Source organism: Malurus melanocephalus, unplaced genomic scaffold, assembly GCF_030028575.1.
Source record: "Malurus melanocephalus ecotype Western Australia unplaced genomic scaffold, MMel_1.1 scaffold_70, whole genome shotgun sequence".
NCBI lineage: Eukaryota > Metazoa > Chordata > Aves > Passeriformes > Maluridae > Malurus > Malurus melanocephalus.
Window position 1 is genome coordinate 1042650 of NW_026623302.1, and position 144179 is coordinate 1186828.

Consider the following 144179-nt stretch of genomic DNA (forward strand, 5'->3'; position numbering starts at 1 on the left):
AAAATCAGGTCCCGTCCCGGTACAAGCTGGGACCGACGGTAGCCCAGGGACCCAAGCACATTACCCGGATCGCAGGGCATGAAACCCGTCGTGCCAGGCAGTGCAGCTCTGCGGCCGCGCGGGAAGAGTCGAGGCACCGGTTGCCCGTGCAGGGACGGCCGCTGCACCCACAGAAGATCGTCCCCATGAGCCCGAACGGAGCGGGAATCCCGGCACAAAGGGCCCTTCCTGGCACGAACGGAGCGGCGGCGGGAGAGCGGCGCTCTGAGTGTCCCGCACTCGGGGAGKTTCATGTCAATCGGGCCCCGTGCCACCGCGTGTGGCACCCCCGGGGCTGCAGGACCTGTCGGCTGCTTCCGACGGGTCTCCCCGTGAGCCACCGAGACGAATCACCGCTCGAAAAACTGGCCAAGCGCTGTCGGGAGTCTGCGGCACCGGAGCGGGACTGCCGGAGCCCGGYGGTGGTGGTGAAGGGAGCCCCAGCAGRACCAGCCCCGGCCCCWGCCCCGGAGGGTCAGCGGGAGGMTGGACAGTCCTTCCTGGCTGGCGGCGGCAGCACCTGGAGAGAGGAGCCGAGTGCCGCCGTCAACCAGGTGTTTGTGTTCGCCCACAGCCGTGCGCAGATTGCGGCTGGGATGGGAATGAAAGGTGCTCAGCCCCTCCTCTTACCGGCCCGACCTTTAGTTTCGCGGGAGGACCGAGAGCCCCCGGGACAGGAGGCAGGGGTCCCCCGCACCCCGTACCTTCAGCTCGACACGGAGAAAGGAAGATTCCCCGTCATCTGCGCTCGCCGGRGCGGGCAGGTCCCGGTGCCGAGCTGAGGCGGAGAAGGTTGGAGAGCGACGGGGCTCCCAGAGCTCGCCCGCGGACACCGAGGGGCTGCTTTCCAAACGAAGGGAAGGAAATAAAACACCAACGAGCTTTTATTGTTATCATAATCATTCTTATCATTGCCATCAGCGTTTCTCTGCACATAAATAAATAAATAAATATCTCCCGCGGGGAGGGAGTGGGGTGATGGAACGGTACAACCACAGCTGTGTGCCCGGCAGCGACGAAGACAAAAGAAAACCAGGAACAATTTTGAAAAGGGGAAAAAATAAAAAAATAAAAAAATAAGGAAAGGATAATAACCCAACAGCCTTTAACCCTCCCCATCCGAACACCCGCTTTTGGACATCGCCGAATTACCGGAGCGAGCCCGGGACAGCATCCCTCTAGGCGGGCGCACTGCCCGTCGCCGCGCAGCATCCGCGCCTGTCTCGGTGCGCGGGGAGGTCTGCGAGGAGCTTCCCGGGTTCGCGGCTGAATCTGCGGGGACACAAGTGAGAGGGCACTATGGGGAGACGCCTGGGATCCTAGGGAGTTTATTTACAACAGGGTGCCGGGACACCCGTCCYCATGGGCCGGGGGTCTAGAAAGGCAAGAAAGTCCTTCGTAAATTACACAGATTATACAAAATGGTATAAAATCCTTCGGCTGCATGTCAGCACCGGGGCAGGCAGGACTCCCTCCCCTGCTTTCGCCACAGTTCCTGCGGAGCCGGGGTGGGCGTGCGGGTGGCTAGGGGGTCACCGCGAGACCTCTGTCGTCCTTCCCCGAGGAGGACGGAGACATGCGCAAGTCCTCGTCGTCCTCCGAGCACTTGGTGGTGGAAAGGGACGAGCATTTGCAGCTGTGGCCGCCCCCCGCGCCCCGGTGGGAGCTGCTTTTGCCTTCTTTCTTGTGCTTGACCCGTCGGTTCTGGAACCAGATCTTCACCTGCTTCTCGGAGAGGTTCAGGTAGGTGGCGATCTCGATTCGCCGCAGCCGGGAGAGGTACATGTTGGAGGCGAACTCCCTCTCCAGTTCCAGGAGCTGCGTGCTGGTGAAGGCGGTGCGCATCCGCTTGCTACTGGGCAGCTGGCTGGACGTGCTGTCTGGGAATGGAGAGGAGAGCACCGTCAGGACCTGCCGGACCCTCCGCCGCCCGCCCCGCTATGCCGGGAGACCTCCAGTCCCCGCTGAGCCCTYCTTGCCGCCCACCTTGCGGGGCCGCAGCCCTTCCTACTCCCCGGGGGGCCTGAGACCCAGCAAGCGGCTTCCAGGCTGGACTCCGAGCCCACAAGGGTACCCGTGCGCACAGCCTGAATCGGAGGCTCGGCGGGCAGCAGAGGGGATTCCTCTGCGCATCGTCCGGAGCACCGACAGGGAAAGGTGCCGGGGCTCTCGGTCCACCCTCCGTGTGCTGGGCGGGCACCCCTCCACAACTTACTTTTGCAGGTTCCCCGGGATCCCCATCGCCTTCCCGCAGCACCCACCTCTGTCACGCAGGCATGCACCCCCCGCTTCCCACCCCTGCCCGCCTTACCCACGGAGATGCAGTGGAACTGCCGAGGGTCGGGCAGTGGGTATGCGCCCTGGTAGAGCGACGGTGCGTGCCCGACGCTGACGGCGGAGACCGARTGCTGCTGGCGGGCCAGGGGCGAGTGGCAGTACTGGGAGCCGAAGGGAGGGAAGGAGGCCTTGATGAGGGGGATAGCGGGAGGCGGCGGGTGCAGTTGGGAGGCGGTGACACAGAGCGGGCAGACGCAGAGCAGCCCGGCCTTGCGAGCGTGGCAGGCGCCGGCCGGCAGCCCGGGCAGAGGGTGCGAGGGGTGCACGGCGTAGGGGAAGAGCGGTGGCGGCGGGCTGCCCTCCCCCTTCTTCTCTCCCGCCTCCCGCAGCACCAGCGAGTCCACCAGGAAGGAGCGCGGCATTGCCCCGCGCAGCCCCCTCGCGGCGCCGCTGGCCAGCCCGAGTGGTGCTGATCGGAGCCCAGCGCCCGCTTTAAATAGCGCCCGCGCCATGTGATGGCGGCGCCGGGCGCTCAATGGGCTTTCTGTGGCTCTTCTCTTGGCATTCACGCCGCACGCTCCCTCATTATTTCCCTTGTTAACTAAATGAACTGCATAATGTACTCTATTCTTGTCGACCCCACCCACGCCGTAGCAGGCGGCCTCTCCCCTCCTCTCCCTTTGGCGGGGTTATTTTCTCATTCTCTCGCGATTTAATATTCTTTTCTTTCTCTTTATCGCTCTCCTTCGCTTTCAGCCCAGCTTTTAGCCCGCTCCCACTTGTTTATTTTGCCGGCAGCCGCGGTCTCCGCCGGCGCCAGCTTCCCCTGCCAGYCCCCCGGTGCCTTTCCCACCTGTGGCACCAGGTCGGCCGCCCGATGCCGGCGGCCTCTCTCCCCTCGCCTCCGGGATGCCTCTTCCCCACTGCTTTGCCCGCCGCCTTCCCTGAGCCCCGCGTCTTTGTTCCCAGCCTGGGTCCGGGACCTGCCACTTGTCGCTCGCCGTCGGGTGAAACCCCCGGCCACAGCGCGGTGCCAGCCGGTGCTCCAGCGGCWAGGATACCCTCCCGGCCCCGGCGTGCGCGTGGGCGCCCGGGCACGGCTAACGGGCACGGAGTGCCGCAAGCATCGCGGCTGCCCTGCGGCGGGCCCCGAAAACCCGACACGCAGGTACCGCTCCGTGCCGGCGACACCCGCGGAGGGAGAAGAGGSTCTCGGCACATTCTGCATGTCTTTACACCTGTGCCCGGTCCGGGCGGTATCACCTGCCATCGCACCATCTCACCATGGCATCCCACGTGCGGCTGYTCCGGCTCCGGCCGCGCTAGCCCGACCCCGCATCGCCGCTCACAAGTGCAGCGGGAAATCCCCGGGGCTGTGGACACGACAGGGAAACGGCATCTTTTTTCCCCCAACGATGAGATTTAACTTAAACGCTGCGACGGTGTCTGGATGTCAGCACGGGGATCTGCTGAGTTCAGGGCTGTCCCCAAAGGAGTGCGCGTTTGTCGGAGCCAACGCGCGCCGGCGCTGCCCCGTGCAGCGGCTCCCCGCATCTCGCTCCCTGGAGCTTGTTGATTCAGTAGGTGAATAAGGAATGCTAACAAATAAGAAAAAGAATAAATTAATCTGAATACATATTCTGCCCCGATATTCCAGTTTAATACATGGGAAATGAAAAGACAAACGCACCCGCCGACCCCTGTCAAAACGAGGGAAGATTGCTCCCTATAGTTACGTCCCTGTCTCAAAACCAAACGGACTTTATTTAAAGGAGGGGCGGTGAAGGGGGAAATGAAAMAAGAGCCTTGAAGTCGGTGTACTCAGTGTCTGCGGGCTGTGCAGAGGTTGTTTTGCCTGTGATCACATTTCTCACTGTAATMTACGGGAGTTTTGCCGAGATTTTGTTGATGCCTGAGCCTAAAAGTATACTGATGTACAAATGAATGGCGAAAATTACAGGGCGAACAAAAACGAATATTAATAAAAACTCAGTCCCGCAATGATATAGAAAGGATTCCCAAGTGTCCTTTCCCTGAAAACGTTTGGGAGGGTTTGTAATTTTTTAAAAAATTGTTTTTGTTTTTAAGGAAAAGTCATTTTAAAACATTTTCCGCAGTAGCTGGTTCCCGGGAAGGGGCATCTCTCCCCGCTGTGAAGTGGCTCGCCACCGTGGGGTGGTGGATTCAGCCTTATTCCGAAGGATTCCCGCTGCCCAAGGGCTGAACTCCGGGGCTCTCCGAGCTGCAGGGAGGCAAAGGGTTAACAGTTTCTGAATGCACACCAAGCCCAAAGCTACTGGGAAAGAATATCCAAAAAAATAACCAGTTTTTTTTCCAGCCGCTGGACCTTATTGAATGTCATTGAAGAAAGTTTTGAATGCCAGATAAAGAGAGGCGAATTAAAGTGTGTGACAGCAGAGGATAAGCAAACACAAAGAGAACTCTGTCACACTTTGGGCAAAATCCGTGGGCTTTTTACCAAGCCTCTTCGCTATGATTGAATTAAGTAATAGGAAAACATTTTCTTTCAGTTTAGAGCCATTAGACAAAAACTTCAAAGCGAATAACACTTTTTAATGTGCAGCTCAACAATGGAATCTGTTGTGTGCTGAAATGTTTAAATGGTTTGTTGTGCAACTGTGGGCTGAAATAACCTAGACTACAGCAAAATAGCATCCTTCAGGCCATTTTATGAGCGCTTGAAACTAGCACAGACCTTTAATCCCAGCACTTTAAACTAGCTCTCCTCCCCGTCTTTTTGCGTCCCTCTTTTTTTTTTTTTTGGTTGTTTTTTTGCTGAGGTTTTGTTTTTAATAGAGGAAATTCTCCACGTATATTTGCTCGAAACCATCGCCGCTAAACGAAAACGGTTCCGAGAGCGGGGWAGAGAGATCCGCGGGCGGGGTACGCGCCGCAGGCGGCTCGGGGGGYACGGGGGGAGCTCCTCCCTTCGCTGCGGGGCTGCCCCCGCCCGGATCCGCCGCTGCTGTGTGGGGCGGGAAGGCCGGCGGCCCCGGCCCCGCGGGGATCCTTTCGGGACAGGTCCCCCCRTGTCACCGGCAAGTGCCGGCGCTTGGGCTCCGGACGGAGAGAATCGCAGAGCCGTGACTGCCCGCGCCCTGCCCTCGCTGTCACATCCCCGGGAGTAGAGAATGGGGACAGGGAAGCATTAGGGTGAGCATCATTTGGGGGACACGTAGTGAGGGGAGTGTCAGGGTTCATTGCTGGGGATGATGGAGAGAGAGGGCAGCAACTCGAGCGAGCACTGACTGAACCCTGCCTTCCCTCCAGGGCAGAGTGACCTACGACACCGCTGCCTGCGGGGGGAGAAGGTGTCACACTGCCGCTGCCTGAGGGCGACTGTGCCGACATCGACTCAAAAGAGCTCCCTCATCATTTTGAGAAATCAGCCATCATCGCTTTTTGTAATGAAGCCCCCATTCTCCGGGGTGGCTGCCGCTCCTATCTGAGGGTGGGAGGTGACACACACCATCAATCCCTAAGGAAGGCATGGAGACGTGCATTACTTTGGGAGCTAGGGGGAGGTCAGCATGAAATCCTGACGRGATAGCAAGGAATCACTATTTCCAAGAAGACCATGTCCTTGGTAGATGAGCAGGGCTGACGATTTGTGAGGGACTGTAATATTCCCCAGCCTGRCCTGAGTAACTATTTTCTAATAGCAAATACTAAAATGTGAGTCAGAGCTAATTCTGAGCCACTAGTCACACGCCATGTGAYGCATTGTCCAAAGAATGTTCTTACATTGTACAGACACCTGTGAATCCCTTCTATTAACTTCACAGAACTATTCTGAGTAACCAGAAAGTTTTTTTTAAAAATCACTACCTTATCAGCAAGATTGATTCTTGTGGCTGCTGTATTTTCCTCATTGATCACTTGCTCACTTGCTTCATTGTATGGCACTAACTGAATGAACAGATATCCAAACGATGTTATTTCTGGCTCCTTACTCAAACTGTGTTCTGTACAGAATGAATATTTCCTCATGGATTTATTTTGTACACCAACACCACAGAGCCTGTGTGACCATCTGTTTTGGCAGTGTTTATTTCTACAGCATCTCAGAAGAGAGGTAGAGCAAGCTCTAYTCTGCTGATGGATCACCGAGGTGAAGTGATGAGGGCTGGTAACTATTTCATATCAGCAGATGATGCTTGTGGAGTGTTTGTGTCACTCTATGCTCACATGAAGATCAGTGTTTGAAAACCGCAGTCTATATTTGTATGTTTTGTGCACTGACTTTGGTCAAATGGTGGAAGCGTTTGTCACTCCCAAAGCCAGATTTCAGGGAAGGGTAAGCGGTTATTGAGAAGAACACAAGAACTGAGTACCTGCAAAAAAACCAAACACAAACTTACTATCAGTAACTTACTTTGCACTGTCTGTGAATATCATCAGAAACACAAATAAAAGCCAGTCTGAAAASAAGACACATCACATCAGACCAGAAGCCCATCTATGACCATAACATCTATGCAGGAGTGACTGTAATGGAAATCTTAGGAAGTCTATGGGAAAAGTGTAAAGTGAGCCTTCCATGGTTTACTTCTGGCCTTCAGTAATCCACAATACAAGAGTTTCCAGAAACATAAGAAACGTTTGTATTTAATTTCAGGTTTTTCCAAAATAAAGGCTAAACCTAATATATTTTCCAATATAAAGGCTAATAAAGGTTTTGTTGTGTGAGTTTTCCTTTATCTCTTTTCTCTTCAATCAACTCCTCCCAAATAACAGTGTTTTGTAGCCTATCAGCAATGGTTTTAAAGGGGGCTTAGGAAAAGGAGAGACCATTTACAAGGTCAAATGGTGATAGCACAAAGGGGAATGGGTTTAAACTGAAAGTGGAGAGATTTAGATTATTAAGAAGAAATTAGTTACGAAGAAATTATTAGTTAGGAAGAAATTCAGAGGGTAGTGAGACACTGGTACAGGTTATCCAGAGAAATTGGGGATGCCCCATCCTTGAAATGCTCAAGGCCAGGCTGGATGGGGTCCTGAGAACCTGGTCTTGTGAGTGGCACACCTGCCCATGGTGAGGGGGGTTGGAATCAGATGATCTTTAAGGTCCCTTTGACCCTAAGTTATTCTGTTTTTCTATGACCCAGCCCTGCCACATTTGCATATGGTTAATCCAGTTTCTTGTAACTTCCATCACAAGATATCGAGGCAATAGCTTATCTTGCCAGTAAAATCTGTGCCACAGGAGGACCAAAGCAAAGCTGCTTGGTTCTGCGACTTTTTTTCCCCTTTTAATAATTTTGCATARCAGATACCTAGGGTAGAGATTGGCCATTTAGAAGTTTTTCAATCCCATTGGTTCCTAACAGGGTTGGTCTATAAGAAATTCTGTACTCACCTTCTAAGAAGAAAATAATGCTCCTCCTTGATTTGACCTTTCACTGAGGAGGAGGTTTCAAAAAAGTAGGTGGACATAAATGGTGAAAAAGTAACACGCAAAGCAAGAATATGTAAAAACAAACAGTTTAAAATAACCTTTTGTTTTTATAGTGAGACTATGCTTCAAATTGTTGATGACTTTGTAGGACAAATATACACAGAGGATGGAGAAGTGCTTGAGGGTAATGAGGACAAGGAATTGCAAAAGAGGAGTTAGGTATCAGTTCTGCAGATGTTATTAAACTACAAAATAGTTAGAAATACCATCCTTCAACCTCAGAATCCACCCTATTTCCCAGCCTCTTTTTATTGCCATCTTCTCCTTTCTCCAAACTTCTCACCTTTAAGTATTTCAAGTCCTCTACAAGGTGAAAATTTTGGAGGTTGTCAGACTGCTCTCTGAGAACATCCAAAGGCTAATTCTGTCATCTTGTATGGTAAGGAACTATATAATATTTATTATTAATATGAAGCATTTGAAGAGTTTCCTGTAGCTGATGTACTTCTTTTCAGGTTTTAACCACATTAATGTGACAAGTATCCAAAAACCATATTGCTCTGCAGCATGGGTACTTGAGGTTGTGGGTGCGCTGGTTTCAGTGCCGCCTTCTTGTCCCCTTCCAGGCAGATTTGGAGGGTCTTGCAGTGGTTGTAGCTATTGCTGAATGAGACGACAAAATTAGTGCATTTTGTGATGAAAGAGAGAGAAATAAAGGTCTATTATTAGATTCACTGATAAAGATCTTTCTTTGACTTCCAAGGAAAGTTTTACAGGAAGCTGAAGATGTTGGAGCCAATAAATCCCCTGAAGATGAGCTCCCAGGTCGAGGTCCCCAGCAAACAGAAGGCATTTCCGAGGTGCTTTTGCAATGCTGCTACACAGTCCCAGCAGAAACACATCACAAGTGCTGTCAAAGGAGGGGTGTGGCAAACGGGGCAGGATGTTCTGCTCTGGATCAAGGGCTGCTAGGTTGMACATGGTGAGTGGCAAGGGTTGGGGGTGAAGAGGGAAGTTTCCCTACCAGACTGAAGAGTTCTGGCCATGACTTTCCATCTCACATGTCCTGTGGACACTCTTTGTCTTTTATTTCATCAAATCYCTTCCTTTCCAGCAGTGTAACTAACCTCATATCAGGGAAACACCCTCTYCCTTCAGAAGGGAGGTTTTTTCCTGTCACGGGTGGTCTCAAAACTGCATCTTCCTTTTTTAAGCTGAGGAAGTGAAAGAAGGCTCCTGCTTCTGTGCTGCTGCATGTATCAGCAAGGCTTCCCTGCCTCTTCACAGAGCAATATGATTTAGACCAATGTAAAAATCTCCCTTTTTTTAGGAGGAAAGAAGCCTTCTAAGGGAATTACTGTAGTGGCTGCACGTGATAGGAAAAAAGAGCATGAGAGTACAGAGTGTTGTGCCCATTTATTTAGGACTTGTTTGTAGATGAGATGCTCCTTCGAGACATGTATTAGCAATCTAAATCAGATGCCAAAAATACTTTGCAGACATGACCAAAAATCCCATGTAAAACCTCTCCAGAAGTGAACTGAACACCCAATGAAAAGTTCTAATACAGAGTCAAAGTCATGACAAGTGTTTTCCACTCTCTGAAAACTRAAGTCAAAGAAATAACAAAGATGCCAGTAAAACAATAAAAAAATATATTCAAATCACAAATACACACACAAAGATACAAGTCTGAATCTGAAAATCACCATTGTGGCCTCCATGAAGCCTACYAGCATGCAGAATTTAATTCAGCTCCTTGTTAGCTCAGGTTATTTGTTAGGAATCAAAACACCACTATAATGCTCTTCTGAGACCCCTGGTCATTCTGCAGACCCCTGGTCACTCCACAAGCTACTGTCAGTGGGCTCTTTGCCTGGAAAGTATCACAGGTCCTGTCCCATCTCTGTCACAGCTTGGACACTTGGTTTGGGGGTTAAAGAACACTTCCTTTTTATGTTTGGATCATATTTCACCTGATTATATGGGCTGGTTCAACCCAGGCAATGTGGGCAAAGCAGTACAAGTTCAACACCCCTCACACATGTCCCTTTGGTGGCCCCTTCAGTTATGCTTCCAGGTGAGAAATGGGGGAAGTCAACTCTGCTGCAGATCCTGTGAGATGGGAGGAAGGCAGCCAAGATGTGGGTGTGCACAARGGAAGAGCTCCACCGCCTCCAGTTTCAACAGATATGATTTTTTACTGCTTAAAATTTTGTGGCAAAAATGAGGAAATAATCAAGAGAAATTCTCCCTGGGGAAGTCAGTGGAAGAATTGCCAATGTTTCCAAAGGCTTTTGAATGCCTATTACCTTGTAATACTTTCCAGGGGTTTGTTGTTGTCCTCTCTTCAAGGAAATTGTTTTGGGCCATTTTTCACTCCAGGGGGTKTAAATACATTCAACAGTCTCTGATTCTCCTTCCACTTTATGGTTCATCTTCACAAACCTCTATTTCCCATTCTTRCATCAGGGAACTCAGTCCAGCCATCCTCTTCACATCCCGAAAGTGCCAACAGCAGCAGCCGCAGAAACTGTTGAGCTGTGCTCGAACTTTAGGGGGCCGTCAAGAGTAGGTAATGTGTGATTAAATCCAAGGCAGGAGCACATTTTCTCCATAGCCAGGCTTTCCAAATTCACCATGCTGTCTGTGTCTTTGTGTCTAAGTTATTGTGGGGATAAATTGAAGGGGATCTATTGAAGGAGGTGCTACAGTGGAAAAACAATACATCTAAAACCTAAATACTGTTCATTCTACTKCTGAAAAGTGCCCATGTTTTGACCAATTTGCTGAAAAGATAACAAGGATCGGGATCTCTAAACCCATCTTTCTCTGCTAGGGCATCACTGACAGCCATGAATGTGACTTGCACTGTGCTCATATGAGTCCTGGAGTGGAGGAAGCCACAATCAATGTATAGCCTGTCCCCATCTACCTGCACAGWTGTGGTTATCTCTTGGAAGGTCACTTTTATGAAGATTGAGTTCCAAAAAAAATGTGTAAAGCAGAGTATATGTAGCTCACTGCTACATGCCTTGGCTTCTCCTGGAGGACAATMGCCTTGCAAGCTGTGCTCAATGCAGCATTTCTGCCAGCACAGGAGTCTACATCCCAAAGAGAGAATAATAAAATGTCTGAGTCATATTTTTTAACTCCTCATGCATTAGAGAACTGCACACCCAGAAATAGGAAAGCACTGAAGAACAAGGATGTCAGAGCCCAGAAACAACCAAAATCTCATTTCCATCTTAATGCAGTACAACACATCACCTCACTAYACAGACTTGATGAAAACAATGATGTTTTTAACCTTTGATGACACTAGGAGTAGGATAAGGCTCTGAGTGTACAGGGTTTACACTGGCTGATATTTTACAGGCTTTTTTGTTAGTATCATTAGAATAGAATAAATTTGTGAGAGATAAAGGGGTAAGTTCAATGCAAATGATTAATATAATTAATAAAAGGATCATTGCCTTTCTATGRTGGAAGATGAAAACCAGACACAAACATATCCTTGAACTTCTCTTCCACATGTGTCTCAAAGGTTCCTTTGTCCATTTTCTAGATTGCTCATAGAAATGCCTTTCTCAAGCTGTGGTTTTCATGGTTTCACAATGGACATGAATGTCACTCTTCGTATCAAAAAATTAGAACCTCCAAATTTTTCTTTTGCCGTTAACTTCTAATATGGAACAAAAAAAGTCTTTATKTTCTATAATAATAGATGAGGGTCAAAGGCTACACATTAAAATCCCCTCCATTAGGCATAGTCAATTGAATTTTGAAGTTGGGTTTTTTATTCTGGAGTCTTGGTTGGGAACTAAATATAAGAAGTCACATTTCCTGGTTAAAAAAAAAAAACAAAAAAAAAACAAGCCTGTGGACAAAGGGACCTGCTGGTAAGTGTTCACATGACTCCAGGCTGTGGCAGCACTGCAGACCAGGTTCTGACTCTTAGTTCTAAGGAGGCAGTGATGGATGATGTCCCAGCATGCAGGCTGAGCAGTGATAAATGAGGCAGCCACTGAGCTGAGCATGCTCTGAGTAGCGTGGTAGTTTTACAACACATCATAAAACAACACTGGGTGCTGCTTTGATGGACAAAACTCATAGAGACTGGAGAGGAAATATCAGCTGTCTGTGAAAAGGCATTTGGAATGTCTGGCTGGCGACTGAATGRAAAAAAAAGAGCACCTTTGCTGGTGCTTCTGCTGGGAGAGTGAGAGCAGCCATTCTGTACKAAAAGACAGTTCGTGCCTTTTCTCTCTAGATTGCCATCCAGGGGCTGTGAGTCAAGAATGCTGAGCAACATGGGAGACAGAATCTCTGAGGTGTTTTGAACCTTGGTCTCAGATACACAGGTATGGTAGGACATTTGGGATCTTGCTCCTGGACTTTGGAAAGAGATAGATGCCAAAACTTGGTGGCTAAATTTCAGAGAGATTCACTGAGTGTGTTCATGTTTTCATCAGTCCTTTGATTGGATTCTCCTCATTGAAGATAGACTCCCTCAATCCTGGGAGAGAGAAGAGTGGCCAGCTGACACATCCACAGTCATAGGGGAGCTGTCTGTGACTTGCAGCTCTGCAAGAGCTCCTGGCAGCCTCATTTCCCTAAAAGCCCATCCCAAAACTCAGCCACATATGCCACCTGTTGAAGTCACACTCTGCCCCTGAGCAGTGATTGTAACCACACTGCAGGTACATCACCCAAGGCTGRAAACTCTCCTGCACCTGCCTGACTTTCCACACAGGAGCACCTGGTGTTAAGAATGTATGACAGTCATTGCTTTATTGAAGACTCAATTATTGAGCCTGATTTATTAGTACAGATCCTACAGAAAATCTACGAAAAWAAACAGGTTCATGCAATACTGAAGTCGTATGTTTAGAACTATGATGACTTTGACCTGATTAATTTTCATGTTGACAATTTTTTTGTTGATTTTAATACATGTGACAGTTTTCATACATTGAAAAATGCTATAGGTAGGCCATATAACAGCTTCACTTCTGTGGAAATGAGTGAAACCAGCAAAGGGAGCCAAGTTCGGATGAAGAGACAAAAATCTTCATTTGTTTATAATTTTTGTTTATTTGTTTGTTTGTTTTATTTGATACAGAATTGCCAATCCAGCAGCAATTCTAAGAGGCAATAGGATAGAGCGCCTTTAAGACAACTTTCAGCTCCTTTTGCCCTCCACAAAGTCAGGACATCTTAAAAAAGGGCTCATCCTTTATTCAATTGAATGATTCAATTTATCTTATTTGATTAAATTTGTCCAGTGTAATGGGCTAGATAGATTCCTCATGTATCCCTAGAATACTGGCCTTTTGAAAAATCCCTAACTTCCTTATTTCTGTGAATGTCTATGTCATTGGGGTCTARGTCCAGCCTGAAAACAACATACAACTCAACTAAGAAAAAGAAAAAAATCTTCACCCGAAGAAAAGTGGAGATTAGGAACAACGCAGCAGTGGACAGCAATCCCAGAGAAAAAAATGGAAGTGTTTATGTTAGGAAAGAGAGGGTTGTCCTGCAGGCTCCAGGGTAAGGAGCACATCTCTCACACTGAGCCCAGAGCTATTTGACACAGAAGTATTTGACCCTCCTGCCCAGTCTTCCCCAAGACTGGATCAGAGTGGCACTGTGAAGAAGSCTGTGACAGAAACATTGTCACTGGCCTTGTGAGAATGACTGACAAGATGCTTGAAAAGAGACAAAATGGGGGGAAATGGCTGAAATAGGAATTGGGGTGCTAAGGAAATAAAGGGATGAAGATGGTCAAAAGGGGTCAGATAAGGGCAGGAAAATATTAACACCATTCCATAAACTGGAATTTCTGCTCCTTCATTGTGCCTAAGGCACACATGGATAGGTAAAGATGCCACGAACCTTGAGCTCAGCTTGATACCCTGGGCTCTCATGCACATCCTGCAGAGCATTCTCTGTGCAAAGCAAGGGAGAAAGAAGCACTTCAGAYCCATGARCTGCTAAATKGCAATTCAGTGCAAATGTTGCCCTRCGGCTGCCAAAGCTGAATGCAGAGGAATGAGAAACCTGGAATCAGTCCCAGGCAGAGCATGTTTGGTCTGATGCAAACAAACATGTTTGTATTGATGCGGACCTCAAAACACAGCAGGAAACRAAACCAGTCCCCAAGCACAAGGACATCAGCTCACATGATTCAGGCCAAGATGTAAGAAATGTCAGCGGTGCGTTTATAGTGGCAGCTTTGGAAGGCAATGGGACCTCAGAGCTGCAGCTGTTGGACATTGCCTGCACTCTGCTCTGCACCCATCCTGCTGACAGCATCTTCACCTGCTCCTCAGTTTAACTCTCCAGTGTCCCACATCAAGGTGGACATTTTTCCCCAGAATCCTCAAAGACTGGCTTTGAGATTTTCCTTCCTTTAGCTTGTATTTGGAGAGGTGTTAGGGTCTTTTGTTTATGATTCCTTTTGATCCGTGCTACTGCGGTGAAGTTTACACCTTTCTTTGTGTTCTGGGGAGTCAGYTCAGTTTTCCTAACAAGACAATGTCTTTGCAGGTTCAGGATCCTCTTCAGGTTCAGAATAAGGGTAGACATCACTTCTGCATCTCATCTCAAAGATAAGCAATATAGAGARCTCCATATCTCAGAGAATAATATCTTTGTAATAATAAATCTCAACTTGATTTCTTCTTTTCTGGTGTTTTCTACCCAATAGCAGCCACCTTTTCAAACTCTCCTCTGCAATTTGGACAGCATGCAATAAAGTTTTATGGCTGTTTCTTAGCCCAAGCTGAGAACTTCATATAATTCAGAACTGTACCACTGAGACTGGGAAAAATTAGAAATCAAGAGACATTCATCAAGTATGCAAAAGCCGGTAAATGAAAAAGCTCTGTGGCTTTTTGCTGCTGTCCCATTTGCTGTGCTGCTCTGGCAGAAAGTAACYGAGGTGAGGATCTTCTGTTTCATTGCATACACCCCACACAGGGCTCTTTTCCTGACTTTGTGTTCCCAAGTCTTTTCCCTGTCTTTCCCTGGAGTCCCTCCCTTTTGTCACTTTGGACAGAATGTGTGAGTTCTTAGTCGCTCTGTTTCTCATCTGCAGGACAAGTCCAGCTCCAATATCATTCATCCTTTGAATTAATTTTCCTCCACTTCTCTCTCTTTACTCTTTACTTTCTCTTCCCTGCTGTGGTCTAAAAAAAAAGTTATATTTGGCTTTTGTTTCATAAACAAAAAAATTACACATAAAAAAGCACAACTATCACTACTTTCACCTTCTAAAGTGAAGCAGCCCCCAACTCCTATATTCTATTGAATGGTAATTGAACCTGGATGAAAACTCCTGATGATAATTTTCTATCATATAGACATCTTTGTCAAAACCAAAATGTGTCCAAGGAAGATAAGAAGCACGAAAAATTTTCATTTAGAAGAACCTGCAGTGGTTTACTCTGCCTTTATTATTCCTTAGTATGGAATAATGGATGTTGTAAAATATTCAATTTTGATGAGTTCAAAATATAATTGTTTGATATTTTTATTCCAGTTCTTGTGCTAGTRTAGAATTTATGCTTTACTGTTATCTAACTTTTTATTATAATGCTTTCCCTTTCCTAAAGTTAAATGAATCAAAAAATAAAAAGGTACTGAATTACCAAAGCAAAATCCTTCAAGGATCTTAAGCCATACTTATTTTTTTTTTAAATCCAAATGTGTGTTCAGCAGGAATTTTGAAGTGTTGGCTATGCATTTAGATATAGTTCAAGATGAAATGCCAACCAGTATACACAGCATTCCTCTCCCTTCCTCCAGCCTCCTTGGAATGGAGCAGTTGTCCCCTTGCTGTTCCATGTGTGCTTCCATCCATCATGGGACTCCTTTTACAGGTAGCAGTCACCATAAAYTGCTGTTATTTAATAACACCTTTCATGAGCTGCCAGCAACATCTTAGGTTCAGTTTCAAGTTGATGTGGCTGAAAACAAACAGCATCAGGCACAAAACATGTCACAGCTACTGATGGGAAAGTCACCAGCTTGTGCTCAGGAGATATGGAACCAACAAAAAACCATGTTAGTTCCAATGAAAACACAGAATCAAATACAGTACACATCAGTGCAGAGTAGATAAAAAGTTCTCTGCCTCATTTCCAATTATTTTTACTCGTGAAAAGCAGAATTTAATGAAACTTTCCTAATAAAACATCAGAATGTTTGAACTCATCCACTTTCAACCAAGGCAGTGTGCACTGATGACATACTCACTACAGCTTAAGTATGTGGTTTCAATTTAATAATTTTAATTCCTCATTAAATTTAGTTTAAATGGGATGTTCATTTAAGGCAAACAAGARTGTTCATAAGGCCTTTTCACTGGTTTGACTAAATGTGTTTAAACTCCTGATGTCAGGCAAGCCTTAGCTGTGTTGTGCCACTGATGTGGCTGAAGTGATACGTAGAAAGGAGATGTTTCCAGAATCCAGCAAAGCTGAAATCTGAGTAGGTGAAACACATCATTCTCCCACTGCTCTGCCACATGTTCCTCTTCTTGCCTTTCAAGTAGAAGCCTRTATAGTAAAATCTTTGTTCACGTGCCCCTAAACAGAGAACCTGCTTGTACAACATCTGAGTGAGAATACATTTGAGTGTTTTTCACGTGTCCTGGAAACACKCACCTGGACCAACAGGACAGACAGGCATTGAGATGTTTGTTTAGTTGCTGTCGACCACCTCKCATGGAGTGGTGGAGTAGTGGCAACAATTAACTAAGCCAAACTACCAATGAATAGAATCAAAACCCTATAGAAAATAACATTTCTGACTTAAGTAAGATTGTGAGAAAAGATCCAAAATGTTGTTTTGATGTTCACAATAGTTTATGGCTCGGTACAAAGACATCAATATACTCRGAACTTAAAATTAATTTTTCTGCCCAAGTATTGTATATTMCTTCTCAGATCAAGAGAACATCTGYAYAAATCTGACTGTATGAAGCAAAGTGAACTCATTAGCTGATGAGATGGAAAGTCTAGGGAAGATCCATAGGCAGATTACTATTGAATTTCTTCTTCATGGGATAATCACCTTTCAATATTCTCTGCTCCATGTGGCTATTGAATGCAGCAGAGATGATGTAAGATTTTTCCTTTTTTATTTTTTTTCCTCACAGCCTGTGATGCCAGTCTGCCTTTTGCGCTGACTTCACCTTTTAGCCCTGCACAGGTACAAATCATTTTGCAGGCAAGCTCACGTACCTGTAACCTCTTCTGATTTCTTCCAAAGTGTTGATCACTGACTGACCCTCTTACATTTGCTCACCTTTATCTGCCTCTGCACAGAGGAAGAAGAAAAAGCTGGTTTTCATACCTAAGAAAGCATAACCTCTCCTTCCCACAGCAATCATAAAATACCGCATGAGAGACTTGGTGGTTGCCCAGTGAAAATTCTGCTGTTCACTTTTTCCAGTTCAGCTACCACAGGCAGAAATTATTAAAAGGGAGGCTTTGAACTCTAGAAGTGCTTTGGTGTCAGGGCTGGGCCCTCCCCAACCCCTGTCCATACTCTGGGAGCCTGGCAAGAGAGCTTTCAGTCTTTACTGCGCATCCCCTGTAGACCCAAACTGTAGGGAGAGCATGAACATTTGGCTGTTCCTTTCCAAGAAACTGTAGCAGCTTCTATTCCTTTCCACACCTCCTAGAAACAGTCCACCTATCTTAGTTACAACCTGGCCCTCAAACGTTACAGCACAGGGGGTGCTGTGCACAAATCACCCACCAGACTTGTGCACCCCGGCATTTTCATAGCAGTGGCTGGGCTCTGTGACTGCTGTCCTTCAGCAGGAATGCTGGTTGCAGCCCTGAAGGGAAAGGTGAAAGCATCATAGTCATTACTATGCTCATCTCCACCAGACTTTGGTTCCACTTTTTTAGTGTAGAGTTGTGACAAGATATGAGATACTGGGCAGATGGAAGGTGTRTTTCTCTCCGTTGTCCAGCTGTGATCCTCAGAACACTATAAATTGCTGAAGACGKTGCCTTCATGAATCTTACATCCTTCTCCTTGCTGATGGATGTGAGGTTATGTATAATACCCCATTGTTTGCAGTCCTACATGACACTGGCACTTGCTCGCTACTGTACTTTGGCTGGTTTGTCTCCGTGTGAGTTTATTATACACACTGTCACCACCAGAATGAGGCTTGTCTATACTCTCTACATTTTAAACTACAGAATAGTTAAAATGTTTGGGGCTCATTTTTTGGATATTTTATTGGAACTTAAACTTGTGAACCTCACATTTTTGGAGACAGCTCAGATTGTTAAGGAATCAGCAGGACACATCACCAAGCTACAATAGGTTCACTTTCATGTGGATGCTGTAGCAGGCAAGCCTTCATGGAAAAACTCTGAATGTGAATTTAGCTAGTTTTGGATAAAGACGCCTTTCAGCGTCAATAAACACCATGAATGCAGCCACGGTAGAGTTACAACTTAATGAGATGAGGGGAAGTGCACAGGGTCAGGCCTCATCTCCCGGCCTCTGTCATGCTAATCAGCTGGGCAGCCTGCAGCTGAAAAACTGCTGGAATTTTTATTTGCATTTCATTTAGTTGGAAGGAAATTGACCCAGATGGTCCACAAAGGCAATAGAAGGCTGGCAAGCAGTCTAGTGCTGCACACTTTTCCGAGGGGCTGCACTTGTCCACCCGTCCCTCTTGGAGCCCAAAACATAAAAGAATAAAACAGCGTAAGGGAATTGATTTCATGATTTTTAGATAATTTCCCTAAGATTTCAAAAAAGACCTAAAAAACCTAATTTAATCAGCCAGGAGCTCAATAGTAATTAAAGGGAAGAAAAGCTGAGATAATGAAAGAGGTGGTAAGGATTTTTGCTGTTGCTGGTGGGAACCTTTCTTAATTAGAAAAAGTCTAAAATCTAAATGATGTTAATGATGACAAGCATGAACATTTATTGCAAAGACATTATATTCTTGGTAGGTTTGGATGATTGATTGCCAAATTTGATAAACTTCCTTAGAAAAAGCTAAAATAATTTGCTATGCATTTGCCCAAGCCTAGTATTTCCATGTGTTTGCCCAAATTAACCAYATTGGTGTCACCGCTATTCCTTTGGCCAAAGCTCAGATATTTGCACAAGTGCTGTTTGATTCCACACCATCTGCTCATGGTTTCACTTATTTTAGTTAAAGCTTTGACAAAAATAAGGACACTTTGGTTTTCAYCTACTTTTTCACTGCGTTGTTAGAGATTGTGACATTTCAGAGCAAGTGCAGMAATCTCATGGAGGGCCAGTTGATGGCACATCCATTTACCTGGAATATATAAAGCATAACTGTAATCATATTATATAAAGCATTTCCTAGGGGCAAACTTTCTGACAGAAATAGTCGTGACACCCCAGGGGTGCATGAAGCTGGAAAAAATGTCTGTGGATCCTTTGTCTTCTAGTGAAGAYACCACTGTTCCAGTGAAGGTTCTGCCCTTCACCCTTTGCTGGAAGGGGGAAACTGACCTGTTCTCTCCTTTTCTCTCTTTTTCTCTCCTTTTCTCTCGTTTTCTCTTCTTTCCTACCAGCATTACTCCATTCCAGGCGACACATTTGTCTTTTCACGTAGTCATATGTCCGCAGTCCACAGCGTGCGAACGCCTCTGGTCTGGATCGTTATTGACCACGTGCAAACAAGTCTTTCCAGTGCAAGTCCTGGGGTACACCTCCAAGGTGATCCAAACATACCACCTGGTCCATGGTACAATCGAGGCAGAGAGCTGGTCTTGTCTTCCAAGAAATTAGTGACAGCCATGAGTTATCTCTAGGATTGTTCCTTCCTATCATTATGATGATCACACTTTGGCTTTGATTTTAYAAAGCTTACACAAAGAACTTGTCCTCAGTCATCTATGCAAAGCAGATGGGGATAATTTTCATTTCCAGCACAATCAGAAGTCCCAAAGTGCTCCTAATGTCCCTGTTAAAATTTCAGTAGCTAAGAAACAATGGAAAAATGATAGGAGGTCATAARCTCCTTTCCTTGATCGGCTAGTGATCTCTTTAGCAACCTAGGGCAATTTATAGGACAAATATTTACAAGGAAAACAAGACTTACATGGTTCTGAAGATCAAATACTCGGGTTGCAACACCTTAAAAATCACACCTAAGAACCATAAGACAGCATGCAGAGCCACTCTCCACACTGAAAGTGGCTGGAAGAGTTTCTGGCACTGTAAGTCCTTGAATCATCATCTCTGRAGAGACCACTACTTTCCATGTGGCTTCCAACATCCCTGCTTGCCCTTGACTGTAGAAGGGAATGTCTATCTCTCAGGGATTGAGCACATTGCATAGAAGTTGTCTTGACTTGCTTGGAAGAGCAAGATGGTTAATGCTTTTATTTACACACATCCTCCTATCCAGTTAGGAGCTGAGAGTTAATAGGACTTGATAAAAAACGTAGAGGCCTGAATCATTCAGATGATGCACATTAAACCTTGAAGMACATGAGAAGCTCCTTAAAAATGTTTAAAACAACTTTTTCCAGTGAGGGTAGCAGTGGCTTCACTGCAGAATGCTCCCCTGGAAGTAGCAGTGGGCTTAGCAATGTCGCAGAGTGAAAGATGGAGAAAGATCAGTCACACATGCAACATCACTTGGACGAAATTACTCACAGATATTGTTGATTCTGTCTCCTTGGGAGCCTCCTCAGTGCAGATACAAGCCAAATTTGCAACCRAATAGGGAGTCAGTGCTAGAACTGAATGGGGCAGACCCTGGTGCACAAACTGTGTTTTGACTAGTGCCTGAAATTTAGATGTAATATCAAAATTGCCTTCTCTTCTTACTGACAAGGTAGAAGAAAAAAGTCTGAGGTAAAGGCAGAGCTATGCCACTGCTGATCCCCCAGAGCTGTCTGATCTGCAGTGTGTGTCATGCTCACCACCAAGGCACCCATTTCACATTTCAGCATTGCATGAAATCAACACTCCCTGTGCAGGGTAGCTGTGGTGTGTAGATGGACTGAATTGTCTGCACCACACATGAGAGTAGCAGCAGGGTGGGACTCGTGAGTCACACTCATAAGCCCTGAAGGACGTCCTTCATGCTCGTGAAGCTCATCCTGAGGAAGTTTGGGTGAGCACAGTAAAAATGGAAGCTAAAATACAAAAAAAAAAGCTAAAAAAAACCCCAAACAACCAAACTAGAAACCATCTGTGAAAAACAACAATTTCTTTASAAAACATTCAATATGGTTAAAGAGCCTTGTTCTCACCTTGGCATGTTTCAGCAGCTGTCACTAAAAAGGGTTACCAGAAGAGAAGCCAATAGCTGCTGAAGAAAATTGAAAGATTCATTTCARTTAAGCTAAAATAAAACTAAAAGCTATCAGATAAACTAAACACAATTTTGGGRTTGATGGGTCCAGTTGGCTCTCACTGCAAGACCCCAAACCCTGCTGGTTTCTAAGTATGTTTCAAAATATTTCAGTATTCTACCATATTTTGCTTAAAGGCTGCAAAAGCTGAATTTGTTGTTTATGTTGGAATACTGAGAAGGTATCTGGCAAAATAGGGAATATTTATTCAAATATTTAGCGAGAGCTACAGACTGAGCTGGAACCTGACTAATTCTCTGTCCCTGCTCAACACTGATCCATGCTGCACCAAGGCTCAGCGTGATATCTCCACACCTGGGAAGGTGCAGGCAAAATAGAGAGATCCAGAATAAGACAATAAAAATGACATTAAGTCCAGAAATGTGAGATACAATCAAAGAATTTGAGTTGTTCTAGTGTATGCCAAGGGATTTTCTGATAGTATTTTTCAAATATGTCAAGAGCTGCTGCAAAGAAGGAGCAAAATGCTCTTTGTGTCCATATAGAACAACAAGCAACACACTTAGGTGCAGTGCAGAGGTTCCCATAAGGCATTTGGAATATTTGCTAACAGCATGAACAGTGAAGGAGTGGAGCTGTGCTGGTGAGGTGTGTGCTGTCCAAATAGCTTGCAGAATACTCCACCTGACAGGTATGGGTGGTAGTGTCCTTTGGCGATGGTTTGTAGKAAAAGACTGCTTGAAAACCCCTCCAGACTTATTTTTGTAACCTTTCAGAGTGAATCTACTTTGCTGACTTCAGCTCTCTGGATACCTTTTGTTTTWTTCTGTAGAATCACATTACTCTCTACGTAAGGATGCCTGCAAGGATTCATCCCTCTAGAAACAAAATACTGTCAAGTATAGGGTCTAGTATTTGGATACAATTCAGCTAAAAGTATTAGRTTTGCAAATTATTGCCCTAAGTCTGAATTTGATCTTTGTGAACCTGATAGAAAAGGTGTTATAGAATCAACAAAGGGAAATAATTTCACTAAATCTAAATGATTTTAACAGAAGAAAAAATCAGGCTACACAGCTCTGCAGGTTARCTTAAAAGTTAACAGAAAGTTAATTCATTAGTAAAGTCACTCAAGCTTGACTAATAACAGCCTAAGCCAGATAATCTAGCGATTTAAAGTAAACCCTTAGTTGTGTGCATAACTTGATGCATATGATGCCAGCTGCAGAAATTGCCATTTCAAACCTCGCTCTGGGTTGGCACAATGGGAACAAATAGCTCTCAGCTGCAGGTGAAGCCTACCAGACCTTTCTCCTCAATCTTTGTATAGTGTCATTTCTTCTTAAAAACAGCCATTAAATTATCGCCATTGTCTTGGAGGAATGGTGATTGATGCCTYTCCTTTTATGCTAATTCAGCTTGTCTCTGTGCCCTAAAAAGCCTTGTCYTCGGCATGGGTGTTGGTGGTGCATCATTAGGTTTTGGTGTGCTCGCCCACAGCTCGCTGTCAGATGATGTGGCTGTGCAGTGGGTTGGCACAACTCTTGTGAGCTCCTTCACGCAGAAAGCCACTGGCTCCCACCTGCTGCGGCTGGAGCTGGGCGCTTTGCAGGGAATGCCCTTCCCCCCGAATGTGGAGGTGACAAGGTAAAATAACAGGGCTTTGTGCTCCTGTTGTATCAATTTGGTGTCACCCCAGCTGCCACAGGTGACCTGGGAGGATGCACATGGGAACTACAGGAGTGCCCATGATGGCAGGAGAGCCAAACCYAACCATTTCAGCTGTTTGTGTCTGCATTCAAGGGCTGTTGCTTTGCAATTGCACCGAAAATGTGAGCTCCTCCCACGTGTGTTGGTCCTCTGCAGAGGATGGCCTGCATCTGTGCACAGCTGATTGCTGCCTGTGAAAGCACAGCCAGATATCTGTAATGAGGGACTGAAAACAGAAATGAAGGCAAGGCAAAAAGAAAAGCTCTGCAGGTCTGTAAGGACCTAAAAGCCTGATCTGCTGACACCAGTGCAAGCACCCAGCAGACCCAGAGACACTGGTGGCYATCCCTGTGACCATGGGCACTAAGGTCCTGAGTGCCTTGTGCCAAGATGGGTTCCCTGGGAAGCACAGAGTGGTTTCAGTGGTGACCCTCACATTCCTTCAGGCAGAGCAGAGGGTCAGCTACTCTTGTCAAGGGCAATTTCCCCGCTGCACCACCATGCTGACCTGCACTAGGATGGGGACTGAGGCGGGAATCAGATCTGACAGCACTGCACTTTTGGATAAAGGGAGYTTTCAATCTGAGCTGGGATTTCAGCTCAAGTAAGTTGTTTCACTGTGTCTTCCTACAAAGCAGGAATAACTGTGGTATACTCACCAGGTGACTCCTGAGCAAAGGTTTCTGAGGGGCTGTGAGATGTCTTGCCAAGGAGATATGGGGAGGCAGGGAGGACAAAGATAGGAGTGTTTGAAGATACTTTTYTTGTGTAAAAAATCTTTCTTCTAAGACCATAAATCTTGCTACAAAAGAGCCAGGTTTTACATCTCTCTGGTCCCATGTGCAGCATCACCCTGCACCTCACTGGTCCTGCTCCCCCTCTTCTTCCCTTGCCTGTTTTGATTGCAAGTTCTTCAAGCAGGGAAAGTTTCTTGCAACATGCCTGAATCAGCACAACATGCCCCTGGTACTGTGGCTTATCAGAATAAAAYGAGCCTTAAATGCTTTGTATTGCCTTTCTGCCCCTCAATAGCCACAGTGTGAATTAGCTGTGATCTTCACASTTTGTAGGCTTCAGACTTCCAAATAAAGACAGCAAGTGCTAAAATAAATAGGACACATMAAAGTTGTTACTTAAATAGATAAAAAACTTGGCCTATCAGTTACACATCCTACCTGGGGAGTGTGTGAAGCCTACCCATGCTTCTGTACATCAGAGATGCATGGTTTGAGCTCAGGGGCTGTTACCCAGGCTCATATTTTTAAGCAGCCTCTGACTCASGAGGCAGCCTACATGTGCTGTAGCCACCAGAGCACCTAGCAGATGTCCCAATCTCTCACACTGAGAACCTTGTTGGAACCAAGGCTACCCACAGGACAGTACTAATGAGATTACTATGGTGTTCAAGGTATAAAATAACCCATAGAATATAATGTTGTTTCCATTTATCTCCTTTGGTTTTCTTTTTCATTTCCTTTTTAGGAAGGAGAGAGATTGAAAACTTCATTTCTCTCATGCATTGACTGTTGGGTGCAGCTCAGGTCTCTGCATCTCAAGAAGGATGTARTAAAGTCAGAAGACACAGAAAAAGGCAATGAAAATTACTCTGGGGTGAGCCAGCCAATTYATGTGGAGACACTAAAGAGGCTCCTTGGTTTAGAGGAGAGAAGGCTGAGGGGTTATGGACAAAGTTCACCAAACCACTGTAGTGATGWGTAGGGGGTCTCTGTAGTGACCCATGCGGTGTGTCTCAAGTTCACCTTCTGCAGTTTTCTTCCCTSACAGCTTCTGGCTCTCCCCAGAGGCCAAAGAAAGCTCTGACTGCAAAGGGACCACCTTGGATGGGTAGGAAAGGGGAGCATGYCATGGACTGAAAGGTTCTCACATCTCTCAGTGTGATCCTGGAGTTACTTTTATTCTGCGCTGGTGGTCAGAAACAATGCTCCTTTAATAGAAACACTGTTTTAGAGTGCCTTTGTTTACAGCCTGCTCCAAACAGAGTTTTGCAAATGTTTTCCCAAATATAAAATAATCAGTCTTCTTTGGTGGCATTCAGCTCCCTCTTCACCTCATTCCTTTCCAGAGATGTGAGAGGAATATGGTTTGTTAGGATGGTCATGGACAGAGCCTGAAAAACATGTTCCTCCATGAAGAGTCACAGTAGGAGGCATCATCTGGTAAATCTTCAAAGCTCCAGAAATTGCCCAACTGGACACTAGAAAAAAAGTGTCTCTAAGTTAGCAGTTATGACCCAGTCACAAAACAAAACAAACAAACAAACAACCTTAGAAATATGCAAAGCAACAGACAAGGAATCTGAAGACAATCCAGAGACTGCCCAGTGCTGAGCAGATCACTATGGGAGAATAATGAAGGCAAAAAAAAACCCTTCTACAGACAATTTTGCAAACAAGAAAATGTCAAATAAACTAGCTCTGGTCAGGMGTCCTATTCTAGATTTTGGAATCAGACTGAAAGAAAACAGTGGCTCAAAGGGCTGTTTTATCTCTTGTTTGGTTGGKTTTTTTTCATAARTTTGTAGTTGTTTCTTTGGAATAAACACTATGCCCTGGGAAGATTTCTGGGAAATGCAGAATTCAATCACAAGCTMAAGAAGCCTTCCTTTATACCTCAATTTTTCCAGCCAGCCTCTTTGTAAGATGACATCCTGYGACTACCTAGTATCAAAAACTTTCCATGTGTTGTTTCTGCTGCTACCTTTCATCTTTGAGGTGGTGAGGTATATAAAAAWCATAATTCTGTGAACCTAGAAATAGAAGCAGAACCTACTCTTTYATAGACATACTGCTAGATGAAGGGGATTTAACCTGCTCCTGGATTTTCTTTTGAACACTTAAACTCATCAGTGATTCCCATATGAGCTGCTGTGTTTACTGAGGTCGTTAATTTTATTGATTAGGGGTTCACCCTGGTTCTCCATCAGCTCAGAGCTGGATGCATTCTGCTGGCAGCTCCTGAGGAAGTATCACTTCAAAGCTCCTGAGAGCATCACTGCTCCAAGGGGATCATGAAGAGAAAGCTGTGTTCAGAGGGGAAGAGGAGAAAGGCTGGGATGGCCAGACTTTGGCTGAGTAGGAATCCAAGCACTGGCTCACACCTCTCCTCTCTGCTCATTCCTTTTGCTGTCTTCCTCCTCTTCTCACACTCAGTCCCCCATTCCACAGGCACTAATCCCCTCAGTCTTTAAGGTGAGCAGAGACCCTCKCAGTTATGAGCTGTTATCCCCTGGGCCTAGTGCTGTGGAAAAGTCAGGTTACTTTGGTTTACTCTGACTGGATTATGGGAGTTCCTGCCCTGTCATCACTGTTCCTCTGCTCTTCTTTGTGTTCACAGGGATGAGACTTCAGTCACACAACCTAATTCAGACAGCTGAATCTCACTCCTAATGCCAGTCATGAAAAGAATTGTTTCTGGAAGGTTGTGCCAAACACTTGGATCTTGCATGATAACTTTTATTGACTTTATAAAACTGCAGATCTTCTCAAAGCAAGTTGTTTTTGAAGATCTGTGTGGCCTTGTCATTTGACAAAAGTTGACTCTCATGTTTGTAATTAGTTTTTATTTCACTCCACTCTTCCCATTGTAAATAAGCCATGAACCTCTGCCAGGCAAGCAAGGTGACCAGTCCAATCCAGCCTTGCACAACGGCATCCCAGAGGCAAGACAAGGCCCTGGGTGCTTGGTCTCAGCCCCATTCCCTCCCAGGGCAGGATCTGTCCCTCTGGCTACTCTGGACTGCCCCTGCCAGTTTACAGTCTCCTCCTTATCAGACCCACAACATCAGCTGGGTCAGCCACAAGCAGAAACATCTCTGTGTCCATCTTCACTGGGGCTGAATGAAACCCCCAGTTTTCAAGCCCTTTGATGTTCGAGTCCGACCTGAAAACTAAGTTAAGACTTAAACTTACGCTTATTCTTTAAAGGCCTTAGGTTTTATGCTGTGTTTCCAGGTAGAGTAAACACTTGTTTTAAAATTTCGTCTCCAAAGACAGAGGTTTATTTCTTGATACAGTAAAAGCTGATCTCTTCTTTTCTCCTAATAGTGCAGTTGACCCAGAGCATGTCAAGAGTCTAATGTAAAGCAACAAACCTCATCTCTGCCTGTCTRTGAGCTAAAGAGATATAAATATTATTTATCTACCCCTGAACTTTACTATGCCCTGTTGAATGGATGACTTGGGGCAAGAAAAAATGGCCAGTGGAACTGGCTGCATGCTTCTGGTGTGTTTGTCCTCATTTAAGAGAGGGAAAGCTCTGACGAATTCCTTCAAAATTCTTGAAAAAACTGCCACTCCAGCTATAGCCCACACTTCAAATGGCCATGAGATGGCCTTTTCTGTACGTTACATAGTTCAAGGAGGCAGTGAAGTGCTCAGTGGAAGATTTTGTATGGGAACGTTAACTTCCCATTCCATTTGACTTTTGATCTTTAAAATACAGGTCAAATCAATGAATTTAATGAAGGCCGTGGAGCACAAAGGCTTTGCCTTGCATTTTGACCTAGATAAAGGAGAGTCAGTCCAGGTCAAAAGGCTTTAGCAGCACTTTAAGTGGTTAGTACACAAATGTGACAGAGTGTTTAGACTCTCAGAGACTTGCAAGACCCAGTGACAAGCCGTTAAAAGTATTTGAAATAGCTGCTTGAATGAACTTTGATAAGGTACCGCTATTGTCTTCCATTGTCCCTTTCTTTTCATACCAAAACACCCCCAAAAGAACAAGAGTCAATGAATGTATAATGCAGTCCCACTTTTACTGGATTTGGGGCTTCTTTTGGCCCTTTGGACTTTTTTTTTGTGAACGGTTTATGCCATTTTCATTCATTTCCTCACATTAAGCCTTCCTCAGAAGCCAGTGATTAATGTGAGTTGTCAGTGAGAGCTTTTAAAGTGCAATGACACTTTCAGAAGCTATAACATGTCAATCGATCCTAAGATTAAGAACAAATTAAGAATGAATTTACTCTCAGTGAACCTTCTTGAGAGACGGAGCTACCATACATGAAGGTGGTGGTGGCACTTTCCAGCTCCTACCTCACAGATCCAGACATCTGAGCCAAAGCTAGCTCAGAGCAGCAGACCTGTCCATTAAATTCTGGATTCATACCTTTCCCCTCACTGGGATTAAACAGCATGGTGAGACCATCAGGCACTTAACACACGATCACATACCCTACACAGGCATCTAAATTAGGTGTTCAAAATCAGCTTGTTGGTAAAGGTAAGTTTCTATCATCAAAAATAAGTATATTTTAATGGTTGAAAGTGTACTGTCAGAAAGCATAGGATCTGCCAGATCTGCCAGAAAGCAAATCTCCATTTAAATACGTAATTATTCTTCATTACCAGAAAGCATTTGTCCAAGGAAAACTGGTAAAATGTGTAACCGTTCATTATGCAGRACCAAATTTGTCTAGAAAGACCAAAATCCTAGTTTATTTGTGCAAGGCAGAAAGATTCAGTTTTGTTTTGCTTTTCAATTTTGTTGTAAAAAGTCTGCTTCTTGAAAGCTTTCCAGGCCAGAGATCATGTTCCCCCTTTATAATGGGAGCTATTAATGCCTGAAATGGGCCACTCTAAAGAACCACATGTCCGTTTCACATGGTTTGATAGCTCCAAGATTTTGCTCACTGTGCTTTTGGGACTTTTCTCAGTATTCTCTATAGTGAGATTTTTATTGTATTTTACTCTTTTGTCTGGTTTTTGTGTTAGAAATTTTTCCCTTATTCATTGACCAGCAACTTTCTGTCACCCATCTTTGACTTTTCTTCTTACATCTGCATTAAAGCTGTCATTTACTTCTGCTTTTTCCCCTCTCTCCATATTTGACAGCAAAAGCCTTCATCAGCTTTTATCCCTTTTTGTTCACATTATGACATAACCTGCGCAAAGTGGCACAGCTCCCCAATTCTTGTATATAAAATTTGCAACATTTTTTGAGACGGGTCAATGCCCATTTTTGGGATCCTTTTCTTTATCTGAGTACCGTGTTAAAACTTTTTGCAGATGTGAGCTATTCAGGAGCAGTCTGCGGCTGCATGCAGAGATGGGGAAAAGAAGAAAAGGCCTTCCTATTTTGTGATTGCCATAGTAACTCAAACATTGCCAGGGTGTTTGTCGGTTTGGTAGGGCACAGCCAGGGAATTTTATTTCCTGTGCAATCAAGCCCTCTACTGGAGATCGTGGCTTGTATGACACAGGGTTACAGAGAGGACAGTGGGCTTGTTAGGCCTGGGATTAAGCATTTCACTTTAAAATAATACCCATTTGTATCCATTTTGTTCAACATAACAACAGCTGCTGGCCTTGGGATGACAGGCTTGCCTTTTTAACCAAAGTCTCATATGACATTTATGAATGAGACAGACTCCATTCATTTTCACTTTGAATTCACACTGGGTTTTTTTTGGTTGTTTGATTCTTTCTTTCTTTAACCATGTGGTCAACATTGTTTCTGCAATTACATTTGTGGTTTATGAGAAGGCAAAGTCTAGCCTTATTTGGTGTGTCAGGTTATCACTGTCATTTGGGGGGAAACAGGTCAAAAAAAGAAAATKAAAGAAGTGAAGAAAAGTGTTTTATGTCAGTATAGTGGAAGCTTTTTATTAAACCAATAGATAACAGCTGGAGAAAGAAACCCTCAGCTGTAGGAGCTTTTCTTCAGACCTCTACTGGAGCCACAGACTTCAGGAAGAGAAGGCTTCTGTCTCATTTCTGGGTCAACAGAAGGACTTGCTGCTCCAAGAACTTCCCATGTTTCCAGACTGTGACAGACACCACTGCTCCCCACATATTGCACTCTGCATGCACCCACCCAAGCTGTTCGTTATCCACAGCTGCTGCCACTCCAAAGCATCCCAGCTTTCACCTGACTGTGGCTCAGCTGAGAAGCAACAGCTCCACCCACCTCATGTCCCAGCCACCTTCTGCAAGGGGTCCCAACAGAGGACTGGAGACAGATGAACTGGGGCAGACATRGAGAGGAAAATCGCTGGTTTTGGAGTGGCTTCTTCAATGGATTGCTCTCAAAGGGAGTTTGATTTTCTGCTACTTCATGGTCGAGAATGCAGGGGAACTCTGCAGCTGCAGGTCTTATGATCTTTGGCCCTCGTGAGCCTTCAGGCTGGTGTCAGGTGAGCACAGGACATTCCCATTTCAGTCATGCAGCAATGGCACTCCTGCTGAGGTAATGCAAAGGACCAAGGCCAGGGTGAATCAGGGCTGCCATGAARTCTTCAAGGAACTTGGGACACTGGCACAAGTTTCATGTTTCCACCAGCTCCTCTCCTGACYTTCCTGCTCCTGCAGCAGGGCTCTGAGAGACTCACACAATTATCTTAACACATCTCACCAACACAGGACTCTGCATTCACAGAGGAATTCCAGCTCTACTWAAGTATCAGCCAAAGTACTTAAATCTGGCACAGTGGGAAAGCTCTARGGGAAGCTTTCCTGCTATAAAGCCTTAAAGAGGTGAAATTTGGCTTTTCTTTTCCTTGCRGTAATTCCTAGAGGAGTCAGTCACCTTTTCCCCTCACTGAAGCTGATATTTATGAGCTTCCCTGATTCAGGACAGCAGCATGAAGAAGTTTGGTGCAGGTGATCTTTGGCAGTGCCTTGCAGCTGCCTGCAGGAAAAGATGGATGGGGATGGGGATGGGGATGGGGATGGGGATGGGGATGGGGATGGGAGGAGGGAGAGTGTTCTTGGTGACACCAGCACAGCAAGCTCAGCATCAGACCCTGCCTCAAGGAGAGAAGTTGCCTTCCACAATATCATTAAAAAACTCACACCCTCCTCCCTTCACTCCCTCTTACCCTTCTCCCTTCCCTCCCTCTCCTTTTCCCTCTCTCTCCCTCTCCMTCCCTCCCCCATAGTGAGGTCCAAACTTCATTCTTGAATCATAAGAGAGGTTCCAAAATAGACAGGATCTGAAAGTGCTGGTGACTGAGGAAACAAAGAGGAAAACYGCTCTGATGACACCAGAGGGGCTACAGTCTGGCTTAGATGAAGTACTGGAAAACATTTCATTCACCGTACACTCCACCCTGTGAACCTGGCATTTTTACACACCAGGCCTTCTTTAACCCTGTGTCCTACTATCTTCAGGATCCAACCCCTGGCTTGCTTGTGAGARAAAGAGAGGAAAAGCCAATGAAGAACTGCAGTTATCTTTCTACTTACTTTAGAAATTAAATAAAATTGCTTGCTTTCACACAGACACTAGAGCAATGATCTAATACTCAAAAGCAACATTCACCAAAGGTGGTGGCTCAAAGRGGGATTTTTTTCCTGCACATGCCATGATGTTAATTGATTTGGAATTTGGCTTGTTTTGCTTTTCCATTCCAGAGTGCATTCACAGCTGTGAGACTGGTGGGCCTGTCCCATACTGACACATGGATCCACCTGGAGTGCAACCATGAGCTATTTGAGCTGTTTGACCATGGAACTGCCTGGTGTTGCCCACCAGCTGGCAGTCTCTGCCATTGCTTACCCAGCCAAGCCCCAGAAAAAGCAGTGTCCTGTGCCACCTCACAGGCAGCTTCAAGTCACATCACTAAAAACCAGAATGGGGATTAGGATCACTCGCCACAGGGAAAAATCTCTTTGGCCACTTTTATTGCAGGATCAACCTTTCAYCTCCTCTGAGAAATAAATTAATTGAGCTGATGTAGAAGAATGAAGAAAAAAGAAAATTATGTACATTAGGATGATGGAGTGGCTGATCTTCTTAAGCTTCTATTTTTCATGGATGACCTGCTTTCAGATTGAAAAGGTTAAGATTAATATTCAAGTTTCCCCCTGAAGCAAACAGGATTGTACCCCATTGCAACTTCTTTAAATATGCTTGAGGACTTGGATCCAGATCTCTCAGTCCACAGTATCTCAGAAGCCTGAACATGCTCATGACCCACCAACACATGGAAGAGCTTTCTCAAGGCCAGCCTTCCTCTGTACCACCCCCCACACCCCACTTCCTGCACAGAGGTGGAAAAGCTAATGTGGGGGCTCCTGAAGAGGCTGTCCAACATGCCACATTCTTGTGGCCTCTCTATTTTGCCAATAAATCAAATTTGCCATTTCATCTCTCCCTTCTCTTGACTCCAAGAAACAATCCCATTGGGAGAGCCACCATTAGTAGAACAAACTTTACTTTGCTGGCATAGTTGATGATCATACTATTAATTCTTTCAGTATTTTCCCACTTCTCTCCCATTAGAGCAGGTAAAAAATATTAGGGATATTAGGGAGTTGGCATGCCTTTATGGTGTCCATGATCTACATACAGTGAAATCAGTCACACTGTTACAAACAGCAGTTGAACCTATAACAAATCATCACAATGTGGTGCTTGGACATACTCATAACTCCTTGGAGTATCTGCCATGTCAGAAGCCTTCTGGACCAACGAGCCTTAGGCGGCCCTGTTTGATCAGGTGGTTTGGACCAGGTGACCTCCACAGATGCCTTCCAACTTCAGCTCCTCCGTGATGCTAGGTTCAATGCTACAGTATTGCTAAAAACTCTTCATGGTACTGATAAACTACTGTAAACTGCCTGCAGAAAGGAAAGGTAGCAAAAATCAACAAAGGATGTTGAACTTCAAGGATAAAGGAGACATGAAACAGCTTCATTTCTAATTTGCACCAGCATAAATTCACAGTAACTCTTCTTTTTATGGATTTGCACAGAGGTAAAAAAGGAATCAAGTCCAAGCCCCATAGTTCTCAAATAAGATGTCTTAAAACTCAGTTAAATACAGCAATGCATATAAAACCAGTGTTCTAGAAAACTTCACTTGGAAGCCTACTGAAATTATTTGCAGAAGAATTTAACTGGGTTGGTTTTTTTTTTTTTTTTCACAACACACATCCTTTATAAGTTTTACAAGGCCAAGCAATTAAAAATATTCAATCTGTATGCAGCTGTTCCCATCATACCTATTAACACAGCTCTGGTTGTGGGGGGGATCATGGTYCTTTTTGCAAATGAGTTGTGATTCACTTGGCAGCAACTTTGCCTTTCTTATTGCATAGCAGAGGCATAMATTTGCCTTTAGGTTAGAAATACTAAAATCCACTAAAGTGGTGACTTTTGAAACAGACAATATGTCTTGTATATAAATTCCCAAATTTACTCTCTCAAATTTACTTATAAAAATACCTACTCAATTCCAGAACCAAATAATAGGAAAAACTTACTGAAAAAAACCACAACACATGGTGTAATCTGGTTCCAGGGAGAGTACGGATGTGTCTCAGAGCTTGTTTTCAAGGTGTGCACCTCTTCTTCACTATTGTTGTCACATTAAGGTTATCATGTGACAGTTAAAATATGCCTCTGAACAGGGAAAATCAGTATACTGCTATTGTATCTCAGAGATTTTGAACTTAGCAGAGCTTAGAAGCTATTCCCATGTTTTTATCCTTTGCAGACAGAAGGTTGTCGTGGGACTTAACTAAACCTCAGTACAATTCTTCACAGTGTTACTGCCTCACCAGTTATTTTAATATAAGTACAAAGAAAGCCAAATCAAACATCAGCCAACTCCTCCTCGTAAGGTACATAGTGTACAGCTCCATTGCCACTGCTGATGAGGAAAGATGCTCAGACCAGATGCCTAATGGCACAGGAGACGAGAAAAGAGCCTGTGGCTAGCCATGGCATGGCTGTAGTTGGCTCCAGCCCTAGAAGGGTTAAATGCTTTGTGGTGAGGTAGGACAAACTTCACTTAAACTCAATTCTGTGGCCAGCCCAATTGTTTTGACACCTGCACTATGTGAGGGATGGCATGGTCTCCTTTGTGGTGCATAATGACACATCTTCATTATTGTTCTAATACTCTGAAAAAAAAAAAAATCCCTAATCTTTCTGTGGTGCCAGTGACTGTAACAATGCCGGGACGTTTTATTTTCCTCCTTGCTCTCTCTTTCCCTTAACCCGCTATTGTTGCCATAGCCACGATGGTGCAGTACTGCTGGTTCAGGGAAGATTCTGTACTGTACCGCCTGAGCTTATTGTTTAAATCTGTATTATTCAACTGTTCTGAAGATTTACATTTTTAATGGCTCATTTATGTAATCCCATAAATAAAGTAGCAGAAAAGCATCCCACACAAATGAGTGAATTGGGGTTTGAAAAAAGCTGCTGAAGCAGGTCACTCAGGGTCTCAGCTGCGGGGCCTTGATTGGTATCAGCGATATAACCACTGTGGCAATGGACTTAAGACCACCCAGTCAGCCCCAAAATGGTGCATTACCAGGGAATAGTGGAATGGTGCTATAGTTCAATCTCCCCTATTTAACAGGGAGCAGAGTTCTGCTGCAAAAACCATTTCAGCCTCAGACTCATTTACCTTATTGCTTTGACAGCTGCACCTCTCCCGCCYTAAAGTTTAGATGATTAGCTTTTCCTTCCTTGCAGCTGAGGATGATAGGGTTTTTTTCTTAATCAGTCTATTCCTGAAGGCTGATAAATTCCCTCTGAAGAGCCTGTGAATTCAAGCACCTGTCTGAAGAATTTATTTTACAAACTGAACACTGAGATGGAGACACATTCTAACAATTCTAAGCTTCTGCCCAGTGCTCCCCTTGCTAGCTCCCTCCCCACACACAAATCCTTCATGAACTGTAAATCCTTTGAGCAGGGCGAATCTATTCTATTAGTCGTGCTAATGAAAGATGGGAAAGTTATTTTGCTTCCAGTCAGTTCTCAGCCTTCAAAGTTGATTTTTGGTTGTTAACTCATAGAGCAGACTCACAGCTGCTGTGYATTTGGGGTACTCAGCCTCGGGACATCCAGTGCAGCTCCCGAAGCATCCTGCTTTTCAGGATAGGTACCAGCWGTGTGACTGACACCTCGCTGCTTTACACTACTCGGCTGAGTCAGGAGGAGAAACCCACCTCACCCCAGTCTTGTGACCCTGGCACAGCTTTGGCTCCACCAGTGAGCCCCTTTTCCTGGGGCTGAAGGATGACACTGATGGATCTGTGGGGAGCTGGTCCTCAGCATGTGCCCTCATTACCAGGTCTGGGCTTCAGGGGAGCTCAGCTCACAGCAAGACAGGGTAGCTGGGSCAGGAGGACAAACTGCTGCTGCCTGACAAATGGACATAGGGCTGGCACTCCTCGTCACCCGAAGAGCTCTTCTGGGGATCCCAGCTGGTGAAGCACATTTGGAGAACAGTTTGCTCTCCTATCCCCTCCAGGTAGACACTCCTGCAACTGCAGCCAGGAAGCYTGGCAGAGGCACAAGCTGAGACCCTGCCACGGCGAGCACCGACCCTGAGRGCCTTGCCATTGCCCACCTCCCAAAGGGTACTGACAAGYAACCTTGGGCACATCCTTCCCTGGMACGGGACAGCSAGGCCAGGTCTTCACYGTGCTGCTCCCACACATTCCCTCCTCCAGGAGAGCTATGGGAGTGCACGGCTGCGAAGACAATGCCATCCATCCTYCCTGGCTCTTCCCAAGGCTGTCAGGCAGGACAAGTGCCAGCCAAGGCACCGGCTGGAGGACAGAGAAGCACGGCACAGTCGGAGCTGGCATGACCCAACCTCGTGTTCAGCACCCGATTCACAACAGCTGGTGTGCTGTTACTGAGACACACCAATGCTTCCTTCCCCACACATGAGTATCTCAGATGCAAAGAACAAGGTGTTTTCCCTAACTCCAAAGCAAAGCAGCTCTTCACAGAGGTATATGCCYGCAGGAAGCTCTGGCAGCAGACAAACCACAGCGATCCACAAGTGAGGGGCAGCCAACAATAGCCCTTCCTCAGTTTACCTGCTGGATCTTGTTCTGCCTGGCTGCATAGAGCAGAGTCAAAGGAAGCTGCTCGGAGGCAGGGAGCAAGCAGCGAAACAAAGGCAGGGAGAATACCAGCCAGCCCAAAGGAACAGTGGGGAAGCTGGTAATTGGGCCGTGTGTTTGGCTTTCGCCAGGCTAGCAGGTTTGTTTTTCCCAGGCTGGAGCCTAGACTGAAAGAGACATGAAATTATTAAAGAAAACCTAGAAAGGAGAAAAAAAAAGGAAAAAAAATGTTAGCAACAACAGCTGGAGGTGAATGTCAAGTAATGGGAGTGCGGTGGGGGCTCTCTGCTCCTTCCCAAGGGCAGGAATGCCTKGAAAATTATTTTCGATGAGCAAAGGAAAATGAAGTTCAGATAAAATTCATTCCAGTGGACATTTATTGCTAGTTTAACTCATTTCTTAGACAGCAGGGAGCTTWCTGGGCAGGATGCAATAGGTCCTACTACAGAAAGGTACAGCTGTGCCTTCCTGGTCCATTCCTTGTTGCAAGAAGTCTCCTGTAGGGATCCAAGTCAAAATGAGACCCGTTGATGGGGCAGACCCAGAGCCACCCTCAGGGACTCCTCCATAGCTGATCCTCAGTCCTTTTGTCAGGCAAATGTTGCAAGGAGCTGCACATCTGCCCACAGGTCTGTAGCACTTCTGGACGGCAAGATGTATGCAAGAGCTCAGGGCAGCAGAACTTCCCTGATTCACACYAGATGAGGGATTACTCATTGACACAGTATCAACCAATTCCCCAGGAGCCTATGCTTTCTCACAGGGATTTATTTAACCAGACCGACTCAGGTGCTTGACATGAAGGAGGTCTTTCCAGTAGCCAGCTGAACACGGCATCTTGCTGGAGTCCACAGGGAGGGARGTGGAGGGCCAGAGAATGGGAAATTTCACCTGCCTCTCCTTGGGGCATCCCCCAACTTAGTAAACAGACASTAGGAGAGAAAGAAGGGGGTAATACAAACTTTTCTAGACGAAATATACTCTGTTCTCCAGGGACTTAGAAAGTGCCTTCTCTGCATGGAGGGGTTCAGAGAGTTACTGACTACCCAGCACTGTCTGGAGGAGCCATGTCTGCTAAAACTGTATTTGAATRTAATATACAGAACTGAGACACAGTAACAGTTCATGTAGGGCCTTGGTTTTCCTTCATGTGTTGTACTCTTCTTAATATTCTCATTATTGAAGTTAAGCAACAGTTCACCACCAGCAACTCTCAGTTGACTAGAATTAGGCAAACTTTCATCCCTTGTGTGGTGCTTTAAAAGACACAGGCAACTCCTTTCCAGGAAAAGCTAGAGAATTCAGAAGACAGAGTCTCAAGCAGAGCAGAAAGCCCACTCACGTTTGCCAAAACAAGACTTCAGTTGAATTTATACAATTGATATTGGGATGGGAGTCATATYGCTGCAGTAGCACTTTCTGCAGGCAAAATTTTTAAGGCTTTCTTTTAATCGGAGCTATGTGCTCTTCAGCATTTACTCTTGATTATTTCTTATTGACAGTCACTAAAACAAAGTGTATATTAATGCAGAAAGGAGTTTTATTCATGGATGATGAGCTACAACAGGATTACTTGCAAGTGCAAAGCTCACATGAATAAAGATTTGGTGGATCAGTGACTGCATCAATAAAATGACCAAAATCCTTCTCCAAACACAATCCAGATATGTTTTCTTGCTACTTATCCAAGCAAGTCTGMTTTTGTGTTGTTCCAGCTTAATTAACTGAAAACGCTTAATTACCAGTGAGAGCTTCAACGGGACAGGAGAGGAAACACACTACTTGGCGATCAACTTGCAGCCACAACAAAAAAAATTCCAAACCAGTTCTGTGGAGGAAAAGCAACCCCCTCCTGCTACATTATTCCATTGATCTACAAACATTTACATCTCCTTTGTTAACTAGTTTTCTGTAGAAATTTCACGATCACTAAGGAACACTTTCAACTGCACCTCAAGAAACTTCTGGTTTAGACTGATCCAGTCTAAAAAAGAGGATCTGTTTTTGCCTTTAAGTCACGTTATACATGAAATCTGTTGGGCTTTTCTTGGATGTTCATGATTCATTGTAAATAATTCAAACTGGATTTACAAAAAAGGAGAGGCTGTACAATGAATCTAAGAACTGCATGTTACTATCTCTCTGACAGTCAAAGTTAATAAAAGCGTTTTGTGAAGGCTACATAAAATATTGTCTCCTTTTTCACACTGTTTTGTGGTCTACATTCAGTACAAGACTGATGAAAATGAACATCTGGAGGATTTCTATCCACCGTAACAATAAAAATGTCTAATGAGCAAATTGTTCTGGCTATGGCAAAAGAATGGTCTTACCTGAATAAACCTTATTCACTTAATTTGCACTGAAACGAAACACAGACAACACCGGTAGCTCACAGACTAAAAAGGACACCTGTGAAGTACCACTGCAGCAACACTAAGGTAAGGTGCATTCCCTATCCATGGAGTAACTAGGGAAGAGGAGATCAAGAACATACTATTTATTTATTTATGTATTTATTTAAGGACTAGGTGTTTTTACAAGTAACAAGTGCACAGCAGCTAGTAACACATTTGGAGAAGTCATGTCCAAATCTTAATTTTCAGGGTTAAATCCTATCTTTAAGATGCCTTATAAACATGAAACTGGTGCTGCACAATATGAGCAATTGCAGACAAAATACAAGCCTGTCTTTGTGTACTAACCTTATTAAAAAAGAAATCACTGGGCTCCAAGTTTACCCATTCTGTGATTCTATAAAGAATTGCCTTAAGAACAGTTAATGAGCAGCAGAGGATTTTGTTTCTATTAAGTACACTTACAAGAGACAGCATTAAAACATGGAATTAACCAATCCAAGATTAATAATTTGTGTATGTTCTGCAAATCAGAAAAATGTGGAAATAAATCTGAAACCACCACCACCACGGATGAAAACAAGCTTTSTCCAGCTATCTGTACAGGTCATGTCAGACACTTTAGTTGAGCATTTCCAGCATGCAAGCATTATCAGAAATCCAGACTAATTTTGAGAGCATGCTCCAGTTTCCCTACCTGAAAGCTTGGCATAAATTAATAGAGCATCAACAACGGCCCTTATCCTAAAGTGCTGTTTGATGGCCTGAGAGTTGAAAGCTCTCAGGACAGCATATTACCACCACAAGCCAGACCAGCAAGAATTCACAAAATTTTTTTCTGTGGAACATCTCCAGTTCAAATCCTGACCAGTGGTGAGATGAATTCTCTCCTTCAAAGTCACATCCATCCAGCACTGTCACTGCAGCAGAACCAGCCAGTATTATGGCTGCTGTCCTTCCCAAGAAGATTATTAAGGAGTACACAAGCAGCAATCAGCAGAAYAAGGGCTGCAAACACCATCTGTTTATTTAAACTGAAGACAGTGCTTACCTTCTCCAAAGATACCACTTTTGCATTGATCCCACTTAAATAATTGTAAATTTTCTGAAAGGCCGAGAGTTCTATTTTAGTRCTCTGGGTCTTGCAGAGAAATAAAGGAACTGTGTGTAACTCCTCTGGGAAAATGTTGCAGTATCCCACTTCATTGGATATGCTGATCCTGGCAGTCTCCAGTGGGCTCAACGCCAGTATAACTACCTTCCCACTTCTCGGAAGAGCAAATCCCAGTTCATGTACCAAAATCCAGCCGGAGCAGACCTCCACTTTGGTCTTCCCATCTCGCAGCTGACACGAGCTCTCTGAGATGCAGCAAAGTGCAGAGAGGCGAGGGGCTCCCGTGCCTATAGGTGGCACTCTTGCTCTGACTCAACATGGAAAGGCCACGAAGCCCCAGTCTTCCTGTCCCTTGGACGAGAGACATCTCAGTTAAGAAACCCATAAATTCCACAGGGCACTTCTCAATGAACATTTTCGATTTTATTGTCAACACATTCAAAAACAAACCTATGTKGAAAACAATTATTTCTGAGAACGGTAAAAGACAAAATATTTCACACAGAAGTTTGTTATTGTAACACAAACAGAAGTGAGACACAGAATATGCCAAAGTGTATTATCTGCGCTCAAAGTCACAAATCTAGAACTGTACCACTGCAGAATTGTCACACAGGCTTGGAAAGTGAGCATTTGACTGTTTAAGCATCACCTCTGCATTTCTAGTATTACGTATTTACTTGGAAACTTTCTAGCAGTAGACAGAGAATGTGCAAATTTTTTCTTCAGGGTTTGTTTTGAAAKCACTGTGAAAACAGACTGTTCAAACTACTTCCTTAGAGAGGGAAGTCTAAACGGAGACAATTATTACAGTTGCAGTTTTTTAGGGGTAATGCTTATTGTTATCTATGACAGGTTTGTGAATACGCATTAAGAAGCAAAATCCGTATTTCCCAGGGGTTCCTCCTGGAAAGCAAAACCAGCATTGCCCATTTAAAATTTGTTATTTTTATATTAAAGAAAGCAATCTCTTACAATCTATACAAAATGCATATGCTTGGCCAGGCACTGACCAGCTTTCTCTTCTTCAGATTCTAACTCAAATAAGCAAAACTTCTTCATTGGTTAGCAGCAAAGAAGTTCTGCAAACCTCACACAATAAATAGAATTCTGCTTTATTTAAATTTATTTCTAAAAGAGCGACATGACTAAATGATTTGTATTAGACAGTGACACACATATCACACTCCATCAACAAGACTCTAAGATTAGTCAGAAGTGGAGAAAGGAATGGAGCAAAGGGAATGTCTGTTCTAAAACAACTGAAAGTTTTATGCTGTACTTTGCTTTTCTCTTAAAGGTCCCAAAGAAAAGTTTCTAAAGCTACCTCAAGTTAGTTCTCACACAGGCAACTTGGTTCAAAAATCAAGTTTGAACATCAACTCTTSTTGAAAAATGGAGACACCCCTGCTTTCCTATATTTAATGACATTCCTCACTTGTAACAACACATACTTGTCACTCTCCTCATCGTCTGCTGGATCGCTTTTCATGTTTATCCTTTGTGTGCTGGTTCCTRGTTTGGTGCCTTGGAGGAGAGTAGCTGACTCTCCGTCTGGACTGAAAGCTGGGTGTATATGGGTGAATTCTGTGTTTCTTTGGTTTTTCTTCTTTCCTGCTTTTGTTTGCCTCAGACTCCTTATTGTCTTCYTTTTGCTCACGTTCTTGGTCTTGTTCTTTTTGAGATGGCAATGTGTTTTTGATGGTATTAATAAGAAACCTTTTATTTGTACCAGCAAGAGGACATTTCAACCTGTAAAGACATTAAAAAGTGATCAAAAGAGAAGGCAAAARCATCCCAAAAACAAGTCTGAGATTTTAACTTCAGAGATTTTAAGACAGGTTTGTGATTTTGGCTTTCCTTGCATGCCACCTAGTGTAAACTCTCAGTACAGAAAAATAAGTTCCAGATTATCTCCATTCTCCTTTTGTCTTACTCTTTATGGGAAGAAAATTATTTTACTTCAACRCATTGAAAATCCACATGATTTTCACAAAAAAGTGTGTGCAGGGGGAAGCAAAGGATGACAATATATTTTAAGGTTGATGGTGCCTAACTTAGGTATTTAGAAATTAAACATTTAGTAACGTATTCTAAGTCAAATCAGAATGGTTTACAGAGATCACAATCTTCTAAAGTCAGCATTATCTAGTGAACTGTGATATTCAGAAAGTAAGATACAYGTGCATGAAGAACCCAAATAACTGTAGCATAAACATATACACGAGACATGCCAATTTAAACTTATACTTAGCAACCACCAAAGCAAAATATTTCTTTTTCTTAAATAGATACCAGCTGCACTCTACTTACTCCCAATTAATCATCTCTTAAAGAATAGAATAAGAAAAATCAAATTTGAATATATTCCTACAGAAAGCAGAAATCACTCTGAAGACTTTGTTTATAGTTGGAGTCACTGTTGTGTTTGTCTTCACAACAAATTTTGAGACAAGTTATGAGATTACTTTTAAAAAAGGAGAGCTGTTAGAGATCACAGCCACTTACTGAATCAGCCACAGAGTCACGAAATCCTAACACCACAATGTTAAGATCCTCTATTCTACTTGAATATTTTGTGTAAGTCTAGAAATTATATCCTAACTACTAAAAAACCTTTGATGCCTCTAAATAATCAGAGCTATCAGAACAAGCAAACTGCAACAAAGATCACATRTGATTATTTAGTATACCTCATGACTTAACTGGAGATGGAATTTACCATAGTGTTTTGCTTCAGGGCTGCCCATTAAGCATTCCTGATAATTGTTCTTGTCCTAAATCCTTSAAGAACTTAAAAGAGCAATTTTAGAAGTATATACAGGTACGCTGTTTTATTTCCACTAGGTATTTTCTGACACATTTTTATTGCATAGAATTTTAGAGTTTTCTGAACTTTCTTCATATCAATCTACATTATTTTTCTCAAATCCTGGTTTTAAATAAATAAGATCTTTAATCTAGTATAACTTTTGCAAATTAGGGAAACTATTTATGCAGTATCTGTATTACTGAGTAAAACCACAAAGCTAATAAATGTCAGTAGAACAGGGTTTCTACTTCAAGCTACACCACCTATGAATATGGTGCAGAACATATGGCACAGGTTCCACGCAAGACACAAACCAGCCAACTTTTAAGTCCTCTGTATTTCTTAGGCGAGCATTAAACTATTGCGCCTCAACACTTCCTATGTAGGAGAGCAGCTTTCTCTAGGCTGCATCCRGGCAAAAACTACTTCACATTTGTTCTACCTCTTGCTTTTTCTTAAGAGCTAATGCACTGATTTAAGCACTAATAAATATAATGTTAGAATGAGACAGTCAATGTGCCCTAAATAAATTTGTCTGGCTAAAACATTTATTTCTTTTTGACACTATGAGTGCTGCCTTAGCTACACTAAGAATAAAAACTGATGAGAAATGCTGGACTTGAGAGTCAGCTAAGAGATGCCATTAGCCTACCATAATACAATTATTAAAGTGAGCCACAAGGCTTTCATGGAGCATCAGTAAGTCATGGCACTGAAGAAAAGCATTAGCTGTTAGTTTTATTGACCTCAGACTTCAACAAAGCAAATTCTGCCTTTAAATCTTAAAGTAAACAAGATGTATGGCAAAATCTTAAAGCAAACAAATTGTATGGCATGTGCTACATTACATACACGTGCACAAGAGTAYGTTTACATATAGCCATGGTATATATGGAATTGTAAAGATTAAAAGTGAACTGTATTAATGCACTGGTATCTTTGAGAGATCTCTAATGGTGAGAAAATTGACATCCCTGAAGACCAGCCTTTGGTTTGCTGTAGGGTCTGATCCTCAATGTGAATTATGAAGGGAGGCAATCTCAGCCTGGGCATGGTGGAACTCAATACTGCTGTAACCAGCAAACGGTGCTGCAGAACAGATTTGAGAAGCTTTGCTTTAAAACAAACCAACCAACCAACCAACAAAAACCAGACAAGTTAAAAGAACACTGAAGTTCTGAATTGAAATGTGCCTCAAGCAGGGCTGCAGGCATGAGTGAGACAAGCACATAAACTGCAGTGCTAGAGCCATCCATACCAGACTTCAGTTCTGTAACTGTTATTCACCCATTGTAAGGTTCACTTCTTGCTTTGCATGTTCCAAAAGCTAGACCAAGCTAATCTTATCCACAGAATCTTGCTTCCCTCCACAAATAAATCTCACACYCCCAAAACCTCTCCACAATGCAATAACCAAGACAATGCAATGCCTTGCATTTTGACAATGATATTACCTTTTGAGAAAAAGAATTAAATCCATCATTGTGAACACAGGTCAAACTTTAACCTTTCTTTTGACCCTTTAAAATCAACTTCTGTGCAGTAACACAGAATTTCCAACCAGTGCCTGTCATCCAGTGCACCAGTGCAGATCAACACAGAAGTGTACTATAAAAATTCTTAACAGTAAAAACATGCTGACACCATTTAAGACACAAGAGCACAGCGCCATGTGCCACAGACTCGTCTCGGCTGAGTAACTGGACATACCAAACAGGATTAGCAGAGTCAGCCTCATCATACAGAGTAAAGCCCATTTTTCCAAGAAAAAGGCTYACTATGGATGAACTGACAAGTAAATTTCTACCATTTTCAAACTGCCATTTAAATACTATATTTCAGTAGAAGAGTGACTGAAAGGGGCAGTGGGAGGGAGAGAAGCAGCTGGAGGTTGTTGTCCCAAACCAACTAATCTATGCTGTTACCCTGTCATGGGGGACCTTACAAAAGAGGATGTCTCAGAGGACACTGAAAGCTTTGAAATATGGTCTTGGCAGCCAGGTACATCTGGCAGGACTTCGCAGGATCATAGAATCACTTGGTTTGGAAGGGATCTTAAAGATCATCGAGTCCTAGCCCGTCAGACAGTGATACCTTTCTCAGAGCTCCATCCAACCTGGCCTTAAACACTTCCAGAGATGGGGCATCCTCAGCTTCCCTGGGTAATCTGTTCCTGTGACAACTTGACTTGGGATGTGCCCTGATTACAAGGTTTTAACATATTTACTTTGCAATCTCTATCTGTACTCTGATTCTCCTCCTCCTCATATCCAAAGGAAAGATGAGGGGAATCACATTGCAGGGTTTCTGCAGTCACACAGAACATGTATTCAAAGATGCAACACAGCACTTAACAGTTCCAGTACCCTCGTCATCATCATTCTGTATTCCTCTGTAATTCTAACAGATTTGGTATTGAACAGAAAGCKATCTATAGGCATGAAAGCAATTTTAGGATTGCTTTGAAAAAAATAGAGTTAAAAATAATTTAATGCTTCCAAAATTTTTTTGTAGTTTCATCTGCTCTTACAATGCAGAGCTGAACAAACCATCTAAAAATACCCTGTTTTCTGGTTCTTACTTAACATAAGCTTTTCAAGTAAGATGAGAAACTACATTAGATTTAGCTTTAGCTCACATTATCAGCATCTTTGAAGATCAGACCTACACACTGGAAAAAAAAGGCCTCTAGAGCTATTTTCACAGAGTAACTTTTGTGGCATTTTAACTGCCTTTCTTGGTAGCAGATCAACTGCTTAAAAGGGGGCATAACTTCACTGCTATAAAGCAGCTTATGAATTATGTACATAGAACCAAGAGAAACWCTTAAGGGAAGCTGAACTTTTGGCTTTATTTTAACTAGACACAAAGGAAACACCCAAATATCCTATTCCATCTATGTCCAATAGCCTCTGATGAAACAAAGAAATTTATCTAACCATTTCAAATGTCCTTCTTTGCCACAACTTCTCACCCAGGATCCAACTGATCTTTCAATGTTAGCTTCCAGACAGCTGTTCTGATGCCTTTTCTCATTCAGAAGTTCCAGCATCACAGCATCATCACTAGGATTCAGACACACGTTCTGCTGCTCTCTTCTGATCAACATTTCCAGGATTGACACCTTCAGAAGAGGATTCTTCCTTATCCTTCTCTCACACTTTGCCTTATTTGTGATTAGCTGTACTAATGCTTGAGCCACATACATCAGCAGCAGGATCTACATCATGAGTTATCATATGAACAACAATCACCATGGCCACAGAGCACATACAAAAGGAACACTGCAGGAACTAGAAATACTGCATTACAGAATGACATCTACAGATAAGAATATCCAGTATTTCTTGGATTCATTTATCATGGACCTACATACTGCCTATCTGAACAGCCCTGAGAGTACAGCGGCCAATGAGCTGAGACTCTTAACCAGCCAAGAGATCATGAAGCCCACTGGCAATACTGACAGCTACTCCATGTCCAGACAGTCTCAGACAATCTCCCTTCCCACATAAGCTCTTTCCCAGTATCACTGCTAACCTCCCTGCTGGTTACTTGTCCCAAATAGGGACAAGCCGTTCTTCCACTGGCCTCTAACCTACACAGGTTGCACCACTTGCCCATGTCATCTACATTAAACTTGTAAGACAATGTAACACCAGCAAAACATTCCCAAACTGGAAGAAATACGAACAACACGGCCCTGCTTTTCAAGGCTCAGTCTTTGTATGGGAGACTGGGCTATAGGTTGACTGCTTCGTACATTTTTTCTGTACCTATCAGATAAGCTASCTTGGATACTTTATTTTAGGCTCCAGCAACAGCTGACTATCCATCTCAAACGATAAGACAGCAAAAGGTTAGGCAGGGCTGCTTAGGGAACTTTTTTGAACAGTGTACTTGAGTTATGAATAACTAATCACTCTGGACCATAACAGAGCAATGGCTTTAACCTGAAAGCAGTCCCAAAACAGTGTTCAGAGGCTTGCTGGCTCAGGTTTTGCTGCCATCAACATCCACCAGGAGACACTATTCCTTTGTAATGGTATGCACAATATAGTCACCCCACCCAGAATGCCACTTCTCCACACACCTCCCTCGGACCAATTCCTGTCARATGCACTGACTCCAGAAATCTGTTTCCCAGTATTCAACAGCTGCTGGAGAGCAACATAAACTGGAATCAGGGAAGTATGAGCAGCAGTAACCTCTGCTTCTCCTTACCCAAAGAAAGATGGCAGAACAAATCTTTTCTTCATAGGTTGAGCTGCTTCAACTTTCCAGTGCCAATGCGGGACTGATGGCCTTACACTAGATGTCTCCTGGGTTTGTGCAGCACTTCTCCAGGACTCCTCTGACAAAGGGCTAAGGAATCCCAGAAGTCCTCATGAACACACCTGTAAGCATTTTTGAGTTTGGCAAGAAGGTTGGTTTTGCAATTTACCTGTTACTTCTGTTTACATTGTGCTTTCAGAAAATTTGATGATGACCTTGTCTTTGCTTCTATCAGTTCTGATTTCCTGGATCTGGTCTACTAATAAACATTTTCATGAACTAACTTTCCTGCTCATTTCATTTGCTATCCACAGAACTCTAAGCAGCAATTACCTGCTTCTCAGTAGTTTATGCCTCGCAAAGTTTACATATCATTCTGGATGTAATCTCTAAGCCTTTCAGGATTTACTTTGTTCCAGGATCAGTTACACTTGATAGCATTTTGCTGGAGTGTGATATTCAACTGAACATAGTTTTTTTCCAAATATCTTACCCATTACATCACCCATATCTATATGCAATATCTAGCGGTTGGGCCAGTTCAGAAGCATCAGAACAGCATAACAAGGCATAAAAAATAGTAAAGAGGCGAGAGCAGTGACAGCTTGCAGCTGCTGTTCTGTCTGTTGTGCCTGCAGAACTGGACGGCAAAGACTTATTGAGAGTTTGCCTGTGGGGGGCTTTACACTTTCCTTACAGCCACACACCAGCCATATGCTAGCCTATGCCAAACCCTACAGCTGCAGATTTGTCACAAATGGGCTTACCAGTCTCTCTAAGGATAAATTCAGTCAGGTAAAATCCCTGGAGATGTATTACACAGAAAGAAATCATCTCTGAGAGCATGATATTCTGAGCTGTAGAAGTACCTTTTAGAAGGCACTACAGAAGATATTCAGAAACAAAGATATTTAGCAAAGCACTTCCTAGGCACTGGGTATGGGCCACTGATGGAGACAGGGCACTGCAGAGATGGATCCTTTGTTTTACCTGGTATAGCTCTTCTCATGTACCTCTGCTGTCGAAAGTACTTCAACCGTCTCAGTTCAGGCTATCACCATGCCAATCCCTATGTCAACAGTCTTCCTCCGCCGGAAGCCTTCTTGACAATACTTTCGTCCCACACTTTAACAGAACCCTGGCCTAGCCATCAATCTGCAACTGCTCTGAAAAACAGGTCACCCTTGACTATCCCATCCCCTGACAGGTCTTGGGCACCAGGCTTTAGCAAACTGCATCCCAAGCTGATCATCGCAGCCAAACTGAACAGTGTCACTACCCTTTTACAAACAAGGAATAAGAAGGAGCCACACTCAGGAGTGGATGCCCATACACTCTCCTGGCAGGTATTCCAGGCTGCTCAAGTGGCAGCAAAACTGTACAGCAAAACTATACACCTGATTATCWCCCTGCAGAAAGCTTTAGTTTCCATATTTGGAATCGACTTGCAAATGTGCAATAACTGGATGCATGCAACACTTCATGGTGCTAATTATGTGCACTGGGTTACCTGGCCACACAGTTAGGTTGACAGGGTCAAAGCACAGTGAATCAGTACAGCTATAGCCACTCTGAGGGATTAAGCCAATTAAGCGATTTTAACAGTAAGGGTATGAACTGCATCCCTAGAAGAAATACTGAGTATAACACATAGAAAACCACCACTCTGTTTGAAAACATAAAGAAATACCTTTTTTCAGCATTTTAATCTCTTCAGAGCTACTAAAACAGACAAGAACTGAGTTGAGAACTTCATGCACAATGCAGGTTTATCGCTGACTACAGTTGACGGGGGAAGCCAAACCTTACCTACAAGTGAGTTTTAGTGCAGTCAACTGGTGCACTGCTTGTGTGAACATCCCTAGATCCAACAGCTTCTTATAAGAGCCACATACATCATTTTATGATGAATGACTCTCCTCAGCATGTTATTTCTTCTCTAATTACAATTACATGCATTACATTCCATGGCAATCTAGCAATAAAATCTGGAATACAGCATTAATTCTGTATTTCATTTAAGATTTAAATACTGTGATTTTTTCCCCCGTTGCTGTACAAATTAGCCCCTGGGTTTTAGGGGTTTTTTAGTATTAAAAAGTAACCCTCTTCCAAAACYGGATTATACTTTTGAGTTCACCGAGTTCATTTTTGGCTACAATTTACACATGAACTGTCTACTAAAGGGTAGTTTGTTATTTTATTTATGTAAGGCTTTAGGTTTCTTTGCCAGGTTATGAATTCTTTTCACTTAGAACAGAGCCTAACCCAGTAATATGTAACCAGTAGGTAAGCACATGCACAATGAAGACAACTAGCATTTTAAAGACTCATGAGGTTCCAACCCTGACTTTGCAATTTCTTCTACTGTAAGAACATACTCCAAATTTTTAAATTGCTTTGCCTTCAAAACATTCAGACAAACAATTTCACGCAGACAGAATTTACCTGAACTTCTTTCTTATTTAGACTGGAATTTCCCCCCCCCCCCCCCAAATTAATACGTGGATGAAGACAAATTATTTAAACATGAAACACATAAAAAGGTAAAGACCTCTGTCACATATTAAATGTAAGATTTATTTTGGCACCAGCAAGCATTTCCTCTTTGCATGACTTACCAACCCATAGCTCCCATTGTTTCAGCTCTGGTTCTCCCACGTTTTGCCTCCTTAAGTAACTCTTCCACAGCCTTCCTAAATAAGAGAAAAAGAAACTGGTCACCACCTGCCGAATACAAGAACTTGCCACTTTATGCACTTAGGCAAATAAAGCATAGAGCTTTACTCACTGAGTGAATTAAGCAACAAAATAAACTACCAAAATCACCTTGACTTTAAGRTAATTCAGATTCCTTTGCACCAAGATTAAGAGAAACATTCTGAAATATTAAAACCAACTAAAGCTTTTGCAAATACAAGAACTGTAATCTGAATGAAGAACAGGGCTTGGGACACTTCAAAATCCTTTTTAAGCATACTTCTGACTGTGAGGACAAGTTGTATATCCCAGTATATAGGCACTCATGGAAACTGAGTTTCTCTCAGGTAAGCTATCATCTGTTAGAGATACCTCCTCCAAGATGCTAAGCACAGTGTCAGCAACCTCACCAGCTATTGCTGCCTTCCCAGGTAAGACAAGTGGCACGTGTGGGAYGGCCACTTGCAAGAACACAAAAAAAAAAGCGCAAAACACATGTTGTACCACTGGAACATGAGAGTGGTTGCATACACAGGTCTTCATGCTACTACAGCAARTGTTTTTTTCTTTCTTCAGATCCAGAATTTGCTATCTGAGCATCCTGAGCTAGGTTATAGTGATGACAGCAGAACACACGGTTTTCATAGAAGCTTGCCCTGAGCCTTCAAACAGCAATGTCAAACAAAAGTGAGGAAAGAGGGGAAGAAAGTGTCTGACTTTTCAATTACCAGTTACCAGACTCGGTGATTCTCTTTTTGAGAAACCTGACTAAAAGATTAAAAGCCTGTCATTATTACTGTGCTATAAAATGTCACAATTTATAACAGAAATAATAAACCAAAGAATCGGAGCTACATAGCACTAATAAAAAACACATAGGTATTTTAAACCGTTATGATTCAGTCTTAGGAAAAAACATAATAATAAATTAATATGGTGACACCAATTMTATTAACTTAGGTAGGAATTATGCGTCTTGAAGTATTTGAGACTTTGTTTTGTTGTTTCAAAGCTCAGACTGACTTAGCAGTCAGTCATTCATCTTAGCAGCCTTCTAGGTCCACACCTTCATTATCAAATATTGTTTCCTAGTATTGTTCTTTCAACATCACCCTTATTCACTGCACCTCTACAAAGCCCTTTCAGCTTGCCCAGACAAATGAAATCCAGTGCTCAAACCCTCTTTGAAATAATGCGTTTCCACTCACCGAACTTATATCCTCTACACAAGCAAGCCAAAAGCTACACAAACAAGTTTTTAAAATTTGCTTTTAGAGGCCTCGTAGGACTCCACATTCCTCACTTCTTCATTTTTAAAGCTTGGTTACAATACAAACAGTTCTGTGGCTGCCAGCTTCAATTCTAAGGGCAGCAGCATGAGGCAAGGGAATGCAGCATGCAACTTTCACATGAGAACCATCCAAATATTGGGGGACTGACCGGAGGACAGAGGCACATTTAAAAACCCTGCCATCATTCTGATATCTTTTATAGCAAGCACCACTTAAAACTTGCTGTGGCAATTATTTTTGGGCAATCAAGCTGCAGAATTACAGTAACATGAAGGTACAAGCAGTGATATTTTTATCTTCAAGAGTATGGTACAAGACCTATTTACATTTCTGAGGGATTAGAATTTTTCCTCTTTCTATATTCCAAGGTTACAGGCAAAGCTCCCACTGCATACATCCTAATAACCAGTATCACAAAAGCATGTGTCAAAAGAATAGGATAATGTKAAAGGCTCCTAGTCAGGCAAAGTGAGAAATACTTTCTATTCCTTACTTGGGAAGAGCTTCATCATTTTTTTCCAAAAGGTCAAATGGAYAGACTGAAAAAATGAATAACTGGTAATAATAAGGTATGTCTGATAGTTACAGGCAATGAAAACACCATATTATTAGAGACCACCCAATGTTTGTGATTACAGACGACTGTCAGAAGATATATCATGCTGGATCTGACAGCTGACAGGCCAGGCAAGCACAGCTCCACATCCAGGTACAGCCAGTAGCAAGACAGCAAATCTACTCCTAGGSGGCACACATTGTGCACTTAGACTGCTGGCCCCATAGACACAAAGCATGCTCATGCCAACAGCTTCATCCTGCTCTTCTCTCCAGCTGGGTGGGGAGTCCCCAAATCTTCAGCCCAACTGCTTTGATGGTACAGACCACCACACAGGGCTGTGATACCCTGGTCCCCCAAGATCCACCCACACTGCAGTCTTGGGTGTAGAGACACACAGGYACACATACACATCTTGCCCCTGACTCCACAGGCTCTTCAGCAGCTGACCAGGTCTCCCYGGTGACCCAAAAAGTTAACTCCTCCTGTGGTGTTGGTCTTGGAGATACAAGCTCATGCTCCAGCTCTCTCCTTATTCACCCACTTACCRGCTATTCCAGCTTGATCTTCACCAGCAGCCACATGGTCCATCATACACCCATACTTGCCCCATACAGTGCAGATAAATAAATCCCCAATCCCACTTCAGTGGCTAACATTTGATTTCACTCACTCCATGAAAGGTCGGTCCCCAGTTGCTAGCACCCAGGTCTCCAACCCAGGGTCCGAGCCCAGCTACTGGCATYCAGACTTTCACTTGTTCCAGTTGCTGGCACCATGGACACATGGTCCCTCCAACCCACAGTTTGACTGCAGTTGCTAGCACTRAGATGTAAACCCTCTCTCCTCAGAGCCCTCATCCAAGAGAGTTAGAAAGGAATTTAACAGGAAGACAAGACAGACTGTGATGATTAGGCATAGGGCATGACCAGACAAAGAGTACCAAGCAGCAGCCTATACACACATGACCAGACCTTTTCATCCCCTTGTTTCTGTATCTTCCCAGTCTCACTTCTCCCAAAGCACTTGAACTTCCCACTTTCCCTGTCTTTAGTTCCTCCCCTACACATCCTGTAATAAGCCATGAGTGAATCAACACTACAGTAAACCAGGGTAACCACCATACCATAGCTGAAATGCAAAGCATGGATTTCTTTCCTTACCTCACTAAGAAGGCCGGGCAGCAGGGACACATGGGGCTTCTACATCMATCATGGTCTCTCTGTAGTCCTCACTAGGAGCTTTTGGCACATAACCTAACAAACTCTGCCATCTCCACCCATGCTATCATCTCATTAAAGATCATGATGAGAACGCTAATGAAAGTACATCTACTGGAATTGCTTCACAGCACACAGTCAGCTACAGAAGTGCACAGACCTGGAGTAGCAGGGCAGTGCCCACATTCAGTATCTTCCAGTTGGAGAAAGGACATCTTTAACAAATACATGAGAGCATTAATAACTGTTTGCAGTTCATTCCACTACTATTGAAGTTCAAAGACCAAGCTTCTTCTGTACTGCAATTGGCAAAAATCACATTTAAGCCTACCTCCTGAGGCACTCTAGGTCCTGACAGCAACCTGCAAGCTCAGGAAAAACAATTAGCAAAAATCAATTTTCTCAAAGCAGTTTTATGCTAACTATACAACTTATTTTTAACTGTGCATGGGACTAGAAATAGAAGTGAATGTTGGTATTCCAATTACAGCTGAATATTTAATATCAAAACCTTCAGTCAAACAAGCGACTGAAGACACTGACACTGTTATTTAAAATTAACTCGCGTGAGCTGGTCCTATCTGCTCACCCTTACTCAGAAAACGGATAAAAATGAAAGTCAAGAATAAAACCTAAGCTACAACTAGAAGAGAAAGAATTAAAAGAGGCACAAATATGCCACAGGCTTCCTAACTTTTGTTCAGAGGCACAAATATGCCACAGGCTTCCTAACTTTTGTTCAGAGATATTCCACATCAGGGATGTGAATGCTCTCATTCCTTGTTGATCAGGTTTTGTATTTAAGTATTCTACTTGTCAGTCCCATGAGTGCTATTTGCAGTACATTTCTGTGCTGATATTCTCACCAGCCTGAGTAGTGAACATACCACTCCATTTCAAATACTGATCTTAGCTTGCAGACCACTTTTTTTTTTTTTTTTTTTTTTTTTTTTTTTTTTCTGGGGTATGGAATACTTTTTCCTGACACTTGGTTTTAACTGTTAAAATAGTAAGAACCATCAGTTTTCTCCGAGGCACAAAGCTTGCTTATTAGAAAGTGTTGTTGGAATGCCTGTGCAGCAAAAATGTTAGATTACTGATTGTCAACTCAACTATAGACCTCTTGTTATAGAATTACAGCATTCTTTGTGATTCAGAGCAGCATCTCCTCAGGAAGCACTTAATCCTAAGTAAATGATGCTCCAAACAAGCTTGACAGGCACTTCTAATAAAGTATGATATCCAAGATTGTGAAATATTTGTAGCTATTGACAGATAGAATGGATTTTGGAAGGACTTGGACACACAGTATAACAAATATTCAGTATAACTGAATACTTCCTCAGTATTTCAAAGAGAAATGATGCATCTTCTATTCTTCAAACACACGGAACCACTATGACAATAATTTAGGAAGGAGAGGGGGAAATTTTTTTTTTTTTTTAGATAGGAATGAAAATGGTATCCTCTGTAACATCCCAGTGGATATTTAGTTAAAAYAAACTAGGAAAAGCCCATAGAGGTGCAGGGGAAACAAACTGAACAGCTCCTACTAGTTGATTCACAACTTTTTCCACCTCCTTCTTGAGTCATAACTCTGCAATGTCACTAATTATATGKTAACGGAATTTAGAATTTTCTTAAGAATCTCATGGAACCTCATGACTCTGGGTCTTCACTGATGTACCAGCAAGTTAGCAGTAGAAAACTTCGTTCATACTTCCATTAAAGGTTATGGGGCTTAAAGGAACAGAGGACGTAATTCAGTAGAATGTAGCATATACTACTATTTTACATACCTGTAGTATTTACAGCCCTTAGCTTCTTAAAATCCGTGTGCAACGGTCACACAGGAACTTACAAGTCAGTACTCAGCTTTCTAGGAAAACTTCATTTCATATTAAAGTGAGGAAAACATCAAAACCAAGATCAAGGGAGAGACAGACACAGTAAAATGGCAAAATAATATCAGGAAATGTGGCAGTAAGGATGAAATAAAGGAAGTAAAATGAAGAGACTTCTTAGATAATAACAAAAAAATAGGGCGACTGACTTAAAAAATCACTTTTTGGAAYACTGGGACACAAAATTCACTTCTGGCCTAAAAAAACATGCACAAAAATAGTTACAGGKTTTTTTCCCCTCATGGTAAATTAAATAAAAACTACATGTACAAAAACCTTAAGTTTTTATTTAAGACTTGTACATTGCAAGACAAGCCTGAATTCAGAGACAGACTACTCAAAATATTCCACATAAACAGAATTTTAAACACAAAAAATATACCTAAAATAGCTAACAGTGGCTACACAACAGAAACACCATTAATTGTATGCTAAAGCCATATTATAAAACTACTAGAAATTATAAACCTAACCTATGACTGCTATACTATTCACAGGAGAACATGATCCAACAGATTGGTGAATACGAATCTAAGGAATAATGTCTGCAACCCAAAGGATAAAGAAAGGTCTGTATTAGACTGGAAGGGGTCCACATTGAAGATTGTAAAGGGAAGCATATAAGGAGCGAGTGATACCCAAGTACGACATCTAAATTCACATAGCACAAACTGAATCAAGGTGCTACTATCATAGTGAGCTGTTATGAAAACTGCAGGTATGAGAAAGTAACTAATGATGAGTGGATCCAGGACAGAAAAAGTTAATCATCAAGTGCACTACAGTGGAGTTATAATGTGTTGAGAGCTGACTAAAGACGCTCTCAGGTGAAGACTGACATGGATTGGTGACGCCAGACAGCTAAACCCTACTGTGTACCACTAATAAGTGACACTGAGCTTCATCCTCATTATCTACCACACTGCCATGGAATAGGAATAGCAAATCCCAACTTGGATTGAACCTATAAGTAAGGGTAAAACTATGAATGTAGTTACTGGGAAGAAGCACATCAATCAGGAGGAGACTGTGGAGCAGACAGCTGTAGCTGGTAAGTGAGCGGCTATGCCCTGAACTGCCTAGAGAATCGCAGTCCCCAGCATGGCAACAGCAACCAGAAGCCAGCATGAAAGAACASTGACAAACTTTCAACTTGCCATGAACGAGAAAGATTTAAGTTTGGAATGGCACTAGTGAAAATAACATTCATGCATTCACAGAAAGAAGCTTTAATTATTAAACTGATGATCTGAGAGCAGAAGTAGCTTAGCAAGAATTAAAAGCCTCTTAGAAAGAATTATGCTCTCTAGCCTTTCCACTATCCCAGCGCTATTGCTTCTGGCCCATTTTCAAAAAGATGCCAGATATAAACTAGAAAAAGTTATTTTCTTTAAGCATTTTCAGACACAGCTTCTTAAAAGTTAAAATTGAGAACCATGAGGAGAACAGTTCTGAAAGCTTCTGGTCATCACTTCATCCTAACAGTTGCTTTAAACAGCCGTAAGGAAAGTGAACAAAAAAAAAAAAAAAAAAAAAAAAAAAAAAAAAAAAAAAAAAAAAAAGAAAAATCCAAACATACAAGTAGGACTATTTTGCAAAAAAAGTTTGTGATATAAACACCAAAAGTCTATTCCTAAAATAAAGCAAGAGAGGCCTACTCTGAGTATCCAAATATAGAAATCTATAATTTCTTCCTCAGTGTTTGCTTGGGAGCATTGCAACTCAAAACGTGCAGCGAGACGAATCCACTGGTCCCAACGAAATGCCAAGCAGAAACCAATTTTATTTTTTGACAAAATAACTACCAAGCATTTTGTATTTTTCCACTCAAGAACAGAGCAATTTTAAAAACTGGTCAACGGGCACATCTCCAGCACTAAAAACTGAAATTCCTAACAACATAATGAGCTTTGGGATTTTAAAAATTTACTTTAACAAGTACACAACTGATCGAATTGCAACTGATGAGGGGTGAATCACTCAAGACTTTCCCATCTTGTTTCCAAGTTGTATCAGCACACACCCAAAGTTCCGTGCGCAAGACACGGCGGAAGCAACTCCAGGCCGTGCTCCCCTCGCGGCTCACCCTCACCGCATAGCCTACGGGAGGGCCTCTCTGGGGACAGCGGGCTGATCCCGGCGGATTTCGGGGTCCGCACCCCGAAAGTTTTGCACCGCGGGTTACTCGAGCCGGGAGGAGCCGCCCCACAGCCGGCGCCAACCCCCGCCGATCCCAGCCCAGCGCTGCCCGGGCCTCGCGGGGCGGGAGGCGCTGCCGGGCCCTGAGCGGCGCAGCAGACTCGCAGAGGCCGCTCGTTCTCGGGACGCTCCCCACGCCGTCGCTTATCCCTCACCTCTCCAGCTCCGGGTCCTCCTCCATGGCTCCCCCGCCGTCCCCCGCTGCRGCTCCTCAGGCACAGGCCAGCGCCATCACCCGCCGTCGGCCGGGCGGGGCGGGGCAGTGGGGCGGGCGTAGGGGACGGCGAGGACCCCGGCGGGAGGAGCCAGGGCGGTGCGAGCGGGGCCCCCCCACACCCCGCCGGGCACCTGCAGCACTGGTGGTCGCGCACTCTGCCAAAAGGAGAGTGGGGGCGGTGCGCTCCCTATAGGGGCAGGATCCCCATGCACCTCCGATAGGGCGGGGGAACGGGTCTCGGGGCGGTGACTGAGTATGGGGAGGGCGTGACCGCCCGGAGGCGGGAGCGCCGCCGGTGCTGTTAGTCACGGAACGCCCCGGGCTTTGCTCCCCGGGCAGGGCCGCAGGGGTCGGGCAGACAGAGACAGGTCCGCGGGCAACCCTAGATGGATAGCGCCCCACCCGGCCCCTCCTCGTCGCCAGCCCCGCCCGCGCTCCCCACCGCGCCGRGCGCCGCACGGCCGATCAGGCGAGCGACGGGGACACCCCGGCCCGAGGCTCCGCCGCGTCCCGCCCCGGCCCCGCTGCCATAGGCTGCGGCGCGGCCGGCCCCGCGCCCGGGGCCGCTGCCGGAGTGGCGGAGCGCCTCTGTCACTTGGGCCGCGCCGCTGCCCGCGGCAGGGGGTGGAGGCGGGACCACCGGCCCGGCCCGGCGAGACACGTTCCCCAAGTGCTGCTGCCCGGAGTTTGTTTCCCGCAAGGCGGGGCGGGCGCAGCCGGCGCGGCTGAGGAGGAGAGCGAGGCGCGGAGCCGGCTCGGTGAGTAACTTCCCTGCCCCGCCGCGGCACCGGGCGGCTCAGCCCCGCTCAGCCTCCCTCAGTGGCAGCGGCGCCGCGGGTCCCCGCGGGGGTGGCGTGGTCGTGCTGAGCCGCTCTGCGGGGGCAACAAGTACGGGAGAGGGGCCAGGGCCCGGAGCCGCCGTGCGGGGCTGAGGTGGGAGCTTGGTATCAGGGTCCCCGCCCTGGTGCTCCCGACTCGGCGGCGGGGCTGAGCTCACCGGCGCTGCCCCTGCAGCGCGTCTTGTGAGGCTGAGCTTGTGGGCTCGGATGCKGGAGACCCACTCGTAGAGCGCCTGGTTCTGGGTCTCCCCGAWACACCTATGCTGCTTCCATGTGGCTTCATTAAAGAAGCTCCTTCCTGGAAAGGAGTCAGGTTACTGCGTGCGGGGGAGGCAGAGGAACAGCTGCGAGCGAATCCCTGATGCAGGAGCGGGTTTCAGGTTGTGTGTTTTACAGCTGCGCCAGAGAAACTCGGGACTGGCTGCGAAATGCCGCTGGAGTCAGTGTGGTTGGAAGCTATTTCCAAACGTTCACGCGAGCCCTCGGTGCTCTGACCCACGCTCCCTGCTTTCCCTGCTTTTCACTGCTAACTCTCTTAGCACTGAAAATGTGGTTACAAAACTTTTTGTCTTTATACTTTTATACTTTTACAAGGCTTGCTTGAAAATTATCAATTCTCTTGACGCAATCATAGTACTCGGTCAACTAACTGAGAAAACCGTTCCTGGAGCTCTGGTAATGGCGAAGCTGGTAGACCCTGGTGACATTTCTTAACATGTTTCTAACACGTAGTGCTGATTGTTTACTTCCCTAGAAATCCACTGTTAAGTACTTCTGAGCTTCCTTTAATTCCACTTTTAATTACATGATATTAGGGGGTTGGTTTTTGTCTGTGTGCAAAGTGAAAAATGTCTGTTARGGRWTWRSYTTWRRMSRMMWTTKATAGTTTCTGGAAATAAATTTTCAATCAAAAATATGTTCAAACTTCTGTTCCAAAGAGAAACTGATCTGAGCTGGACTCCCATTAAATAAACACTTCCAATTACTGATTTTAGTTTTTTATTCCTCAACCCAGTTCTTCTAGCTTCCCAGTGCTTTATTCTAAGCTGCAATCCAGCAGCAGATGAAGGAGGCTTAGGAAGAAACATCAGATGGTTTTGGTTAGTGTCCCTACCACTTGGAAAATAAACATGTTAGTACCATATGCTGCCCCGATTTTATTGAAGCAAATTTCCTCAAAACGGAAACAAGCTATATCAGTGTACTTGCTAGAATCAAAAGACTTAATATTTGAGTCCTTTATAATTACTCTTTTTTTTCCCTGATTATCAGATCACTGAGTAAGGAAACCTCTCTCCTGGACACAGTACAATATAAAATTAACTCCAGAGTTTGCAGGCTGCAAAGAACACTATTGTGCCCAAGTAGGTTTTTTTTATTAAAAAAAAAGGTTTTAATACTATGTTTTAAAGTACTGTTGCAATTCTAAAATCTAAGGATATTAAAAAAATAATTTTGCAATGAGAGTTTTCATTACTGGATTTCTAAGTCTACTCACCCTTAACTTTGCTTAGTGACTTAAGTGAGAGGGAGCCCAGGGCCTTGGACTGTGGTCTGAGATTTGCAAACATGGTATCTTTTCCTAACACTCCACTCGAATTTTCTGTTACCGAAACAACAACAAAAAAGCTACAATTCAGGGACAAAACTTTGCAAGAGGAATGTAAGCTGGTGATTGGATAGAAAAGTGCTGTTCTCCTGAGACAGGTTAAAAAATAAGCTTGCTAAAACCTGTCCTTCCAAAAATGGTGGCTTTGTCATTGTAATATTTGGCATTTGTTTGTTGTGTGCTTTCATGGAAGCACCGATCACCTCAGTGGAAGTTTCTTTTTTTGTAAGCCTTTACCTTTACTAAGTAGCCTCAATCTTGGTATATATTTATGGGCCCATATTACTAAAAAAAACAGCCGAAGTTTGTTAGTTACTAGTTAAAASTGTGTACTTGAAAATATGCCAAAGTGTCCCTCTCTTCTTTCATCTCATTTTTCTGTACTTCTAAAAAATGTTAATATATTTGAAAGCAGCTGTATTTAGATATACCAGCAATATCAAAGTGAAATGTGTAAAGACATGATGTGTACTAGACATAGAATTAATATAAATTATTGCCTTGCATCAGCGAAATTTTGCTTTTTTAAAGAGCTACTAGACATTAAGAAGTATAACTAATGAGAAAACACATTTGGTGTTAAAATGCTCCCTGGTGTAAAAGGCACCAGAGAAAGCTGGTTGCCTGTTTGATACAGCAGTGCTTTGTCTCTGATATTTAAAAGTCCTTTGTTGATTTGGTTTGCAAAAGCATTTTTAATGTGGCACCACTGAATTGCATGCTGCTTAATAGCTTTATTAGGCCAGTGGAGTTTGTCCTTTAGAAACTGTAGTGTTTTTGAAGATTAAAATGCTTTTAAATATTAATATTAAGTTATATAGTTGATGGGTCAAGGTTTCTATGGAGCAATAAAATTTAATAATATTGTGGAGTGTGCTTTTTGTATTTTTTGGTCCTAATTTATGTTTGTACTTGCATATGCTTAATTTTAAACATCCAAGTATTTCTTTGGAATTAGAGGGTCTGTTCTTAGGCTTGATGTTAAGCCTGCATGTAAGTTTTCAGGGTCAGGATTTATGTTCGCAAAATTCACAGGCTAAACCTGTCAYGTGTCTTCATAGTGACTGCTTTGTATTCTGTATGGTGGCTGACGGGGGGCTGGTCTGCACCTTGAGATATGTGGAGGGTATCAATACTGTACCCAAGCTGACTCCATCCTTGCAATTTGCTCTGCAATGCTACAGGTGTCTCTTTTATTTCTGAAGTACTTCAGTGATACCAGAGATGTCAATTCTTCATGTTCTCATAGATGCTTATTTCAACTGATGTCAGTTTTGCAAGTATTTTGGGGACTGGAACAGGAGGGGAATCTCTTGCAGAGTTTCTCCTGCTGAGCTGTGTGTTAGGTGATGAACACAAAAGCTAAGGTAGGCAGCAGTTTAATATAAAATCAGATAACTTGTGAACGTATAAAATTTCAAATTGTTTTGCATTTTTGCAATTTTTCCCTCCAAATAGTGGGAACTATTTTTATTTTAGACATGGAAACTTGGGGTAACATAGCTCAGTGTTTGCGGTCTCATTTTTGCTTCAAGTAAGCAAGCTGATATTGTTCTGGAGTTGTGGCATTTGGTTAAAAAAGTCTAGAATTTTCTCACTGTCATCACAATAAACTGGACCAAATTGGATAGGAAAGTAATTGTTAGATTATAAATGAGTCAGATCAATGCTATATGAAAGGTAGAGTTGGAAGAGTTGGTTTACTTTGGATGGAGTGATAAATGTTGTATTTTGCCTGGCTCTTTTTCCCATGTTCCATRGAGAGGAATCACTGAGTCATCATAGAACCATTTGGGTAGAAAGGGACCTTACTAGTTTCAATCCCCTGGGAAAGGACATTCCACTAGACCAGGCTGCTCAAAGCCTCATTTTGGTGGAGGCAATCTTTGAATACTAACCAGCCTTTTTGGGCTAGTGTTCCCTCAAGGGCATTAGCCCATGATGCTCTAGCAAGCAGATCCCTGAAGAGGCCAGTCTGCTCTCCTGAACCCCAGGATACTGAGCCTGCTGTGTTCCCTGCTCACTTCCCTGAGGTTCTCAAACTCTGCTACCCTAAGGTCACTAGAGCCAAGGCTTCCCCCTAGCTTCACATTGCCTACTAGACCCTCTTTGTTGGTGAGAACAAAGTACAGCACCTCTTGTTGGTTCTTCTGTCACTTGGAAGAAGAAGTGTTTTTGAATTTCATTGGATTTGAACACACTTAACCACTGTCTGATGGACTGTAYAGAATTTTTCGGAAGAACCCTTGTTTGTAGAACAACATGCAACTTGCTCAAGTAGTATATCCAATATATAAACTGATCCACTTTTAAAATGTTGTAAATGGGAGTCGTAAGTAGTTCTAGGTAATGAAACAGAACAAACTATGACTAATTTTTCCTTTTCCTAGCAATAGAGTACAATAAAAAGTGGTCCATGTTGGAGAACCCGCATGTCTCTGGGCAAAGGGAGGCAACCACTATTTGCAGAAAGACAAACCAGGACTGTTGGAGTGGGTTGGCCGGAGTGGTGTGGTGCTGTCAGATATTCTGCACAATGGAGASAAATGAGCTACAAGCTTCCTACTKCTGTTTTGTACATTCCTTGCAGTGCGAGTGATTTTGAAGTGTGATACAGACTGTGTTTTCCAGCCCCCAAGCTCACACTACCACTGCATGTTCCCATGACCTTCTCTGAAGAGGTTGCACAAGCCCAGTGGAGGATGTCAGGATGCCRGCGTTGCGCATTCCCAGGGGCTGGCTCTTTAGAAAACAATTGGGAATTAGCACAGTTTATTATTTGGGTCCAAGGAAGTGTTCTTAAATGCTCACACTTTTATAGACTCTTGCAGTTGTACTAATTGTGTAGATTTTTGTTACCTTCTTCGGATGCAATTTTTGCTTGAATCTGAGCTCTCTGCCACATACAGCCCTCTTAATGCAGTGTCATTGTTAAAAACTGTGACTCCAAAAGACCAAGAATACCAGTTATGGAGGATTTTAAGCTCTTACCTTCCTGTGGCTTTCTTTGTTCTTCAGATTGGTGCTGTTGCTAATCCTTTTTTCTGAGTTCATAGATAGGAAAAAGAAAGCTGGTGCAGCAGAGGTTTTTGGCACAACAGAAGAAAACTGAAATTCAACCAAAGCTAATGTGGGTTGACTTGTGTACTGAAACCAGTTCGTGGAAAGCGATTTTCCATGGTTACTGTCTTGTGCTCGGACAAGCTGTTGTGCTCTGCCACAGGAATGTTGTGTTTGCTTTGAAAGGACCAATCCAGGAGGCATTTTTTATGATACAAAGCAAAGTTTCAGAATCCCGGCATGTTGTGATTATTCTGGCCATCGAGTTTTGGTTGGCATTCCTGAACRAGGTCTTAATTTAAAAAAACAAACAAAAAAAGCTTGGCTGGTATCAGTGAGCCGCCTTCATAGGTGGATTTTACTTTCTCTTGAAGTGAATGTGCTTTTGTCTGCATTCCTCATAGTCCCCAGATGAAATGAGCTGTATCGTAGTGGCAGTGGAATAAAGTCTCTAGTGGGGGTTTCTGTGACTATGGCCAGGTCATTGAAATAATTCCTCTAACTGACCAGCAAAACCAAAACAACAGGAAAGCCCATAACCCCTACAAGGCTCTTAAGCCAACGGCATTCTGACTTCAACACAGCTGGTTCTACCATTGCCATCAGTAACAGCCTGTGCAGAACAGCACATTCAAAGTCCATCTTATGGGTAAGTAAGATGGACTCTTACTTACTCTGTCTGGAGCAAGTCACRTTCCAAGGAGCGTGCTGGAAACTTTAATGTCTGGATGTGCCTCATGGATATTACACTGAATATCTGCTATAGATTGAATACTTAGGTATGGATCTTACTAAGTAGTCTCTATGTTTGGAGATTAAAAGTTACAGAAAAAAMCCCRAACCAGTTACTACTATTGCCGTGTCATGCCGAGAAGGTTTCCTTATTGTTACTTCCATGTTCATACATTTATTCATGAGTGGCCCACCCTTCTGTGTCTTGCCTCTTCGTACTGGATCTGTGGCCCTGCCCCTGTAATTTTCTCTTACATTGCTTTTTTAAATCAAGTTGTTTTACATTTGTTTRTAACCAGAATGAATTAAGGGTAAATGAAAGTTTATCGATATGTCACAAGACCACATAGATCCCAATGTGTTGTATAAGCATTCTGGTCATATYTGAAGAGTTTTCCATAAACCCCATCCCAGCATGTGAAACACACAGATCTCAGCCAAACCCACGCTCCTTCCAGGGGGCTGCCCCAACTCAGAATTGAATTAACTTGTTTTTTAAACTTCTCAAAAAACATTTTCAGTCAAGCTTATTCCGGAGCAGGCTGATGAGGGTTTCCTTCAGTCTGGCCTCTTTTTCCTGTTTTTATGTCTTGTTTGCTCTAGAGCCATTTTCTCAGCATTTCATTGTTACTTGACAGAAGCTAATAAAGACTCACCCAGTGAATTAGTAAAAGAGTTCTTTCTTGCCTTTATGCTAATTAAAAATTAGTACAAGTCAGTTCTTGGACTATTTTTATAATTACTCCACTGCTAAACTGTCATTTCTGCTTCAAATGAAGATTAAAGCTTTAAAATTCTCAGGATTTCCTGCCTGGTATTAAACCAGTATTGAATGCCTTTATATTTTAAGTTTGCTTCTTAACTATTTTAATTGCTTTTAGATGTTTAAAGGTACGGCTTGACTCATCCAAATTTGATTAAGCTAAAAATACAGATATTTTTGTATACGTGTGGATCTGTCATGTATTTCATGCAAATGTCTTAAAAGTGTGTGTAAGTTAGGTCTGTATGTACACCACAAAGCTTTATAAGAATTCAGTGACAGCTGCCAAATGTGTTCATTTTGAAATCACCAATTTAAAAAATACCTTTGTACTTTGTCTGGCAAAGTAATATTCTTCATTCCTGTTATCTGGGGGGTGGTTCAGCATGTCTGTTCAGCACTGATATTTCTCTCTTTTATAGCTGGAGGTGACACAAGCTGAACTGGACATTACCACATGTACAGCAGCAATACACCTGTCGTGGTGTATTTATACAGTGTTGAAATGCTCTGCAATAAATAATCCTTGTGCATTTGGTTGTGTGGAGGATTTTTTTCCCCACTTTGAAATCCATTTTGACTGTAGCTGCTRCCTCATCTATTGAGTGTGGCTCTCCTGCTTTTTGCAGGGAAAATAACTTTGCGGTGAGGCAAAAGTGAAGGTGATTCAGTGGTGGTAAAAAGGAGAATCAGCAGCACAGCTTGTCTGAGCACTTGACCTGAGCTGTCTTGCCGTGTAAGCAGAAAAAGAGAATCTATAGGAAAATTAACACTAAAGTGAGTGGTAACACAAGATTTTGGGTTACTGGAGTGTGAAATGAAAACTGTTAACACTCCTTTCTTCYGCAGTAAGGGATGGGTGCCATTGACTAGACAAATACTGCAGAAGTGTAATTCTTTCCTAGCTCCTATTTTGAAAAGTTTGAAAAGCTGTGAAGCCAGGAAATGTTTCTATGTGTGGTGTTGTTACAAAATTGAAGATGCTTGACTAGGAAGTTTTTGGTACAGCTTGACTTGTTACCTTCCACAATCAATCAGATGTGGATTTCACAACAGGCATCTCTAGCCTTTAAAGTAAGCCTCAAGTTCAGTGAAGGCAACTTATTTGACACAGTAGTGTGAATACTGTGCTGAGACTTTTATTTTTGCCTCATGTTGTCAAGGAGGAAAGAGTTACGTTTTAGCTGATAGTGACTTTGAGRATAAAGAAGTTGGTTTGTTCTAAAGTTCATATAGGTGGAATATACCTAAAAGTATTTACCTGAAAACCTGCAAAGCAGGTTAAGTTGATATGCAGGAGAGAAGGGACTTCACTACAATGGACCCATGTGTATTAGGAGCAGTTGCTATCCTGTATATACTATTTTTCAGGTGATGTATCACATGTTGAGTCCTATTTAGCTGTCCCTGTAACTTGACTTTTAAATTGAATCCATGGTGGTGACTCCATAGGGTCCTTTATGGGCATGAGAKTCCTTTTCTCTTTCCAGAAAAGTCACTGAATTCAGCACAATTATGATGATATGGTTGTAGCAAAGCATCCCTGATATGCTTTCTTTGCTGAGGCTTAATAGCTACTTGTACAGATCTGGTTAACATTCTGCTTGTCATTGAACTTTACAAATATGTGTATATGTATAAAATTAATTTCTGTAGGTAAAGAAATAAAAAAGCATAAAAAGAGGAAAAAACAAACCCTGTACTTTCTCTTTTCTTTTTTTTTTATTTTTTTCTTTCCAGATCTTAGAAATCCTTCCAGATTTAGCTCTAATATTAAGTGTTTTTTTATGTAGGAATGGAGTAGAAATATAGTGGAAACCATTATAGAAATCTGATCCAGTATGTTTTTACCARTTTAATTTTTGTTCAGTTCTGTAGTTGTTACTTTTTAGTTGTGAAGTAAATACTCTTCTGATGCTGTCAGCAGTTAGAGCAGTGAGAAGCTTCAGTAATGTATTGTTTAAATAGAAGAGCTGCACTGTTAATTATCAACACTCATTGTAGTAAATGTCATGAACAGTTTGGGTTAATTAARCACATGGGTTTAATTGTGGGAGTTTTCACATAAATTGCCACACCAAAACTTTGAAGCACTCTAAATGAGTGATGGAAAAATAGTGACCTTTTTGAGATAAATGGAGTTATTTTCTTAAGTTTACAGCTGATGAGTAAATATAAAAAGAAAGACCACAAATTACTTTTGCTATCATGACATTTTTTTCTTAGTCCACAGGTTGTTCTGTCTGTATTTAAACATAAATTTACTCAGCTTCTGACATAAAATTTTCCTGCTTCTGAAATTTGAAATAAATTGGGAGCAATTAAAAAGTGGAAGGATCAAGCAATCATTTAATCAGAATTAAAACTGTATGTAAGTATATGTAAGTATTTGTCTATAAAATTGCATTTCAGTATAATAATAACAGTTTTTATTAGAAAAAGTGCKTTGATTTAACATGAATTGACAAGGATTAGGATTTAATAGTAAATTAATTACTGTTTCCTGTTTGGGGGGGGAAATATTTTCCCCAAAGGTTTTGCTTTTAATACTACCATCTTTTTTTCCCAGATGTTCTCAAATACATTCTGCATTGTTTTAAAACAACTCTAATCTTTAATACGATTATCTGTAAATTTCCTTTGTTTATGGAGGGATTTTTTCAGATTATCAAATCATTTTATATACAAATCCTCCTTTTCTTGCTGCATACCGTAACTCTCCATTGCACGCCTGAGGCAGTGCCCCAAATGAAACCAACTGACATCAATTATTGATGATTACTGTGCCTGCTGGGAAGTGAAATCGAGTCTCCTGTCTTAATTCAGGATTTGTTTCAAACACAGGGTAATGAGAGCAGGTGCAGGGAGACACCAGAGAGTGTTCATTGATTTGCAGCGTAAGCATAGGCAGGTTACTTATGAGTACATGGGATTGAGGAGAGAAAATAGTTGGAGCCGGAGTTAAGATTGCGTTTTAAGAACTTGGTCGGTACATTTTTCTTGTACCCACACACCACAATGAGAGGAGCTTTTTTTTTTTCTCATCATGGCAGTAATATTTCATTACACTGGCACATGTGATAGCACTTAACAAGAGGGGAGAGCCCTTCTGTCGCAGTTCTTCATCCCACATAAATGTTGCCTGATCAGATATGCTCTGACTCCRTCAGGCTTCATAAACTGAAACTACATCTCATGCACCAATAACTGTCTTTYAGTGGGGTTCCCTAAGTGTGAAAACAAGCAACCTAACAGTGGAAATATGCTTATGCATCCCTCATCCCTTTTGTGTCTTTTCTTTGTGTGGGATTGGGTTGCAGWGGAAAAATCACTTCAGAACAGAAACCAGCAATGGGGTTATGACATAGGTTCAGAAGACAGGAAAAATTGAAGGGTGGTGGATAAGCTAAAACACGGCATTTCCTAGTTTTGTTAATTAGCTACATGTAAGGTAGCTACTTATAGGAATTGCTACATGTGATTTTTGGCATTGTCTTTTTAATGCAACAGTTGCAKCAACTGCATCATTAGTAAAATCCTTATAGCTTTGAGGTTTAGAAGGAGCTGTCAATATTGTCTGAGCTACAAGACAGCTTAGAGACAGCAGAAAACTTCATTGTCCTGTAGGGGAAGATAAGTCTGCTTGATTTTTTTTTCTGGATGACAAAGCAATGAATGAGGATTTGTGTGCATACAGATTTCTCCCACTGCAAGTTCTTTCCAATGCTGGCAGCCCCTCATGGGCCTGATTGCCTGGTTTTCCCTCCAAAGCATTCACTCTTGTGTGTTGTTTTGGTAAGCTGTCTTCAGACTTTCTGAACAACAGACAAAAGAAGGGAAATACACATTTATTTCAAAACCCAGTGTGGAATTTCTTAGGGCAGAGCAAGCTGTGCAGGCATATAAGCATTTTTCATGTTTGAGGTTGTCAGAATCTGTTGTAGGGAAAAAGTTGGATATTAATACTAGAGCCTGATGTTTTCCCATCATGATTGCCACTCCAATTCTGGATTCAGGAGTTCCAACACCAATGTTAGGAAGGAGTAAGAAGTAAGCAAAGGAGGATGCATCTTCGAAGGACAGGTCAGTGCTGTGAGAGCTTCCCTTGTTGRCAAAAGCCTGAGTAAGCAGGTGGGGCTGGCAGTGTGCCCTGAAGGTTAACGCAGTTGGTCACCAAGCTGGATGGGGAGATGAAGCCCTCCTTCTGCCTGGCTTCTCAAAAAAGGTGCTCTGAGCAGGCTTCTGCCTACTGCCTCATTTCACCTTGGGTGCTGGTAGAAAGAAATGGTAGCTAGGACCAAGACAATGCAAGGCTGAAAAAAAAAAATGCATGTAGTATCAGTGGCATTTAGAATCGTGTTGGTTTCTCTGGTCAGCTTTGAGCAGCAGCAGGGCCAGTGTTTCCTTTCTTCTGCAGTTGAGCTGCCCTGATGGGCTCAGAGCCTGCTGTCTGCCCACCCAACCGCCCCAGCTGCCTGCCCTGCTAGCTGGGGTTTTATGGGGCCCCTGAGGATGCCATSTCTATATTAGAGAAATACTGATGAATTTTTTTAGTGCTAATGCAGGAACGGTGTAGCTGAGCACAGTATTGTTAATTTTCCAGGCTGTTGCTGTCTTAGTCTCAGCCGTCCCTAGACATCCTCACCATTTTATGTTTCCTCTCTAATGGCATGAGCCAGGATGTCATAATATTCAAAATCAAATGTAGCAGAAAATATAATAAATTAGAGTTGGGCTAGCAGAGTAATTGAAGAATAAACTGAATTTAAACTGAACAGGATTGTGTTATGAACTGAGTGCTATTCACAAAATGCACCAGAGGCGTGTGACTTCATGTAGATTTACTATTGATGGCAGCATTTCCTGGATGGCTATTGGCAATTAAGAAATGAAAATGGTGTGAACTTTCAGGTTAGTACCAGAGCATAATGTTGCAGTAATGGAAAAGTATCATTCTTGTACACTGCAAAATAATTCTGGAAGAAAAATTTCCTTGTGTTTTATTTATTTATTTTAAGATGTTTGCATGTATTTAGAAATTCTTGAGCTTATGAAAAGGGAATCCAGGCTTTGGCATGGAAAGAACTAAATTTATTCTCAATTCTTAATGTAATTCTACTGTAGTTTCTAGTGTAAGAAACTACTTAGGAAATGTAGCAGWAGAGTGAATTCTTCTCAATTCAGAAAACTGAATTTAAAGACATTTGATGTCCTTAAAGAATTTTAAAGTTGTTTGCCAGGACAGTTTTACAGCATTTGTATTTTTCTGTGTATTTTTCTTTGAATAGAATTTTCTATTTTTTATTACATTAAAACCTGGTAATGTACATGCATAAGACATTTTAAAAATAACCCTCCAGCTGTGATGCTAGTAGAGATGTAGGGAGAGGGCATAASATCTGGATTTGTGAGCTACAAGTTACTTAAGCTGAGCCCTGTGTTCTTCTGTTCTCTTGAAATGTGAAACGAGATAGTGCTAGTGAAAGGCACCCTGAAGATTGCTCATACAACAGAAGCCATGGGAAAGCCTGTGGAAATGCAAGCAGTCAGTGGCAGGTACTTGCTAAAAGATAACAAGTGTTGTCTGAGCTGCTGGGTTGAGGAATCTGCGTGGGTTGTATGAGAGCAGTCCTCGTGCTGCGGCTGGGCTGTCGATGTTGAGGTAGTCAAACTGCTGGTGTGCAGAGAAACTTAAAAACCACACTGGACAAAATTTTGTATTTATTCTAATTTTGAGAATGCAAAAGAAATTTTGTAAGGATCAAATTTTTGGCAGCAATGATCCAAGCTCAAGGCAAGCACCTGCCCTTTTAAAATTATGTGCTGTGGTGGAATACCAGCAAATGAAAGGGCTGTTCAGTGGTAGAAATCAAACAAATCTTTGGTGGCAGTGGGAACAGAAGGCAGAAGAGCAATATTCTGTACCAATAAAATTAATTTTGTAGCTATAAGCAATATGATGAGTGSTTTTACGTTTAAAAGTTTAAGTTGTATTTGAACATGAAATGCTGTTGTTTATTTTCATGGTTCTTGTAAAATTTAAATAAGGTTCTCTACCAGGAATAGGAATGAAATCCATCTGATTTTTAAACTAATACTACAGAATAGTAAAAAAAAGCAGCTCTTCTGAGTTAAATACTTGAGTATATGCAGTCAGGTTTAGCATTATTAAACTAATTCAAAGTGCTGTTAAATCCCTTGATTTAAATTACTTCACTGTGCCATGACCTGATGGCATTAGAAATTAATCTAGAAGATGCAATTAATAGACTACTTATATCCCTCATGTAWTAATTAAAATGGATTATTTTTCTGTGTGTATTTTGATCACTTAATAACTTATCTCCTTGCATCCATCCCMCATCCTGTAGAAGCAGGCTGAGATCACTCCAGGAGGGAGGACCGCCAGCTACTGCCTGTCATTCTGAGCTGACTGGGGAGATAGTGAGGACCAGTTGCATGAACAAGCTGCCGACCACCTTGGTGCTCTCYGCAAATTTGTGTAGGAGAGAACTTGGCAGAACGTTGTTACAAAGTAAAAATATAATTTTCCTGATAGTGGGAGGGGAATACACAGCATTTAGCCCRCTTAAAAATAAACAAGCAGTACAGGAAGGTTTTAAGGAAGTTAGTCTTCAAGATCTAGTATTTCTGCTTGCCGCCATGGGAAGGTCTGATTTTTTTTTTTTGTGAAAAATGAAGAGCTCTTGTGTGCTAGTGAGGACTCCCTGTTTCTTTCCATCTGTCCTGCAGCCCAGGTGACTTTTGGTGAGTTACAAAACACTGCTTATCTTTGAGAGCTTTCCCCAGTGGAGCACAACTGGTATGTATTCTTTCCCCATCTGGTTGGTAAGTAAATGATAGTGCATAAAAGTAATGGGAGCTTTCATAATTTAAAAAAGATGCTTACATATCTGGTGGCATCTGTAATGGGGAGCTAATCCGGCTAGKTATGCCTGGTAATGGTTTGCTACAGGTTGAGTAAATGCCATAAACACCTAAAAATGGGAAACCCTCAGGAACAGTAAATGTGACCAGCTAATACCACTAGGTAAAGATTTTGCTGTTGGATGCAGAACAGCAGAAATGTGTATTTAATGTACATGTGAACTAATAGCTTCAGGTAGTTACATTATGCAGAKATGTTGTTGGGATCAGCATTTAATGCTGCAATTTCTACTGAGGAATGCTTTTCCTGCATTAGGTGGGCAGGGAGACAATATTTTATAAAGCCATTGATGTCATTGCATGGCAGTTGTTACAGGGGGACAGGTGGGACGAGATCTGAGACTGATGTACAAGGCAGCCACATCCATCATTCTACACCCTGCTGCTGTGATGGTGTTGAACTGCTGAGGATCAATGTATGGTATGTTGTTGAATCCTTTAAGGAAAACCTTTTAAAAGTCTGGCAATCAGCTTTGCCATGGAGTCTGAAGAATCTCTTCAGTCTGTTATTTTAAATTAGTATGCCCCAAAGCAAGTAGAAATCATAGAATCAGAAAATACCAGGGTGGAAGGGACCTCAAGGGTCATCTGGTCCAACCTCACTTGACAAAAGCACAGCCTAGACAAGATGGTGCAGCACCCTCTCCAGATGCATCTTGAAAGCGTCCAGCATTTAGGAATCCGCCACTTCTCTGGGGATGTTATTCCAATGGCTGATTGTTCTCATTGTGAAAAATGTACCTTTTGTGTACAATCAGAATATCCACAGAGGTAACTTGTACCCATTTCCCCTCATATTTTCCAGGTGTGTGCTTGTGAAATAATAGTCTCCAGCTTCTCTGTAGCCACCCTTTAAATACTGGAACACATTGATGAGGTCTCCCCTAAGCCTTTCCTCAAGGCTGAACAARCCCAGTTCTTTCAGAATCTCCTCATATAGCAGACTTTCCAGTCCTTTGATYATCTTTCCCCTCTCTGGGCCTTCTCCAGTTTCTCCACATCTTTTTTGAACATTTCTAGTGTGTCCATTAGATAAGGAGATGAACAGCTCATGAATTCCGTTGTTGCTCTATTTCATATTCAGTCAAATATACTTTCATGATTGTAATGTAGCAGCACAAAGGCATTTTGAGTTTTGTGAATGCAAAAAGGATGATTAATTCCAGCTTTATCCCTGAAAGTTCAATGAAAAAAAAACCAGGGAAGAGCCTTTCACATGTTTTGGTACATTCTTTTCCTATCTCGGTAAGAGTTGCTTCTCTTTAGCCTTTATAARGGATGTAGTAGCTGAAAGGAAGCTTTATTCATGAAAAAGAAAAGAAAGTGAGAAATTGCAAAATGAGTTTAGAAGATCGTCAGCAGAACTGTTTCACAGGGATTACAGAGGATCTCTTTATATGAAAGTGGAAGAGCTACAGATATAAACCAAGTCCCTAACTGAGGCTATAGTTTGTTTGAAGTTGCATACCAGTAAAACTCGGGGTTTTTTTCCTCCCAGCTCTTCCACATTTCTGAACAGGGCATGGAAAAAGCCCATCATAAAAGTTCATAAAGTTTAAAACCACTATGATTGTCAGTGACTTAAAGATTATTGGGTARAGGCATTAAATAAGTGGAGTATACCATGACTATATCATGGGCAGTATGTTGTTCTGTTATAACTTACAAAGTTAAAATGTCATGAGTTGAAAATCTATTTCCTCATATTTATGCGTAACATAGAACAGCACATTCGCTCAGCTAAATAAAGAGGACATTTTCAATTATAAGGTGCCATTACCTTTGTGTGTTCTTGTCATTTATGAAATCAGTGGGTGGTTAATTAAATTGCTCCTTTGGACTCTACTGAAGGCTGTATATTAATTATATTTTAGTGGTGGTGTGCACATTTCTTAACTAATTAATAAGGGTAAAAGTTGTTTACCTCTTCCTTTGGAAATTCTTTTTTYTTAGCTTAGTGTAATACGGGGTTTTGTGGTAGGTTTTTCTTTCTTTCCCCTAAAATCTCTTATTTAACTACTCTGTGCAGTCTTGTGGCATGCTTAGTTTAAATGAAATCTTAAAATGTTAAATTTCATGTTGCGAAGCACTACTAAAGCTGCAGTGTCTGTGTTAAACCCTGTCTTTGGAGGGAATAGGTTCATCACTTTTGGAGCTCACACCCAGAATTCTTGTTCAGTCTGTTGGCTGAAGAAACAGATTTTGGCTGTCCTCCTCTGCTTTCATCAGTAGTAGGAGCAGTGCTGATKTTTGGGAATTCAGAGGGAAKCTTGTGGCAGCAGAGCWGGGCTGGGGAGCAGCTTTCATGGGCAGGGTAAGRGCTGTGCTTACACCCCCTTTGCTGTGTCGTGTTTCACCACACCATTTCATAGAGCTAAGGTCCTCGTGGTAAAAATCATGGTATCTTAGCAAATGCCGTTTCCAGCTATGACTATTTTGATTAATAGCATGTGTGTTGAAGGAAGCCTATGTAGGTGTAGTATTGGTGTGCTCACCAATACTATACAGGAATTGTATAGTATTGAGGAATACAGTAGCTGGGATTGGTTTGTGTTGGTTCTTCACCTGAAATGATGCATTACAAGAAGATGTAAAATCCCACAGAAAATGCCCCTAGCCTAGCATAAACATCATTGACATTGTCATTCTAGTGCTGTTGGAAATGTTTCTAGCAGAGGTGAAAAGTTTTCTTAGTGCTGTCTATCTCTTTGAGATACCATCACAGATTTTATTTCATAGGAAGAAGAATGGGCCTCACTTCTGACTGGACAGTTTATTTAAMTGGTCTGATGGTCTCACCAGGGGTGAGGTCTCATCTAGGCCATTCATCTGTTCTGTGAACCAGAACGACATCAGTCCTCTTCATTGTGCTGTTCATCCAAGCCTGTTTAAAGCTATACCAAGCTGAGTCTAGAAAAAACATTTTGGTACTTTTTCATATGGATGACTTACTTTGCAGTCATGTTTTCTCAAGTGGGGAGTATTGTAAAGGCCCCCCTGAAGTCTTCTGAAGCATCCTCTGAGACCACAAACTGAGCCCTTTGCTGCTGGAGAACACTCTTCTACTGCTCATTTATCATGGTGTTTGTAGATTTGCATTTTTTTTCATCCACTTCATGGAACTAAGTGGAGGAAGAGGAGAGTGTTGAGGGATATGGTAAATGTGGTAACCACATTTAGCTGGTCGTCAATTCTCCTGTATGTAATTTGTATTATGTCCAGAATAAGGGGAAAATAATACCAAACTATTCAATTTGCAAGTGGAGTTACTAGACTTTATAAAAGCTGCTGTGGAAGACAGTAATTTGTGAGTCTGGAAATAAGCAATACAKGAAAGTATTCAAAAGCCAGGAACTTAGTTAATTTGAAAGAAAATAATTTTTCCCCTCCTTTTTTAATTGATTAAAGTAAAGCAATTTCAGGATGTAAAACAGACTTTCTGCATTGAATATGCCTCTAATATTGAGATACTGAAAAGCTATACAGAAATTGAGATATTTTCAGGAAGTATATGCAGTTTTGAGAACAGTTTCAATATTTCATGTTAATTTTCTTCTTTTAAAAAGCAGAATTTTCTTAAACAGAGGAGTGGAAGAAAGAAAAAGAATGTTACATAATCCAATTTTTTACTTTTCTTGCAAACATTGTGTTGCTTTACATAATATTTATAGCATATAGCATGGACAGAGACTCGAAATGCCCTGTCTGTGTTGTAAAGCCACCATACACACCGAGTTACTGTAAGAATTCCTGCGTGGGTCATCCCYGCGCATGCTCCCCAGCTGTGCTTACAAAACTATGATGAGCTACGTGGAGTAACAGCATTTCATTATGCATTAATGAGAAATAGCTGGCGACATTTTAGCCTGCAGTTAATTTTAATGTTAAGTTTATGTTTTGAAAAGGACATGGTGTAAAGAGAGCGCCTGCAGATCTTTTACRCTGGCTCCTGCTCCGGTTAGTATTTGCTGAGCCACAGCTGTTAGGGCTTCGCTCATATTTGTGTGAGGTTAGGTGATTAATTTACTGCTTTAAGGAAATCAAACCCCGAGAGCTGCTTAGTGGCTTTAGGAGGAACTGGTCCTGTTTTAACTACCCATTTGTGAATTAATGTGTGTTTACCAGCATGCCAACAACCTTTTTCCTTGGAGTTCCCTGTTGCAATGTGATATCCCCTCCTCCAGGAGACCAACAGTGTATTCTTCTTTTCCTATTGGGCAGGTTTTCTGTGTTCCCTCCTTGCCTCTGCTGGGATGGAAGATTAAGAAATGTAGACTAAAAAGGTGATGAAGGGAAGGGGTTGTTGTGCTCTGTATTGCAGGTTTTGTAATAGATCCTGGATGCTGGCTGCCAAGGAATTTTACCAGGGTGTTTCCAGGGCTCTGCTCAGCATTTTAAGGATGCTTCTCTTCAGAGGCTGGGTGTTGAGKCCTTAACTGCAGGTTAGACCCTGTGACGAGAATAACAAACAAGAAATGAGGGGGATGCTTTTGATTTGGCTTGTTTCAAATACATAGGCTATTCAAACATGACATGTAAAGTAAGTCTCTTTGAAATTAGCTGGTTTGTGTTGTTTTTTTTTTTTAATTTCTTTTTCCTAGGCTATTTCCTAAATTATATAGGTCTCTGGCATGTTTTTGGGTTTTTTTTTTAAACAGGCAGGTGCTTTGCAAAGTGTTGTGGTCAGGAATCTAGATTTCGCTTGATTAAATACAAAGGCTTTTTCTGATAGTTTTTATGTATATATGTGAATTTTTAAAGATTAAAAAAAATTTAGCTTTGCCCAGTTGTAAAATTCAATTTTAAAAATACATTTCCTGAATTACTCGAGATATCTTACATAGTATCTTTATCATCAGAATGTGAGAAGAAGTGAAACAAAATGAAACATTTATGCAGATACAAGCAGAGGTCTGTGTACCTTCTGCCTGAAATTAAACCAATGTCCTCCTTTCTCATTGCTATTTGTATTATTTATAATTGCATGAGATGTGTATTGAGAGGGTGGCTGGGAAATAAGCTCTTAAATGTGAAAGCTCTTTGGTCTCCTAGGATACGTATGTAGTAATAGTTGTACAGTTATCCATAAGGCTTTCCAGTGGGCATCCTAGAAACCCTGTAAACTTCCAGGTAGCCTTTATTAACCACCTTGCAACAAAAAGGTTGCTCATTTTGCTGAGTGCAGAGCATGCAAACTTTAAGTAATACTAGTTCTTTAATTAAGGCTTTTTTAAGATTTAGAAAGGGATGATGTGCTTCTGAAAAACAAAACGAAAAACTGGAGATCATTCCGGCATTTGTTCCTTCTATTTTTACTAAATACATTTGCCTTCAGGATTTGTTGATGTGTAGGTAGTTTGAAATAACTGCACTTAATGTTTCCAAGTGGAAATGTTTGTCCTGCGGAATAATTCCTGTTTTGCTGTATTTCCAGGATTTGAGGAGGGGAAAAAAGGGGAGGGAAAAAATGGGACGGTAAGTGAGGCATCAGGTCTGGCTGTCAGGATTTATTTTAATTGAAGATTGGAAATTGTTGGTGAGGTTCAGTGGTTTTGTTGGTATATGTTCTTACCCTGAGTGTACTGTGTATCAACATTAACAAAAATTATTTGGGATAAGGTTTTATAGCTCCTTCATTTCATGCTTTGGCTCCCAGTTTTCCACTAGCTAGGAATCTCTAAGCCAAAGTAGCCCCTTTGTTGCATTTGCAGGTCTGAAGTGAGTCAGGAGTCCAGAGGAAAACAAGGGTCTCCAGCCAGCCAGAGCCTCAGCATATTTACCGTTCTCTAAATCCATCATCTAGAAAAAACTCACGCCTTTTATTATGTATGGGAAATCTTCAGTGATTTATTTTCATGTACTCAGTAACAAAAAGAGACTTTGTAAAGCCTTTCTGTTTTATATTCTATTTAGTAATAAGTATTGGCTAAAGCTAAAGCAACACAACATGTTTAACAGCGAGGTATCAGTTCAGAATGTTACTTTATGAAAACTTAATATTCATTTAAACCAGTCCATATGGATAAGCAGTAAATCTGAGTTCATAYATTTCTAATCCCGAAGTTTACGAAGAGAAATGTGTTCAAATTACTCCCTTTAGCCAAAGYACGGTGTATTATTGCAGTAGCTTTCCAGGGTAATTTCKTGTCTTTTACCCTTTTTCATCTTAAAATTCTTCAGTTATCATGGCCTTTTCATGACTCTGTTCTTCCTATATGTTTTATTTACAATGTCAAATTGCCTGGGATATTATTGTTTCTGTGTTCTCATCCCATATGACTAATATTAAGAGTCTGTGTTGCTTGTAGTTGAGTCTACTGCTCTGAAAGTTTGTTGTCTCCTTTGAATGAAACTCTCATCATATTCTTGTCTGGATTTCAGATTTTCAGATTGCAGAGAAAGGACAGGATAAAGGCTTTTAATTACCCTGTTKGCCCTCTTGGTTCATTCAATTGAAATTATTAGCCTTTTAACTCTGAAAATCAGTGAAAATCAAGGCTATTTTCTTATTGCAGTATTAAACACTTCTTCACTGAAGTGTGTGTAGTTGGGTTTCTAACCCAAATGTCTGTGTATTTCTGTAAACTAATAACTATAGAGCAGACTGTTGTYTGGGGCTTTTTGTGGGGGTTCCCTCATACCTCCCTATATTAGAAGCTTTATATGGAAAGGGTCCTTCTCACTTGTTTTCTGGGTATTCCTTAGCTTTTTTTGTGACTGCCAAATGAAGATGACTTGTGGCATTGTCTGACCCACTAGACTGTGTTCCTGTGAGTCATTATACTGCCCTGAACTTGATAAGTTTGAGTTACTTCTTAAAAAAACCTGGATTTTATGAACAGGCAGATTGCAGGTGAACTTGAGTAATTCCTTGAATCCCTGATGCTGCTGATATGAGCAAAAAAGCTTGGAAGTATTTCCAAGTAGTCCTTTCCATGCTAGTGCTGTAGCAGGAAGCTAACCTGGCCTTATGAACACAGCAGTTACTGTACAAGGGGTAGGCAGGCATCTACAGCCCCACTGTTGGTCCTTGTGCTGCATTTCTGGTGTCTCACAGTCTTTGTGCACGGCACTGCTCCCCTTTATGCAAGAGAAATACRTCCCATGAGAACATGCATCCTTATCTTGGAGACACCATAATACTTTGGGTTCATTTGCACTGCTCCCAGTGCAGCAGGTATGTTGTCTGTGGTGGTTTCTGGCTTTTGGACAATATAGGAATTAAAAAAAGAAGTTCTTAAGGTTTAAAAAATGTTTCATGTAAGTATTTGGCATAAAACATGTGAAAATGTTTAGTATGAGTTGGGAGTAAAACAAAAAGTATGGAAATAAAAGATGGTTTGAATTTTTTATGTCAGTGAGCCTAGCCTAACTTGTTGAGAAGTGCTTGGTTTGGGAAAATGAAGATTGTGGTTAGGGAGTACAAAGAAGATGGATACTCCCGTGGGTGAGTCGTCTGCCTCTTAAAGACCTTTTTCCAAAAGTACTGGTAATGAAGTAATATCCTTCAAAGCAAGACTGGTGTTTTAAAAGCTAGCTCTTAAGGGTTGAATACATAGAATAAATGAGGAAGTAAAAATTGTATCATCCCCCACAGAATCTCAAATGCAAAATTTCAGCCTGCTGAGAAGAGATTGGACAGGGAGGAGGAGGAGAAGGTTGGCGCTTTCCCGATGTAGCATGTTTCTGTCAGCCTCTGTTGCTGCAATCATTTTGACCATGGATACAGAAATGTGGTGCCTGAAGTTAGGAATCTCAACTGGTAGGGCTCTTTAACACACCTCTCTTTTACCACTGTCTTCCCAAAATGTGGGTGATCGGAATTCCTTGGTGATGTGAGTAAATGTATATATTTTGCAAATTCATTATTAAGTATTTTAAGAACTGAAATGCATTTTTCTTTCATAATTTCATGCCTTTGGTTTTTTTAACAACTTGGGTTTTGTTTGCTAAATGAGTATAGCAGTTGGAGTCCAGACGCCTTCCCACCTTAGCAAACTTCTGAACTCTTCTCGTTGGCTTGTAGCCTTCTGTGAGGACTTAACTCTCTTTTATTGAGCAATTTTATTTCAGTTTATTTCTTGATTTAGAGTTCTGTAATATATCTCTTCTATATAATTTCTGCATTTGGCTRCTAGTTTGATGTTTAACATAGGTGCTGCCACTTACCTGGTGTTTGTGTCTTTTTTTTCCTTTGATTTTAATTTTAACTACTCACTTAGAAGGCAATGATTTTCATTTGTTTGCCTTTCTTTAGGAATGTTACTTTTTCTTAAAGAGAATGAGACTACCGAGGAAAGCGGACAGAAATGCTGTAACAGCAATTTACCTCTCCCTCCTCCACGTTATTCCTTCTGCAAGGGGGAGTTAGGAGATTGCTGCTTAATATTTAACCCCTGTCATTCATGTGAGAATGCATTACAGGGCCTGTTGGCCTGCTGTGTGTCTGCTACTATACAGCTTAGCTAACATCTTTCACTTGAATCTTAAAGCACTGGCTTTTAACAGTGTTCCCACTGAAGTAGTTTCTGAGAACACACTACAGCAGCCTAATTTTGTACCTCAGTCAGGTGAAGAGCTGCACCATAGAAGCCTTCCTATGTAATAGCTAGTGAAATTCTATTTTTTTTAAATATATACACATACACGTGTGTGTGTGTGTGTTTGTGTATTTATATATTTAACATGCAATCAGCCAAGCTGATAGGGAAAGTAATTGAAATAAACAGCTGGCAAACAAAGTTAGGGGATAGAGAAGTGTTTTTGGAGAAAATGTCTGAGTTTTTTTCAACAGCTTGTCTCTGCTCTTTCTTGGTGGCYGTGTARTTACAAGGGCTGAAGTGGAGCATATATGATTCCTACAGCAGGACTAACAGCAAATGCAGTCTTTGCTTCCATGTTCTTTGTGTCTGTCAAATATGTATAATCAGACTGGATTTTACATAGCAACCTTATGTCCACTTCCTTTTCTGAATCCTGTCTGGAGGCCTCAGATCAAGCGTTAGTCTACTGTGTATGTAAAGACCTGTTTTCATATCAAGTATTTAAATGGATTTTATTTAATATAATCTTTGTATATTTTAAGACTACAACTTCTAGATCTGACATGTACTTGTTATGTAAATTCTGCTGATGTGTGGAGCCATTTATTTTCAGTATCTGTACAGAGTACATCTGTTGCAGTATGACAGGGAGCCTAACTGGAAGGTCTTAGTGTAAAGGTTTTAATTTTTGAAAAGCACCCTACAAAATAATGTGGGTGTATTTTGTGTAAGTCATATTCTGCCTTTTTTGTGTGCCCAAGCTTGGTTAGGCAGCTGGCTCTGAAAATAACCTTTTTATATGTATCAGAAGGAAGGTTCTTCCTGGAAATTAACTGGAAATTAAGTTATGTACAGCAGCAAAGTGYAATGTCTTCAGCAAATTTAATAAGCAGAGGCACAGGCATCATCCTGAAGTGTTAAGAATCAAAGAACTTGTCTTTATTGTGTAGTTAAYTCAAGTGACTGCTAGTGCATGGCATCCTAACATAATTCCCAGGCGTGAGTAGAGCCTGCTCAGGCATGGCAGTGCTTTTGGAATGAATCACCTGGCTGCSAAGAGGTGGTCAGAGCCAGCCCAGCTTTTCCTGACCTCTGGTTGTGCTGGGCTGCAGACCAGGTGGGGCAGTTGTGGTGAGTCGGTCACTCTGCTGCAATATCCCTGTTCCTAAGTCATAATTTGGCCTGCATGTAGGTAACTTGAGTTAAAGACTCTTTTGACTGGGCTTAAGAAGGCTCTTCTTTTCCTCTTTTTTTTGAGAGTTCTGATGTGGCAATACTTGTTTTATTTCATTAGGGAGAAAATAAGCAGTCTCTAGGCAGGGCAGACTGGTTTAGGGGGTTGCCTTAGCTCACCAAGTGACGTTTCTTAGCTGCTGGGGTTTGGTAGGTTGAGGCTGAAAATTGAAGGTGCAAGCTTCAGACCAAGTCTAGACCATCTTCTGCACTCTTTCCTCTATACTTTCAAGGTTCTTCATCTGGCTCTGGGGTGTCATGGGTTCCTTGCAGGCCGTGGACACTCAGTCCTGCAGAGGACTCTGCCTCCTTTCTGCAGAAGAGGAATAGTGTGTGGCTTACCATTTCTCTGAGCTGTCTAAACCATGTCCTCTAAACCAAGGCTCTGTCTTGCACAGATCTTAGAAATGCTTGTTTTCAAAGAAATTGACTGTTTTTGTTAGCTTAGGAGGTAGATCCATTTTTTTCATGCTATGTCTAAGCTAAAAAAACTGCTTAGTAACAGCACGGTTTACCTTTGAAAATAGCTTTCACCATCACTCAAGTTCTGGTTGATGGGGGAAATCATCAAAGTTACGCAAGGTGGTATACGCAAGAAGGAAGAGATAGGATGCTGTTTTTTCCTGAAAATAGTTAAGTCCTACAATTGAACTATTCAGAAACTTCAGAAAGTTCTTTTATCCTTTCTACCCCTCCACCCCCAGCTTCTCTCTGTCATCAAAGCCATTTCGTGATTAATCTCAGTACTGTTTCCCTGAATTTCCACCATGCGCACCAGTAGGGATGGGGGCTGATTATAAAGAAGTGCAGAAAAAAAGGAGAATAGCTCTCTGATTCCTTTATTTTCTTTGAATCACTACTGCTCCTTAAAATTTGAATTAATCAAATCAAATTCTCTCTGTACATATCCAGGAATGAGCTGCGTTTAATCTGGTTAAGTGTATTCTGTTCATCCACGAAAGTCCCTGTTTCAGGGCAAAGTGCGTAGGGGAGGGCTTTCCAGACGGTTTAGCATCTTGATGGACAGCTTTCTGCTGCCTTCATCTCTCCCAGCAGAAAGGGTGGCACATATGGCAAGGGCTGGTGGACAGATTGCACGGCAGAAAATATCCATGGCGGATAAGCAAATGTTTTACTCTTTCTTGCTTTTCTCCTCTGCTCCATCAGTGAGAAGAAAGCCTCATTAATTGTTTCCTTGTCATAAATTTTTGACTGTTGGGGTACTTTTTTCACTTCCACTGGATATAAAAGCCCACCTGTTAGAGCAGCAGTAATTAAATACTGCTTTCCTTATTGTTTTTGTGCTAGGAAGGAAATCTGTCTTTGCGTCTCCTGGCAGGTAAGTCTGAATTTCTTCACTTCTCTTTCATTTTGTTTCTTACTATTTACTTTTTCACTGCTGCAAAAATCCAGAAATGGGTTTAGGAACCTGGAGGTTTCTTGCAGGCTTTTTTAATGCACTTAGGCCTAAAAGTTGCAAACCTGCTTTATTGTTGAGAGTCCTGGAGCATCTTGACTGCCCAGGTGCTTGTACTGTATTTAGGGATTCCTGCCAGGGGGTGGTTTCTGACACGAAGCAGGATTAGCCCCCAGAAATAGGCACTTCACCTTCCACTTAACACTAAATGTACCTACAGAAAATGGATCTTCTTGCAAATTATAAAGGCAGCTCTCATCTCTCTTGTGAAAACACGATTGCAGAGAAAGGCAAATACTTGAGTAACACTTTGATAGGGTGGTGTCTGCAGAGGAGAGGGTACAAGTTCAAGTTCTCCAGTGGGGTTTGTGCTTCCTGCAGACCAGGACAGCTGGCTGGCCAGCCAAACCTGGTGGCTCTCATCTAGCTTGGGTTGTGTGTCCCACTTCCTCCTTTTTCCGCRTTACTCTTGTTCAGTAGGACTATGTAAAATTTAATCTGTAGATGTGTAGATGTATCTTCTTTAAAGATTCATACTTGTCTCCTTTTCTTCTATTCTAAGATGATTTATCAGATGTAGCTCTGTATTTGCTGTAAAGAATGGATATTTCATTGCAGGGACCTCCATACAGTCACAGTCCTTATCCTCCCTGTCTCATTTGAGACCAATTTGACTAAAGCAAAGCTATTTTAATCTCCTGGTCCCAAAATAGAAGCCATTCCATTTGTGCCATAGAAGATGGCTGCAGCACGATCTTTGCCTGTTGGAGTAAAACCTTCTGCCCGCTTATTTTATCTCTGGGCACCTTTTTCCTCCTGTTATCCACTCATACCGAGCATCCCTGGGTTTGAGGTGATGGTTTTGAGAGATGCACATCATCTATCATCTCTCCTAAGGATGGTCAGTCTTGTACTTCCCCTCGGTTTCTCCATTCCAAGCATCTCTTTGCTCACTGGTGTGCTGGTTGCCCGGATCCCCTCGACCTCTGCAGGCAGCTGTGGGGCAGCGAGGGCAGCACAGACGGTCCTTCTGCGGTCCCCCTGCCTGCCAGCGTCTCACTCCCGCTGTACAGCAGAGACCCTTAACGTTGCAATGGTAATTAAAGCCCATAGCCCCTGGTTGCCATGGAAACGCAGCACTCCACAAATACAAAACACAACTTACAGTCCTGTTAATTTTCCCAAACGCTCCGTATTTGTCAGATTTAAGCAAGGTTTCATTGTGTATCCTTGAAAAATGCTGTACTGTGAAAATGTGCAGCAAAGGAATGCGTGTGCACTTTTTTTTTTTTGAGGAATTGCATGTAAAAAGCCTCACCCCTGGGGCATGGAAAGAAAACTGTGACCTGTTGCCTTTGCAGTGATGCTGCCACATCAACACCTTGTGTAGGGCTGACTCCTTGTCTGTGAGGGCATTCCTTTGATGGAACAAAAAGACTAGCACAGAGGCAAAAAACAATCTCTGGAGAGGTGGTTTTACTGCAAGCCCAGCATCGCCTGGTTGTGGCTCAGTGGAACAAAGTCATCTTTCAGGCACAATATTATTTAGTTTGAATATAAAAATTCCAGTCATTCTGCTGAACAGTTTAAAAACATGGAAAAGGGTTGCTCATTAGCACAAAAAATAGGTGCATTGGGTAATTGGCATGCAGTGACAGTGGGGCTGCAGCTTTAGCAGAAAAGTGTCCCTGGYTAATTGTTGTGCCCTGTCCATCTCTTGTAGATTTTTGACTTTGAGCTGCCAGGTGCCATGTTTTGACAAAACTTTCATTTGTTTGCATTTTCAAAAGAGGAAGAGTCTAACAGGATTGTTGCCTCATAAACTTGGACAAAGGTTGAATTGGGTTTTGATGTTGGAAGGCAGTGCAACCCTCGGATATCAGTATAATTAATGTGGATATTGTAAAGTCAATACATGTTGCTAGTGCTGCTTCACTTGTTTGCTATATGCCTTTAATATTAAAGCAGAGATTGTGTCTAATGAGCTAGGTCACGCTTATTGGGAGATAGGAAATAACACTTTTCCCCTATGGTGATGTTTGCTAGCTGTTTATTCTCATGTTTTTTATTAATTTCTGTCTTTTATTCTTCCACTTAAGCTAGGGTCTGCTTTGAGAATAGTTACAAGTCATGAGCCTGATGCTGTAATTCCTGTGAAGGATACTGGACTGGGAGCTAAGAACTAATGTTTAATTAATGTTATGATGTGGTTTTAAGCAACGGTTTTAACCACTGTCTAGTTTCCCTTTCCTGGGGCTTATGTCGATCCACTCCTGACTGCCTCAGAGATCCTGTTCACAGCCCTGGCATTTGAATAAAGCAGGGGAATTTAGGAATTAYGAGATCCTTCCTAGCTAGCTTAGACAGTCAGGTACCTTTGTCCAAGGAGAACAGATTTTGGAAATCCTGTGACATTTTAAAATTAAGCYGACCTTTCCTAAAATCCAGGGTGATGACCGTGCTGTTGTTCAGAGTAATTGATCAGTGTGTGTTATGTATTGTTTTACAAGGTCAAATCTGACTGGCCAGGACAGGACTGCCTGAAATTAGGGTCACATGAAACCTTCCCCACAGCTGTACAATTTTTTCCATATGTACCTTTTCTACACTGCAAAGGAATAAGGAAGGGTTATGCTAATGTGTTTTTGTGATGCCAGCAGGCAACAAAATTTTGGGATYTCATCTCCTCTGGGATGAAGAGAAGAAGCAACCAGTACCCAGTGGCCTTTAATCAAGGGGAAAATACAAGTGGACAGTTTTTTTCACTTGCAGTTCATTTAAACCACAGAGTAGAAATTAATCATTGATTCAGTGGTTAGATCTCAGTGCAAATACATCCCTTCTGGTTAGAGAGTTTTTAGGTGCAGAACTGAGATTTGCATCCCAGCTATTTTGGGATACAGGGACAATGGAGGTGTCATTCATCTCAGGGTGTTCTTTTGACATTTGCTTTTGGTTGAGAAATTGCACTGACAGTTTTAAACAAAACAGAAAACTGGTGTATTTTAAAGGTAGTTTTTAAAAAGGTGAGTTGGTAAGATGGATTTTTTGCATAGTTGTTTACTTCTGAGGTATGCTTGTTTTTTTTGTAAAATTTTGAACAGTCAGTTAATGGCCTGTAAATCTCTAGGATTTTAATAAGATAATTTAGAAATAGATTGCTTAAATCTCTGATAGCATTAATTGCAAAATACATGTTTCCATTAACTTCGGATTGGAATAAGTGTTAATTATTTGTGACTCAGGTAAGGACAACTACAGTTAAAATGTTAACTTATTGCTACAATTCCAATTTGCTTGTGGTTAGTTGTTTTGTTTTTTTTATTTAATAGCACCCATTCAGACAGAAGCAATAAGCGTTGTGAAATCTGACATAGGTATAAAGCCTGACATCTTATGCTTTTGTAAAAATGTGTCGAGGTTCTCCAGAGACTGTTCATTGAATCAATAAATCAGAACTAGAGGAGGTCTGAGGATAAGACTGTCTTTTTCATTCTAAAATGGCTGTTGTGCACATTCCACTTAAAAAACTAAAATAAAAATTTGCACAGTTGGATGTCTAGTCTTGCCCAGTTCTCAAGTGGATTGTAATTTAAAACTGAAAGCGGGGCACCACCTGCACTGTTTGACTGTATTAATGAAATCCTGGGAGAATTATTTTTGAGAGAATTATATGACTGGGCTTGACTGGCTCTTTTACCCACTTCATAATTTTTATAATTCTGGTTATTTTTCCTGTTTGCAGCTTTCCTGGGCTGTTATCATCCTGTGGAGCTGGTGATCTGCTGTGATAAGAGATTCAGAAAATAATATAAGGGATGCAGAAAGAGGGTTGAAGTAGGGTATTATAAATGGCAGTGCTCTGGGATTGTGGATTTCAGGGATATAATGCTTTACATAAGGGAAATTTAGACCTGGCCTGCCATCCCAGCTGTTGTTCAGACCAGAAAACACTATGTTTGTGAACTTTGTAAATAAATTGATATTTTGCACTGGGAACAGATGATAACAAGCCTTGAGAACAATAATTAGGCAACCACAGTATATGACCAATAAAAATCCTGGTGAGCGTTTCATCAGTCAGGGAATGGAYTTGCCTGTAGCACAGCAGAGCAGTGTCAAAGTAAAGAAAGTAAAGAAATCTTGATTTTAGATTTTTTTTTTGAGGGGGGGGAGTGGTGGTTTGTTCATTTATGTATATTTGTTGTTGTTGTTGGTTTGGAGTTTTTTGGGTGATGGCACTGGGATGTTTTTCTTCCATTGAATCTTCATGTTGTAATCCACCCTCTCTTTCTTCCACAGCTCTGCTGGCAGAGAGGTGGTGGAAGGGCGGTTACGTCAGCTGCACAAGAGGTGGTGGGCTTAGTTTATGTGGCATTTATTGATGGTTTAAGCTACCAGGGCACTGGCAGCACCGAGGCAATGTCAGCTGTCTCTAGGAGCAATCTGTCTCTGGCCTGGGGTGACAGCTCTGCAGCARAGCACAGCCCAGGGCATCTGTCCCTGCACCAGCAGCATTCACACACTGGGATGGGTCAGCCATAGGAGCAGGTATGTCTGCTCACCTCCTGTAGTGGGGGGMAACAGAGTGACTGCCTGTGTCAAATTCTTGTGATTTCAGTAAATAGAKCCTGTCTGTGGGTATACCCTTCCTAAGAGAAAAGGCTTGTCATTGTAATTTTTACATGGCATTGAATGCCTGATTGCTCAACAACTTCTCTGGTTTTGCCTTTTGTTCAAAATTTATAGGAACTTGTTTTTAACACACAAAAGGATTTAACTACAGCCTCCTAAAAGAGAGGTGCAGGTATCTGTGACCATAGCCAGTCATAGAGGTCAAAGTTTGTATTTACTATATGACACTGCCTCATGCTCTGTCACAGACTGCCGTGTGAGTTACGTGGATTGCAAAGGATAGAAATGCTAGAAGCCTTCAAGGAGGTGAAACTGGGATGCTCACTGTCAGGGTTCCTAATTGGATCTCCATTAGAGCAGTGCACAGAATGATGTTTGAGTTTTTCCGCAGCCACACTGATGGGTTGGACATCCTCACAGGGGAAAGCAGAGGAGCAAGTATCAATATCTACACTCCTCATGACCAGTGACAGGACTCAAGGGAATAGCATGAAGCTGAGGGAGGAGAGCTTTAGGTTGGATATCAGGAAAAGGTTTCTCATCCAAAGGGTGGTTGAGCCACTAGAATGGGATCCCCAGGGAAGTGGTCACAGCACCAGCCTGACAGAGTTTGAGAAGTGCTTGAACAATGCTCTCAGGTGCATGGTGTGATCCTTGAGATGTCCTGTGCAGGGCCAGTAGTTGGACTTGATGATCCTGATGGGTCCCTTCCAGCTCATAATGTTTTATGATTCAGTGTATCAGGATTTGGTCCTTTCTTGGGTTGTTAGTTGCTTGGAGAAGGAGGAAGAATCCTGGTCATAGTAGTAGGAATGGGTCTAGACTTTGGGCAGCACACTCATGTAGTGGTTTTTGCTGCCTGTTCTGTGTTACTTTGCTCTGCAGGGCCTGTTGGTGTTGCAGATATCCCCAAGTGCGATACAACTCATGCTGTATATTCCTCCCCTGGTGCCTTGAGTGACAAAATAATGTGGTAAAGTCACAAATCAGTGCTGTGTTTTTCTAGAACATTTATCTGGTTTATTTTGTATTACATAAAGATCAGCCATTAGATGGGTCTCATCCCTTCTGCATTAATCCAGCAGTATGAATAGAGAGCGAGAGAGCTGTGGTTTGAGCACGAGGGCCCCGTGCGCTGCTCTCCTTATCTGCTCTCCAATCTTTGAGCTCTTACATAATATGTTAAAGACTGTTTTTTTGACTAATCTCTTTTGGGGTCTCATTTTGCGTTCTCAGTCTCTAGCAACAAAGAACTGCTATGCTCTTCCTTTGTGAAATCCTTTCCAGAAGGTGCACATTATCTACTATGAGACAGGGCAATGATGAGCATCAATTTCCACGGCAGAATAGAAGCCTGGATTACAAATTACTATTTAATCCTTTTTGCGTCAAAGGATATAATAATCCTTGTAAAATGTGCTCTAAGTCTTGTGCTTGGCTGTGTGAGGTTAGGGGGCAAAAATCAAAATAGGGAATCTCTTAAAAAGTAAGACGTGGTGAAACGTATGTTTTACCTATGAATTTTAGAATATATGTGTAGTACTGCATTTCAGCAGCCAGAAATAAAGATGATGGGCTGGTACCTAGACTACTAGTTTTTATTTTTCCGTATGCTTGCCACTACTCTGCTAGAAAACAGTAAGTTTCTGTTGTGAGTGTTGCTTGCTGAATTGCAATATTTAGGCACAAAGTAAGCATTGCTTCAATTTGATTTTTTTAGTCTCCCCACATTTACCAAAACTAACAAATACAGAGGTGTCTTAAGACTGTGAGAAAATTCATTTTATTTCCTAAGGCATCATTATCTGAGTGTCAAGCAGTGTGATTCTGTAAGGGAGGGAAGGGTAAATGAGATTGGGAGGGATAAGGATTTAGTGTTTGAAATTGCAGACTGATGGCTGCACAACTTCCTGCCCAAGCAGCTATTTTAAGAGGGGCAAAATTTAGTAATATAAAAAGTTTAGAAAATAAATCCCATGGTGACAGACCTGCAGTCTTTTCTTGCCACATTGAGTGTGCCGTAACTTTGTTAGGTAAAAAGCAAAACAAGTAAGTTCTTTGAAACCAATAGCTTCATATGATTTGTTCATTTCATATTTTTATTACTGGTCTATGTACTAAATCGTATGGGGCATTCTGGATAGAATCTGTCCCTCTTGTTGTRTAGCGACTCACAGAGAAAACCTATAAGTAAATGATGACATATGTGCAATATTACTAATAGAGGGAACCAGGGTAAGTCATTTGCTGTTCTTTTTAATGCAGTGTATTTAGAACTTTACTAATAATCTAATATTMTAGTCAAAAACCTAAAAACAGAACAGGAACAGATTAAAATGGTCATCTCATATTAATGAAYGCAATTATTTGATCATATATAATCATCATTCTACAATAGGGTATTTTTGTGCCAGATGCTAATTGCATGCTTCTAGTGTGGCAATGCATAATGGAGTGTCCTTGCTGTCACAAAATGGTCATCTTACAGGTGAAAACTGTGCTGTGCACCAGCTCTTATAAAACCATTAAGTGTTCGTGTTGTGAAACTATTCGTATTTGTAGATTTTTTTGTTGTTCTATAACAAATTTACAGAAAACAGGAATACTCCCCTAATCTACCTATCTGTTGTGTAAACCCAGAAGTCAAATGTTTTGAAAAGGACTATCATATTTTATGCAAAATGAGTTATTTCTATTCCTTTATTTGTTGCAGAGAATGACTCTTGACTGAAGAGCATACATAAGACACCCTGGAAGAAGTAGTTCTGCTGTAAGCTTTACATGAACATACCCATCCTATGAGAAGGAAGAGGGGAAGGATCTGTCAGCCTTCTTAGCTGTAAAATGGGGACTACAGGTGATGACATGGCTGCAGTGGAGCAGAATGCCTCCTTGAACCCTCTGTGCTTTGAGTGTGGCCAGCAGCACTGGACAAGGGAGAACCATCTATACAACTATCAGAACGAAGTGGATGATGACCTGGTCTGCCACATTTGCCTTCAGCCCTTGTTGCAGCCATTGGACACTCCCTGTGGACACACTTTCTGCTACAAGTGCCTAAGGAACTTTCTGCAGGAGAAGGATTTCTGCCCACTGGATCGAAAAAGACTCCATTTTAAACTCTGCAAAAAATCCAGCATCCTTGTTCATAAACTGTTAGACAAGCTCTTTGTTTYGTGCCCCTTTTCTTCTGTATGTCAGGAAGTGATGCAGCGATGTGACCTGGCAGCACATCTTAAAAACAGGTGAGTGCTGCAGGTRTTTGCTTTGCCTGTTCCCTCCATGCTTGTTTGTGGCCAGTTTGTGTAGCAGTAGAAATTGGGGGCAGGAGATGGGAGAAAGGTGGTAGTGGCTTTTAAATTCTCAGCAGAGGACTCTAGGAAATGGTTAGTCTGTAACCAAGCACAGGCAGTGCACTGGAGTATCCTTTTTTTGTACATCCCACTAGAAAATACTGAAGACTGCTTAGTGATAGCCATTGGGAAAATGACATGGATCATTAGTAGTCTGATGAAAATGATTTATCAAAAAAAAATACAGTGAAGGTTCATTACAGTAGGGAAAAAAGGCTGAGGGAGGGACAAAATTAGAGATGTGCAAACTCTGTTTGCAAAGAGGAGAGAAATAGTGCAGTAGGAACAAAGAAGATTAAGTTCAGATTTTAGGGAGAAAAGCTTTACAATGGTCAGGCACTGGCATTGATTGCTTAGGGTGGTAGTTGTCCATTCCCCATTTTTAGAAGTGTTTATGAACATATTAAACAAATTTCATCAGGAATAGTTAGATCAGAATTGATTCTGCTTTGGAGTAGGCAGGTAGACAGGGTGCCTCTTAGGACTGCCGAGCCTTCTCTGCCTGMCTTCAGTCCAGCCCAGTGACACTGGTGACCACCCGGACAGAAAGGTTCACTTGTGAGGTGCATGGACCTACTCCATAGAATTCTTTCCAAGTCCTGGTCTTTGTCCATTTGGAGACTCTTGGAGACCGTCTTCTGGTGAAGAGTGATGTTGCAAAGGAGATGGAGAGCGTTTGCGTGGTGTGGGTGTGCATGCAGGCAGCTGCTCTGCAGCTAAGGGGAACAGGACAGATACCAGCTGCCTTGGAAACCCTCTGTTCGCATTCGTATTTCCAGTGTGCCCTCTTCCTTCTTCCACACATCCTGAAGGCTTCTGGGGTTTCAGGGCTTGGGAGGACCCTGGGCATGCAGAACATACAGTAGCCCTATGGACTGTGGGGAGCCTGGACCTGCCTGGGTATTTCCAGTTGTTGTAGTGTGGTGTACATGTCAGGGAGATACAAGGACTAATGAGGAGCCTTCCTCTCTAGTTGTCTTTTTTTTTTTTTAATCCTCCCTATGGTTTCCATGTTCACTTAAGCATTTGCTTGTTACCTCGTGGCAAGGTATGTGATGACTTGGGGGTGGTGAGGAGGCCTGACCACTTTATAATTTAAAATCCTGATATTAAAATTATTTTATTTTAGTAAAGGTCAAAATGCTAGCAAGACCACTGCTAAATGTTTGATTCATCTTCTGGTTCCCCACTGTCATATCCCTCACCTCTTCAGTGCTTTTYCTTTAGTTGACATCTTTTTGAATGATATTAGGGCTGTTTACAACAGGGTCACATAATTTATTAGTACATAGAACATTATGTATGCCCTCTTYAAGTATACATGAAATATCCATTTACTTAATGCACAAGGTTATTATGGAATCCAAGTGAGCTGAGTCACAAGCTTTTCCTGTTTGTCGGCTGGAAAAAAGCTTTCAGTTGCAGAAGGCTGCTCATTTTCAATTCCTTCTGTTGTCTTGGTTATCTTGGCTGATACATATCTTGAGTATATGGTGATTTACAGTTTTCAATTAGGTTTATTTGCAAACATCTGAACACCTATAAATTATCATAGCTGACATAAATGATGACAGCAACTGTGTAGTTTGAATTTAATTCTWTATGGATTAGTGAATCTAGTAAAATTCTGCTACTGATCATTGTATTTAGGAAAGAAATACAAAATTCAGTATTGTAATTGTCAGCATTGATTAATATAAACCAGTCTCAACAAGCCTTTACATGAGCTGGTTTATATTTCTAAGAAAAGCAATATGGTTGGTTTATTTTCACTTCTAAAAACCTTCACACTGGGGTTTTCCAGCATTTTTTAATCAGCTCCATTTGAACATAAAAGCTGGATGGAAATGTCATTGTATCCACCAGGTGCCTCAGAGTGTGAGGTTTCTGCAAGATGCTCTCGCAAGGAGATGAGAGGCACCAACACAAACYTGATTATTTCACAGTCGCTAATTGCACTCCATGATACCTCATTGCACAAAAATACTCTTGATTTCTGAAACTTTAGTTTCATTACATTCATTTGCAAACTTGGTTTTTAAAGTTAGGCACAATAYATGTAATATATTTGAAAGGAAAGAATCTTATGAATAATGTTGTACTGTTTTCACAGTCACTTTGGTATAGAAAATTTGTTAATGTTTAGTAAAGTAAGTGGCAGTTCTGTTCCCTGGAGGTGTTTAAGGAAAGACTGGATGTGGCACTCAGTGCCATAGTCCAGTTGGCATGATGGTGTCCAGTCATGGGTTAGACTTGATGGTCTCAAAGTTTTTTTCCAGCCTTGTTAATGCTGTGATTCTGTGATCTCTAAATATCAAAGGTAAATTTCTGAGATGAAAATCTGACAAAAAGTTACTGAGACTTTCTGTGAATTAYTTTAATTTAGTTAATTCTGACATGTTATCCAGAAGTGAAAAAAGTCCATTGTACAAAAACATGTTGTGAAATTTGTTCAGTTTTATAATGAGGGGGTTAAGTATTGTGTTTATTGCTTTTGAGTTGGGCTTTAGCTTTCACCTCCTTTATGTGGTAGCTTAAGTTATCATTTTGGATGGAGATGTTTTTCCAACTGGGCAACACTGCAGATAATTTTATGTCAAGTTAAGTTTGAAGTTTATGTAGGATTACATTTTTTGCAATTGAAGTAACAGTTGAGCTATTCATTATGTGTCACTGTTTTGGTGTTTATGACAGTGCTGGTGAGCCCTGTTCTTCCCACGCACTCCCATGTTACCTGCAAGCACTGTCCCTGCCTGGCAGTTTGGAGCACCAGAAGTGAGGAGGATCTATGGGATTTAACCCTCTTTTGAATAAGTGGATAGGCAACAGACTGATAGTTTTTCTATGCCCTGTTGACTCTATCCATTGCTGGAAAGGTAAATAATGTCTCTGTGGTTTTTTGCTCTGAAGCTGCTTGACTCCTTGTAAGCATTTAACATTGTTGGGTGGGAGAGAGAAGTATGCAACAAAACCACACTTTAAATTTTTCCTTAGTCCTCTGATTCCCAAGCCTAGATAACGCTTGGTGCCTCAGTTTCCTCACTTTCTTCTTTTTTTCCCTTCTTTTTTTTTTTTTTCTGTTAAAAGACAAACCAAGACCCAAACACTTAACTTTCCAAAGCAGCACCAGGTTTTACTTTGAATTGGAGCTGTAAATCTTACCAGAATTATTACTTAAGGCCACTTTGCTGGCAAAGTTTTATGAACAATAGCAAAGGCACTTGGGTTGCTTCTTTGCAGTCTTTGCTTAAATATGCAGTTCTTGCTTGGAAAATGATTTAGTGCAACTGGTTTGAGGTTATTTAGTGTGTTTGCTTTTATCAAACCACTAGACTGAGCAGAAACCAATGGCGTAGGCTGCAATGAATTCTTTCTTTTCAGTAGTCAGTGAGCAAATGTGTTTTTCAAGCTTCTACTGTTATTCCACATAAATACCCTGTAAACTACATCTTAATTTTGCATGAAAGCTCTTTTTATCAGTGAAGAGGGATTGCTGCTAGTGTTCCAAGAAGTCAGCTTTTAAATGAGAGATCCAGCAGACTTGGCTGTAAAAAAATGTCAACAAAGAAAACACCAAACAAAAATACCCATTTTTCTTCTCTGAAAAGAGAAGAAAATACAAAAGTACCCATTTTTCTTCTCTGATATGAATTAAGAGAAATTGAAGGTAAAAGCTATACTTTGTCACCATCCAGACCTGAGCAGAAGCTGGTGATGAAGAGGGTAGAGGAAGAAGTTGAATATAAGCAGAAGCTAACTTTACATCTCTAGAATAACTGTCCTTCAATTCTCCCATTATGTAACATCACTCAATTGCTTTAGCTGGGTAGTTTTGCTATCATAGAACCTTGAGGATCTTGATTTATGAAAGAAATTAAAGAATTTCTAAGCATTCCAAAAACAGTCCTGCCTTTGTTCTTGCTCCTAGACAAGATACTCTGGCTTTGTAGGTAGGTGTGAAATCCTGTTTCTCTAAGTTTGAATTCAGTCCTTATTTATGCAATTTGTTTTATGAGAGTGTTTTTGTGAGTAAAGGAATCCAGTCTTCAAAGCTTGTTTTGATCACGAGATGCCCATCTGTGTACATAACTTGTTACAAGATTTAGTCCAAAATGTTCTTTATCCCAGATATTTGGTGTTAGTGAAAGTGTGCACGTCTGGAGATTTATTGGTGCTTGTTAACTGTTACAACTGCAGTATGGTTTTGCTGTTTGTGAATAATACATTCTTACTGCCAATAAAAATATTTTTATGTTGCAAGTGGAAAGATCTCCGTACAGATGTGCTTGAATATCAGTATGGGGCTTAGCTTCTTGGTAAGGTGGCATGCTATCTTTAAAGACCTAGGAACTGGCMTCCCATGAATTAATGTCTCACCTAGACAACAACTTTCTTGGCAATGCAGTTGCACTGTACTGGACTGAAATTCAGAGTTTGTTACAATTACAGGTTAATTTGGGGAAGAATCCATGGGGTTTTCCCCTGTTTTGCTTCACACAGTCCTGCACAAAAGGGATTTCACTGAGCTGAGTAGATGTGCTCAGGAGGCTGTTTACATTTCTTGATGCTAGCCTTTGAAATGATAATTAAACATCATTGGCCAAAATAAAYCTCAAATCTATTTATATTTTGTGTGATGACTTTCATCAGGGGCCAGGTAATGATGGGAGAATGTGCTCTGTGAAGGGAGGTGGAGGAAGACCTGGCTGGGATTTAGGAGGCTTTGACAGAAATAGGACACTTCCATGGAGGAGTTTCATGCTGTCCTGGTTTGACACAGCTGAAAAAAACCTAAAACTCTAAAACGTGCTTTGCCACCAAGTCCTTTGGGCTTCTTAGGCTTTGTGAGATGGCTGAGTCAGAGTCAACAACAGCACAGTGGTTTGGTAGGAGGTATCTAAGGAAGTGTCTGGTTCACGGAAGTAATCCGGTAATGCTGGACTCTGCTGTCCAGGCTTCGTGGGATTGAAGCGTGGTTCTCGCACAGTGGTGATTTTGAACAGCTTATTTACCTCTTTGCTGGAAAGGCACCACTTCTATAGCAGAGCAGTTCAGTGACAGCAAGGACACACAGCTTGGGGTGGTGTTGTCCTGAATTCTTGTGAATCAGTGAGGGAGAACATGTCCGTCAGAGCTCCTAGCAGACAAAAGGTTTTCTCTGCATGAGCATTTACCCCTTGCTGTATTGCTGCAGAAGTGAGTGATGTTGGAGATTGTTCTTTTTTTTTCCCCTCTATTGCCAGCACTAAGATGTGAGGGGGCATGAGGCTGATGCATCAAAGAGTATTTTAGAAATACGGAGGAAAGTGATGACATCTTTCCTTTTTTTTGTCTTTTGGGACTCTTGTTTTGAGGTTTGCATTGTGAAATAGTCAATGATAGAATTTTCCTGCTGATTTTCACTTGCAATAGTGTGTCTCTGACCACCAGACAAGTATCTTTGCTGATCAGTCGCACTATACCAATGGCTGTATGTAGTAAATACTGTCTGGGCAAAGCCAAGAAAAAGTGTTGTGTTCCATCATTAAAATAAGAGAAATGTTTTCACAAAGCTAAACTTTTAAAATAATTTTCATCTTTCGTGCTTGTGCTTTCTTAACTTAGAAGAAGAAAATGACCCGCAGTTGCTTTGGGAAAAGCCCCAGGGATTTATTCCTGAAATTTATCATGTCATCATATGAACTGTCTCTAATACATATTTTTATACATGTTTCAGAGCATGCTTGCGTTACTGTATTCTATTCTTCTAAACATAGAGAAGACAAAGCCCTGAGGAGGCCTTACAGCACTTTTCAGTACCTAAAAGAGATATAAGAAAGCTAGAGATGGATTTTTTGCAAGAGTTTGTAGTGATCGTTGGAGGGAGAATAGTGTTAAACTTAAAAAGAGTAGATTTAAGTTAAATAATAGGAAGAAATCTTTACTGTGAGGGTAGTGAGGCACTGGAAGAGGTTTCTCAGAAAAGCTGTGGGTGCCCCATCCCTGCAAGTGTTTAAAGCCAGCCAGGRTGGGGCCCTGAGCAACCTGGTCTAGTGGAAGGTGTCCCTGCCTGTGGCAGGGGGTRTTTAAACTGGATGGTCTTTAAGGTCCAAGCACAGCCAATCTATCATTCTATGCATATCATTAAAAAAACCCCAACATATAGATAACATGATTTTCATATATATATTTATAATATTATGTATGTATAACATGGCTGGAGGTCACAAAATCTTTATCAACATTATTTGGATGTGAAAACTTTGTTAGAAGGTTATCTTCAAAATCCCTGCTGAAACAGCCTAACCATGTAATTACCAAATTCCCTTTACAGAATGTCAGAACAGAATTGTGATTCTCAAAACAGTCTGGTTTTACAAGTTAGGATGCCATTAGGCTTCTGCTGCCTTTTACTCTGTTAACACATTTATTCTTTTACAAAAGGAAATAATTTCTTCTTTTGTTACAACAATCTGCCAAGTTCCCAAACACCGCGTCCTTTCAACAATGTGGTTCCTTTTTTTCTGACACTGCTGCAGTATGAGCATTTTTAGGTGGTCAGCAGCTTCAGAAGCAGGAACTTTAAGGACATCAAATACTGTAAGAAGTGATTTATCTGACACTGGCAAAACTGTCACAGAGGCAGATGTAAGATTGATGTCCACATCTAATTACCTACATGTGCAAGAAGATTCGAGAAATGAAGGCTTTCCATGAATTTGCAACATTGCAGCCCTTTTCTGCAATAAATTATTGTAGGCTTTTAAACATAATAAAAAAAAAAAAAAAAAAAAAAAAAAAAAAAAAAAAAAAAAAAAAAAAAAAAAAAAACAACAACCCTGAACTAAAAATCACGGAAACTCACAAAACTGAGTTTATAGTGAAAGCACCTTCTGGCCCAAGAGAAGATGATGAACAAAGCTGTTACTTTTGCTAAAGCTCTCATACAAACTCCTAGACAAGCGTAATTTTCTCTCAGTATTTTAGCACTTAGATTGCAATATAGGTAAAAATTTCATTTTTTTCCTCCCTTGAGTGAGCCCAGGAAAATATGGTACTTACTTCTTTTGGCTTACTAAGGTGAAAGGACGTGGCTTCAGTGGGTCTCCAGTTGGGTCCTTGAACAGGGCTTCTCTTACATGACTTTGTTTTGACCATCCTGTTTGATATTTTCAGCAAGGTTATCTTCCAGAAACTGAAATGTACAGAATCCACCTTCTAGTGGAAGGTGTCCTGTCCATGGCAGAGGGCTTGGAACTGGATGATCTTTAAGGCCCTTTGCAACCCAAACCATTTCATGATAATAGAGTAAGTCCACAKTCAGAAGGTGTTACAGCACATTGAGTTCGTGGCCAAAAAAATACCTAGTAGAAGTTTTGTGAAGAAAGCAGTATTACCTTGGGATTTTGTCCACTAAAACGTATCTTGGCCTTAAAATTCTGTGTATTTAACATTATGCTGTGTTTAAAGCTGTGCCTTTSAAGAAGACTAATTTAATTCAATTAAGTACTTGGGCATTTTGTGCTACAAACAGGGCTGCAGGCTTGAAGCATGATATAAATGTCTTCACAGATGTCCTGGRGCTTCTCATCGGAGGGTTGCTCTGGAGAGAAGGAAAACAAGCAAGCTGCAAGCAGAAGCAGAGGGCGAGAGTGGTCTCGGCGGGTCGGAGCAGCCCAGCAGTTTATCTCCGGACACAGATCAGGGAATGGTGCCAGCTGAGCAGAGCTTTACCTCACCTGCCCTTCCCGCCTGGACAGAGGAGCCTGGCATCGACAATCCGCCTTTTGAGGAGAATACAGTAGCAGACAGTATGTCATCACTTATCTTCTCAAGTGTCTTTTATCAGATGTGGAAACATTTGTGGTGTCAGAGCTTGTCTCTTACCAACTGTGAATGTGCATCTTCATCTTCAGCTCTTTTCTTTTGCAATTTCTGGGGAAATATTAGGGGGTTTCAGTTATGTGCAAGTTTGCAACTCAGATAAAGTCACAGGAAGGAAAGAAATATCTCAAAGTATGTTCCAGCTGCTGTGGTGCTGTATCATCATTTATTATGTCACGGTGCAGTAGTTCAAGTTAATCTACGAGTGGGACTGGCCTCACAAGTGAGATGGAAGGAGTGTAAGTTCTGTAAAATTGCATAAGTTGTTTTCTAAGATAAGATTTGTTTTTCCCTATTTMCCCTTTCCTCCCAACTGGATCAGCAGCCTTCCCACACACGGAGTGCTCTCCTGCTCGAGCAAAAAGGCAGCAGAGTTACTCCTGCTTCTATCTGCACTGAATGAGCAATAACATCTTTAACATCTGGGATTTTAGAGGGGAAGTGCTGAGCCTTACTGGAAAGGAACGTGGTCCTTTTCCTTTTCTTCCCCTCTGTATTTGCCATCCTTTAGCATTCTTCTTTATCCTCTTCAGTTGTCTCCATGTTTGCTTCAGAAATGGGCCCCTCCCCTTGACTTGTAACTCAATATCAGCTCCTAATGCAGTTGGAAGACCAGCTGACAAAGAGGTTATCATGGGGTAACCCCTAAAATGCATTTTTACCATCATCACCAAAGGCAAATCCCCAGGTGATCCAATGAAGTATGAAATTTATTATAAAGGATGGGATCCAAATGGTTCAGAATATTCTTTTCCAATCCAAATGCCCCCATTTCAGGAAGCAAGCATGCTACTAAGTCATTAGCTGTTTCAAACAAGCTAGGGATTTCAACAAGTAGTGGAACTAATCCATTTGCACTTGTTTAGTTTTTTTGTTAAACTGCTGCTTTGTGACATGTCTACATTATCTTTTGGTGATTGGTTTTATTGAAAGTGAATGAGGTAGAAAGGTTATTAATTGTCTTCCCTTTTAAAAATAATTGGCAGCAAATCAACAGCCACCTACCTTGCCTGAAGGAGAGATCACTACTATTGAAATTCATCGGTCCAATCCTTATATTGAATTAGGAATTAGCATAGTGGGTGGCAATGAAACGCCTTTGATCAACATTGTCATTCAAGAAGTTTATCGAGATGGGATCATTGCCAGAGATGGAAGACTTCTTGCTGGAGACCAAATACTTCAAGTATGAAACCTAATTACATATTCTGTCTGATTGCTTTTTATTCACTCCTTGCAGAATTGTTGTTAAAATGAGATGGAAGATTTTCCTTGTCAGACTGTGTTTTGTCAGTGTTAGCTTYGCAATTGTCAGTTGGAAAGCAAATTAATATTCAGAGCAGAACCTGTTGTGCTAGCACTTTTGGCTATCATGCTTTATGTTGTTTGTCGGAYCAGTCCCTGGAATTATCTTTCGTCCCTAGCATCTGTTGTCAACATTTAAAGTACAAGTTTTTTTTTTCCTGTTTTTAAATGCTGTGGGACATGATCCTTATTTCAACTTTATGCATGCATTCCGAAGGAACCCAAGGTTATTTCTGGCTCTCAAGTTGGCGTAACTTGTCCTATGTAAAGAGTAATTTGTGGATTGTAAGGCTGGCTTCATCTAAACTGTTATTTTAATCTGGCTTCACTGTTGCCTTCCAAAAGCTGAGGCAGTTGACCGGCATCTTTCAGTAWGTATAAAAGATTCAGAGATAGCCTTCAATGGAATGATTCAAAGCAAGGTGCTCCAAGTATTTAAAGAAAAAAAAAATAAAATGTAAGTTGATTTTGATCAAGTGAGTATTTTTGTTATGGTTTTAAGTAATTAGCCACAGGCAGTAGAAAAATATCAAATTCTATTAATTTTGAAGTTTTAATTTTTGTATTAGGGGAAGGAGTTGTTTATAGGACACTTAAGAATGGCAGCAACTGAGTGCTACATAAACAGAACAGTCATCCAGCTTTTTTCTATTTTTAATCATTCAACCTGAAACAAATATATGATTGTCAAACCAAAACTACTTCAGTAAAACTGTTTGCCTTTGATCTGGCAGCCTAAGATCAGTCCAAATGTAGTTATAAGCCTTCTTCAATTTCACTGTTTTGAAATCAAGCTGATAGAAGTAGCTTAAATACAGTAGCTACCCTTGGAATGAAATTAGTTTGCACTTCAGGAAATAAAGCTCCTTTTGAGAAATGTGACTTTTTCCTCTCTTGGAGCGTAAGCATGGCTGGCTAAGAAAACAACCCAAGAGGTTTCCAAGATGTTGTCTTTTCAACAAGTAATTGCAGACACTGATTGAATGCTACCTCATTTATTTTTATACTAAGAGCTCTACTTGTTTGACAGAATAGGGAGCTTGAGTTCTAGTGAAGCTTTGGAAATTCCTGCTGTTTGGGCAGGTGTCGGTTACAGTTTCCAAAGCCGTAAATGTCAGTGAATTGACTGTAAATAGGAATTTACAAGCTGCAGTGAGTTTTCCCTATCAGCATCTTGGTAGTAGGGCTGTCAGATGCTAAATGGGTGTCCTTGAGTGTCCTCCTCTCATACCAAGGGAGAGACACAGAGGGTAAATTTTTGGGGGAGATAGAATATCTTTATTTCTTTGAATTTGCCGTGCAGGTGCTGATCAGGTTCAGTCTCCGCCATCTGTAAATAGGTGCAGTTATGTGCAGCTCAGCATGCACACTTTGGTTGAATATTTCTGAAAATGTCTTCAAGGGCTTTTATGAGCAGTAAAAGTCTAAAGGAAAGAGCCAGAAAGGACTGTGAGATGAAACTCAGCATTTTCTTGCCCAGTCAAACAAGAAGTATTACCCTTTTAAGAGCTCTGAGAACAGCCTTTAGTAACAGCTACATAAAAGCTTATGTTGTCTGCAAGGTATAGATAGGTGCCTAACATTTTCAAAGTGCTTTACAAATGGTCTGGTTTTTGTGCTGGACTGCGACTGTAATTCATGTGAAGCATGTCCTGATGAGAATCTCTTTCCCCAAGAAGTGCTAAGGCTGTTTCGTTCTGAAATTTTAAACTGCCTTATAAAAAGAATTACATTTTATTTCATATATTCTTCAGTGCCCTTTGAGTGCCCCCATATTTTAGGTATTTACTTTAGCTAGCTACAGTTAAAAATAAAAATGGACTTAATTTAAAGGCTCTGGTGGATGAGCTCTAGTGGTTTTTGCGGGAGGCAGCTCTGTGTTATTTCTCCTAACTATGCTCTTTTCCCTGTGCCCAGGGTTACAGCCTGTCGCAGGGCAGTAGCAGAGCAGGACACAACCATGATTCTGTTTCTGAGCTCATGGTGCTGCCAGCAGGGGTGGCTTTGTGCTGGGTTTTGGGCTGGAGGTGGCTCAGGGAGGGTGCAGTCCCTCTTCACCATTTGGAAACCACCACAGCCAAATGGTTTGGCACAGGCTTCTGGGAGCCCCTCAGCTCAGATGTGTGATATAGATGTGGCAGCTGTTATACATAATTTTTTTCCTACATTTTTAAAGTTTTAATATTGCTATTAGATGGTGGGAAGCTGCACATTTGTTTTTACTTACTTAGGTTGCAACAGGGAGTATTAAAAGGCTCAGGTAAGGCACATCAGTATAGACCATTTGGTGTTAGTTTCTGTCTGCTGAAATCATGGGCAAGAGTTCCTTCACTAGGGCTCAGTAACACATGCTAAGGATGAAATGCTAGTGTTAACTCTGAACCCTTTCTTACAGAACAAAGCAAACACAGCTTTTGTGCTGAATTTTTGTCATGCTCCTCTTTTCTGCCAAATGTCATTGCACTGTCAATTACTTTTACAGTGCAAGAAGTGTCTTATTCTGGATTTCAGGGTTTTCTTGATGTTTTTTTCACACAATGAAAGTACTGCATGTTGTAAGACACAAGCTTGCTTCAGAGGTTTGGATGAATTCTTTTTATAGCTATTATTTTGCAATTTTAAGTGATGCTGGGCTTGACACTGAAAGCACCTGCCATGCTCTTACCCTGGAGAACAAACAACATAAAGATCTAAGGAAAACAAGTATAGGAGACCAAGAGGACAAAAACCTTGGCCTGTAATGGCAGAGGATGTTCACTTTTGGGGGCATGTTGTCACCTTTGTGGGAAAAAGCGTAAAGTAGTGCTAGGGGAAGATTAGATTGCATATTAGGAAAAAGTTCTTCACAAAAGTGGTGTTAAGCACTGGAACAGGCTGGCCAGGGAAGTGGTCAAGTCACCATCATTGGAGGGATTTAAARGACATGCAGATGTGGGACTTGGAGACATGGTTTTAGTGATGGAGTTGGCAATGCTGGATTAACACTTGGACTTGATGRTGCTGAGGATCTTTTCCAGCCTTTCCAACCAAAAATAAGTTTGTAGAYTGAGCAGCCAGTGTGAGTTTGCAGTAGAGTATGGAAGGACAAGACAAGAAGCCCAGTAGGGTTGGACATGTAGGTTGCTCCAAGGCTAGTTTTGCAGTGAGTGAATTTACTTTGGACTTACTTCCACAACCAGGAACAACTAAACAGTGGAAAATGTCATTGTGCTGATTTTGCAGGTCAATAGTTTTGACATAAGCAACGTCTCTCATAACCACGCCCGAGCCGTGCTGTCGCAGCCGTGCTCGGTGCTGCACCTGACGGTGCTGCGGGAGCGGCGGTTYGGCGGCCGCACGCACAACCACGCGGATGCGCCGGGCTCCAGTCGGGAGGACAGCTTCCAGGTGACCCTGCACAAGCGCGACTCCAGCGAGCAGCTCGGCATCAAGCTCGTGCGCAGGACAGATGAGCCGGGAGTTTTTATCCTCGACCTTTTAGAAGGGGGCTTGGCCGCTCAGGAYGGCAGGCTCTGCAGTAACGACCGCGTGCTGGCAATTAATGGACACGACTTGAAGCAYGGCACGCCAGAGCTTGCTGCTCAGGTTATACAGGTAATACACATTCCCTACCTGAGACCTTAGCTCAGCTTTGTTTCTTGGGCAAAGCCCAGGCTAGAGTCTGCTCCCTGACAGAACAGCTTGTGGGAGGCCTAAAAGCTGTGTCCAAATTACTGTGTCCATGTAATTTACAGTAATTTATGTTCTGAAAATAATAGTGTAGAACAGGACCTGCTTTGGCACCTACCAGATGAACTTCACCTCCTCAGAAGTGAAAAATGCATTAGTCTTCCCTGGAATGCAGCCTGAAGATTAGAAGACAGCTCATGTGAGCAAGGAGAGTAGCCTATTGTAGCCTATTGCTTAGCAGTGAAGAAGAAAAAATAGAGGATTATTATTATTCTATTTATGTATGTATTGTACTTTAATCTCTCAGTAAGCTCTATGAAAGTAGGCTTTGYTTTTTATTGATTTGCCTGCACATGGAATTGAGTTAAAACAAAAACATAATTTGTCAGATATTAGAGTCAACAGGTAGCAGCTGGGAAGCTAAATACGGGTTTTCCATGAGGTCTGAATGGTACTGCTCATTTTCAGAGTGTTCCAAAAAGGGCCATTTCCAATGTCTGGCTATGTTCTGGACACAAATATTACGCAAAGTTTGATGCAGCATGACATATGACCCTTCTGTGTCCCCACAGGAAAACCTTTACTCCATGCCCTTCTCCCAGTCTGTAAGGAAACAGATGCAGCACTTTTCTACTTCCTGCTGATGGGATGTTGGAGAAAATTGCTCTGTTTTTAGGAAAGTTGGAATATACCAGTAGTACGTTCCTGCAGTCTAGTGCAGTCATCTTTGCTTAACCCAGCGCCACACAGAGAACTGTGATACAAAAGAGTAGTAAATTCTTGTTTCAGGAATCGTTTCAAGAGTTTTCCTTGCAGTGAAATTAAAATAACAACTTTCTTGGGAATTGTAATTTCAATTTCCCAATTTTCGTATACAGTGGTCAGAATTCAGCTTTGGGAAACTTTTACCTTTGGAGGTGTGGCTTAGCAGCAATAAAAGAAGCTGATGTTTYATTTGGCATCTGGTAACTGCGTCTCCGAGTATTCCCCAAAATTCAGAATATGACAGTATGCTCATGTGTAACATCTTTCTTGGAAGTATCTTTGGAAATACCAGAGGTGTTCAGAGCTTTTGATCAAAATCTACAGATCCTGGAGCTATCACATAGGCATTTCTTCAATTTATTACTATGTGTTGCTGAAGTTCACAGAGGCTGCAAATRGAATGGGGTGAATTTTAATATTTGAGGCTTCCTAACACAAATTGAGGAATGGTGCTTTTGACAAAGGGTTTTCAGCTGATGTAACATCAGAGGTGAAGGAATGTTAGTTTTCCCTTCATTCAAGGGGCAGTTGCAAAAAGAAGCAAATAAGGAGCTGTGCAGTYTAAAAAGAAATGGGAAAACTGAAAGTTCTGGTGTTGTCTTGTTGCAYGTTTGGTCCTATGTTTTCCTCCCTTTCTAATAACCAACATCCTGTCAAACTTTATGGCATTTGATGACCTAATGTGTTCAACAGGCTAGCGGRGAGAGAGTGAACCTGATCATCTCTAGACCCCTGAAGTCACAGACAGTCAGTATTATCCGAGACACCGGGACTCACATCAGCAACTCACACCAGCACCAGTCCCATCAGCTGTTTCACAGCAGACCTAACTCACATAAGGTTGGTGCTTCTCTTTCTGAAAGGTTTATTTGTATAGTGATGTATGGAGCAAGGCAAAGCTATATGAAATATTATATCTTCCTTTTTTCTAATTAGTAAAAGAATGGCGATGACTTCCAAATACTCAAGTCCTCCATCATGTCTGGAGTAGGAACAAAAGATGCACAACACGTTTTCAGTATTGAATATCCAATACTTTGGATTTGCTGACTACAGTGAAGGAAGYAAGCTCTGTGAGCACATACAGCTGTAGTTGTTAGACCTTGTCTAAGACAGTGGCTGGTGTTACTCCTGCATGGAAGGGCTGTCATTCAAGAAGGTTACAATTTTTGTTGCTGCTGTGCTGGCTGCAACCAAGGAGATGTGCTGCCCACCATGYAGCATATAAAGAGCATGTCGAAGGGATGTGTCACCTCCTTCAGGAGTCAGTAGTCTTGGCTGCAAGACTGCTGAGTACTGCAGGGTCTCAAGCAGGGAGAGAAAGGCAAAATGAAGAGACTTTCATGAAGCTAGTGACAAATTATTTGGAAGACCTGCAGAAACTTGTGCTTGAGATGTTCTTGGAGTTAGAAAAATACACCTTTGCACTCCTAAGAAGTTGACTTTGTGAAATAATTGTTATGTTGACCATGTCAACAAGCCCATCTTTCCTTCTGTCCACTATTTGCTTTACTGTTTAGTATTGTACTTCTATTGGGATGATTTACATGTGTTTATAGTATTTTCTTTTAAAAATGGTGATCATTTCCGAAAAGAACAAATGAGGTTCTAGGAAGGTTGTTTTCTTCCTGATGGAAAAAGGTGAGGCTCCTGAGTATCATGGCTGTGGGTATTTGCCACAGTGCTGGGCCATACCCACAAACGATTAGTTCATTGATGTCAGAGCTTGAACCAACTTTGCATGTGTTAGCATGAGTTGTGCTCTTACCACAGTTCCAAAGTTGATCCAAAGTTGAATTACTGGATTTCCTTTATGGACCAATGCTGTCCATGGGCTTTTTTAAATGGGAAGTCTCATGTAACAGCAATGGACATTTCTCTTGTTTTGTATCATTTATCTTTCTCTCATTAACCTGTAGTTAGCTTAGAAGCCTCATGGCTTAAAATATGTTTATATGATTGTGTGGCAGCAGCCAGTCCAAAAGCCTGAAGCCTTAAGAATGAGCTGTCTTTATTAGCTATGTTGTGTTTACCTATAGCTACTTCTTTGATTAATGWGTATGTGAGGAGCAGAGCCAGTCAGAAGGCGCACATGGCATTGGAGACCAAAGACAATGATTTTCCAAGAGAAGGCAGGGGAATATATGCATATATACAGTTTGAACAATATCCCAGGTTATTTCTTTCATTATTTTGGATTCCTTACAAGTATTCTGTCAATTTAAGATGCTACTACAGATATATATGCAGTGGTTTGAATCTCTCACTTAATCGCCTGAAGAAAAGGCTTCAGCACATGAAATTTCCTTTGATTTAGGTTTAGATACATCTTTTTTATTGGGCAAAACTAAATACAGGCTGAACTTCCTTCACTTGTTGAAAAATTTAATATAGGATCTCCTCTTGTTTCAAGTTTGAGTCTTCATTATAATCTTAGGTACCCATTACAAGCCATTAGCATCAACTGGCCTTAGTTTGTGCTCTGGGAGGTTCTACATACCAGCTGCAAAAGAGAACATGGTGCATAGGGGCTTTAAAGGGTCTCTTATTGTCATCATCATGAAAACACATGTTTTCATTTCTCAGGAGCAGCTTTATAGTTCTGGGACATATTCTAGTGATAAATGAAGTAATGCTAATATTCACCAAGACATCAAAAGATTTGTTTCTGGTTTGTCTCCAGACTTTYGACCATATGGTTTTGAAGTGCAGTCCTAAAGTTTAGCCTGTCCCAGTGTAGGATGTTAAGAAAAACTACAGTGASATTTTCAAGATGGGCCTTTATAAGCTTTTTGTCTATATTTAAGTATCTACATCCATGGGGTTTTTATTGGTTTTTTAAGAGGGGGCGGGGATCTGACCTGGAAGAAATCTAGCCAAAGTTGGTTTCCCCTAATTGGTCCTTTTAAACTGTTCAATTAAAGTGCCCAAGTGTGGCTTTGGGGTGTATTTAGTTGTTTTGTTCTGGGTTTTGGGTTTGGTTTGCTTTGTTTTTTTTCCTTAGTTTTAACAATGTTATTCATCCTTATTAAACAGGATCTYTCCCAGTGTGTTACATGCCAAGAAAAGCACATTACTGTGAAAAAAGAGCCACATGAATCTCTGGGAATGACAGTGGCAGGAGGCAGAGGCAGCAAAAGTGGCGAATTGCCCATCTTTGTGACAAGTGTGCAGCCTCACGGGTGTTTGGCAAGAGACGGCAGGATTAAACGAGGTGGGGTTTGCCTTCCCTGGTGGCGTGGCTACCTCTGATTGCATTTTGATCACTACAATCTCTGGACTCAGGTGGTGTCAAAAAGTCTTCTCACAGATGCAGGGAAATGCTTATGGATGCTTTTCTTCATGGTTCAGGAATGGAAATACAGTATTTAGTGTGGCATTTTCACCTTTTATGGAAAGGGGATGTTTAGAGCATGACAGCAGGGGAAGTGGATAAGATTAGGAAATATATGGTTAAATTCTTCAAAGCTGATGGTAATYCCCTGAGCTGAGGGTCTGGTGTGATGCACACACATCCTGTTTTTGTGTTTAATTTAGTGGGTTGGACCACATCTCTGTCCAAGGAATCTCTGCTCCCCAGTGTAATACCTGAACAGCAGAGAGCTCTGACGACAGGCCACAGCTCACCCACACAAAGTTTATCCCAAAAGCTATAGCAGTGTTGCTACTGGTTCCCAAAAGCTTCCTTAGCTTCTGGAAGACTGTGAGTTTTCTGGTCTTCAGGGGTGCTGCAACACCTGTCCTTTTTCTTTGGCTTTGTAAAAGGGAGTCAGGAGTTGGAGTATAGGCTCAGCATAGGTGAAGGCAGTCCTGAATAATTGATAGCAAAGCATTTGATGATTAAAACCAATTCTGTCATATGCAAATCAAAGACTGCCTATGGGATCTCTGTGATTCACAGTTCACAGAATTGCAGAATGTTTCAGGAAAGAAATTTAGGAAAAAACTTCACAGATTGTATATTTAAAAGAACAGTGTGGGATCATCCTTCTATGCTTCTGAGAAAGGGAGATTTACACCCACACACCAGCAGGTATGCTTTCTTTTTCTGTACTACTATGAAAAACACACTTGATAGAAGAATCACTATTGTTCTTTCATTGTGTAACATTAAAGTAGCCACAGAAGCTACTAGGAGGAAAAACCTTTTAAAAACTTGAGTCTCATTCCAAATGTGACCCAGGTATTTGCACTTTTGCTTTGGTTTTTCTGGCTTTCATTATTGAGGAAAGGAGTCTGCCCCTGGATGGTTAATAACATTCTTGTTTTCATCCTGAGGCTTTTATACACTATAAAACTAAAATCATGGAAGTTTTTTTAGTGGCTTTGACTCTTTCCAGATTATCTTTGTAGAGATGTTCTTTTTCTTTCTTTGAATTTACTGGAYTTTGTACCAAACTTTCCAGTAGTTTTTGAATTCCATTTTCTTCTCCCAAGTAACAAGTTATTAAAACCAGATGAATTAAAATACTCCATGGAGCCTTACCTATCTACAATAATCTGTTACTTTGAGGTGCCCGCATTGTTCCTGCCATCTTCTTTCCTGTTCCTCCTTCACTTTTAAAGTTAGGGTAAACCAAGATCCCTTTCTGGAAACAACTGTGTCATGGAATCTGCAGTAGCAGTTGCAGCTGAGCTGGTGAGGTGCTTAGGTTTTCAGAGCAGTATTTTTATGGCATACTGCTCTGAAAATCTTTCTATTTCAGATTTTCAGAGCAGTATGCCCTAGGAGTCCCAGTATTTTGGTGTGTTATGTGGAAATAAATTACACTGATCCAACTTGATGTAAGCTCAATACGTTAAAGTTTCAAACTGACAATGTAAGGCTTCCGAGCTATTCACATTCCCAGTCTGTTACTTCAGGCTGTCCCAGAACCAAAGAATCCAGTATGGAATGAAAGCTTGGGGTGGGAGGTGCTGTGGGTGGGCAGGACTGTCAGACTCATGTGCTCTCCCTTGTGCTTTTGAACAGGTGATGTKCTGCTGAATATCAATGGCATTGACCTGACCAACCTGAGTCACAGCGAGGCTGTGGCCATGCTGAAGGCTAGTGCTGCCTCTTCTGTAGTTGCCCTGAAAGCCCTGGAAGTCCAGATTGTAGAAGAACAGCCCCAGGCTAATGAAGAGCAATTGAGTACCATCAGTGAAAATGAATACGATGCCAGCTGGTCRCCGTCGTGGGTCATGTGGCTGGGACTTCCAAGGTACAGAATTAATCAGTAAAGTACTTAGCTGTTTTAAGCTAAGTCCTGTGAGAGACATAAAGAAGCAGAGACCTTCTGAGCTGCAGCACATCTGCCCTTGCTTCTGCCTGACCATCTTGGCTGTATTCAGCTGGCTGTGTGCTTAGGAAGCAGGCTGGGAACAGGAGCAATGTTTCCTTAGGAAACTYGAAGATGAATAGACTGGATTTATCCCTTCACCAACCATAGTAGCTACCCTTGTGGAATCCTCTGTTCAGACACAATCCATCTTTTTTATTGTTTTATTGTACTGTAACTTTCTATAGAATATCTAAAACCAGAGCAATTACTAATAAAATCACAAAGTATATACCCATCTGCCTCTTTGCTAATCTGCTACCTAAGTTTATGAGGTCAAATACCTGACTTCAGAATATTGCATCAGATTTTGGCCATTCTGACAGACTCTTGACATGTCCCGTGCCAAGGATGTAGCTGCATAACTACAGGCTCACATTGTTGTTTTTTTTCAAGAATCTACTACCATCTCTGCCAAGCACAAAAATTCTTAGAGGTTTACAGTGAGCTAGCTCCCTGCTCTTAACTATTCTGCAGTCTGCTGGCATCACTGTGTTTCATTTGTGCTCCTCTCTTTTTCACTCTCTTGTGGCTGCAGCTRTAAGCTCATTCTGCCATTGCTTGTGATCAAGAAGAGCTCCTACCACAGTTAGTAGAGTTGTTAACTTCAGTCAGGGCATGCAGGTTAATTCATTCCCCTCTGATCGGTTTACCGGGTCTGTACTTTAAAAAAGTGTCAAACCACAACAAGAACCAGACAGACTAGGAGCAGAATGCAGCTGAAGATAACACAACTATGCATTGTCCCTCCAGAGATTTGACTTTTCTGAATTTATCTATCAATTAATTTATCTTTGTTAAAGTATTCATGAGTTACCTAATCTCAATAAACGGCTCTCAGGTTTGGTAAATAGACTTCCTTTTCATCCGTTAGCAGTGGTTCATTTCTTAAAYGTTACAGATGCCCATGTATGGCTCCTAAGGTTATGCTATGCATTGTACTTTAAAGCCATGTTGAACAGCAGTAAAGAACTTGGTATCTTTTTACCAAATGGTTAATTTCTATGTCTGTCTGTCTGTTTGTTTGTTTTCTAAATTACAGTCATTGCCAACTTCATTGGCAAGGATTAATTTTCAGTTGGGTTGATAACATATAGCAGTAACATATAGTTAGTAAAGTGTGATCTGAATTATTTACACTGTGTAATAAAATGGTTGGTCATTTATATTTTCATTACTGGTGATGCGTCAGTTCAGAGGTAATGAAAATTGTGCATGGATTTTTAACTTTTACRTAAAGTAGAAAAAGCTTAAACTGACTGGGGGTGGAAGACAAACGCTCTGCATTTTTGACTTGCAAACTAAACACAACAGGTATTGATTTTCCACCCACATYGTTGCCGCCTGTGAAATCCCTAAAATGTAGTTCTATTACTGTCAGTTTGCAGAGTTAACTGTATTTAAGTAATTATTCTAACATTGCATTACTTCTTTTAAAACACTTCTGTCTCGAGATTATGGGGTTTTTTTGGTAATTGGTTTGAATATTGCAAAATTACTCTGGGAACAGAGGTCTAATCTCATCCCTCCCCTTCTCTTCCACCCTTAGTGCAGTGGTAATGAGATAGCAGATGTTGTGCCTACTGTAAARCTATACATGGCTTTTTCTCTTGTTATCCTGTGCTTCCACAGCTGCCTGCATAGCTGCCATGATGTGGTGCTGCGGCGGAGCAATTTAGGGAGCTGGGGCTTCAGCATCGTTGGTGGCTATGAGGAGAACCACACAAACCAGCCTTTCTTCATTAAAACGATTGTTCTTGGAACTCCTGCCTACTTTGATGGAAGATTAAAGTAAGCTAAAGTAGCAGTGGTAGAAGTAATCATAAGAATAGCAATAACAGCAACAGTAATAAATGACTTTTAAACAGTTAGGTGCAACTAATTGCTCAAGAAATACACTGTAGTATCTTGTGCTGCTGGATGCTGCAGCCCTGTAGTGCAGCCTCCCTGATTAGTGRGATGCAGGGAAGTAATGGGATGTTTCTGCTGGGGAAGGGGCATCTCTCAGAGTTGATGGTTGTGCTGGCATGACCTGTGCTCCACCCTGGCTGTGCTGCTGGTGTCACCTGCTGCTTCCCTGTTGAACTCTTCTTTAGGCCAAGAGACAATCTGCAATGTATATGTGCAGAACTAGCTAGTTTTTGTCTTCCTATAGAACAGMTAAAAGTTAGGAATTCTGCAAAATGGGCAAAACTGCTTTATCCTTTCACATAGCCACTGAAGCCACTGCWTGAAACTGGTACTGCAGATGGGTGCTGCTGCTTTAATAGAAGCTCAAGAGAGTAGGTGAAAAAGATTTCTGAAAACGTTGTTAAGGACCCAAGTGTCTATCGCAATACCCTGAGAGTCATTAGTTGGCAGGAAAGTCACTGATAGATGAAGCAAGYTCAGCAGAAGCCCCTGAGATGGTGGAGCTGGAGCACTTTCACCACAAGGAAAAGGCATCAGGGACAGCCAACAGCCCCTTCTGGTACTTGCCTGGAGATTATCAAGGAGACAGAGCCCAGGCTTTTCAGTGATGCAGGGTGAGAGGATGAGTGACAATGGGCAAAATGGAACTAATTGGCAAATTGAACGAAAGAGCTTGAGACTGATTATAAGGAGAAACTATTTCCTCATGAAGATGACCAGGCAGTGGCATAAGTTGCACAGTCTCTGCCCTTGGAGGTTTCTGAGACCCTGCTGGGTAAAGCCGTGAGAGTCCTGGTCCCATTTTGAAACTGACCTTGCTTGCAGCAGGAGGTTGGGCTATRGACCTCCTGAGGTCCCGTCTGACCTTAAAGATTGTATGATTTTACTTACACATTGCATTTGGATGCAGGCCCCAGGTCTAGTGTCCAGTTATACATCTTAGCCTTGTGTAGGATTAGTTCAGAACTAGGACTTCAAATTCCCATTAAAGGTTTGCTTTTTCATAAACTTGATTTTTTTGTGAAGGTGGCAGTCAGAAATATGCAGCTTGAAGTTCTGTGGCATGATTCTTGCATGCAGATTTTCTTAYAAAGTGACTTAAGAAAAGAATGTACTTATGCCTAGAGCCTTGACAGTAATTGATTTTTCAGTTCAATGACTAARTAAATAAATGAAAAAAATAACTTGGCTGAATGCAAAATTACTTTTTTTTTTCCAACTGTGGAACAGTTTGGATTAAATTAAAGATCTCAGTTCAACCCAAATGAAATAATTTCAGATTGGGGACTTAATAAATAGAAGTCTTCACACAGATGGAAATTCAAGCATCATTCCTACGAAGAGTAGAAGAATCATCATAGTCACAATAACCTTGTTGTAATATATGGAAAAGATGCTCCTGTCTGATAATGTGATATAGTACCCTCTTTTCAAAGGTACTATTCCACTGAAAATATAGATTTTAAAATCAACAAGGGAGAGCCCCTTAGAACCTGCAACTTGAGTTATTGTGGGGCAGGTCTCTTCTAAAGCTGTTCTGTTTTGTTTAAATTATCTCAATGTTTTCTTAGGCTGCAGAGAAAGGGAGTAACTTCACAGTTCAAAAGTTAAGATGGTTTTCTGCTTACATGATCTGTCTGGTGTTATTTAACAGAAGGCAAAACTACCTCATCAGAAAAGCTGTGGGAGTGAGGTGTCATTCAGTGAGCTGCAGCATTGTGGTTTGGGTGATGGGGTTCCTTGGCTCAGGCAGAGAAGGACTTTTGAGTGCACAYCTGACTGGTGCTGGTTACTCTGCATCCTCTTCCTCTGCTCTGCCCTAGGGAAAGTTCAGGAGAGCATTGGAGGATGCTTCAGTAGCTTGGAGGATCAGTTTCAGGAGAAGTCCTGTTTGATCTCCAAGTCACATTTGAATTCTCTGGAGAGTGTTACACACTCAAGTTGGAAATCAGAGGTGTCTAGAGATGGAATCTGTTCAATACAGGAAGAAATTAGGTGCAWTTTTGAAGTTTCTCTTGAGGTTTTAAAAGCCAGAACTTAACCCTTCAAGGTCAATTTTCTCAGGGCCAGCAAATGGCACCCTCACAAATTCCTGTTACCCATTTCAAAAKGCAGAGACACTGCAATTCTCAGTTGAACCATCTGCTGAGGGAGATTTCAAGCCAAATGGTTATATTTGACAAAATCATAAGCCACTGAAAACAGGGTTCTTAGTTGGAATGTGGTTGGTAACCATAAGTATCTTTACTTACACCTCCTACAGTTAAAGGCATGTTTGGTGTAAATGTGTTATAATYCACACAAACAAACAGAAATGCTTCTGTCATGCACATGCTGTCTCATCTTCTCTTGACTCCTTAGGTCTTTCCAAATCTCCCTTCTCATGTTTATGTGCGGGTCAACTCTTAATGCAGAGCTATCTTGGTATTAGAGTTGAAATGTGGTCATTTGGGAATTTCCCAGATGAGTTTCAGAGAATCTTACATTAGTTGGAAGGGACCTTTTACAAGTTACCTAGTCCAACATGCCTGCAATGAGCAGGGGCATCTTTCAGTAGTAGGACAGACTTCAAATTGCACTGCTTTGGGATTTTCAGCTACACTTTCTAACTTGATGGGAACCTATCACCCCAGCAATGAAGTGCTGGTCTTGGTGTGTGCTAATTACTGCAGAGCAAGATATAATGTGTTTTTTTTTCTTCTTGTGTTTTTTAGGTGTGGTGATATGATTGTTGCTGTAAATGGACTATCCACGGTCGGAATGAGTCATTCTGCACTCGTTCCCATGCTRAAGGAGCAGAGGAACAAAGTGACTTTAACTGTGATTTGCTGGCCTGGAAGCCTCATATAGAGTGAATCACTTCAGTTCAAGCAGCGTCTTTTTCTAGATAGCTGGCACAAAAATCTCCCCTGTCTTTTTTCTCCATATTGATACAGCTGGTTAAAAGCAGGGCCAAAACTGCTGAATTTTCCTTCTTTAAAGGCCTCTCAGACTTACTCTACCTATTTTGCCATCCTAAAAAAGCTATTTTGGTTTGCTATGTCTATTACTGACACAAATGCAAATATATTCGAGCTCACAGAGAACCCCCACTCCAACATGGCTGTCATGAGCTTTTGCCATCAGGCTTGTAGGGTCAGCAGAAGAACTTAGGAGTTTTTTGGGTTTCTCTGCACAGTCCTCAAGTTGTATTGTGATATATAAATGTAACATTCATGTGCCGACTCTTCCCTGCAAAGAGAATGTGTGTTGGTACCAGAATGGCACCTCTATCTGCTGCTATGAACCAAAACCAGTTTCCAAAGGTTACATCTCTTCATTTCATAAGCCTTTCCATTTTTGATTCCATATTTTGTACTGATGCAAGTATTCCATTTTACTCATCAGAAATTACTGGTCCCCCAAATTTTTCTTGCAGGGCGTCAATGTTCATAGAAAAGTAGGACAAAAGCCTGATATTACTAGAATTTTTATAAAGTGCAATAATTGGACTCTTTGTTAGGAAACTTTAATATATTACAGAGTTTGTACCCTATAGTGACCAGAAATATGGAAGTAATTCCCGTTGCAATGCTGGCAAGGATACATGTGCCCAAGGTCGCCTTTGAGTGAATGGCTTGCAGTAGTAGAGTTTACTTTACAAATTAATGTTTTGCTATGTCAGAGAATTTTGATGAACATTTTTATGAAGATCATTTTTTACTGTTTCTATTGTAGTTGTCAGCTCTCTTTATTCAAGTGTGGAAACAATACTTTGACTTGTACTTTCTAAATGAGAGAATTATTTCCAGGGAAAAAAGCAAGCTGTTAAGAAACCATATGTTATGGTTTACAGGTGGGCAGCGTAGAAAGAAAGCTCTTTGATTTCAAGTCCCACTGCAAAGTAAGCTGCAAAGTTCACTCTTACTGTCACTTCCTGACAARTGTGCAAATGCCTTGATATCAAATGCTGAAACAATTTATTTTGCATTTCAGGATATTTTTTTTCCTTTAGAGAGCACCTGCTATTAAGTTGTCGGTAATACTATTTGTCTTGGATTGTATTTAGTATTTTTACAAACCAACCTGTAACTTCTAGACTTTGCCTTTCCATGATATTTGCAGCCTAAGCACCCACTTGTTGAAGAAAAGARGGGTGGAGCACAGAAAGAAATGTGCTGACCTGGAGCTAACCCTGTGTGTTGTCAGTATTCTCAATATTTGAAAAGAGCTTCATTTATAAACCAGGTTCCCAACCTGAAGTGATTTTATGAATGACCTCTGTATTGTATTATTAATTACCAGAGAATGTATTTGAGAGTCACAGCATATTTCAATTGTGAAGCATGAACTTTATTTTGAGACTTAGCTGGTATAATATTGGGGCATATTATCGCATGTCATTAATTCCAGTAGCTTTGTTTTCRAAAGAAATAAAGTTACTCTTTTGGGAGGGAAAAAAGAAAAAGGTAAAAATCTCATGTGAATGGTTTTATTCCTCTCTGTAATGTATACTATTGGTTTAATTTCATAATATTAAAATACAAAAGAATGTCCTCTCCAGTATATTACTGTAGTGAGAATCCTTGTTTCTGAAGCAAACACCAAATTTATTTGATACTCTAACTGATTTAAGAACCAGTTTTCTCCCATCCCCAGATGGTGTTTAACTGTATGCTTTCCCCTTAATGCARACTTTTTTGTGTAGTACATCTTAGTGTGTAGGCTTTAGGGAAGTTTTTGACATATGTACTAGATTTAGTGGTTTTTATTTTAAAAATTACACTTTTCATTCAAAACCCTGCAAAAATATTTTTAGACTTTTTTTTTTTCCTTTTATATGTTATATGTAACAAAAGCATGGGTTAGCTTATACTGTGCAGTTTTGTTTCTGTGTGCTGTAGCTTTTGATCAGAATATCCAGCGATAAAACTTTTCGGAATAAACTCGCTTCCTCAATTTTTCCCCTTTCTCTTGTAGCAGCATAGTTGGGTTTGTTTTTCTGTGCCTTCTGTTTTAAATTATTTCAAGATTATTTTTTTCCAAATATTGCTATCTAATTGTATGGTATTAATGAAGGATGAATGAAAATAAAAGTTCATTCTACACATTGTAATAACTCAAAAGTATTGTCTCACTCTTTGCAAAAGATGTGGGGAGCYCAATGCAGATTCGGTTTAAAGATCATTATTATTTTCTCCTCTTATTTATAATAAATTACAGTTAATGGATGTACCATAAGGGTCTGAGGGTATGCTCATCGTGCCAGGATGAGCATAATCCCAGCRCTGAGAAGTGTTTCTAAAGCAGAGGTAAGATCCATGCCTTATGGTGCTTTGCCACAAGTAGTGTTTGCTCTTTCTCCCTCCATGCCAGCTGGTACTGATCAGCTGGAGGATGTTTCCACAGCAGATTTGATGCAAGGAGACAGTCCTGCTGGAAATAGCAGTTTTACAGCTGAAACTTGAGCCTCCTGGTTATCAGTTCCCATCATCATCTCCTGCAGGCAAGGATGCTCTATCCCTAGATGTCTGCAATGCTAGAAAGAATCTGAAAGCAGTTTCTTAGCGATTTGCAGTAAAGTTGCCCAGACTCTATTGCTGCTTCTTGCAGTAGTTACAAATAGTTGAGTTCCTTTAAAACAGAGCCATGCTTGTGTGTAGAAATGCAGAAGGAACCTGCCATGTCTGCCAGTTGGTAATGAGGTCTTGTACTTCTTGTAAGGCAGGAGCCAGACCATTGGAGTTTTGGTTTACAGACAAATGAGTGAGTTCATTGCTGCAGGGGGAGGTGCACAGAGCTTTGTCTGAGGGGGTGGTCTTGGTTATCTGTATGCTGCAGCTTCATGGGAGAAACACCTTTTCCAAACAACTGTAGGGATCTCCAGTTAAGAATGTAAGTTTATTCTGCATCACAGCACGTCAGTAAAATGGAATCTGAAGAGTTCATCTGCCACTCTAAACTTTCTGCTTACATTCATGATCAACTGAGGGAAAAAAAATCAGTGTCATGAAAGAATTAAGACTATATTTGAAGATTCTGTAATAGATCTGGGATGGATATAATGAAAATCTAAGCCTGGGTCTCAGACTGTGACCCAAACAATATCAGAAGCAAGGCAAGTTCCTTAYTTTCAAGAAACTTGACCATTTACTTCTGAGGCAATTGTAATGGATCATAAACAGTTATTGTCAAACTAAGGTCAGAGATCCTGATGACTTAAAAATCGGTGWATAGAGGCAGGGCAGCAGTTATGGCAAACATGGAGTTAGGGCAATAAGTGCCTCATGGCCCAAGAAAGGAGGTGCTATAATGCCAAGGAAGGTCGGTGAACATCCTCCTCCCAATTGTCTCAGGCAACTTCTAGGTGAGCTTACTTACCTGAAAAGTGTGTATTCTGCAGAGACACACAGAGAAAAAGGAGACCTTGTCATGAAAGAAGTMTGTCTAGCTAGTGAAGAACAATTCTTAAATTACTTGTTGCTCAGAGGATGAGAGGCTTTAGAATTTATACTTCTAGGACAATTCAAACATTAGGTGGATAAGAAAGCTTCATCTTAACTTATTGTTCATGTGGTCCTATTTGTTGCCATACCACACACAAATGAGTCTCCTGAATATCAGTATGAATGGAACACCCATGTCAGTGATGCATTGCAGCTGATACAGTGGTGATTAACTCCCTTCTGTAGAATCGCACAGAAAATTCAAAAATCAAATTGGCCCAGGAGTCTGGCTCCAGGCAGCCTGCTCAGCATCAACTGTGGCATCCTCTGGGCCTGAAGCTGGTTTGGAAGGAGAAGGATGTGCTTGGGTTTGGGAGTTGTTTTTGTCTCTAAGCTGTGCTGGTAAAGGCTGGCTGGAGCAGTCTGTGGGTTGCACACCCAAACAGCCTGCAYCTCAATGGGGACAGCCAGGTTAGTTTGCACAAGGAGGGATGAGGGCCAACTGCTCCCATCACAGGCTGGGGAGGGATTGGGCATGAAATACAAGGGCAGAGCCTATYCTGTGGCTCTAAAAGGCAAGTACCACATCTAGGAGGGGCTGCCTCTCTTCGATCTCCTTTACAAGTAGTTGCCCTGACTTCCAGACCTTTCCTGCCCTGATTTAGTGACAGCAAGCAGCTGTAGAGACCCTGTAGAGACCGTGGCTCAGGTTTAGAGAGGAGAGGGAGTAGCTTTCAGGCTACTTTTCATCCCACAGAAGCCTGCTGCGGTGGCAAGTACCAGCTTCAGCTACGTGRGAGTTGGTCCCAGTAGTGGCTCAGWCTTGGGGTGTCTTGCACRAAGGTGGTCTGCAGAACAACCTCCCACTTTAAAGATGCAGGTGCAAGGGTTGATGTAAACACATGAGGAGCACCCTCTAACTCTGGTCTCGGAGCTAAGCTTGCCAATGCTATGGATCCACCATACAGAATAACCTCTGCTGGGTAGGGTGTCCATCTACCAGCTCTGTTTTRCCCCCAAAGCATAGTAGGTGGTGCTGCAAAACCACCAGGCAGCAAGACCCAAAATGCCTTTTTTCTGCCCCTAAATAGGCARGTATTGAGTCTTAAGCAGCCTCAGAGCAAGCCTGGGCATCTGACCAGTTCTAAGCCGTTTCTCAGTGAACAGCTCCACTAAAGCCAAACAAGCCAGGTTTGCAGTTTGGGCACAGCTTTGTAGGGTAACGAATRAAGTGCACAATTAAGGAATTCATTTGGTATTTTGTTTGGTCTGGGACAAATCAAAGTGCTGGTTACTTTGCTTCCAGGTTTTGATATAAAGTGATTGTGGAAAACTACAGAAGAGAAGCTTTTTAATCAGATTAGAATAGATAAAGAGTATAACCCCTTGGTTATACAATTGAGCTTTCTAATCATATTAAACTTTAATAACGGCATCAGTGCCATATTGGAACAACAACAGCAAAAAACTGTAAGCATAAAATATTACAGATCCTTAAACATATTACAAAATGTCATCCACTAAAGTTAAAAAATGTTATCATGTTTGGGGAAATGTGCCAGCTAAGAAAAAAACAACACCCATGAGGCTGAAGTCCTATGTACATGTGCAGATTAAATGCAGCACAGCAGAGGCAAGGCTTGACCTTTTTGTTTCTTACATTTTTATTAATTAAATTGCTTCCCAAGCAGCTACTTCTGCCATGCCTATTACCCACCTTAGCCCTCATCTACCAAGGTGCTAAGTACCCTTAACTCTTTTTGCAATCAGTTAAAGTGTCCCTTGTTGTGGGATGCAGCAAGAGGTGGCTCCTCTTTACTGGTGAAACCCCTGGAAAGAAAGCTTCAGCTTTCCTGCTCCTCCAGTGCTGCAGCCACTGCTCAGCATCCAGCGGTGCTTCAGGCCTGAGAGGACTGAAGCCAAGAGCCAAAGGAAAGGGATGTTAATGCATTTCAAATGCCTAATTTAAGTGGGTTGATTTTGTGGCGTCTCTGTTTCTACAGATCTGAGTTTCCTCTGCGAGTCAGGTTTGCGAGTACAAAGGACCCTGTCTGGAATCAGTGGTCTCGCATTGAAGTTCTGCCTGCGGCTGCGAGTCCTACCAGGATGCCTCCGGGCTGCAGCTGCCTTCAACTGCAGCAGATGATTGTGGCTGTGCCTCCTTGAGCAAAACAGACAAGCAATAATTCAAAACTGAAGCTTTTTCTTTCTCCTTCCCTCCAGCTGGAGWTGCCTCTTCCCCCAGACGTGCCGGAGGTGCTGTGTGGTTTGTTTTGATTGAGCAGAGTCAGGGTACCAAAGACCTGCAAATTTAATGCCAGACCTTCTGGCTGCGTTGTGAGCGTAGCTGGCAGCTTGGCATGGGGTGATGGCTGAGAGGGAATTCAACACAGGCCAGGAGCCACCATGCCACTGCAGCCCCCATCCTATCCTGTGGAGCTGCTCCATGGATTCTGGGTCAGCTGTCCAGATGCAGTAGGTTTTTTCCAGTTTTCACCCCAACCTATCTATGATTTTCACCTTGGGATGAAATTTCATTCAGCTGAATATTTTGCACCTCACAGTCTTTCTCATCCTTAAACAAAATAGCATTTACCTTCAGATATTTCTTCCCCAACTTTCCACCATTTTTTCTGACCCTTTTGCCTATTTCCTGTCCATTGTCCCTCTGCAGTAATGCTGGGCTGCTTCCCTAAAATTGTTTTAAGTTATGCTTTTTCCAAGGCATCTTCCAGCCCACTAATGCCTCCTCCAGGCTCACAGGGTATCTCTGCATCRTCCTCTGACAAACAGCAAGCAGGAAGTGTAAGGGCTATTTTGGGCTGGCACTGATGGTGCTGGGGGTTCAGGGTGGCATCAGAACAACTGCTGCATTTTCTGCTCCCCAGCCAGGGTGAGACTGAGACCCATCAGGGCTGAATCTTGGAGAGGTCCCCTGCCTCTGGTGCCCACCCCAGCACCCCACACACTGGTGGCACGACAGCTCTCTAACAGCCTGGAAAGTTTGGCTCTTTGTGTTTCTTTGTGATAGGCACCCTGGTAATTATGCACCTTATGAAGATACCCGATGTAATCACACCCTTCTAAAAATGCCTTGGATTAAAAGCTTTTCCTGGGTCTTTAGGTGATGGGCCTGCAATTACAGAAAATGAACTGCATTTTAGCTTTCCATTGAAATTAATAACTGGTTCTCCAGTTGACTCTGTGAGTAGTTAATGKAACAAACTGGATGCTCCACTACAATGAGGGTTTTAAAGCTATTTGAGAGAGATTCTGTGTTTCAAATAGTAAAATAATTCCCGCAATGCAAAATCATTTTGTGTTTGCATCTTTGAGAAATAATGGCTCTGTGTAGTTTCGAGATGCAGCTATTTATCAATAATTGTTTCAATGTGCTCTTCCATTCTTTGTTGCACTGGAAAAGAATGACCTGCAGAGAACTCTGGAAAAAGAAAAACAAGTCAAGAAATCAATGATGCAGAAAGGAACTCCAGCCTGGTCTGAGCTCCATGAGGGGGTTTTACCATAAACCTTGAAAAATAGATTTGTGTGAGTTCATGCAGGGCAGAACAATATTCTGAGACTTGTCGAATTTCAGTTACCCCATGTCCAACTTGGGTCAGTTAAACTCGCCCTCTGAGAACTGAGAAATTTTGGAGTGCTGCTGGTGGATTGCAACCAATACCCGGGAGAGAGGAGCCAGCCCCTGCCCTACATCCCGCCAAACCTGCCCCAAAGGCAGGGGCAAAACAGCTCCTGCATCTTCTGCTGCATCAGCTTCCTTGCCCACAGAGTAGAGGTGTGTTTAGTGCCTCAATCTCCAGGGCAGTGGAAAAGCTAGTGGTCCCTCTGTCCCCAATTTTCATATGAAGTGGGTGGAGGATGGAGCAGGATTCAGTTCTGCACCTCTCACACTGAAACCTACTGCTCTCTGGTACTGGGGATCCTGGAGATTCAGAGCAGCTTCAGACCATTCTTCTCATGGAGCAGATGTACTGCAGAGCCACCCTAGATTTACAAACTATTTCAGAGTTCCTGAATTGATCTCCTATCCATTGARCACCATTGCACTGTGATAGTGCAGCAGAAAGGGCACTAAGTGCCACGAGCAGCTCCCTGGGATTGACACCATGGCTGGCTCCCTGATCCGATTCCTTTAGGAAGGCAAGAAGGGTCATGAGCATTCCTACCTCCTGCAAAAGCAGTCCTTCCCTCAGGCTGTCCCCCAGGGTTGTCCWTGCTTCCACATGCTATATCCTGCCAAGAGCTGCTCATCTGTCAGTAGTGCCACTGTTACTGCCTTTCCCCTGGACGACAGCATCACCTGTGCAAGTTTTTCTACCTTCCCTGACATCAAAAATAGTGTGTTTTCAGGGCAAATCTCTCAGCTGTCCAAAGCAACTTGAACTTCAATATGAAGAARCAGTGTTTTGCATGGATCTTCTGGAATGAAACACTTGCTCTTYACTTTTTTTCTCTCCAAAAGTATCTGCCAGGAATCCGGTGATACATCAATCACGGAGAAATAATTTTCATCAGCTGAGTCTCCTGGGACTCACATGATCACAGGAAAATATTCCCTCAGTCAGTGGCCATGTATGCAAGCCTGTAATTCACCTGCATCCTCAGGTACCCTTGGGAAGGGTGATGAGAGGCACCAATTTCCAGCAGCAATCCAAAACTTCTGGCCTGGGCCCAGAACCACTTGTAACAGCAGTTCTTGCACAAGGACAGGTTTTGGCAACATCCTGCTTCCCAGCCWGGTTGGATGTGGCCAAGAATGAGGGTGTATAATCAGCCAAAATCTCAGGATATGAAACTCCAGACAGTTTTCTAGCATGTTTACAGATAATATATTTTTCTGACCCATATGTTATGTATTACTCATATATTGTAATATATTACCCATATAACTACCTAAAACTACCTGCATGATACAGGTTACAAATTATAGATAACTACCTAAAGGTTGTAGCTTTTGGGTGGCCCAGTGGGCAAGACTGAACTTTGATTGTTTTTTCTCCCTCCAGRCTTGCAGCTCCTCCAGGCACAGCTCTGCTTCCTTACACAGCTGTAAATCAGCCTAAACTAGGTTAAAAAAAACCACCCACACTCAGCTTTCCTTTTTTTCCCTTCTCTTCTAATTCACCTTTCCATCACTGTTTGTACAGCCTGCCTTTTCCAGAGCACCAAGACCTGGGAAGGTCTGACCCCACTGCTCTGGAGCAGAACTGCTGCTGCAAGTACAGCTGGGACAGGTGGTTCAACCCCAGCACAGGCTTTGAGGGCATCCAGCAGCAACACTTCTGTCTGCACTGATCTTGTTTTATGTCTGTATCTCACTATTTTTGTTGGCAAGGAAGGCACAGGGAGGGGTTTTCCATCAGGAGTGGAGTCAATCAAGAAGCACCACAGAAACATGTTTTGGCAGCTGCTGTTGCTGCAATCCAGTCTTCCATGAGGCAGAGGAAAACTTGTCTCATCTAATGAAGTCTGATGTTTGTCCACTTTCAGAAAATCCTTTATTGCTGGGATGGGTTAATTCTGTCTGCAGATGGATCAACTACATGCACGTCTTCGTGTGTGTGYTGCAGCCTCATGTGCCACACAACCACGCTGCCTGTGGGTTATGAACATGAGGTGTCTGCAATGGCTGTGCCTTCATTCGTGCTCTGCCAGCACMAGAAGCCACAGCTCCTCAGCTCTTGCTGGTGCTCATGGCTGGAGCACTCAAAAGCCTGGTTTTGGAGATACAATYGCACAAAAACCCCATTCCCTAAACAAAGCCTCTGTGCAGAGCTGCAGGGCAAATCACCCTTCACACACTCRTGCTAAAGACCTGAAAGAAGAGGTTTTAGTGGCAGTGCTGCCACTGCTCAGAGCCACTCTGATGACTGGCCTCAGTCAYGACACTGCCCAATGCTGCTGGCCTTGTGGTGGCCATCAGTGTGGAAGCCCCAGGCTTCCTGGGCACCGGCCACAACTCTCACTCAGGGACTCCAGGTAAGKTCAGTAGGAGGGAATGAGAGATGAGGCTTGAGCTCATCCTTTGGTTGTTATTTTCCAAAAGAGCAGGCAGATGGRCGTTTTCCTTGGTTTAGAGTAAATACCCTGTCAGCTGTAGCTTTCAGATGCTGCATCGCTCCCCCGCTGTCTCCCATTCACAGGAAATGCTCACCTGGGCTTGAGAGTGTTTGATTACCAATCCTACTGGTTTTGATGCTGAAATGGAAAACCTATCTACTTTATCCCGAGGTGGAAGGCTGAGTACGAGATGCATCTTTGTGATGCAAATTTCCCCTTTGTTTAGCGTGATTTTTCATTGTCAARCAGATAAAAGCTAAGCAGGGAGCAAAGAGCAAACCTGGCATGTTGTGACAAGGACTCACAAACGACAGACAAAATGTGCCGATTCCAGCTTCAGCCAGGTGCGTCTGTCACTCGGTGAGTCTCTGGAAGATTTGAGTAGCAGATATTTTAATTATAAATGCTCAGTCAATACATTTCTCAGTACAGAAGCGGTGACAGGCAAAAAAAAAATTATTTTCTTAAAATTCAGCATGTGCAGCAACATCCCAAAAACGTAAAAATGAGATAAGCACATCTTAAAAAAAAAAATTAAAACTCATATATTAAAACCAGGAAGAGTATAATAGACCTCTAGGGAGACTGCAGGTCAGCTACAGCCCAAGTCTGGAAAGCCCTGGAAGTCTGGAAAAACTTGCCTTTGTGTAATTACGTTGCATTTTCATGCCTAGAAGTAAAACACAACTGTAGCTGTGCAGCCTTTGGGCTACCTGAGACTTTCATGATGGAGAATAGTTGCACCAGATGAGCACCTCTCCCATCCACGGTTTGGGAGCAGGCACGAAGACAGAGGCGCTTTGCCCAGGCACACATACCTGTGATGGTGATAGCTGATGTTTATAGCAGGGAGCTTGGGCTCCCTTCCTCCTCAATGGAGAGAAATTGGCACTTTTAGGTGCTGTTCATCTCATCCCAGTGTAGTTACCAAAAATTAATCAGGTGACTCACATTGTGGGCACAGCTTTTCTTCTCCCCTCTCTCGAAAGGGAATGGGGATGAGCAGCCCCTGCACCAACTTTTGCACAACAGTGTCTCAAGCTGGGGGAGAGGAGTCCTGCCATGRGCAGGAGGAGTTTTCCAAAGAAGTCAGAGGTAAAGCCTGAGAAGGGCTGCCTTGAGGGCAGCCACGAAAGTTGGACCTCTGACTGATGAGGGGGTTGGCTGAGCCCTAAACCTGCATGAGGGGGCCTCTTCACCACACCTTCACAACACAGCAGCAGTGCTGGGATGGAGGCTGAGGGGGTTGACATTTACATCAGGCACAAGCAGTGGGCGATTTTAAACACAAAACAAATGTATTGGTTTGATTATTATGGTAATTCTTCATTTCACAGCCCCATGTTGCCTGATAGACCTAAACTGAAGAAATGTTAATTCCCCCTTTGAAGAGATTCAGAAGGTGGCTGGATGTGGTCCTAGAGAACTGGCTTGTGGTGGCCCTCCTTGCACAGGGTGTTGGAATAAATGACCTCCAGAGGTCCTTTCCCACCTCAAACCCTCTGTGACCTTATGAAATATAAAAATAATACAGAAATTAAGAATGTTCTCAACCAAGCTTTTCCTGAAAGACAACTGAGATTTTCAAAAACACTTCCATAATTCAGGAGCACTTTGCATTTGAAATTTCATGAAAATATACTCTCATAGAAGCCTGCCAAGATCCACAGCTCAGTGAGTTCTTCCCAGCAGAAAGGATCATCTTCCTCCCACYGGGCTGGACAGGAGGTCATCACCACCACCACTCAGCAGGGAGGCAGCACCAGGGCATCACCCTCTCCCAGAGCAGATTCCCGCCCCTCCTGGCCTGTCCCTGCTCCCTGCCACATGATGGGGACATGGCCACGGTGCCAGGCATCCCTCCAGAGTCACCCCGTGGCAGCCAGCCTCACATCTCCCTCCTCCTGTTTGGATTTTCACATACACAACGCACACACCGGTGAGATATGGACAGCAAAATCTCTTCCCTTCCTCCCTTTCCATGGCTCTGCACCTGGAGCAGAAGAGGAGACTGATGTTGTTTGGAGACAAAGGTAAAAAGAAAGAAAAGGAGCAGGAGGCAAAATTATTCTTCCCTCACGGAAAGCTCTCCTGTTTGTTCAAATCATTACCGTATCAGCAAACCAACATAAAAGTACCATTAATTTTAATACTTTCCCAAGACTAATTAGGTTTAAATTGGGTAGAAAATATTGTGCAAATAACTAGCCATGCATAAAATCCTCGGTGAAGTTTAATCAGGAGGGGTAGAAAACAGGGAAAATAGTTTTTATTAATGCATTTACACCATCTTAGAATTTCCCTGAATCGTGTTTTACCTTAGCTATAAAAACGAAAACATTTAAATTTCTTTAAAATTACATTTGACTTAATTACAGCCAATCCCTAATACCAGCAAACAACCCATTTTGCCTACTTTTCAGCATAAATAGCCACCAGCCTCATCATTTCATAAAGAGTTGTTTTCCTACACGATGTTCTCTATGTGCAGAATGTTAATAGCTACTATAGCTGAATATGAATAGGCTTTGTAGCTCCACTTGAAATATAGAAAAATGGCCCAGACATTAAAAAAGATAAAAGGGAAAAGGGCAGTAATGAATTTAGAGGAAAATGAACATTAATGGTACTAGCATTACCTCATGTTCCACATAACAAATTATTGGAAATCTGTCAAGCACACCAAATTATCTACTCATCTGCTGTTGTGGGGCCCTTTGGAGCCATCCAAAACCAGCAAAAGCAAGACAATTTAAGCTAATTTTACTATTTATAACAATAGAACAGACCATTAAGATAAATTAATGTCATTATCAAGTTTCTATGAAAATGACAAATACCGCTATTTCAAGCAGCTTTAGAAGCTGTTGACTATAATGAAATCTGCTGTACAGGTACTAAAAAGAAACACTCCAAGTAATTATTTTCTAGTAGCTTGTTTGTTTCCTTCACATTCATTTACTTTCACCACAATTAGTTCTGTACACAATATATGGTAACCAAACAGTCAACACTACGCAGCATTAGGACTAATTGGACAATTACGATGCAGTTTTCAGCCTTTTAGGTCCTAAAGACAGCCAGGAGTAAACATTTTAGAGGCAACAATAGCGGCACCGCATCGATTTGCAGGGTTGGAATTTGAGGGAATACAAAGCAATGTGAGAAATAAAGCCAGGTAAAATGCTTTACACAAAACAGCCCGAATTGAGATGGTTATTAAATGATCTAATTGCTGAGGCTCCGAGCATGAGGCTGGACATGGCCAGCAGAAGCCGGCCAGGGTTAGGATGTTGGAGCAGGCTGGCTCCCGGGTTGCCTTTGGAGCTCGGGTGAGAGCAATGCCAGCTCAGTGGTGGCAGCCTCCACGCTCGGATGAGAGCAGCCAGCTGACCAACAGCCAGTGTGACACCAGCCAGGGGTGAGGGAAATGCATGTCCTGGGGTGATTTACATGAGTTCTTTCAAAACTTCCTCAATGCTGTAACTCCAGGTGTTCCACATGTACCGCCCCATCCCTTCAGACCTCAGGCATGACTGTGCCAGACAAAGAATTATGGAAAAATAATGTATTTTCTTACTGCTAATCTTTAATTTCTGCTTTGGAGGACAAAGAAAACAGAAGCTCATAGTGYCTCCTTCTCTATCACTTAGGATTTCCAAGACGAGGCTTGGAAGAATCCACATGTACTGCAAACACAGCACAGATGCCACTTGGTATGTGAACACATTCCAGCCAAAGTATCCACRTCCACCTCAGTGGAGGTGGCCATGGAAAGCTAGGTGAATATGCCACGCTTTCCCTGGCCAGCCTTGAGTCTTTTTCTCCACTTCACTCACTCATATAGGGGGGAAAAATGCATGAGGGAGCTTAGCATCTCTCTTTGAACTCCTTTTCACTTTCCCCATTTCTGTAGCTGCCAAGCTTTTATCTGCTCTGTGCCATTTCATGCCAGCAACATAATGAAATAATTTGCATATTTGCACATAATTTACAGGGAACCATCTCCAATTTTGAAGCCCCCGTAGGGCTGGGCTGTGGGACCAGCACGATTTGCAGGGATTGCTCCCTGGTGAGATGCCTGGGRAACAGCAAAGCAAAGCGCTGACTTCATCCCTGCTTGGGGATGTGCAAGCTGGGCCAGGAGCCTCCTTCTTGCTTCAAACACAGTGAGGGGTTGAGCTGGGACCTCCCAAAATTGCTGTGKTGGAAGTCACAGTCCCTGTGCTCCGCTCCCTGCTGCAAGGGYAATGCCCCATGGGGCAGACCACACGTGGGGACAAGCTGTGCCAGTGAACTCCCAAGAGCCTGAGGAGAGGGTTCCCTGTTCCCAGGGCCACAATGTCCCTTCCAGTGCAGGAACTGGTGAGGAAGGCACCAAAACTAGCTGCTGACATGAAGACCCCTCCTTTCTCCTTTTCCTCCTGGCCATTCCCTGTCCTGCATCCGGCAACACCACCATGACACTGCAATATCTCAGTTTATGTGCCTGTCTGTTCTGTGCTAATGATAATGAAAGGTAATTAGTCAATAAAAGCATTATCACAACATTCATTGTTATTTATGACATTTTATTAGTACTCTCAGTCAGGAATTTTATGAAGCAGAGGTTTTCTTTTTCCTTAATTAGACATTTATGAGAGAATATCAAATCTGACAGTCCATTTAGGAATTCATTACAGAATAAAGAGACTCCAGATGAAATCCAGCTTTGGTGTATATGACTGGTTTTGCACTGGATTTAACAGAAGCTGCATCTATCTGCAATTGACTCAATGCCGCTGTGATGGACTATGCATCCATCARTTTCAGGAAGGCTGAACCATCCACCCTGCTCACAGATGCCTCTGAAGGCTGGAGATGCTCAGGTTGTGCGGATTTGCAAGAGCAAAAAAAGTCTTGAGCTCCTGCAATGGGATATTATATATATATATATATATATATATATATTTATTTATTTATTTATTTTTACAGCAACTGCCTCGGTGCTTAAAAAAAGTGCTTAAAATCTTCCTAAAGCTCTCCCAGGAGCAGATGGAGCCCAGCAGCCATCACACAGCAAGGGCTCAGTGAGCTCAGTCACTCAGATGGATGCTTGAGCCCTTGGGACTTTCACTTTGGCTTCTGTCTTGTTACAGCCCAAAGTGTGGCCCTTGCACTTTATCCCGCATTTTCATTGCCTGGACAGATAGTGGCATTGCTCYACCTCAAAAAGATGCTAAAAGGAATGAAAACTCGACATCTGAAAGGGKTGATGACCTGGCTCATCCAGCAGCTGTCAGCAGCAGCGGGACACTCAGTGGCCGTGTGCCGGATTGAGGGGCTTTGACTGGACACAGCAGGGACTGGCCACCTCCCTGATGACCAGGAGAGCAGCACCTTTCCAAATGGCCCAGGAGCAGCTGGAAGGCCCAGGACAATCAAGCTGGACTTCTCAGTTTGCTGGAACTAGCAGCAGAGCAGTATGGAAGGGAGCAGGACAGCAAGACTGTGTCCAAGGAGGGATGAGGAATCCAGGGAAAAAGTAAGAAAACATGTCCCTTAAGTGCCTAAACGCTACCCACAGGAACTGAAAGGGATATTTTAACTGCACACATTGATCATCTTAACACTGTATTCATAGCCTCTGCAATTCTGGAAGCCGCTCAATATTTAACAAATTACAGAAAAAAAACAAAAAACCCACTAAATATTTCAAGACTTGGAGAAGACACTACCATGAAAAACCTGAAGTGGTTACGAAGAATAGTGAGAGCTGACCTTGCTACAATTTGTAGAAACTTTTGTTCAGAGAGAAAACAGGGCTTGCAAAGGAACTGATGTAGAGGAGAAAGTCATAGCAAAACCCAAGGAATGAAGCTGCACACAAATTCAGCCTGGAAGTGGAGCCCAAAGCTCCGCCAGGCAGGGTGCTTAGCCATTAAATCTCAGTGCCAAAGGCAGGAGATCTTGCCAGCTCAAAGCTGGATGCCTGTATTCCCACACAAGAAACTGGGCTCCAGACAGAGGTGAGCAAATGAAATGTAATAGCCTGTGATAGTCAGGCACTCTGCCCAAGCCATTTGAGGTTCTGCCCTTAAATACTGCGGGTTTATGAAGAGCTGGGTCAGCACAGAGCTCACCTGGGCACTCACTGAAAACACACCAAAAAGGATTGCGATGGAAATACCACAGCGGCAGCACATTTGCTGAGTTTTTCCAGAAGATTATCTCTGTAAATCAAATATATCCTGTGAAGTTTCTGAGAAAGCAGGATTTTCTTGTGTGGTCCTCTGCAAGCACAGGATTGTGGTGAAGGCAGGAAGGGAGAGATTTGCCACTGGAGCTAGTTACATCCTTAAATACCAACTCTCCTTGCTCCACTACAAACAGATGAAACCACTCAGACACCCACACTCATCTTTGCCTCCGATGAAGGCAGCTGGAGGTCAGCTCGGCTTTGGCAGCCGCAGAGGCTGCGCCTGCCGTCGGAGCAGAGCAGCAGAGCCAGCCAGAAAGCRTCAGATGCCCGACGGGCGACCAGCCCCACGTCTCGCACCTCAGCTGYGCTGCCAGGCGCCTGGGGCTGCTCTCTCTTCCTGGAGGCTGCTCAGCATTTGCTTTATGCAATAGTAATAAAAATTAACACTTCTTCTGCAGCAACAGACCCAAGCAGGGAAATTAATATTCCTTTCCAATCCTTTAGTCTGCCTCTTGCCAAAACTGCTTTTATCTGTGTGTGTGTGTTAAGCAAAAGGACCCAGACAGACGATGGAAAAAGCTGCAGGAGCACTAGTGAGGATAAAGAGAAACACGGAACAGAGCTTCTCCTCATTTCTTCATGCTTTAGTAGGAGACGCAGGACATCAGTGTCACCATGGCTGGCTCTTCCCTCCTGCCCCAGCCTTTGCTTGTCCAATATCCAGAAAGTTCCAGCTCACCTGGCAAGTCCCTCTGCCATGACATATAGCACAGAAAATTATCAGCAGATTTCCTGTCCATCAAGCTGATGCTTTGCAACAGATCCAACCTGAATAACCGAGAAAACCATGTGGTCACCGTTTTATGCTGTTCTGGACTTTTCTGAGCTGGCATTTAAGTTTTTCCTCTATATCCCAGAAGAACAGCTTGAGCAGTGATAAAGAAAGCTCCTCCACCCACTACCACAAGTATTTTTTCTTGCCCCCTTATAGCTGATGCAAGCTTGCCAAGATCAAGGCAATGAGGTGGTGGCCAAAGTCTACAGGAGCCTGGCACAAGCCACTYCAAGGCATGGACTAGCCCAGTAATTTAAGCAGCAGTGAAGTAAAATCCAAAGTCATCAATAYGCAGCTTGCTGAAAATGGAAGCTTGTAAGCACAGAGACAATGCATTAGTGTATGAGCAAACCAGACAGCATCAGACTGATCCTGTTACATAGTTACTGTCAGGTGAATTTCATCAGAGCTCTCCATTTCAAGAAACAGATGGATTTTCAAGGACTTTTCCACTCAAAGAGTGCAGGCAGCAGGAACCTGGTGCAGAGCTGACAACCAGCTCACTGCAGTGCCAAGCGACCTGCAGACATGATGCTAATAGCTGCTTATTACATCCTTCTCCAGGCTGGATGCAGCGACTCAGCCTCTTTTGCAGGAAAATTATCCATAGTACGGAGTGTGCCAGGCTGTACCAAAGGAAAAGCTGTAGTGTCCTTAATTGTCTTTAAGCATTTCTCCTTCCCCCAGGAGAAAYTCACCACTATTCCATTCTGGAGATAGACAAAAGTGCGTTCCCTTCCATAGAACCAACAAAAAATGACAGCTAGAGAACACATTTGCCCCCCAGATGAATGGCTCACCTGGCASTAATTACTGTCCCTGCACTGATGGAGCTTTTTAATCCCAGCAATGCTTCCTGCTCTCTCCAGAGAAGCCTCCTGAGGAGGCTGCAGAGGAGAGTCCAGAGGCTGCAGCCCACATTTGCTGCCCCTGYGAGCAGGTGACCTTGGAGAGGCTTTGCCATGGAGTGTATTTCACACCCAGTGGATGACAGTGGATTGCCTTYTCCTTTACACCCTCTCTGTGTAACATTCCTGGTATCAGTGCTGTGTGGGAGATCCCGGTCTCCGTATGCGTGCAGAATACGACTCCTGGGCTGTACACGTTCCAAATGTATTTGTATTGTGTACATTTCTACATTGCCACTAACAAGACAGTCCATCTGTATTTCCTCCCAAATCCATCTTCAGCATTTGTTTCTGCTTCTAGCCTGCCCAATTGTGCCAGCACAGTCATTTGTGCAGCACAGGGTGGCCAGGATCACCGTGCTTACTTGGATGACAAATAAYCCACCTTCTTGCAAAGTCATTTTTCAGCTGTTTGGCTCAGCAGTCATGAAGCTGCTGGTGCCAGTAGAGCACAGGTGGTAGCATGGTGGGTGGGAATGAAAGGGCAAAGAAAGGAGAGGAGAGCGGTGGCTGAAGAGAACCGTCTCCACCTGAGGCTGCGGCTTTGTGACGAGCAGCAATGCATCTCCTCCGCCCCCTCCCTCCTGCAGCACGCTCCTTTGCCCCCCTGGTGCCCTGTTACAGTGTGGATCTGCAGCTACTATTTTGCAGCCACGTTGCGAATCGAGTAGGTGCTTTTGGCCTCACCTCTGGGGAAAAAAAAAAAAAAAAACCTGCAAAATACTTATTTTTAAATGGGATCGTTTTTTCAGTCACGATTCTCGGCACAGACGTAGGTTTCCCACTCAATTCAATGGGTGGTGTGACATAGCATGGGCTGGAACAAGGGAAATGCAATTTACAGCAGCTGCTGAGACTGCTTCATAGAGTAACACCATTGAGCACTCTAAGTCAGGACCAAAGTGGGATGTGTGGGTCCACAAAAGACTTCACAACAATAATCACAACATTTTTCAACACCCCCACACCCCTTTAAGCTTAGCAAGTGCAATCTGCTGAATGGCTAATGATGTAAGGCTTCTTAAAGGAGTTTGTGCTTCTTTTATGATGGGTGTGATAAAAACAAAGGAAGCGGGAGATGTACATTGTCACACTCCGTGACAGGGACTGAAGAGAAAAACATGGAATGTGAATTGTTTTGCGGTATTGTGGTCCATGAACTTTATCTCAAAAATCAAGCCCTATAAATAATAGGCATAAATGATGCATAAATTAATATAATAAATAAGTCTTAATAAATAAATCTTGCCAGCTCCAAGATGGACCTGCTGCTGACAGGGGCTGAGCCCAGCAGATGTGGTAGAAATGCCTCTGTGGTAACATATTTAAGAAGGAAAATAATTTATATTGCAGARGCAGTTACAGCCAGAGAAGAAAGGATTGAGAATATGTGAGAGAAACAGCTCTGCTGACACCAAGGTCAGTGCAGAAAAAAAGAAGAGGAGGTGTTCCAGGTGCCRGCACTGAGATTCTCCTGCAGCCTCTGGTGCAGACCATGGCAGAGTAGCTGTGCCCCTGCAKTCCATGGAGGATCAGAGAAGAGCTGTTGCTCTTTCTTCAGTGGGCCTATCTGCTCACACTGCTGTTCTTTCAGTTAAGAAATAAATCCCTTTTTCCWTTACCAGCCGTACCAGGGCAAGGAACTGCATCCCAGATCCTCAGTCCCACCTGGGGAGCTCACTGCACTCTCCAGACAGAGCATCTTGCACAGCACTTTTGCCACTGGCCTGAAGGACACAAACAAGTCATGAGTAAATCATGACATGGCASCTTGAATTAATCAGTAATTCACTTTTTTACAGCCCGTTAATAGCAAGCCATCTCTAATTGCTGGTAATTTGTGGTAATAAATGATAATTAATACCAGATTTGACTGGGAGAAAGATCATTTTCTATCTAAAATGAGGGACATGAAATGAATTATTATGCAGGTGCTGCTCGTGCGGACCGTCACAGGTTAGGCCAACACTATCTTCGGCCAGGACAGTTACAGGAGAACTCAACAAATGAAACATTCACAGTGGTAAATGCTCTGGATGGAGCCTGTGGACTTTGCATTCTCTGCTGAAAAGTACAATTTAAAACACRGATCTGAGGGCTTTCTCTAGCCAGAGTCTGAAGCACTGCAAAGACTGAGATTCTCTGGCTGTCTGGGAGAACATCCTGTCTCCAAGGAGAATCTTTTCGTCTGAAGAGTTGCCTTAGATATTGCATTTCCCAYTTGCTTTCATCTTACCTCTAGGCACAAGACCACTAGGAGCTTTGCTTCACCCACCTTCATAAGTACTTTTCYCTCCGGGCACAAGGAACTTTGTGCTGTTACCTTTTTTTTTCCCCCCTTCTTTTTTCCAGAAAGCTCCCTCTCAGGTCTCTTACAAAGAATCTTACAGAAGAGGGGCTTCCATGAAAGATCYTCCTATGAGGACTAATGACTAATCCAAGTTGGTTAAAAGACGTGAAACAAAAGGTGAAAAAGATGAGACAGTTTTTCACAATGAAGGAGATCACCACTGGGGAGCTGTGCTGGCCAAGATTTTCATAAGTGGTTTGGATAAGGGGTGAATAGTGAGGTGACAAAGTTTGCCGATGTTGCAAAATTGCCTGGGAGTAACAATGACAACTGRGTGTGAAGAGCTGCAGATGGATTTTATGCTATAAGGTGACTTTGAGGATAAAACAGAAGATGAAATCCAACACTGAAAAACGCCGAGTAATGTGCATGAGGGAAAACAATCCTAACCATGGATGCTCAGTGATGGGCTCTAAATTAGGCATGATCACCAGGGAAGGGATCTTTGAACAGCTCTCTGAAATAACAGYGCATTACTCAGTGGTGGTCAAGAAGGTAAATATTATGTCAGGAGTTATTATGCAGCAGAGAGCAAAACAGAAAACACCATTATGGCATGGTGTGGGTGTACTCAGACCCTGGRCATGGCATCACTCCTGTCTCACTGCCTTAAAAGCATGTGCTAGTGCTGACAAATGATGAGATAAGGCTATTAAAGTTAAGGAATTACTTTTATGGGAAGTGGCTACAAATATGAGGATACTGAAATTTACTAAAGGAATGAAGACTGTGATCAATAATTATTATAATAAATTATTATTAATGAATTATTAATAACATAGAGAAAACAAAAGAGGATAGCTATTGGCTGCTTCTCAAAGAACAGGTTTTAAAAGGAACAGAAAAGTACTTGAATTTGGCAGTTGCCACAAGGTATGAGATACATAAAGGCACAGATGAGTTGTAAAAGGGATAAAGTACAAATAGCATAAGAAAATAAAAAACTCTATTAAAAAAAAGAAAAATAAGGGAATGCAATTTTTAGCTCGAGAAAATAGAAATATCCATTCTTCTTTGTGGAAATGTGTATGTAGCTACAACATGTATATGAATGCACACAAACACAACCATTCCAAAGCCTAAAGGGTACACTGAAGAAGTAGCATCACTTACTCTGTCAGTACATCCTTCTGTAAACATCCACCCTGACCACTGTCAGGGGCCTCTTTTTCCCCCAGGAGTCATTCCCATATCCCTCCCCTTCCTTTGATCACTGCCACAGATATCAAGAACTGTTCTCTGCCCTCAGGTCTCTCACTGGAATTGATTCCTCACATACAACTGGTTCCTGGGACACTGGCAGCTGTCTGCAGCATTTAGAAAGAGAAGGTGCTTTTTTTATGTGACCATCTTTGTTCACGGAACAGCATCCATGTGTAAATAAGAAGGACGTGTGTCTTGGTTTCAAAGACAGGTGTTTGCAAATGAAGGCAGGGACCCCCCTTGAAGTAGTGGATATGACCCCCCCTTCCCTCCGAATTATTATAGCTTTGAAAAATCACGGGCTTTCAGGCAAGAATATGGGTAAAAGGGAATAACAGTTTTTACTAATATGTATAACAAGGTGAAACAAGTAACAACAACAATAGCAACAACCAACCCAGTCCCAAACCCAGTGACAGCCTCACACAGACACATCCTCCCCTTTGGTGCAGTTACAGTCCCGGTCGGCAGGGGCGCTGTTGGCTCCCGGCCGGGCAGGGCGGGTGCGATGATTCCCTGGCGGCTGCAGGGGGCGCTGTGGCGCGGGTCCCGGCTGGTTCAGATCTCCCAGTGGCCAATGGCGGACACAAAACCAGCAGAGGTGGATGGAGGAAAAAAAATTTCCTCTGTACACTCACAGTGAAAACGCCAATCTCGGTGCTCCTCTGGACAGCAAGAAACCCCAGAACAGTTGGATGAGCAAAGAGACRAGCAGACTTCGAAGCTGTGAAACGGGATGTGGCAGAACTCAACCACCGCAGYTGGAATCTCAGGGGTCCTTGGCAAAGCACAGGGGCAGAAGATCACAGTGCAGCAAAAAAGAACCAATGACCWGAGATGCTGGGCTCTGCAGAGAAGAGCCCTCCCCTTGCAGGTAGCAGGCCAGCCTCCTTCTCTGAGTCAAGCAGGGCAGGATATATAGTTACCCACCACCACAAACACACACACACCCCCTTCAAGTGCTTATCAAGATCGTTTGGGTGGGGTGTCGGTCCTAGTGTCATCACCAATCGCCCAGCCATCAAAAGGATTACCTGGCAATCAGTGTATCCCAGCAACAAAATGGGAAAGAAAAATTCCCCAAGAAAGGAAACAAAAGGAGAAATCTTAACTCACAACAATGTGGTTTAAAAAAAGATCCGCAATTTATTAATTTGCTGATTACTCCTGCCAGAAGGAAACTAAAYTGCAAAACCCTGAATTTTGCTGGGGTCTGACAGGTAAGAACATTGCTTTTCTGTGTTCATATGGAGATTTGGAATCTTGTGTTATTATCCTTGTATGATAAATATCATGTTTACAGAGGAGCCTAAAACATAAGAGCTAGCAAACATCAGGAGGAGGGTCCAAGTCTTCTTGACCTGCAAGGGCAGGATTGATGCTTGCAAACAAATCTTTTAGTGTTTGTCACACTCCTAGTTTCTGTTATAGCCAAAGTGAGCATCCTCCTGCTCTTTTCCTATTGTGACACAAAATAAACCTTGTGACTGGGAGGTGAAAGTTGGCAGGAAAAACATGTGAGACTGCTCTAGTGACCCTGCACRTTCATTCCTTTCTCAAGAGTCAATGGACAGGTCTGGAAAAGGTGAGCATCAAAAAGGACATCRCATTTCCATACTATTGAGAAATGAATAATGCATTGAAAAGCATGGATAAGCATCATTTCTGTTCTAATCAGTATGTGGTGGTTTGACCTGGCTGGATGCCAGGTCTCCACCAAAGCTGCTCTGTCATCACCCTTCTCAGCTGGGAAGGGGAGAGAAAAATCTAACAAWAGAYTTATGGGTCGAGATAAGGGCAGGGWGAGATCACTCACCRGATACTCTCATAGGCAAAAYAGGCTCAGCTGGGGGGGATGGAATTAATTTATCACAAATCAGGCCAGAGTATGATGTTAAGAAATAAACACAGATCTTAAAACACCTTCCCCTGACCCCTCCCTTCTTCCTRGGTCTAACCTTACTCCTCATTTTCTCTACCTCTTCCCCACAAGTGGCTCAGGGAGCTGGACTGGGGGCTGCAGTTAATTCACATTCTCTGTGCTGCTGCTTCCAGAGGGAGACTACTCTTCCCACTCTTCCCCTGCTCCAGTGTGGAGCCACAGGATACAGTCCTCCATGAACTCCTCCAATATGAGTCCTTCCCACCAGCTGCAGTTCTTCACAAACTGCTCCAGCACAGGTCCTACAGTGTGCAATCCTTCAGGAACAGGCTGCTCCAGTGGGGGTCCCCAGCGGGGTGACAAGTTGTGCCAGCAAACCTGCTTGCTCGGTGTCTGCAGTGCTGTTCCTCTTCTCTGGTTGCCATTTACCTCTGCCCAACATCTTTCCCTCTTCCTAACTGTGTTATCCCAGAGGCACTGCCACCATCGCTGACAGGAGTCAGCCTTGGCAGAGGCATATCTGCCTTGGAGCTGGCCAGCATTCGCTCTGATGGGCACCAGAAAAGCTTCTGGCAGCTTCTCATAGACCCCTCCTAYAGGCTCTCATTACCCAAACTCACTGTGCAAACCCCATACAGGATCATGAAGCACATTACAAATTAAACACTTTCCCCAGACCCTTGGTGTATTAAGTAGCTCTAGGCTGGGYGCTGTTAGGTGGACTGTGCCATCTGCATTTAGAAAATTGCCCATACATTTACTAAAGTGAAACTCATCCATTAATTAGTCCTGTCAGCATTTCCCCTGGAAACTGTCATTAGCACATTGAGCTAATTACTACAACTAACAGTACTGGTGGGTGTGTATCTGTGCAGGGTGGGGAGGACGAAAGGTTATTCTAACTAAATAATGCAAAGGACACCTCATTCTTACATTTAAATTAAAATCTAAATTGAGCATAATATTGGAATGAGATAAACCTGCCATTTTATTTTCCTTCCATACTGGAATCCTTGCTGTAGGTGGAAAAATATATTCAAAGCATGACAGAAATCTTCTGAAGCTGATAAACCAGAAGGAACAAGACTTKTACTTATCCATTCTGACTTATCATAACTCTGTGATGTCAAGTATATTTTAACTTAGGAAAGGGAAACTGAATTTGTGTAAYACTTCTCAGTTCGATACCACAGCAATGCTATTCAGGTCCTTTTCTACAGATATCCTTACTCAGGATATTTTCCTGCTTGTGTGAAGACCCTGGCTGCATAGGAAGCCTTGAAYATATCACAGAATTATCTTGATCTGCCCAGTTCCTCCTGTGAGGTGAGCCAGGGGTGAATGAGGTGAACTCTTGGTGTGACAGAACCAATCAGCTACAGTAACTTGAACCTTTTTCACTGAGGTTTGCATTAAAGGATTTTCCTTGTGTGTCCCACAGGTCAGGAGCATCTGTGTAGTCAGGGAGCTGTGGTTCAGTTGCTCRATAATCTTTTTTGATGCCATGGTAGCTGTACATCCCTGTGATGAAGGTCATTGTATGAACATCAAGTGAAACACAGTGAAAACTCCTTGGGGGGCCTGCTGGCTAACCTGTGAGGGTAACAGGGTATAGAGAAATTCAATTWCTTTTAAATGTCTTGGGTTGAAAGGAGGCAAATATTAAATGCAGGAATCTTAACTCCTCATCGAGTTAGTGGTTTTGTCTGGGATAGAGTTCATTTTTGTAGTAGCTGGTACAACACTGTGTTTTGAATTCAGTGTGAGAATAATGTTTAAACTCGGAGATGTTTTGGTTGTTGCTAAGTAGWGCTCACCCTAAGTCAAGGACTTCTCAGTGTCTCATGCCGTAGCAGTGAGGAGCTGCATGGGAGAGAGCATGACTGGGACAGCTGATCTGATGGGTTATTCCATACCAAAGGGCTATTCCATACCATGGAGCATCATACCCAGAATATTAACTGGGGAGTGTTGSCTGGGAGTGGGCTTGGCTGCAGCTCAGGGACAGGCTGGGCRTCASTGGTAAGCAGTTGTGCTGTGCATCACTTGTGTTTCTTGGGTTTATYACCCTCTCTCCCTCTCCTTTCTAAGATTAATAGAATTAGCATTATCATTATATTTTATTTTCTTTCMATTATTAAACTGTTCTTATCTCAGCCCACGAGTTCTATTTTCTTTCCTTTCCTCATTCCTCTCTCCATCCCACAGGGAAAGAGTGTGTGTGYATGTGTGGGAAGGGGAGAGGGCGTRCGTGAAGTGATTGAGCAGGTGCGTGGTACTTMGCTGCCAGCTGAGGTTAAATAASAACAGCCACCTTGCCAGCATACACAGTTGCCCACCCTAAGCATCTCACMAATTTTTCCTTTTTTAGAAATTCACCTCATGCTGCACATGGATACAAAGGAAAAAGAATGTTAGCAATTCCTCACCATCGCGCTCTCGTGCTGTAAGTGCTAATACAGTTGTAACTGCCAGTATTGCCTACAACTTTTCCACATGGACAGCCCTCCACCTGCAAAATGGGAGCAGTTGGGAGGGGAATGGCAAYAGTCAGATCATTCACAGCAAAATGCAGCTGGCAGATGGGCATGTTATCCAGCTGACAACCCCAGGACATGTGTGGTGTGAACACCACAGCAAYAGCCACACACGTGGGCTTTCCAGAGTCACACAGCAAAGAGGGTGGGATCTGAAAGCGTTTGGTAAAAGTGAATGTTTAGAGAKCCACATGTCAGACCTGGTGTGTGAGTTACGAAGTAGGTCAAGCTGCACAGGCCTGCATCCTCAAGACAGAGGAATTGACTGCTAGTCATACTACCCATAGATTACATAAATACCAGAATTGAGGATCCTCTCTTCTTCTCGAGATACTGAAGAGCACAGYACACATTTGTAAGCAGGAGACTATATAAGGTCACTGTAAAAAAACATTCCACTCCAATTAAACGTCATGTGCTTTTACTAATTTCACTGGAGTACAATCCTTGTAACTATATCCAAAGCTCTAAGCAAAGATTTGTGAAGGTACGTGGCAATGAGCCTCTCAGCAGTCCCAGCTCTTCAGCATTCTCCTGCATACATAACTTTTCTCAAGCCTTTTATACCTTCAAAGCCAGTAGGACAGTCCCAATGTGTAAAGCAGTTCTAACACACAGAATCAGACCTTAAGCAATGTTTAGTYAACCCGAAAGCATTTTCTATTTAATAAAGACTAACAAAAAGTGTTTATTTTTCAATGAGACAAAAATACTTTAAATTAAATCAGCTCTCTGACCTCAAATAGGGAATCGGATTTCTTAAACCTGCTAGGGCTTTCACTTGCACTTCCTTGTCTCCTAATACTGTCAGATTTCAGCTGTATATTCCTCTAGCAACAAATGGATTCTCCTGTGACCAAAATAATTGTATAAATAGGATTGCTAATGTACTCCTTTCAGCTGATTAATATCAAGTTGTAGAGACAGTGAGTTCAGCTTGTACTTGTGTTATAATTTCTATTGACTTCTGCCCCCAATCTCTATGTGAAGATACTCCARCAGAGAAGTAACACAAAATAAGCACAAGGTGTAAAATAATTCTGTTGCTGAAAAATGAAAAGAAGAAAAWTTTAAGGAAGAACTTAATCTGTGTCATTCATGCCAGATAGCTGCTTATTTAAGTAATCAGGTTAAGCAAGATGTATTTAGGACTATCTTGTTTAATTTGATTATTTAAATGAATAAACTGCCTGTAAGGCAGTGGGGTTTTGCACATATAATCAGGTCACATTCAACTCTGGTTCACATTTGCTGATTCTGATATGGTTAGTCCACAATTTCCCTATGTAGCCAAACTCTTTTGCTTACATTAGGAATGTTTTAGATCCGATGAGAATTACTCCGATGCACCAACTGATATTATGTTAATGCCTAGCAGATTAATGCTCCAGCAAATTTGCATATAATGAACACAGATTACAACTCCTTGCTGAAGTGCATATCCCTATGTACCTGCCCCAGATAATGGGCCCTTTTCCTATCAACAGGGAACTGAGAAGGGAGGAGAAGCAGGTTCTTTAATTCCTCTTTTATGCATTCAACAAAACTACCACCATAACTGCAGAGGTATGGAGTAATTACTGCTACGGGAGTGATTATGCAAATGACATGATGCAATTCCAGTTACTAAACTAACACCACCCTAGGACTCTATGTTTGTTCAGTCTACAGCAGATATTTCCAACCCATATAGTATTCAACAAAGACAAGTGCTTTTATGGTCAATAAACAATGAAGTTCTGCCCTTTTTCCTGGCAAACTTTGTGAGCAATTATTATCTAGGGCTTGTCCAAAAATTTTCCACTGAAACTGTTTTTGTGGAAAATTTCAAGTTAAAACTGAACAGCTTTTCCTTTTTTTCACTGAAAGGATGCGTCCTGTCTGTGGAATATTGTCCCCCTTCTGTCCCAGTGAACCGTGTCCCAAGCAAAGCACATTTCCATGGGGACATCCTATTTTGGATATTCAGAGAAACTCAGAGTGGGGATCCTTTGGGCTGGGTAGGTTAACTCACCACAGGGTGGTCAAACATTGGAAYAGGTTTCCCAGGGAGGTGGTTGATGGCCCAAGCCTGTCAGTGATCAAGAGGCATTTGGACAATGCCCCAAATAACATTCCTTAACTTTTGGTCAGCCCTGAAGAGGTCAGGCAGTTGGACTGGATGAYGGCTGTAGGTCAGAAATTATTCTGTTTCTTCCAACAGAAATTATTCTATTCTAGTTTAGTCTAGTCTAGTCTAGTCTATTCTTCTATACTTCTATTATTCTATTATTCTATAATTCTATTATTCTATTATTCTATTATTCTATTATTCTATTATTCTATTATTCTATTATTCTATTCCATTCCATTCATCTTTTCTATTCTTTTCAGGGCTCAGCTTAACTACTGAGGCACAATTTACTAAAATGAGAACTAAATGAAATTGGAACTTAATGAAATTTAGTTCAGCTAGAAAACCCAGCCTGAAGAGGGCAATGAAGTTATGAAGCATCTGGGGGCATTTCCATATCAAATCATTCAGGTCTAAGATTTGACAAAATCCATTTGAGAGGAGAAGATCAGCAACCTTGTCCACTGTACAAAAACATGCTAATTGTCAACAAAAAACTAATTATTTAATTTCATCAAATGCACCCAAATTTGGAAAATTTGTATGTTTTTTCTCTTTCTCYTGCAGTCAGTTTGTGAACAGCTGGGGAAGGCTGCATGGGAACATGAAAAACTAGTTTCACATATCTAGCCTGAAGCAATGAGAGATCACAAATTTTGATAGGAAGCTGATAGAGTGAAAACTTGCTCCTCTTGAGCAAAGCCTTTGGCTCCAATGAAATGCTACATTATATACAATATTTCATTTTATCAGAAATACACCTGAAGGTTTACGCTTAATACAATTAAAACAAAATAAAACAACAGTGGGACAGTCTCTATATATTTATTCAGCCATTTGTTACATTTACTCCATACAAATGACTTTGCTCAGCTCATGACTGGAGTTTTTCGACATAATTAGAAGAAACTGTTTACCTTTTAGGGCATCAGTTAATTATACTTCAAGCTCACAAATTACAGTTGTTTTTCATTATCCACATATGGAACTGTAAAAGCAAAGCAAATGCTACTGCTATAACACARCATTCCTCTCCAAAGTTTACAAAAGCAGGGTGAGCTAATGGAAAAAGAACCACTAAATAAAGCACCAACTGGCCCGGTTTCTAGGCTTGCCTTTAACTTTTTCCCTTTTTTGGCCATTTCAGAAAAGATACTGTGATTTCTCCCACTTTATTTATAACCAGACATGAAATAGCTAACAARAACTCATATCATTTTCAGAGACCTRTTGAAACATGTTGGTTCAGATTCATGAGATTTGCATCTTAAAAAAAATAATTSCAGCTCTGTTTCTCTATTTCCTTGTAAATAAACAGACAAACAAGAAACTTCAGTTTCCCTGTGTATGCTCATGTCTTTCCTTGTTAGGGCCAGGCACTAAGTTTATACTACATTGAACAGGGAAACACTACAGAGCTGAAGATTAATGAATTCAGATKTTTTTAAAGGTACTGTTGTGGTCAATAATATTTACTGAACTTCTTATTAGCATATTTTGCAAAATGATTTTCCTTTTACAAATTTAAACAGAATAAATGTATGTGAGCCTTCACAGCAKGAATAAATTCTGCTCAGTCCTTCTAACACCATCCATATTTGATGGTTACTTGATCTTAGCTGAATATGGGAATTATTCATCTGATTTCTGAGTACAATTATATGTTCTGATGCAGAACTGGTTTCTGAATTCCTTATAAAAACAATTACCTCCTGCTGTTCTTTAAAGAAAAAAATTATGACTCATTTCTGTGGCTCCATCATCCATATTTAATTTATTTACATAACTTATGGTCTGATACCGTGCAAGAATCACTGGCACATGAATCCAAATAAATACATAAACTGCTTGGAACACAAAGACGCCTCAGCACAACTAAAGTGCTTTAAAATTATTAACACATTTTCAACCATCTACTCAAAACCAGATTATTTTCTTGTATTTCAAGTGGACTGAGCTTGTAGGACTGTAATTGCTTCTAAGAAAATATACAGAAGGGTCCCCACCCTTCATTAGAATGTAAAAGGGTAGCATCACAGAATCACTCAGGTCCTGCTGATTYCTGAACTGATTCATATAAGGGTTTTTTTTTGCAACCAAGTTGAGGTCATAGTACAAAATTCCTAGAATACCACTTCTATCACAAAGTACTAAATTGTCTTTGACAGCCGTTCCTCCTGAAGCCAAAAACTTGTTCTTGTAATCCTGTATCMTGTGGAGGGAGGACAGAAGGGAAAGGTGAGAGAGACTACCAAACATGAGGTAATGCACTGTGGGATCTGGAACCACAACTGTACAAATTCTGGGATCAGACAATTTAGGCAGGAGGCTGAAAGCTGACACAGCGKTTTGTTGTGAGAGGTTTGTTGTAGATGCTGTCTGAGAGCACACCTGATATTAAGTCAAAAGACAGAACATTGTAGGAAAAGGTGAATCTCTGAATTATGAGTTTCCTTATGGATCTCAGGGAAAAATYCAGTCTGAATTCTGATTGGAACAGAAGGAGATAGATGCAAGAGCAGAGATGGATTATTGGTATGCRTGCTTTGTTGCTGAAGGATGTAATTCTTTCCCCAAGAGTATAATGGATTTATTCATACAATGTTGACATCTYGGACCAGGAGCATATAAAAGGAAATGTGAACTTAAAGAACACACCCAGTTTTGCTGYGATCACATTGCAGAGCCAGCTATCCTGGCACTGGACCCCACCCTTTTGGGGATAAAATAGAGAACATCTCAGAGGTACTGTGTAATTAATTCTGAGGGAGGCATTGTCCCTGATTCCAGGCACATGAACTGCACCTACACAAAAGAGCAAAATTAGGGAAAATCTATCAAAATGAGTAAGRTATACAGCAGCACACAGGTTTATAATTCATTTTGAAGAAAATTAGACACTGTGAAGTACTGAAGTTACTGCTGAAATTTCAGGAACAAAAAAAAAAGTTACCAATGACCAGGAACTATGAAATCCTATAAAACATTATTTTTTGACAACTCAGGGATCAGAATTGATGTTTTTTCTTGTTCAACATGCTACAGAAAAAGCAAGCAGTTGGGCAGCAGGCAGGAACACTCAGTCTTTTGAAGGTCTTTAATTTTATTAAGGTTGTCAGTGAAGCCCTAAGGTAACAGGAGAGTCCTAGTGAAATGCTTCATGGTTCATTCAGACGATAGCAGAGCCTAGCCTGAGAGCACRGCTGCATTCTGTTAGCCATGGTCCAGATGTATAATTAGAGAAAGACACTGCAAAGAAAAAGGGACAGAGATTCTAAGTGAGCAAAATTATGAGAGGAGAAGTGCRGGGATGAACAGACTTGTCCAAGGTCACAGGGCACATCAGCGCTGCAGTCAAAACACACATCTCCCGAYTCTCAATCCAAGAATCACCCAGACAACAGAAGTGTCAGACAAAGGATG

At 42.3% G+C, this 144179-nt stretch overlaps 3 protein-coding genes across 8 annotated transcripts; 1 reads left to right on the forward strand and 2 right to left on the reverse strand.

Annotated features, from left to right (window-relative positions):
* Positions 1–1563: 1563 nt before the first annotated feature.
* On the reverse strand, positions 1564–2738 carry GSX1 (GS homeobox 1). The gene is made up of 2 exons (XM_057366654.1): positions 2351–2738; positions 1564–1919 (listed from the first exon to the last, which is right to left on the reverse strand). Exons 1-2 carry the CDS (start codon positions 2736–2738, stop codon positions 1564–1566), a joined length of 744 nt encoding a protein of 247 aa, XP_057222637.1.
* Positions 2739–38124: 35386 nt separating this feature from the next.
* POLR1D (RNA polymerase I and III subunit D) lies at positions 38125–56568 on the reverse strand. 2 transcript variants are annotated; one of them, XM_057366691.1, is made up of 4 exons: positions 56211–56568; positions 48806–48880; positions 40552–40849; positions 38125–39448 (listed from the first exon to the last, which is right to left on the reverse strand). In XM_057366691.1, exons 1-3 carry the CDS (start codon positions 56234–56236, stop codon positions 40564–40566), a joined length of 387 nt encoding a protein of 128 aa, XP_057222674.1. In that variant the 5' UTR covers positions 56237–56568; the 3' UTR covers positions 38125–39448; positions 40552–40563. The 2 variants fall into 2 exon arrangements, with proteins under 2 accessions (XP_057222674.1, XP_057222673.1); XM_057366690.1 differs by lacking the exon at positions 38125–39448 and having other exon boundaries at positions 39466–40849; positions 56211–56503.
* Positions 56569–56768: 200 nt separating this feature from the next.
* On the forward strand, positions 56769–115323 carry LNX2 (ligand of numb-protein X 2). Of its 5 annotated transcripts, XM_057366687.1 has the most exons (12): positions 70017–70098; positions 70531–70644; positions 85719–85967; positions 88765–89296; positions 96956–97194; positions 98254–98453; positions 101795–102166; positions 103700–103846; positions 106043–106220; positions 107979–108210; positions 109960–110118; positions 112953–115323. In XM_057366687.1, exons 4-12 carry the CDS (start codon positions 88896–88898, stop codon positions 113086–113088), a joined length of 2064 nt encoding a protein of 687 aa, XP_057222670.1. In that variant the 5' UTR covers positions 70017–70098; positions 70531–70644; positions 85719–85967; positions 88765–88895; the 3' UTR covers positions 113089–115323. The 5 variants fall into 5 exon arrangements, with proteins under 5 accessions (XP_057222669.1, XP_057222668.1, XP_057222670.1 ...); XM_057366686.1 differs by lacking the exons at positions 70017–70098; positions 70531–70644 and adding an exon at positions 56769–57030; XM_057366685.1 differs by lacking the exons at positions 70017–70098; positions 70531–70644; positions 85719–85967 and adding an exon at positions 56769–57030.
* The last annotated feature ends 28856 nt before the right edge of the window (positions 115324–144179 follow it).